Below are 104,327 nucleotides of genomic sequence, written 5' to 3' on the forward strand. Positions count from 1 at the left end.
GATTCTGTGTCTCCCTCTCTCTCTGCCCCTCCCCCGTTCATGCTCTGTCTCTCTCTGTCCCAAAAATAAATAAACGTTGAAAAAAAAAAAAAACTGAGAACAAACTGAGGGTTGATGGGGGGTGGGGGGGGGGTGGGTGATGGGTATCGAGGAGGGCACCTGTTGGGAAGAGCACTGGGTGTTGTATGGAAACCAATTTGACAATAAATTTCATATTTAAAAATAAATAAAAATAAAAACGACTGGTTGGGAAATGCACATCAAAACGACAGCAAGGCGCCACCTCACACACGTTAGGATGGCTACTGACAAAAACACCAGGAAATAACAAGTGTCGGTGAGGATGCGGAGAAATTGGAATCCTTGTGCACTGTTGGCGGGAATGTGAAGCGGTGTAGCTGCTATGGAAACAGGCCGGCGTTTCCTCCAAAAATTAAGGTGGTAAATTTTGCATTATGTGTATTTTTCTGTCTGTTATGTGTCTTTTGCTACATAAAAAAAAAAAAAAAACCTAGGGAAGGAGAAAATATAACAGATATTCAGTAAAAAACTTAATTCTACTCTGTAAAGTATTTCTGTGTGCTGGGCATGGAGATTATAAAATCAATAAGATGTCCAGGTGCCCACGGACCACGAGGATCGAAATAGAAACCAACACACAACACAGTTTCATCTGTGCTTTGATAGAACATGGAGCAGCCGGGGGGGGGGGGAGCCGGGAACATTCAGGGGCAACAGCCAATCCACACTGGGTAAGGTGAAGGGTGGGGGCGAGGTGAGGGAAAGTTCTCTGCCGGCTGGATCTAGGACGGGTGAGAAGTGAGCTTGGCAAAGAGACGCGGTTCGTGCGTAATTTCAGTTACGTGTTTATGACACACACATGCGTTTAACGCTTCTGTGGGCAAGGTTGGTGACCTTTCTCTGTGATTTCGCCCCGTGCTTTCTTTATACTCACAAAGCTCTCTTCCCTCGAGAGGTCTGGTTGTTCTTTCTTCCTGATTTTCTATGGCTCAATTTACTTTTACGTGTAACTCTTGAGTCTGCCTGGAAATTACTTCAGTAATGGGCAGCGGGTGGGGGGATTGGGGACCCCAGTGGGAGGGTGGAGAGACCGAAAGGGGATGTTGGGTGGCTGCAGGGAATACTGTCTTCATTCTGCTGTCCTCTTTCCTGACATGGTGGCTCAGGCTCCCACACCGAGGACCGTCTCTTTTCCCTCTGGTTGTTTGAGGTGATAGGTAGGGTGGGTATGTAGCCGAAGCCCTGGGTGATTGGAGGTGATAACCCAGTAAGACCACGGGTTGGCCTTGAAGTACGAAGGATGTAGGGAAGACGGCTGGAGGACTTCTGATGTAGGGATTGAACGGGATGGGCTGGAAGTGAATGTGGCATCTCTCTCTCTGCCCATCCCTGCTACTCAAGCTATCACTCCATCTCAGCTCCCACTTTTCCCCCCTCCCTATAAATACAGTTGACCCCTGGGACATGTGGGTGGCTCAGTTGCTTCCGGGTCTGACTCTTGGTTTCAGCTCAGGTCACGATCTCATGGTTTGTGAGTCGGAGCCCCAAGTCGGGATCTGCGCTGACAACGTGAAGTCTGCTGGGGATTCTCTCCCTCCCTCTCTCTCTCTGCCCATCCCCCACTTGCACTGTCTCTGTCTCTCTCAAAATAAACTTTAAAAAAATGTTTTAAAAAGTCACTTAAAAAAAATACAGCTGACTCTGGAACGACGCGGGTGTTAGGGATGTCAACCCCCTGCACAGTCAAAAATCTATGTATGATTTTTGACTCCCCCAAACTTAACTACTAATAGCCCACTGTTGACCGGAAGCCTTATGGATAACATAAACAGTCGATTACACATATTTTGTGTGTTATAATCGCACTATATTGTGTTCTTACAATAAAGTAAGCTGGAGAAAAGAAAATGTTATTGGGACGCCAGAGTGGCTCAGTTGGTTAAACGTCTGAGACCTGATTCTGCCTCAGGTTATGATCTCACTGTTCATGGGATCGAGCCCCGCAAGGGGCTCTGCATGGACAGCACAGAGCCTGCTTGGGATTCTCTCTCTCCTCTCTCTGCCCTTCCCTCACTCATTCTCTTTCTCCCTCTCTCTCCCTCTCTTTCAAAATAAAGCAACTTTAAAAAATGAAAAAAAAATATTAAAAAAAGAAAATCATAAAGAAGAGATGTAAATACATAAAGAAGAAAAATTATTAAAAAAAGAAAATCATAAAGAAGAAATGTAAAATACATTTACAATGCTGTACTGTATTTATTGAAAAGGCCCGCAAGTAAGCGGATCGTATAGTTCAAACCCATGTCGTTCAAGAGTCAAGAGTAGTTTTATTTATCTGCTTGTTCCCTTGTTTTGGGCTTTGTTCTGGCTGGACCATAAGTTCCTAGAAGGCACGCATCTTGTCTGCCTTGCTCCCTGTCGTGTTCCCGGTGCCTGGGGCAGGGACTGGCACAGAATAGGTGCTCCTGGAATGTGGGGTGAATGAATAAGAGGAAAGAATGATCTCTCTGTGCTGCCCCCCGAGGGTGTGGGTGTGCAGAAAGCCAGGAGGAGCTGCCATTCTGAGCTGTCTGCTCCAATGCCTCTGGGCAGATTGCTGGATGAGGGACTGAGGATCTGGACCCCCGCCCCAGTCTGGGGCAGACCCCTTGTGGTCTGGTTTTAGGGCCTGCATTCCATGGGGGGGGCAGGGAGGCTGAAGGCCGGAAGGAGCCTCCCACCCCCAGATGCCCTCTGTAGCTGAAGCTGGGACTAGGTCCGAGATGGGGCAGAGGCTGAGCCGCTGTCTGGGTCCAAAGGGACAGGGCTGGGGGAGGCAGGGCTGAATCATGGAGGCGGCTGTTCCTGATGAAGTTTCCTGTCTCAGGGGCTCAGAGACATTCATTACAGCCAGGAGGAGAAGTAATTAAGCCACAGAGCAGCAGGGGTTGCAGGGAGGGAGGCCTGATTTCCTGGGGTGGCTCCTGGTGCAATTAATAAGGGTGGAGGCGGGGAGAGCTCTGCACGGTCTGGGCATATTGGTAATAGAGACATGGCTTCAGGACCACAGTCACCTACATCTGTGCTGACCCCCACAGGCGTGGACACAGAGGCCCGAGGAATGTGCGGGCGTCTGGCTCCAGGAGGACGGCCTGAGACAGAGGAAAGAGCTTGGGCCTGGGGCCAGACTGGCCTGAGCTTCCGCCCTGGTGTCCGTTTACCTGCTGTGGGACCTGGGGCAAGTTGCTTAACCTCTCTGAGCTTCAGTTTCCTTATCAGTAACACGGAGCTGACAACGCAGACCTTATGGGATGGCCATGGGGAGTAAATGTAAAATGCTTAGCAGTGTGCCTAGCTTGCAGCAGACACGCGGAGCTGGGATTCGAAAGCCAGTTTGTGGTGGCTGGGCACGACAGTGCATCCACCTGCGAGCGGGGCACCGGATGGAGGGGCAGGGGCACGCAGGCTCCCTTGACAGTGGCACATGGTTCCGAGTGCTGGGGCAGGCGTAACAGCCGTGGGTCGGGTTCATGGCCACCTCCTCTGTGTTTCTGCTCCATTTTCTGTGCTCCTTACAATGACCTTGCAAGGGTATTATTCTTATTCCCATTTACAGGTGAGAAAACTGAGGCTCAGAGAGGCAAAATCAGTGGGCTATAGACTTGAGATTCCACTTTAGGCCTGTCTGGGGCCACAGTCCTCAAATGACTCTTCCCTTTGGACTGCAAGAAACCCGGGGAGAACCACGGGAGCAATGGGGGCACCTAGCCTCCTCCTCAGACACCCCAAATGCCATCCCTCTGGGACAGACACTTGGGCATATGTCTTCAGGAGAAAAAGACCTGGGCGCTCACCTCCCTTTATGGGCCAAGGGCCCACCGTGTTGCCCAATCCTGGCCAATCTTGAGTCTCTGCTCCTCCCAGGCGGCTTTCCTTGCTGAGACCACAGCCCTTCTGGGCTCTGGTCCTTCCTCCGGTCTCATTCCTGGCTAGAGGCTGCAGGGGGGAGGGGGAGGGGGCCGGGCTTTGGGATTAGGGTAGGAAGGTGTCAGTGGAAGACATTAAGTTATAGTCCTGGGCCGACAAGATGGAGGGACAGGGGACAGGGAGCCGGGGGACAGGACGAATGCAGGCAGGAAAGAAGGGGATGGCAGCAGGTGGGGTTCGGGTGAGACACCCGTGGGCCAGGGTAGAAGTCCCTGTGGGGGGGGAGGGGGGGCGGGGAGGTGACCAGCCTGGGGCAGCTTTCAGGAAGTCTGGGGCCCTGGGAGGAGGAAGTGGGGTCTCTTCCCCCAGAGCAAACTTCAAAAGTACGGTTCCCTGGCCCGGGCTAGGCCTGCCGAGAAAACAAAGAGAACAATGTTTGATGGATTATCCATTTTTTGTGTTCTTATTTCTTTTGTTTTTAATTTTCTCAGTTACAACTTTTCTGATTATAAAAGTAATATCCATTGCAAACTATAAAAATTCCGTAAAAATATAAAGAAAAAATCACCTGTAGTTCCATCCCAAGAGACAACTATCCTTGACATTTTTATGTATAGAATATCTCTGAGGGATTTCCTTCCATGTATAGATATAGATATATATATATATACACCCACATATATGTATATATACATATATGTATATATGCACGTATATGTGTTTGTGTATATATGTATATACACATATGTGTGTATATGTACATACAAGTATATGTGTATGTGTATATGTGTATACACATATACGTGTATATATACACATATATGTATATACACATATACGTGTACACACATATGTGTATGTATACACATATGTATATATGTATATATATGTATGTGTGTGTATATATATATACATATATATATGTATATATATATGAGAAAGAGAGAGAGAGGGACTTGGAGCCTTTCTGTATATATTATTATTTTTTAATTTTTTAAAAAATTGATTTAAATAATCTCTACACACAACATGGGGCTGGAACTCACAACCCCCAAGATCAAGAGTCGGATGCTCTTCTGACTGAGCCAGCCATGCACCCCTATACAATTTTTTAAAGGTTTTATTTTGAGAGACAGAGAGAGAGAGAGAGTGTGTGTGTGAGTGGGGTAGAGGGAGAGAAGGAGACAGGAAGAGAATCCCAAGCAGTCTCCATGTTCAGCTTGGAGCCGGCCAGGGGCTCGATCCCATGACCCTGAGATCATGACCTGAACCAAAAGCAAGAGTCGGATGTTCAACTGCCTGAGCCATCCAGGTGCCGCTACAATTTTTTTTTTTTTGTACTCAGATTTTTTCACCTGTAAGCATATGTCCTAAATATTTCCATGTCGTTCAACAATTTTCAAAACTGTGACTTTTAATGGCTCCATTAACATAGTACATCTTTCATATGTGTCATAGTTTACCCATTGTTGGACATTTGGGAATTTTGTGTTTCCCTTTTTGTGTGTGTTTTGTTAATTACCGCTGTGCTGAGTATCCTTGTACTTAACCTCTGGCTATATCTACTGTTACCTTACAGAAATGGAAACCTGGATAAAAGGTAGACACCCATTACCCTAAGCCAGCGTTCTGAAAATTCTCCTGCAGGTCTCATCTCCAGTGTTTGCAAAGGGGCTGGTCATAGCCTGGGCAGCACTGGGTATTATCATTGAAAAAAAATCTTTGCCCCCAATTTTTTAATAGGAAAAAAAGTATCTCTTTCTTTTAATATGTATTCCTTTGATTAATAGTGAAATAGAATCAATATTTTTCACATTTTTTGGTGACTTGATTATTGTCCTTGCTCACTTTTTTTGAAGTTTATTTATTTATTTTGAGAGAGAGAGAGAGAGAGAGAGAGAGAGAAAGCGTGCAAGCACCTGAGCAGAGGATGGGCAGAGAGAGAGAGAGAGAGAGAATCCTAAGCAGGCTCTGCACTGTCAGCCCAGAGCCCGATGCGGGTCTCCATCCCTCAAACCGTCAGATCATAACCTGAATGGAAACCCAGAGTCAGACACTCAACTGACTGAGCCACCCAGGTGCCCCACCTTTGCTCGCTTTTTAAAACGGGGGTCTCGGTCATTTTGTTATTGATTTGTAGGTACTCTTCATATATTCCAGATCTTAATTAATGCTTCTTTAGTTTTATATGTTGTAAATACATTCTCTTAATTTCAAAGCCGGCCTTTTCACTTCGTTTTTTTATTAGATAGAAAAGTGTTCCATATTAACGTAGTCCCACGTACACAGTTTTTAAAATATTTATTTTATTTGTTTTGTATTTAGGAGGGCTTTTTCCTTTTTCACTATGAAAGTCATATAAGCACTTTCGTACAAGTTTGGAAGAGTAACAAAGTCATGCCCAGAACCACCGCCTCATGCAACCAGACTGGATTTAATTAAGAGCAAAATAGAGATTTAACGATCTGGCCAGGTCACCAGTCTAGACTTAGGCGATCAATTTCAGTGACCTCAGCGCCCCGACTGTGTGCCTGACATCCAGATGCCAGCTGCCTCCCCTGATGTGCCTCGGCGTCTTCCTCGGTAAACTCGGTTAACCGCGGAGGCTGGACTAACTCGCTGGTCTCTTAGGAAGAGGAGGCCAGGGTAGGCTCTGGGTTCAGAGGGTGCCAGTTCAAATCCATATGCTAAGGTTTCGAACCTAAGTAAGTTTCCACCTCTGCAAAATGGGAATAATACAGTACCTACTTCCCTGAATTGTTGGGAAAATGAAATCAGATGCGTGTAATGCTTCTCAGGCAGCCCTGCGGCCCAGTTAAGCCTCGATCAAATTACATACCTCCTCCTACTACTGTAATTCCTGACGAGTCTCCTGCTCCCACCCATTGGGAATCCAGGTCAAGACATGGGTCCCTGGCTGTGTCGTCGCTGCCACAAGGGGAAGGTGGCTCAGGGCAGACAGGGCTGGTAGCCGAGGCCCTGGGAGAGGAGGGACGAGGGCTGATGGGTGGGAGCAGGGCAGCAGCGACGCAGGGCTCTGGGGAGGCTCCAGCCTCCCCGGGTCGGGGCCCTCCTGTGACCCCATCATCTTTCCGGATCCGCGGGCCGATCGGAGGCGGCGGGGTGCCGGGAAGTGGGGGGTGCCCTCTGCTCCCTCCGGTCCTTATCAGCGCTGGCCGGATGAGCGCGGCGGGGCGAGGGGTTCCGGCACGGCGCGCTGATGTTGTTGCGGGAGATAATGTGTTTGCGGGAGATAAGCGCTGCGCGGCAGCTTTCCGGCTCTGTACACAGACGCCACTTAGCTGTGCAAACACCTGCCGCTCGCCTCGGGCTGGCAGCCGGCGCAGGACCCCCGGGGAGGGTGGGGCGTGCGTGCGACCGTCGAGGAGGTCAGCCAGCGGCCGGCAGGGTGTGGGGTGTGGGGTGAGGGGTGGGAAGGGTGTGGAGTGGGTGGACCGGCACGCGGGTGTCCCTCTGCAGCATCTAGGTCCCCGAGGGCTAGAACTGGGTGCGTGTTTGCATGGGAGGGTGGGCAGTGGGTGCAGATGGGCATCTGAAGGACTCTTCCCCTGATGTATGAACACCCCCCACCCCTCGCGGAGTAACAACCCTCACACCCAGCAGTGTCGCCTCCAGACAGGCCCCTGGGATTAATCCACCCCTCGCTATCAGGTCTCACCTTCGTCTCCTTGGGGGCCAGGCACCCAGACCCGTGGGGTCCCAAAAGCCAGTGGCCTCTGGCTGTATGTGTCCTGGCAGGGCTGGGTCTGTGCTACACTGATCAGCCTCCAGAGCTGGGGGCTAAGTTGGGGAGGGGCCTCCCTGGGAGAGCCCCTGCAAGGTGACCACGCCCTCTCTCTGCCTCCTTCATCCCAGGGCTGTAGCTCTGCCCCCTAAACCCTCCTTGGCTCCCTGTTTTCCACTCCCAGCTGCTTTCAGGACCTCAGCACGATGCTGGAAGCCACACTCGGTGCCACTACCATTCTTCTCCTTCTTAGTTCACCCTGTGCCCAAGGTTGTCTGAGGGACAAACCGTCTTATCTAGGTCAAAATGAGCAGCTGCCCCCAGACCAGGGAAGCCTACTGAACAGACTGGTCCTAGGTGTTGAGCCCAGACGCCCAGTGGAGCACAGAATCTAGCTTGGCCCAGCCTCAGGCATACGCCTTACTGACATCTCATTAGCTTGAAAGACTGTCCACGTGTTTCTGCCACATGCCCAAATCTGTTCTGTTCCCTTAGTACTCCTGCTTTGGCCAGAACCTTGGCTAAACCTTCTGTTTTTGCCCGACTCCTGCCTGAGAGCAAACCCACCAAGTACTAGCATAAAGGTTGTGCACTGCACAAGAGCATCGGATCTCGGGCACCATTCACACTGTAGACATAGAGTAGTGTATATGAGCATGTGGTGATCTCCTCATCAAGTCCTTGATCAGGCCCAGCTGGTTAAGATTGGGTGACGTCAGGGAAGGCAAGTCACTTTACCTCTTTGTGTCCCATATCTTTGTCTATGAAATGGAGACTCATTCATGTCTTTGTCCAACACACATTTACTGAGGCTCTTCCCAGCCTGGCACTGGGCTGGACGCCACGATGGAGAGAAAGAAGTCAAGGGCACTGTAGGCGAGGTGCCCACAATCCAGGCGTCAGATGGGCAAACACCTCTGCCCTTTCAATGCAGGGTGTTGAGGGCTATGCTTTTGAGGGGGCGCCCAGCCACAGAGCAGGAGTGGGGGTGACCTCGGGGAGGGTGGGGGGGCTTTAAATATTGATGGGAGCCGTGGTTGCTCTTCCCCAGAAAGATGTCCCTTCATACGAAGTTTGGGCAGGTCTGTGGTGCCTGTTGCCGGGGCAGCTGGCCTAGAACGGGCTTCAGGCCAGGGTCCTCCCGGCTGGGGACAGCAGCCCCTGCGTCTCATAAGGTGCAAGGGGGTGTCAAGGAGAGGCCCCCGGAACCCTAGTTTCTGTGCAGCTGGCCTGGGCCTCGGTCTCCCCGAGAGGCGCCAGGAGGGCAGATGGTGCGTTGTTTTCTGTTTTCCCCTGGCTCTGCTGTCTCCTCCCCGCTCCCCTCATGGATGACACAGACTGAGTCACACTAATGGCTTTCCACGGAGCCCTCAGAACTAATGAAGCTGCTAACAAGTGATTGAGCAAATGAGTCGACAGCACTTTACCACTCCACCGAGGGCCACGGAGCTGGCCACGGGCTGCACAGGGGACGTGGAATGGAGTAGGGGTGAAGCCTGTCACTGGGCTGGGCGAGGGAGGTAAGGGGGAGACAGGGAGATGCCAGAGGTTCTGGGTGAGGGAGGAGAGGACGGTGTGTGGAAAGGGAATTGGCGAGAGCTCTGGAGAGGGAGGGGGAGACGCAGGGGGCAGAGATGTAGAGAGAGGAGTGGAGGGGGTATTGGGTACCAGGGGCTGGGGTGAGGGACCCCCTCTCTGCTGGGCACTGGGGGAGGGGTGCAGAGATAGGAAGCCCAGGCCTTGGCCTTGAGACCACAGTTTGGATGGGGAGGGAGACGGGTGTATCCAATTTTTTTATGTATCAAAAGAAGCCTGTGACACGGGCTTTGTTATTGCCTTTGTGCAGCGAGGTTCAGAGAGGTCGAGCAACTTTCCCAAAGTCACCCAGCTGAGATGCAAGCGAGATTCAAACCCAGACCGGTCTGACCCCAGAATCCGTGCCTTTTCCACCACCCTTGGTGTGCAAGTGTGTGGAGGGGAAGACATGATCAGAAATCACTAAGGACAGATTACTCTGGGTTGATCTGATTTGCCTCATTAATGGAATTACTTGGACGGAGGTGGGGGAGGTGCTATAGACTCCTTGTGTCTGGACTTCAGCAAGGCGCTTGGCCAAAATCTCTCCTGACATCCGTGGACACGAGGGTGATGTATGGGTGAAATGGCCCAATGGCTGAAAGAATTGCTAATTAGATGTGGGGCCGTTTCTAAAGACAGTTGATGGCCCAGCAGAGGCTGTCGGTGGGAGAGAGTGACTTTGAACCATGGGACTCTGTCCTTGGTCCTGTTCTCCCTCACCGTTGTTTTTTTTTGTTTTTTTTTCCTTTTCCCCCTCCCTTGTATTTATGTTTCACTATCCAGACAATATATGTCTGTTGTAGAAAATTACAAACTATGGATAAGCAAAAAGAAAGAAAAAGCATCCTGGATCTCACTAAGAACATTCCCTGAACGGTCTTTTCAACTTGCCGTAACTTTGAAATTTTTTTTGTTTTATTTTTGTTTTTTGTTCTTTAAAAAAAAAATTTTTTTTTAATGTTTATTTATCCCTGAGACAACGCGAGAGACAGAGTGCAAGCAGGGGAGGGGCAGACGGAGGGAGACACAGAATTCGAAGCGGGCTCCAGGCTCCGAGCTGTCAGCCCAGGGCCCGTCACGGGGCCCGAACTCACAAACCGTGAGATCATGACCTGAGCCGAAGTCGGACGCCCAACCCGATTGAGCCACTCAAGCGCCCCACTTTGAAGTTTTTTTGTAATGAAATGTTGAGGATAAAAAAAAAAATTCCTAATAAGGGGCCCCCAGCTGGCTCAGTCGGACGAACATGTGACTTTGGATCTCGGGGTTGTGCGTTCAAGCCCCACATTGGGTGTAGAGCTTTCTGAAAAATAAAATCTTAAAAAAAAAAATCCCTCCACAAAACATAACTCTCTGTTCACATTTAGGGTGTATCCTGCCAATCTCTTTATTGCAAATAATAGCCATAAAGCGTAGCATTTTATCGGGCATTTACAACGAGCTGGCAACGGTGCCGAACATCTTACAGACACCATTTTAAATCATCATAACACTTTATGGCTAGTTTTACGATCTACTTTTCACAGATGACAAAGCCGAGGCTCAGAGATGAGGCAGCTTGGCCACGGAGGTAGGACCGGAAGGAGCACAGTCTGAACCAGGATTTGCCTGGCTCTGGAGCTGAACTCCGAGCTTCTAGAAGACCCCACACTCTCTAAATGCACCTGGACCCTCTCCCCACAGTCTGTGCCTTCCCACTTCACCTCCTCCTGGGAGCTGTTTACACCTGATGATCATAAATCTTCATGCCGCTTCTCTTCTGCTCGCACAAAATCATCTGGGGACACCACCTAGGGGGTGACCTCACGAAGGCACAGATCCCAGTGAAGCGGGATATTCTCCTGGTCTTTAAGTCGCCCCAGCCGGCATTTCTCCTGTGTTCCTTATACGGGCAGGTGCCTCGGCTTCGAAAAGACAGGAAATTTATTTGAATGCTTTTTGAAAGCTTACTATTTACCACGCACTGTGTTGAGCTCTTTAGAGATATTAACTTTAAGAAAGTGGTTAAAAAGTTAACGTATGGTAAAATTGACTTAAAAATTTTTTTTAAACATTTATTTATTTTTGAGAGACAGATAGAGACAGAGCATGAGCGGGGAAGGGGCAGAGAGAGAGGGAGGCACAGAATCCGAAGCAGGCTCCAGGCTCTGAGCTGTCAGCACAGAGCCTGATGCGGGGCTCGAACTCATGAACCAGGAGATCATGACCTGAGCCGAGACTGAGTTGGACGCTTAACCGACTGAGCCACCCAGGCGCCCCTTAAACATTTTTTTTGATGTTTATTTATTTTTGGGGGAGAGAGAGAGAGAAAGTGAGCAGGGGAGGGCAGAGAGAGAGAGAGACAGAGACAGAGACAGAGACAGAGACAGAGAATCCGAAGCAGGCTCCAGGCTCCAAGCTGTCAGCACAGAGCCTGACGCAGGGCTCGACCTCATGAACCATGAAATCATGACCTGACCTGAAGTCGGAGGCTTAACTGATTGATCCACCCAGGAGCCCCTGATCTGTTATCACCATAGTTTTGAGAATGTCCTATAACTGGAATTACACGGTATGTGACCTTTTGAGACAGCCTGTGCACTCAGCCTAATGCCATTGGCATGAATCGAATTTATCCTGCATCTCAACAATTCATTCCTCGTAATTGCTAAGTAGTAAATATCCCAATATACGAATGTAACGTGACTTGTTCATTCAGTCACCCGTTGAAGGACATCCGGATTGTTTCCAGCTTAGGGCAATTATGAATAGAGCTGCTGTAAACATTCGTGTACAGGTTTCTGTGTGGACACGTGTATTCTCTAGGATAAATGCCTTGCAGTGGGATTTCTGGGTCATACAGGGTCTAAAGGTTCTAAAGTTTAACTTTAGGAGAAAATGCCCATGTCTTTAGACATCTGTCTGAAGAGTTTCCTTCAGCAACTCTTTGAGCATAGATATGCCAGCCGCAAATGCTCTTAGCTCTTTTTTTCACTGAAAATTTCTTTTTTTATAAATATTTTATTTTATTTTATAATTAAAATTTTTTTAATGTTTATTTTTGAGAGAGAGAGACAGAGACAGAGTGCAAGCAGGGGGCGGGGCAGAGAGAGAGGGAGACACAGAATCCGAAACGGGCTCCAGGCTCCGAGCTGTCAGCACAGAGCCCGACGTGGGGCTTGAACCCACGGACTGCGAGATCTTGACCTGAGCCGAAGTCGGAAGCTCAACCGACTGAGCCACCCAGGCGCCCCTTAAAGATTTTATTTTTAAGTAACCTCCGCACCCAACGTGGGGCTCGAACTCACAACCCCAAGATCAAGAGTTGCAGACTCCGCTGACGGAGCCAGCCAGGCGCCCCTCGCTGAGGTTTTCCTAACCTCACTTTCATTATGGAAGATATTTTCACTGGATGTGGAATTCTGGGTTGACAGCTTCTCTCGGCACTGGAAGAATGTTATTCCACTTCCTTCTGGTCTCACAGTTTCCGGTGAAACATCCGAGGTCGTTTGCATAGTTGTTTCCTGATGAACAACTTTTTTTCCTTGGCCGCTTCCAAGAGTTTTTTGGCTTTGGCTTTCAGGGGTGTGAGTGTGACCTTAATTTGTCCTGTTTGGGTTTGCCGAGGTTCTTGGATCTGTAAATTTAGGTCTTTTGCCAAATCTGGGAAGTGAAGTTTTCAGCCATTATTTCTTCAAACTTTTTTTTGGTTTTTTTTTGTTTTTTTTTGGTAGCACAGTTTCTCCCTGCCTTCTGGAAGAACCGTAGGTTTACTGCTCAGGGCCCGACCCATGGAGTACAGCTGAGGGGGTGAGCTCAGCTTGTGAACAACTTGGCCAGGTTGCTCGGCCCTGTGTGTGATTTCTTTTGTGCTTCTCACTTCCCGGGACTTCCCTTCTTCGTTCTCCAGGGAGAAAACGGGGGCGGGGGGGGGGGTGCTTGAGTCAACGTCTCTGCTGCACACTTCCTGGGACTGTGCCCGGGTTCAGGCTCACCCCTATCCCCTTGGGACCGTAGCTCTTTGATCAGAGGGAGAAGTCTTCCTCCCTCAGAGGTTAAGGTGTCAGTGGGCTCACTGTCACCACTGCCACTGCCATGGAACTGTCGCGAGGGGTGGGGGGGGAGGGCTGGGGCAGGAGAGAGGCAGAAGAGAAAACCAGGGGCTGCGCTACTCTGAGTGTTAGACCCCCCCCTTTTGCCCCTCGAGGCAGAACCAGAGCGTTTCTGCGGGCGATCTCTCTCGTCACCGCAGTGCACGTTCTGGATTCCCGGCTGTCTCGTGTCCAGGCTTCCTCAATTTGGCTTAACTGACTGAGCCACCCAGGCGTCCCTGGGAAATTCAAGATTAAGACACTGATAGGCGCAGGGTCTGATGAGAACCCCCTCCTGGTTCATGAAGACTGTTCTTGTTATGTTACTCATGTGGCGGAAGGGCTGAGGGACCTCTCTGGTGTCTCCTTCATGAGTCCTCATAACCTAATCCCCCACAAAAGGCCCCACGTCCTAAGAGCATCACCTTGGGGGTTAGGATTTCAACATACGAATATTTGTTTCTCTTTTTTAAAAAATGTCATTTATTTATTTTTAAGTTTCTTTATTTCTGAGAAAGAGAGAGAGAGAGAGATACAGCATGCGAGCAGGGGAGGGGCGGAGAGAGAGGGAGACACCGAATCCGAAGCAGGCTCCAGGCTCCGAGCTGTCAGCACAGAGCCCGCCGCGGTGCTCGAACTCACGGATCTCGTGAGTCTCGGATCATGACCTCGCCCAGGCGCCTGTCCCCATACGAATCTTGAAGAGTCACAGACATTCAGCCTGTTGCAAGTAGGCAGACGATAAACATAATAAATAAGTTATTATATAGTGTGATAGAAAGTATATAGTGTGGTAAGTGCTGTGGAAGACAATCGGGCAGGTGAGGAGGATGGGGGGGCTGCGGGGAGGGTTGGGTGTATATTTATTGGCACAGAAGGAGGTCTGCGACATATTGTTGAACGACAAACGTAAGCCAAAACCCAGCATATCCTGCATGTCGCCCTTTATACCGATGTATAAAATGTATTCTACAAGCATTAAGCGGGGGGGGGGGTGGCACCCCCTCAATCAGCTGTGATTTCAACTGGCTTCTTCGTATTCCAGGGGAATATCACAGAATAAAGTTAAACCCTTTATGAAGAATTCCTCTGTGGCCCCCCCCCCCCCCCCCCAGGTTCCGAGACCTGCTGCTCATTCTTTGATTTGCACGGCTCTGTCTCCAGACTTCCGAAGAGTCATTCAAGCCATTTGTGGTTTCCGGGGCCGCTGCCTGAAGCGATGGGGATCCCTGGAGATTTGGGGGCTAAGGCAGGGGCCAGCTACCGACTTGACCTCTCTGTGCTTCAACTCCATCTTCCCCCCAAATGGGGCTAATTATGTCTGCAGTGGAGACTGAGCTCATGTATGGCAGCACTTGAGAAGTGTTGATTCATTATTTATTTATTTGTTTTCAATGTTTATTTATTTATTGGAGAGACAGAGAGAGAGAGAGCAGGTTGGGGACGGGCAGAGAGAGAGAGAGAGAGAGAGAGAATCCAAAGCAGGCTCCAGGCTCCAAGCTGTCAGCTCAGAGCCCCATGCGGGGCTCGAACCCGTGAACCACGGGATCATGACCTGCGCCGAAGTCAGACGCTTAACCGACTGAGCCCCCCGGGGGCCCCTGAATCATTATTTTTGCTCTCTAGGTGACATGGAGTTCTAGGTGACCGGGAGACAACCAAATGGATACGTCTGGGACAGAGGGTCATATGGGTCAGGCGCTCAGCACGGGAGCAGGTGACAAAGATTTGGGGATTCTTAGCACAGGGGGCTGTGGCATAATAAGAAATATGTATTTGGTCTTCGTCCCGAGCGAAAGGGGTATCTTTTGTTTTAATGAGGTGCCTCTTGGTGAGTGGGCCTCTAGATAGCTTCGGGTGGGGGCTGGTCGACAGAGACACCAAGCCTTGCCCGGAAGCCTGGAACTTCCAGCCCCACCCCCATCCCCAAAGAGGGCAGTGGCTCCTGCACTCAGGACCCTTTCACACCTTCCCCTACGTCCCTCTTTGTCTGGCCGCTCATTTGTATCCTGTAGAACATCCTTTATAATAAACCAGGAAATGTCAATCAAGTGGGTGCCTGAGTTCTTTGAGATGTTCTAGCAAATTGTCAAACCTGAGGAGAGGGCCGTGGGGGTCCCAGATTTATAATCAGAAGTCCAGGAGGCTCGGGGCGCCTGAGTGGCTCAGTCGGTGAAGCGTCCGACTTCGGCTCAGGTCACGATCTCACGGTTCGTGAGTTTGAGCCCCGCGTCGGGCTCTGGGCTGACCGCTCAGACTGGAGCCCGCTTCAGATTCTGTGTCTCCCTCCGCTGCTTGCACTCTGTCGCTTGCATTGTCTCAGAAAGAAATAAACATTACAAAAAAAAAAAAAAAAAAAGCAGTCCAGGAGGCTCAGGACTTTCGGTGGCGTCTGAAGTAGGGGGCAGTTCTGTGAGACTGGACCCGTCAGCTGTGGGAACCCTGCCAACCTGACGTAGTTCGCATCAGAATTGAGTCAACTTGTCCAGCACCCACCTGGTGTCAGGAGAATCAGAGCATTGGCTGTGGAGGTTGGAGAACACCACAGAGGGGGGTTAAAACCGGGGGGTGAGGGGGGAAAGATGATATCCTCATGGTGAGGACCTCATATCCTGGCCTCCTTCCTGGTGAAGAAGGACCACGTGACCAAATTCTGGCCACTGGCGTAGGAGCCGAAGTAACATGTGCAGCTTCCTCGCTTAATTAATTATGAGAGAGAGAGAGAGGGAGAGAGAGAGAGCAGGGGTAGAAAGGCAGAGGGAGAGAGAGAATCCCAAGAAGGCTCCATGCTGTCTGTGCGGAACCCCATGCTAGGCTCGATCCCATGACCCTGGGATCATGACCTGAGCTGAATTCAAGAGTCGGCCCCTCAACGAACTGAGCCACCCAGGTGCCCCCACCATTGTCTTTTTAAAAGGAAAATCCTCGCTCTCTACTTCCTCTTCTCATTCCCATGAGCTGGAGTGTGGATGGGCGGGGGGGGGGATGCGGAGAATGAGCATTCTCCCAGCATACAGATGAATGCAACAATCTTAGGGTAACAAGACAAAAGGTGCCTGGGCTCCTTGTGGGTCAGAGCCAGGACCAGAGCCCTACCTCTGGACCATCCACCAGCTCAGACCCTTTTATGAGAGGGAAATAAACCTCCATGGTATTTAAGCTCCCATTATTTGGTCTCTGTTCAGGCAGCTGCACCAATATTTTAACTTAATATTCCCACTCGTTCACTGATTCAACAGCCATTTCCTGGGTGGCACCACGTGAGACATCCAGAGACACAGATACAAAGTCTCAAACGGCCTGGGTTAGAATTGCTTCTTCCCAGAATCACGTCACTTTCAGGACACGAGTTTCTGTGCCAGCAGCACGGGCCTCCTGTGACTGTAGGTCCCCGAGACGTTCCGGACTCAGGCCGGGGGCTCATCCCCAGGAACAGGAGCATTTATGCGGTGGGGGGGGGGGGGGGTGTGCACAGGCCTTCTGGGCAGGGGCCGGAGCCTAATTCAACATTTCGGCAATTCTCCGTTCAGCCTTTTCAAAGCCCCCAACTTAGTTTTCAAGGAAGTGACTCTTTCAAGTGAGCGCATCACATTTCATTAGTTTGTGTAATATTTAATTGAATTACACGGTAATAGGATTATGTGATTATAGGATTACAGTGACAAGTATACCTGGCTGAAAGAGGCTCGAGATCCAGCTGAGTCTTGGTAAACAAGCAACTCAACCCCGGGGTGGGGGCAACTGAAGTACCCGCTTTTTGAGACCACGGGGTCGGCAAACTGTGGTCCCGCGGGTCTGTTTCGGTTACGTCCTGAGTACAAATGGTCTCACAATGGATGCTTTTACATTTTAGACGGTTGGAAAAAACAATCGAAGAATATTTCATGACGTGAAAATGACGTGAAATTCAATCTTTTTTTTTTTTTTTTTTTTAAATTTTTTTTTTTCAACGTTTATTTATTTTTGGGACAGAGAGAGACAGAGCATGAACGGGGGAGGGGCAGAGAGAGAGGGAGACACAGGATCGGAAACAGGCTCCAGGCTCCGAGCCATCAGCCCAGAGCCTGACGCGGGGCTCGAACTCACGGACCGCGAGATCGTGACCTGGCTGAAGTCGGACGCTTAACCGATTGCGCCACCCAGGCGCCCCGAAATTCAATCTTTAATATCCACACATAAAGTGTCATTGGAGCACAGCCACGCCCGCTCGTTTCTTTTGCATAGTTTTATGGCTGCCTTTGTGCTACAGTAGCCAAGTTGAACCGCTGAACAGAGACTAAAATATTTACTGTTTGATCCTTTACAGAGAGACTTTGCTGATACCTGTTCCAGAGAGAAGCCTGGGTCTTGGGAATCCACCATGCCACAGGCATCTGTCGCTGCGTTTTATAGAAGGGACCCACAACTCTGGGTAAGGGAAGGTCTCCTAGGAACACTCCTGTCGTAAGAAGTGAAAATCCTTTCTTTCTTGCCATTACTACCTCCCCAACCCACCCCGTAGATATAACCAGAATCCAAGGTGTGACAGCTTCACGCCTTGACTCTGGCCAAGAGCCAGAGTGTTTTTAGGCAACAGGACATTTACACTCGTGACAAAACGAACAAGCTTGCATTTCGATAAGCACCATCATGGTAGCCAATGTTTTCCTGGGCTACGGCTAGTCATCGAGGTGACACGGAGAGTTTCACATGGACTAATAAATGAGGAGCCTTAAAAATCAGAGAGCAGACAGGTCCACTGCCTAGCTACTGTTGGCACCCATTGATTTTCTGCTGTCTCCTCCAGGGGACTTTCTTGGCTAGATGAAAGGTTGTCAGCACTGTCCGGACATAATTGCAAGTCATGGGGAATGTACACCTATGGGGAGTGTGTGTGTGTGTGTGTGTGTGTGTGTGTGCATCCGTGACACCATCGAGTCATAGCTGGATTATTGCAGCAGGTTCTTGACTGGCTTCCCTGTTTTCTCTCCTCCTCCCCCCCCCTCCTCCTCCTCCTCCTCCCTCTTCTTTTCTTTCTTCTTCTTCTTTAAAATGTTTTATTTATTTATTTATTTTTTTGAGAGACAGAGTGCGAGCGGGGGAGGGACAGAGAGAGAGGGAGACACAGAATCCGAAGCAGGCTCCAGGCTCTGAGCGGTCAGCACAGAGCCTGACGTGGGCTTGAACTCCCAATCCGTGAGATCATGACCTGAGCCGAAGTTAGATGCTTAACCGACTGAGCTACCCAGGCAATGCGCCCCCGCCCCTTTTCAAAGTTTATTTATTTATTTTGAGAGAGAGAGCAAGCAGAGGAGGGACAGAGAGAGAGAGGGGAAGAGAGAATTCCAAGCAGGTTCTGCACTGTCAGCGCAGAGCCCGATGTGGGGCTCAAATTCACGAACCTCGAGATCATGACCTGAGCCCAAACCAAGACTCAGACGCTTAACCAACTGAGCCACCCAGGAGCCCCAGGGCCTTCCTGCTTCTGACCTTGCCCTCCAGTCTATTCCCAATACAGCAGCCAGGATGCTTCCTTCAAAACCCAAGTCAGGGGGTGCCTGGCTGGCTCAGTGGGTGGAGTGTGTGACTCTTGGTCTCAGGGTTGTGGGTCGGAGCCCCACATTGGGTGCAGAGATCACTCAAAAGGTAAAATAAAATCTTAAAAAAAAAAAAAAAGGCACCTAAGTCGCACCATGTCACTCCTTGGACTGAAGCTCTCATGTCATTCTGAGCAAAAGCCAGAGTCCTCATAGCAGGCAACAAGGTCCTACTAATCCAGGCCCCTCCTGCGTCCCTGATCTCTCCTTCTAACAGCCCCGCTGCTCACTGCACTCCAGCCACATGGGCCTCCTTGCCCTCCTCAAACTGCCAAGAGCACTCCTACCTCAGGGCCTTTGCACTTGCTCTTTCCCCCACCTGCAACATTCTTCCCAAGGTAGAAAGAAGGTAGGCATTCCTTCAAATGCCATCTTACAGGTGAGGCCTTCCCTAACCCCCCAACATAAAGTAAGCCCTGTACACCCCAGGACTCTTTATCCCCCTTACCCTGACTTCTGCCTACCGCACCTCTCATAATCAGACATGCTCCACGCTTTCTTGTTTATTTACTGATTTTGTATTTCCCGCCTCTAGAATGTAAGTAAGTTCCATTAGGGCAAGGGTTTTGCCTTTTGGTTCACTGCTCTGTCCTCTGTGCTCATCATGGGGCCTGCCACTGAGGAGGGGCTTAATAAGGGCTTGTTGAATGAGGATTGACTCTCTCTTACTGCATGGCAACTTGCTGTCCCTAGGACCTTGGGCCTGAGGTCTTGCTGAGGGTGGAAGGCAGTGGTCTAGCACTGCCCAGGACGTGGTATATCACAGAGAGCCTTTGTGTGGGGGAAAGTGGGGGACGGTGGGTGCGTGGTGCGGTGGGGTACAGAATGCTAAGCCTCTGGGGATGCATGGCACGGGTCATCTTATCTTGATGAGTGACCCTTGAGCCCACTGGGTAAGGGGACTGCTCAGCTGGGGTCCAAGTTCCTGGCCTCCCTGATCCCTGGAGTGGCCTTGCTAGGTATTCTGGGAACGGGGATCAAGGCAACCCCAGTGATTCTGCCCCCGCTACCCTTTGAGGACAGGTTGGAGGCAGATGCTGGCCACACGTCTACAATGACCATTATTTTGTAGTTTCTCCTTTTATGAATATCAGTCCCCCCACCTCCCAGACATGTCTAATAGCAACTGAGTCATGGGTCAATGATGGTGGCGGGTGTGTGGGTGGGTGGGGGGGTAACTGAGCCTATTGATCGAGGGCTGAGACATCCTCCCCACTAATGAACAAGTTAATAAACTCTTCAATGAGGAGGTGGTGATTAATGAACCAATCGGCTTGCCCTGTAATTGGGAAGTGGAATCAGAGGGCGGGGCGAGACGGAGGGAGGTTTGTGTGGTGTGGGAGGCTGGCTCCCGGTCCGCCCTGAGGGACCTTCTCGGGACCCTCTCTCTTTCACTCTAAACGTAAAGAGGGAAGCGACTTCTTTAGGGGTGGTACCCTGAATCCGGGCCTTCCCCAGTGCCTTCTGGCTCCTCTGTTTCTCCTCCGCTCCCACCTATTCTCAGACTCCATATTCCTGAAGGCATGAGAAGGTTCCAGGAAGGCCACCATTTCCCTTTGGGCATTTCACAATCCCTATCCTCTCTCTCTGCCTGGGATCAGTACACTTGAAACCCCCTGTCACCACCCCAGCTGGTGCCGCTGTGTCCCCAACCCCCATACTCTCAGATATCCTTGTCCCCTTTAGCCCGTAGGGTCTTGTCCAGGCTCTGACCCCTGGGTTACAGCTGCCGTAACCAGCCCCCCTGGCTGTCCTTTCCATCCCAAGGGTGAGCACCTGCCTCTTTCTTTCCATGGCCATCTGGAAGAGTGTTCTTTTATTTTTGCTGTCCGCTCCCCCAACTGGACCCAGGCTTATCCCTCTGTTTTCCTCCCTGTCCCTGTGTCCTGGGAACTCTCCAGACTGGGGCTCTATGTGGATCATGGAGTGCCTCCTCCCCTGGTTTGGGGCTCCCCAGTGATACTGCTGCTCCCCTCCCCTCGGACTGGGGATCCCCAAGGGTATGGCTATGATTCTCCTCTGAGACTGGGGTTCCTGGAGAACAGGGCCAAGACCTGCCCTTGGGGTGAATGATTTTTCTCCTCCCTCTGAGTATAGGGTCCATGTCCTCTTCCGCCTCCACACTCAGCGTGCTGCCCTGGCCTTTCTTAGGGTGTGCGGGGGCCCATGGGGCCTGACTAGTTGATAAGGAGCCATTTCCGGAGAGTGCAGGTGATTGAACCTGTAAAAAGATGATTGAGGGAGCCTTAGACTCTCCACCTTGAGAGAGCTCTAAAAATAACACCCACGGCCATCTGTCCTAGAGGGCGGAGGGGCTGGCCCACAACCAAGATGGCCCCTCCTGCCCTCAGGGGCCGATGGGACAGAGGGAAGCACTGGGGGCTCTGGCCAGATGGGGGAGGGGAGACCTGGAAAGGGCTTTATGGAGAGACTCCCCAGCAACCCCCTTTTTCCAATGGGGGCAGGTAGGTCCGATGCGGCTGGCCTCTCCGAAAAGGGAGCAGGCCCCCAAATTAGCCTCCCCTCCCCTCCCCCCATGCCCACCTTCTGAGCCCTGTGGTTGATCATTCCAGGTAGTGAGCCTTTCCGTCCCTCGGCCGAGAGGGCCCTGCCCCAGCCCTTTCCTCTTGTTTGCGTCCTGGGTTCCCTCCTCTCTCAGAGCTTCAGTTTCCTCATCTGTAAAAACGGGGATAAACTCAGCTCCTTGTGTCGTCGCGCTGAAATCCTGTTCTGCCCAGTGCACAGTAGGTGCCTGATAAACAGTGGGCCCTTCCTCTTTCTTTCAAAGGCCCTGGGTGAGGATCTCGGCCTCAGACCCCGGTGGAGACGGCAACGGGCTGGGGAGAGTGGCACGTGCATGGGCATCACTCAACCTGAGAAGACAGCAGAGCCTGGGTAACACCTGGATGGGGAAGGGGTGAACTGCTTTGGAGAGGATCTCTGTGCCAGGCCTGCTCGGGCCGGTGGGGGGGGGGGGGGTGTCTGTGTGTGTCAGGCTGGATGTGCAGGTGTCAGACTCAGCTCCTGGGGGAGGACTGGCCTCTGCCTCCTCTCAACTCTTCCCAACTCTTTCACAGAGAAGGGACATGGTGGGGTGTCCAGAGAGGCCTCTCCTCCAGGATCATAAAGGTCAAGAGTCATGGTCATGGCTCCTACCCCACCTCCAGTAGAAAGAGGCTTTCCCCACAGATCCTGCCACTCCTCAGCCCCTCTCCAAGGTGTTGCTGAGCGAGGTTGCCTTTTCCACGGAATGGTCACAGGTCCCACTGGCTGGAGGTCAAGGGTCCGGTCTGTGTCCCTTATTCCCACCCATGGGCAGGCTAGGGAAGATACAATCTCATCCCTGGCCTTAGGGGCTGCCCCAGGAGTCTAGATACAAACGCTTCACCTCCTCAGGAGGCTACACCTGCTGTTGGGGGGCTGTGGGGTGAAGATGGGGCTCAGGCTCTGTCCAGAGTCTGAGTTTGAGCCTGGTGGCTGCCCCCTCATCTCCTACAAGGTGGAGACATCACGCACTGTCTGGGTGGAAGCTCAGCGGTCTGGCAGGGGTGGAGGCAAGGAGGAGGAAGGGCCCTCCCCACGCCTCGAGCTCCCCCCCTCCTCGGACTCCCCCTCCCTTCCCAGGCCGGGGATATAAGCCCCGCAGGGAAAGCGCTGAGCAGAGGAGGAGGCCACAGCCCGACCTGCAGCAGTCCAGCCCTTGGGACTCCTCTCGCCTTCCACCTGCTCATCTCCGCTTCCAGAACTGTCGCCGTGAGTGGCCCGGGACCAGGAATGGCCTGTTGCCGGGGAACCCGGGCTATTTTGTGGGGAAACTGAGGCTGGGATGGTGGAAACTGGGGCTGAGTGGCCAGCATAGCCCTTTATCTCTAGCACGGGCGGGGGTTGGGGAGGCCGGCAGGGCTTATGCCTCCCTGACAGGGAAACTGAGGCACAGACGGGGCAGTGCCGCAGAACACACGGCGAGCCAGCAGCTGAGCCTCGGTCCGTTGGCGGTCCTGCACAGGCCGGGAAACGTGGGCCCCGACGGCAGGCCGCCTCCCGCCGTCGGGTGTCGAGGCGGGGGATGGCCCACGACCCACTGCCCCCTCTCCAGATGGTGACCGTGCGCCGGCCGTGGCCCGCCGTGGCCACAGTGCTGCTGGCCCTGCTCGCCTGCCTGGGGGCGCTGGTCCACGCCTACCCCGCCAAACCCGAGGCTCCCGGCGAAGACGCGTCGCCGGAGGAGCTGAGCCGCTACTACGCGTCGCTGCGCCACTACCTCAACCTGGTCACTCGGCAGCGGTGAGCGCGTGCGCCGGCCTCGGAGCCGGGTCCCTGGGGCTCCCGCCCCCCCCCCGCCCCCCCCCCCGCCCCCGCCCCCCCCGCCTCCGCCTCCGCCTCCCCCTCCGCCCGGGGGCGTGTCCGCGCCTGACCCCGCCCCCTCCGACCCCGCCCCCAGGTACGGGAAACGCGACAGCCCGGAAGCGGTCCTCTCGAAACTGCTCTTCCCCGACGGCGAGGACCGCCAGGTCAAGTCACGGTAAAAGCCCCCCCCACCCCCCCGGCCATCCGTCTTGTCCCCTAGTGCTCGGTCTGGGATGTGCGGCCCCACGGAGCCCCCACCCTGGCCCCACCACCTGGCGTTCTCACGCCTGGATCCGAGGCCGGCTCTGGGCGATTCCTTTCCTTTTCGTCCTACAGGCCAGAAGGCGCGTACGTGTGGTGACGACCCCAAGGCCTCCTGGGAGACACGCCGACTGCACCGACCTCGTTTGCATGTGTGCTCCTGACCCCGGAACCTGGGTTCCTCTCGCTGCCTACTGTGCCTGGGAGGGGGTGGGGATGCTGGATGGGGTCTTCATCCCATTTCTCCGTGCCCCCGGCCCCTGGGCTGGAGGGCTGTGTGTGGTCTTTCCCTGGTCCCCAAATAAAGAGCAAATTTCACTGAAACGGAATGTGTGCGTATTTCCTTTCCCTTCTCCTTCGTGGAGGTGGCATCCGGGGTGGGGGGGGGAGGGGAGGGTGGAAGGATTGGAGAAGACTGGGCGCCCCAGACAAAAGACTTCCCAGGACAGGGCTGGGAGCTCCCCTGGGCTCTGAGCTAAGAGAAGACACTGTGGCCCAAGCAAGGGGCCTCGGTGGCACTCTCCTGTTGGGTTGGAAGTGGGGCAGGTTGAAAGTTCCTGACAAGGGGCAGGGAGGAGCCGGAAGGAGAGCTGGGACAGGATGGGGGGCTGGGGTGGAAGGGAGCCGGCGAGGCAGCCTAGGAGAGCGGCTGGGAGCAGAGACGGGATCCAAGATGGGACTGTGGAGGAAGTCATGGGGCAGGGGGAGGGGTTGAGGTGGGTGTATGTGTGCCAGGGGGAGGGGTCATTTCTCACATCTCCCATTCCCTGGGCAGGAGGGGCAGTGGGAGTGTGGAGGGTGCTCTTCCCTTAGCAGTGCCCTCCCCCACGTTGCTGAATTCCCACTCCATGGCTAAGTCACTAACTGTGCTTTCCTAGTGACAAGGCTATGGGGACACCCTCCAGCGCTGCCCCCCACCCCGCCCTTCTCTAGACTGGACACTGAAGGCTGAAGGCGCTTGGGACATCTGAACTGGAGTCTGACCCAAGTCCCTGACCACTCTGTATGGATGACAGAAGAATCCCAGAGCTTGCCTGCAGGCTGATCTTCCCTGATAGCCTTCCTTCCCAGCCCCTTTCGTCCAGGAAGCCTTCCTGATTGTCCCTGATCTGCACACTTCCCTCTGAGGCAGCCTAGCTCTCATGGCCGCTGCTCTGTTCTGTCCATGTTGCTGTGCCCGGTCTCCCTGCTAAGTCTGAGGAACCCCTGAAGGACAGGCTTATGTCTGCCCGCTCAAACACAGCCTCCTCCATCTGTGGGTTCTCACCTGGGCCTCTGGGGCAGCAGGACACGGACAAGCCCAAGGCAGGGAGCTGGGGGTGGGGGTGTGGCGGAGCATTGGATCGAAGCCCAAACCCCAGACCCAGAGAGGGTCAGAAGGTCGGGAAGGCTGCGTGCGTCACTTCGGAGGTAGGGGTCTCGCAGGACTATTTGCACTTAGGTGGCTATGGGAGGAGAGAAGATCCTAGGGGGCCGGGGCTCTGACTCTCTCCTCTTCTGTGCTGCTGCCTCGAGTGGAGCTGGAAGGGTGAAGTGAAGGCAGGCCCGGGGCCTGGTGCACATCGCAAGCGATGCGGACTCAGATGCTCCAAGCCTTTGTCCAGGCCACTGTCCTGCCTGCAAGGAAAGGTCTGGAAATCAGCTTCAGGGTAGTATTCACCTCCTCCCAGAAGCCTCTCCTGATTTCTCGGGGGTAGAGTTAGCGTCTCTGGTTCCGTCTCCCTACTGCCCTGTCACTAGCCGCTAGCCGCTTCCCGTGTCATTTTGCCCCCCTCTTCTCTCCTCCCATCCCACTCCCTCCGCACCAGGAGAGGAGGGGTGGGAACACAGAATGGCTGCCAGGAGCTTTGGTTCATTCTGTGTTGTCAGAGGAGTGGGACGGTGCGTGCCTGCGTCGGTGTCCACGGTCGCCTGGCTGGCGGCCTGCCTGGGAGAACTTCGGTCAGTTTGAGGCTGAGGGAAGAGACCCCTGCTGTGAATTATGTGCGACCACAGACCGTTTCAGTTTGACCCGTCTGGTTGACCGCCGGTGACAGGGGTGCACCTGTTCCCTTGGAGTATTGAACCGGTGGATTAACCAGACCCCACCCATGTGGCAGCCGGAGGGGCCTTAGATGTGATATGAATGGTGACAATAATAGCTACCTTCTGAACGAAGCACTTAGGTGCTCTAGCACCGAGCTATTTGTCTTACACACACTGTATTGCTGGAATATTGATTTGGCTTTTTAAATAGAGGGAGAATCAGCAGTGGCTTCAACAAGACAGAAATTTCTTTCCTCTTTTTTTAAAAAATTTTTTACTGTTTTATTAATTTTTGAAAGAGAGAGAGAGAGAGAAAGTATGAACAGGGGTGGGGGGTGGGCAGAGAGAGAGGGAGACACAGAATCCGACGCAGGCTCCAGGCTCCGAGCTGTCAGCCCAGAGCCCGACGCGGGGCTCGAACTCACGAACCGTGAGATCATGACCTGAGCTGAAGTTGGCCGCTTAACTGAGCCACCCGGGCGCCCCAGAAGTTTCTTTCTCTTTTATATAAATTTTTTTTTAATTTTTTTTCAACGTTTATTTATTTTTTTGGGGGGGACAGAGAGAGACAGAGCGTGAACGGGGGAGGGGCAGAGAGAGAGGGAGACACAGAATCGGAAACAGGCTCCAGGCTCTGAGCCATCAGCCCAGAGCCTGACGCGGGGCTCGAACTCACGGACCGCGAGATCGTGACCTGGCTGAAGTCGGACGCTCAACCGACTGCGCCACCCAGGCGCCCCATCTCTTTTATATAAAATTTAAGTGGCATCTGGGGAGTCAGCAGCTCCCTTCCCCGAGGATGTCCCAAAGCCCAGGGTCCTATTTTGTGGCATCCCAATGCCCTCCTCTACATGACTGAAGATGGCCCCTCACCCCCTCTGTGTTCCAGTCAGTGGAAAGGGAGGGAAAGGGAAAATGCAGGCATGCTGTCACTATGCTGTGTCACAGTGACCCTCAGACTCAGCAGTCTCAACCACCCTTTCCTTTCACTCATGCTTTTGTGGGCCAGGCTTGGAAAGGGCTCAGCTCGGCACCTGCCACTTGGAATGTTTCACGCAGTGACAGTCAGAGGCTGGCTGGGGCTGCGGTCGGTTGAGGGCACCCCTGTGGCTGATGCCCAAGAAGTCTTCCTCGCGTGGCCACTGCTGGCTGCTGGCTGGGGGCTCGGCTGGGTCTGCTGACCCCGTACCTGCACGATATTGACGGGGTAGTGGGACCTACACAGTAGCCGGCTCCCCCAGGGTGAGTGCTCCAGGAGGATCCAGGAGGATCCAGTGACTGGGGATTCCTGGGGCTGCTGTGACAAAAGACCACAAACCGGGTGGTTTCCCAGCAGTTCTGGAGCTGGGAAGTCTGGAACCAAGGCTTTGGCAGGGCTGTGAGGGAAGGGTCTGTTCCAGGCCTCTCTCCGTGGCTTGTAGACAGTTTCTCTATTTCTTCACCTCGTCTTCCCTCTCTGCACGTCTGTTTCTGTGTCCAAATCGCCCTTTTATTTAAACACAGCAGCTGGGGCGCCTCGGTGGCTTAGTCGGTGGGGCGTCTAACTTTGGCTCAGGTCACGATCTCACAGTTCGTGGGTTCGAGCCCCTTGTCGGGCTCTGTGCTGACAGCTCAGAGCCTGGAGCCTGCTTCGGATTCTCTGTCTCCCTCTCTCCCGGCCCCTCCCCCGCTCACACTCTGTTTCTCTGTCTCTCAAAAATAAATAAATGTTAAAAAAAAAAATTTAGAAGAAAACAACAACACAGCAGTTACAACAGAATAGGGGTCCACCTTGCTCCGGTCTGACCTCACCTTAATTAGTTACATCTGCAATGACCCTATTTCCAAATAAGGTTGCATCCCGAGGTACCAAGAGTTAGGATTTTGACACATGAATTTGGGGGTGGGAACACCATTCAACCCATAAACGACCGTCTTTTATGACCTCGCCTCACAAGCCACATATCACCTTTCCAACTCTGTTGGTCAGAGCGGTCACAGGCCCGCCCACATTCGAGAAGAGGGGACACGGACCCCATTGTAGAACTACGCACGGGATAGGAAGTATTTCTGTGGTCATTTTTGCCACAATCTTCCTTGGGACCCCACGTCCGCTCCTAGAAACAGAGCAGCACGAGACACGTAAACGCGCGTCTCATTGGTTAACACTTAGTCACGTGACCCCACCTCACCGGGAGAGCAACCCAGGAGAGGTCTTTAGCTGGGTGGCCCTGTGCCCAGCTCAAGCTCTTTTATTATTATCTTTATTAAAAAAAAAATTTGTTTTTGTTTAGCGCTTATTTTAGGGGCAGGGGGCGGGGATGCAGAGAATCCGAAGCAGGCTCTACCCCGTCAGGGCAAGGCCCGATGTGGGGCTTGAACTCACCAACTCATGAGATCACCACCTGAGCGGAAGTCAGGCGCTCAACCCACTGAGCCACCCAGGCGCCCCTCAGGCTCTTTTATGGAAGGCAGCTGTCCTGATCACTATACCACCAACGCCCCCAAGGTCTTCTGTGATGGAAAGAGGAGAGAGTGAGTATTGGGGCAACTCGTGTTATCTGTTACAAACACGATCTCCTTTGAACACCGTCTGGAAATCCTCTGGGTCCATCTCTTCATCAAGCAGGTGGGAATCCTGAGAGTCTGAATCTGAGCTGTCACACGGGACTCTCCCCCACGACTCCTTCAACGGCAGGGAGCCCACGGCTGGTGCAGGGGCCTCAGAGACGAAAGATCTGGATTCGCGTCCCGTCTGCCATTAGCAGCCGTGTGACCTCGGCCTCGTCATCTTATTTCCCTGCGCACATTTCTTCACCGGTCATTCGGGGAGACTTACACCTTGAACGATAATAGTGACAGTTCGCTACTTTAAGGGGACTCAGAGAGGTTATGTACTTTGCCAAAGGTCACCCAGCTGGTGGGTGGTGGAGCTCGTGAGGAGTAACTACAGCCCAGGTCAGCTGGGCACAGCCTGGCACAGGCTTATTAACACCCTCTGTTACCCTTCACTCTTCTCCTCCACTTCCAACCCTTCTCCAAACTGCTGTGACAACTCTCCCTTCCAACTACCCCAAGGGACAATCCCCCTCCTTCCCCATCCAGCCCCCGCTTTCGGAAAAATCTAGGCTGACGAGGATAGGATTTATATTTGCAGGTGCTGTGGGCAGGGAGGGGAAAATACTGAATTCCGTGCTGCAGGGCCCTGGGTGCAGTTGGAGTCTCCCCGGGGAGAGAAAAGTGGGGGGCAGAGTCCAAGCTCCAAATGGGTGACCTGAGCCCCTAGTCGGGCCTGAGTTGATTTCGAGGGCGTGGGAAGGGGGCTCAAGGCGTGTGCGTGTGTGTGTGTGTGTGTGTGACAGCTATCTTCAGCCTAAGGGTTTCTCCAGGGAAGAGGGGACCCCCTGGGTTCCTGGCATCTGGGGGCAGCCGCCTTTCCGCACCTTTGCTGCGACCACCCAGTGCGGGAAAGAGGCATTGGCCTAAGAGCTGGGCCAGGCCGCTTTGGAGGCAGCCTTGGAACAGGTGGTCATGGAGGATGCGAGGCTTGTCAAATTCCTGCCCTCGCCGTCCTGTCGCCTATGTGGGGACCCCCCATCCCGCTTGCGACCGCGCCCTCGGCCTCACCCTGGGACCCCACGTGTTCCTGGGGTGTTCCTCGCCTAGTTTCAGCCGAGCCCTCACCCCACCCCCAATGCTGCCCAGTGGCCATCCTCCCCATCCTAGGGGGCATGGGGGTGGGCAGGCGGAGAGGGGGGTTTTCATCTTCCTTCAGTCTGCCTGCCGGGAGGTACTCGGGGCCTCCTCTAAGCAGGGCTCCACAGCAGCCTTTGGGCCTATGAAGACGAGTGAGAAGCGTAGCTCAGTTCTGGAAGTGGCCATACAGCTCAGAAAGCACATCCACAGCCTCTTTCTCTTTGTCCCAACACCCCGGAGAGGACCCAGAAGGGGAATCGGTTGTTCGCAAAGGAGAAAAATGAAAGCTATAGGTTCGGTTGACATGGTGGAATACACGTCATTTCGTAGGCACAAGACACAGCTCTACATGGCTCTGGCACTCAGGTCAATCCCCAGATCTACCCTCTGTCCGAAGGGGCTCCGTCCTGACGGGGGTAATGGCAAACAGGTCCCACCAGGCTGTGATCTGGCAGGAGGCCAGGCCCTCCGAACTAGGGTTGGAGCCTGGCGCCCCCTGGTGGCACAATGCAGCCTCTGCCGCCTCGCCACCCTCGTTTTGCAAAGTGGGCCCCAGGGCCAGGGCTTGCCCAAACAGACGCACCTCCCAATTTGCTTTTGGGATGTAAGCTGTCGTCCGGTGAAGCATTATTGTTCTTCTTGTTACCAGAAATCAGAATTGAGAAAAACAAGGGGCGCCTGGGTGGCTCGGTCAGTTAAGCGTCCAACTCTTGGTTTCAGCTCGGGTCATGATCCCAGGGTGGTTGGTGAATTCGAGCCCCGCTTGGGGCTCCGCGCTGCCAGTGTGGAGCCTACTTGGGATTCTCTCTCTCTGCCCCTCCCCCACTAGCTCGCTAGCGCGCTCTCTCTCCCTCTCGGAATAAATAAAAACTTAAAAATAAACAAAAGAATTGAGAGAAACAAGGCAGAACACTGACATTTACTGAGACTTGCTTTTTTATCCTCACTGTCTTGCGGAAAATCAAAACTCAGGCGGAAAAAGGACTCTTGCCCAGGCTCACACCAAGCCAACGGCAGAGCCAGGATGTGGACGTCCCGGTAACCAGCCAGTTACTGCTCCTGGGCCTGAGCTGGGGAGGGGGCTGGGGTTGAGGGAGGGGCGCTTGGTAGGGCAGACCCAGCGGCTCCTGGGGGGTGCAGGTGAGGCGGCACTGCTGGGATCGTGGGGTGGGGATTCTAAGCCAGAACTTGAGTCTTACGCAGCTGTGTGGTCTCGGGCAGGTGTCTTCACCTCTGTGAGCCTCACACTTCTTGGCCAAAAAGTGGCCAATTATAAGGATACTTTGACAGCCCCGCTTAGGAAAAAGGAGTCCAGATTTTGGAGTCAGGCGTTGTGTTAAACTCTGGATTTGCCAAGGACAAGTTACGTGGCCTGAGGCTAGTTACTTAGTATCTCTGAGTTGGTTTCTGAGTCCGTGCGTGCGAGGAGTTGTCGCAGGGACTCGGTGAGTTGATGGGGCTTGGAGCACGCTGGAAAATTCAAGGCTTTGCAGATGATGCTGGTTTCATCAGTGGCTTGGAAAGGAGCTCTGGGAAATGGGTCTGGCACCCGATCCCCCCACGCCAGTTCCCCCGACCCCAGTCATATCGGTTCTCAGGTTCACCCTATACACCAGCGGGGAGAAAGTTCCGCCCTGCCTGGGTCCCCACTCCTTCTCACACTGTCTAGTTACCTCAGGCAACCGCCCTGTTCCCCCTTTGTTCTCGTCACGACCTGGAAAGGAAGTCCAGACTCGGTCCTGGAGTCTCCTACCCAGAGCCTCAATCTTAGGCCCCCGAGGGATTTCATCTGAGGATCCCAGTTAATCCCCAGGAGGCCTGAGGGGCTGTCCCAAGGCCTAGGACCAGAGCCTTTCAGTCATCCTGAGGTCCTAGAACCCACGTCCTCCTGGAACCAAGCCTGTGATGGTGCCTGGGCGGAGGCCCACGGGAGACTTACCGTGGTTCACTTTTACCTGTTATGCGGCTGGCCTGGCACCCACAACACTGCCCTGGCCCCCTCCCGGCCCTGGCGTTGTGGGTACCAGGGAGACGGTGGGAGGAGGGGTGAGGGCAGGGGAGTGAGAGACGCTGACAGGAGGCGGGGACTCTGGGGGGCTGAGGACTATAAAAGGGTACGGCTGAGGGGCCCGGGCACCCTTCGGCTTGCAGGCGTGCGCGCACTCAGGACTCAGGGTAAGCGGTCTCAGCCGGGGTGGGGGCCAGCCTCTGCAGACTCCTTGGGCCTCGGGCCTGGGATGGGGGAAGGACTTGATACCTTGCAGAGCAGGAGTGGGTGTCGGGGGTTCTGAGGTCCTGCTTGGAGTGGACTCTACACCTGGACGAATCTGCCACCCTGGAAGAGCAGTCTGCTGACCAGAAGGCAGAAAACGTGTGCGGGGAGTGGGTGGTGGCCACGCACACAAATGTGCGTGACCATGACCTCGGGGGGGGGGGGGGGGGCGGGGTCTGAGCGTGCAACCGTGCCTATCGGCTGAGGGTGACACGGGCAACAGCGTCCTCTCCAGGAGCTGTACCTGGATGTCAACCCTGGTGGCGGAGGGGGGCGGCAGACCCACGGGCTGGGGATTTCGGTCCTTGGGTTCCCAAGTTCATTCTGTGTGCTCCCACTCGGTCGGTGAGCTGGAGCACCCCTACATCCCACCCCGCGTCTGCCTCCTCAGAGCCACAAGGTTCTGGATGTCGTGAGTCCTGGCTCCCCTGCCCCACGTCCCCCACCTTCTCTGCCATACTTTCGACTGTGCCGAGGGCCTGGCTGAGCTCCGGCTGCTGGGCAGGTCGTGACCTGGCTGTCCGTGCTCCCCCGGGGCAGGGTCTAGCAGGTGGGGTGGTGGGGGCCGAATAGCCCTTCACTCTGCCCCTTTGTCCCCAGGCTTGGACAAATGAGTGATGGGTCAAGGGGTCGGGCAGGTGGACTCGGCTCTGCCTCTATCCTCCTGCTCCTTGTTCCTCAGATGCCTGTCGCCCGCCGCTGCCTCTCCCTGCTGCTCCTGTCCGCCTGTGTGGCTCTGTTGCTGCAGCCACCGCTGGGTGCCCGGGGGGCCCCGCTGGAGCCGGTGTACCCGGGGGACAATGCCACGCCGGAGCAGATGGCCCAGTATGCGGCCGAGCTCCGCAGATACATCAACATGCTGACCAGGCCCAGGTGTGCGCGAGAGAGAGGGAGAGAAATCCCCGTCCCCGCGGCCCTGGCCCACGAGCCCAGCCATGCTCTTGGGAAAGCAGAGCGTGTCTACTGACCAGGCCTGGAGCCCTGGGCCCTGGGTGGGATGGTGCCCAAGGGTGGGCATGAGGCGGGTGGGCTGGCCCCTGGGCACAGGTCTTCCCGCCCTCTGCCTCTCCACCCCCCCCCCCCCCCAGGTATGGGAAAAGAGACAGAGGAGAAACGCTGGACATCTTGGAGTGGGGCTCTCCCCACGCAGCTGCCCCCAGGTAGGTTTGCTTCCCTGCTGTGTGTGCCCAGATCCCCGGGGGCTGTAATGGGGGTGGGGGGAGGGGAGAACACAGGCCCAGAGTTGGCCTGACATCTCGCGAGGGCGCAAGGACTGTCCACCCCCACTGCATGTCCTGCCCTCTTCTCACAGGGAGCTCAGCCCGATGGACGTGTAACGCCACCGCCTGCTTCCTCTGGCTCCAAGGGCAGTGCCAGCCCAGCTCTCCCCTCTGCGCCCTTGGCAATGGCCAAAGCTTGCTCCCCGCTGCTCCTCCGCAGACTAAATAAAGCAAATCAAAGTCACAGCTTCTCTGTGTGTCTCTGTGGACCCCTGGGGGGGGGGGGCGGGGTGGGGGGAGGAGCAGGCCGAGTGCTCAGGAGAGAAAGGGGGAGGGGAGGGAGGCGAAGAAGGGAAAGGAGGGTATTGCCAATGATCCAGAAGGTCTGTGGGGTCTTCAGAGCCCTTCAGCTCCTCCTCCCCACTTCACAGAGGGGCAGGCCCAGGGGAGGCGGGGACTCCTTCAAGGCCATTCAGCAAGTCAGTGAGGCTTGAATTTTCCCATTTCAACACTTTAGACTTTCCTGGTCAACAGTCTGATGACAGCCCTGCCCCTAAACGTACCTCTCCTCCACCAATTCTTTCCTACACCCAGGCAATAGGTGAAGTACTAATTTATACTAAAGTGTCCTTAACACGGGGGGGGGTGGGGTGGGGGTGGGCAGGGGCAACGGCCCAGCCCCGAGGAATGACTGGTGCTAAGTCATGACTGGTGCTGCATCAGCGGCATTAAGAGCCACCCTTCCCTGGACAGGTCAGAGATGTGTCACTGTGCACATTCAGTAGGAACACGGCTCATCAGGGGGCGCGGGGCCCGGCAGAAGCATGGCCGGTGGAGGGGGACTGTGACAGGGAGGGATCTGGAGATGGGGTCATGTGCAGACTGTTGGGAAAAGGAGCTTACCGTGTGCCAGGCGCATTCAACAACGCTGTGAGGGAGATACTGTTAGCCTCACTCTACGGAGGACGAAACCGAGGCTCAGAGAGGTGCAGCCGCTTATCCAAGGTCCTGCGCAGACAGCAAGCTAGTAATACAGGGCTACGGCATTGGCTATAGAATCAGATGAACTTCGGTCTGATTCCAGGATCTGCCACTTTCTGTCTGTGTGCTTTGGGGCAGGGCTATAACCTCTCTGAGCCTCAGATTCCTCATCTGTAGAGTGGGAAGGATGACAGGTTGTCGTGAGCGTGATGTGAACTAACACATATAAAACACTTAGCGTGGTCCTCGACCCAGGTAAATGCTTAGTAAATGGGAGCCTTTGAGGGGCAGACTGGTTTGCAGCTCCCGGCCAACCAGCTGCATCCACGAAGCATGTAGAAAGATGAGCAGAGAGGAAACGTGTTTCAAACACGCGACGCTGCACTTTCTGGAAGAGGGTGACGGTGAACTCCCCGTGGCTCCTGGATGGGGCTCTGGAGGGCAGGCTTTCCGTGATGAGAAGGAAGCGTCTTGGGAGGACCAGAAACTTAGAACTTGTCCTGAGAAGTAGTGAAATCCTGGTGTAGGAGCTGCTCACGCAGCTGTAGGAGGGGAGGCCGCAGGGGGAGTCGGCCTTCTGGGAGGAGGCTGGGTTAGCCGAGAGTTCCAGCCACCCCCAGGAGTCCAGTCTTCGGCTTCCACACTCTGGTTCCATGAGGCTGAGGACCCGGATTCTGCCCCAAGGAGGCCTGCACTGAGGATAAGTCTCGAGTCTCGGTGGGCCCCAGTGGCCTTCTCCAGCCCTTACCCTTCTTGGACACCTTGAGTAGGTGGGATGGGACAGTGTGTGTGTGTGTGTGTGTGTGTGTGTGTGTGGCAGCTATGAGGCAAAGGCATGGCTGAAGGTGATTCTCAAAACCAAGTGGGTGGATGGGAGGGGGCCGGTTTCAGCAGAACAAAGTCTGAGTTTGGATGATGGAGGCCAAAGCCCCAGAATTTTCTCTGGCAGCTAAGGGGATAGGCTCTGAACAGGGAGAGAGGTAGACACTTCCCCGGGGCAGGAATTAGGATCCTGCTCAGGACACACTTGTGTGTTGAGAATTGACTCAGGAGAGGTGCGTCTGCGGCTGACAGCCCCTGCCCCTGCCCAGGCCTTCTGATGGCCACCAGCCCCCAGAGGAGAGTGGCACCCTGGCACCCAGCTTCTCAGGGACAGGCCCCAGGCTGGGCTCCTGCCTCTTCCTCTGCTCTGCTCATCGCCAGAGGGGCTGAGGCAGACCTGCAAGGAAACGCAGGACACATTCTTTACCCTGAGGGGCAGGCAAAGGCACTGCGGCTTGTTCCTGTGCCAACACGGACATCTGGTCTAGCATCAAAGCTTCTGTGTGTGTGTGGGGGGGGGGGGGGGTCATGGCTGAAGCCCCTCCTTCAAGGTTGCTGGGACGGGCTCCTCTCACCTCTGCTCTCCCTCTAGTTAGAGCCCCCCCTAATGGTGCATGTGTGTAAGGTGAGGGCAGGTGGCTGGGCTGCAGGGAGAAGGCGGGGAAGAACCGCAGGGGAGTCTTTTTCACCCGCAGTAGGCGCTTCAGGGTCCCCTCTCCCCCTTGAAGGACAGGTCCCCTTCAGCCTATGGCCCCCAGAAGTCACCCCCCAGAAGTCACCAAAGCCGTAGAAAGATTTCTCTTTATTGTTCTCACTGGAGGTGGGGGAGGTGGGCAGGTAGGAGTTAAGGCTCCTCGCGGAATATAAAGCGGGTGGGGGGTGGGGGGCGAGGAGACTTGAGCCAGGCATCTAGAGGTCAAGGCCCGGCCTGGAGAAGGAAGTCCCTGCGGCCCCGGTATCCCCACCCCCACCCCAGGGGCTTCCTCTCCCTCCAGCCCAACCTGCCCCCAGTTCTGCAGCTCACCGATCGATCGATCGGTGCCAGCCTGCCGAGGCTCTCCTACCTGGGGCCCTGGGAGGAGGTCAGTGGTTAGGGTTTCCCGGTGTTCTGTTGGGGAGGTTTCCTAGCATTCTCTGGTAGCGGTTTCACGGTGTTTGCTGGTGGACTTTTTGTGGTGTTCGCGGCAGTTTTGGGGTTTTGAACGTTTTTCGATTTCTTGGGGTCCTTAGACTTCACGCTGGGGAACACACGTCTTTGCACAGATCACGGGGAGGCCAGGAGCGGTGGGTGGGGGTGCGGGTGGCGTCCGTTTCCTCCCCCACCCCCACCCCCTCCGTCCTCCCTCCCGCTCTCTCCCCCCCCCCCCCGCCCACCTGCTGTTGAAGAGCTTCTCCAGGTACTTGTTGAAGTGGGCGAAGTTGGAGAGCCAATCGGCCGCCCTGGGCCCGGGGGGCTGCGGCAGCCGCAGCTCCTCGCCCAGGGCGCCCCGGGGCCGCAGCAGCAGCAGCGGCACCAGGCACACCAGGACCAGTGCGCACGCGCAGCGCAGAGCCGGCGTCTGGGGGGGGGGGCAGACAGAGCCGCGGGGGAGGGGCGTGTCACGTGACGCCCACTCAGGGGGGGGGGGGGGCCGTGGCCGGGTGGGCGAGCCCCGCGCCGGCGCTCACGCTCAGCGGCGCGTCTGCCTCTGGGACGCACACAGGCGCGCGAGGCCGTCAGGGACATCCCGGTGCCCGGGTGTCCCGACCGAGAGGGGCGCAGCTGGACCCGCAGTGATGCGTCTGCGCGCGCAAAGCACCGGGGAAACGCGGCTGGCGGGCATGAACCAGGACGCGCGCCCTCGGATGGACCGGGAGGACTGCGTGGAGCCAGCGGTCAGCTCCCCCCCTCCAACCTCTCTCTGTCTCTGTCTCTGTCTCTCTCTCGCCTCCTTGCAGTTCCTCAAAAATGCCAGACAGGCCGTTCTCCAGGGCCTGGAAGACGTCCTCCAGGGGTCCGCAGGGCCAACTTCCTCCCCGCCTCGGGCATCAGCTCAAAATCAACCTCCTAAATGGGTCCTACCCCTGTTTACAATTGCAGCCCATCCCTTCATCTGGTTCTACTTTCCCCCTCCATTTCACCTTTAACCTTTATATTCTGTGCTTTTAAAAATTGTCTTCATCTCTCCCAAGAGGCACGCCCCGCCCCCGGCCAGTGGAAGCACCATCACCCCTGGGCCTTTTGCCTGTTTTGCTCACGGATGTAGCACAAGCACCTAGAACAGTGCCTGACGCTTCGCAGGTGCTCAATAAAACATGTTACGTGAATGCCTAATGTGGCCACATCCTGGAAAGCCCGCCCGGGGATCCCCACGTATGCCCCCAGCTGTGCACGGAGAATTTTGTGCTGGCGACCCACGGGCCCGTCTGGTGACTCACAGACTGTGATGCCCATTCACTTAATACACACCCTCCAGGGCCTCTGGGACCCTCAGCCCTCTCTTGACCAGGCACGCCCCTCATCCTCCCTGCCCAAAGCAGGGGCAGGAGACCCTGGCAGCTGTTCTGGCCATCAGATTGGCAGAAGGGGCTGCCCTGGCCTCACTCCTTCATGCCCTTAGTGCCTGGGGAAGGGCCCTTGGTGCCAGCCTCCGTCCCCAAGCTCCTGGAGAGCACAGCTGACAGGGGTCCCGGACTTGGCCATCAGACATTACCATGGTTCTGGGCAGGCGCAGAGCGGCACAGCGGAAGGGCATCTGTCCAGGATCCCCCCGGGGCTCTTTATATCCATGCCCCCTTCCCCGCTAAGGTCCCCCCACCCCAGCTCGGCTTCCTCCCGCCCCTGTGTCCTAACCTGGGAGTTGGGAACAGGGAGAAAGCGGGGGTGGAAGCACATGGACTGCCAGCTGTCCCGACCCGGGCACAGTTCCTGCCAGGGGCCCAGAGGTGTGGGCGGCGGAGGCGGGAGGCACCGGGGAGGAGGGTCACGTTTTGCTTCGAGTCTAAAGATTCTAGGGAGGGACAGTCTCTGGGGTTGAGAAGGGGCTGAGCTTTGCCCAGGGACTGTTCTTGGGGTTGGGAGGGGGCTGTGCTGAGAGACCAGGTGCGCTTCCCCCCCCCCCCCCCCCCAGCCAGGGCCTCAGCAGCCCTACTCCTGGCTTCAGGGCTGCTGGCAGGGGCATGGGTGAAGTTAAGGTTTCTGCCTTTAGGACTGCAAGCCCTACTGCTCATCCTGGAGATTTTCACGGCCTGTGTAGCCACCTTGGAGACCCTGATGGGAGACCTGCAGAACTTTCTAAAGTGTGGCAGGCCTTGGCTGCCTCAGTGATGAACTCAGGCCTTGAGCTGCCTCCGGTCACAGAGCTTTGGCCGTGCGGCCCGTCAGGGCCCCTCTACCTGCCCAACGGTGCTGCTTTTCTGTGGCGGGGTTGTAAAAAGCGGACTGAAGCTTTTTCATGCCAGTCCCTGTCTCCCTGCTCCCCGCCCCCAGAAGGGACACAGTAGGAGAGATGTAGATATCAGTGTAGATATCAAATGTAGGTATCAGATGTAGATATCAAATCCCAACAAATGGACCATATATATATTTAAGTTAGTTTATTTTGAGAGAGAGAGAGAGAGAGAGAGAGAGAGAGAGAGAGAGAGAGAGAGAATGCCCTTGCTCAAGCGAGGGCAGAGTAGAGAGAGACTCCCAAGTACTGGCTCGAACTCAGGAACCGTGAAATCATGACCTGAGCCAAAATCAAGAGTTGGATGCTTAACTGGCTGGCCACCCGGGTGCCCACAAACAGGCTATCTTTTATTTCATCCAGGCACAAGCCCACTGTTGATGACCCCGTGCCTGAAAGAGCTCAAATGATGTGTCCTGGTGCAGCCTTGGCTTTGAGGACCCAAACTGCCCTTACAAACCCCAGGGCTTTCACTCTCAGTCCCTCACTCTTCTCCACTCACTCACTCATTCCAGGAACTGTCACATTTCTGAGGGATGGTGTTCCTCTACCCTCCTTCCTGGCAGAAGAAGAGAAAATGCTTGATGGGGTGAGCAGGCTGGGGAAGGAGGCAGAAAGCACTGAATATTATTATCACAATCACAAAATATTATCACAGTCCTCATAGCCCTGCCGAGTATCTTATCTATTTATTTACTAATAACTGATAATCACTGCAGTTGCTCAGTTCCGGGTACCGGGAGAAGCACTCTGATGCGGCGTCTCTAATTTCACTGATGCCTGCAGGCATCATCAACTGCTTTTGCGTTTGAGGAAACGGACTCAGAGAACTTATGAGACTACCCAAGGCTAGTGGGGCTGAGACGCAAGCTCAGGACTGTCTCAGATCTGGAGAAGCGGTCCCAGCTTCTTGGAAAGCCACCCTGTCTCTGTCCCTCGGGATTCAGGCCATCTGCAGTTCGGAGTTCCCCTCGATCACTTCTCAGTCCCTTGGCCTGTCAGCTACTCCTGACTCTGAGCGGGGTTTCTCGCCATGCTCTGCGCCCCCTCCCCCCTTTCCATTCTCCCTCCATCTGCTTGGCTCTGTTTCTCCTAGAGGCCTTTTTGAGTAAACTCTTCCCTGTTCCTCCAGGTCTGGTGGTCAAGACACAGGCACTGGTATCAGAAGAACCTGGGTTCCAAGCCTGGCATAATCGCTCGTTGGCTGTGTGTCCCTAGACAAGTCGCTTTGCTTCTCTGATCATGGTGTCCTCAGCTACGGGGGAAACACCAGGGCTAGGTCATGGGGCTATTGGGAGACGAAGCTGAGAGAAAGATTCTCAGGCTTCCGGCCCCGAGTCTTCCTTGAATTTTGTGAGTTGTCCCAGGACCCTTCAGAGAACCCCCCTCTTTTGCTTCATCTGGTCTTAAATCGGATTTTTACTTGCTACTGAGCCAAACCAAAGCAAACTGGAAAAAAAAAAACAAAAAAAAAAACTTTGGCTAACAAGCCTTCCATTATTTCCTGGATTAAACCCAAACTTCTTAGCATGACGTTTGAGGTCGCTCACAATGTGACCGCAGCCCACTTAAAAAAACACACAAAGCCTTCAAACACAATTTTATAGGAGTATAATTTAAACACAATAAAATTCGCCTATTTGAAGTGTACAGGCGGATGAGTTTTGACAAATGTGTAACCACCCCCACAGTCAAGACACAGAACATTTCCATCGCCTGAGCTGGTTCGCTCCTGCCCCTTTCCAGTTCATCTGGCCCCAAATGACTAGTGATTTGATCTCTATAGATTAGTTTTGCCTGTTTCCGACTTCGTATAAATGGCATCAAACAGTCTGTTCTTTTTGTCTGGCTTCTTCCACTCAGCATAACGTTTTTGACATTTTTTTTTGTATTGCCAGGCACATCGGCCATTTTTTTTTTTTTTTTTTATTGCTGAGTAGAATTGTCCCTGGATGAGGATGTATCGACCATCGGTTTATCATTCCCCTGTCCTGGAAGTTGGCTTTTCCACCCACTCTCTTTAGCCACATCACCTGCTCGTGGGCAGGTTCTTCCCTCAACGTACCTGTCCGGCCCTCCGCCTGTTAAGACTCCAGTGGCCTCCCAAACAGCTCTGCACTTTCGTACCCCAGCCCTTGCTTGTCCCTTCTATCTGGAATGAACATCTTCCACTCTTCTGCCCGGCACAGTCCCAGGTGGGACTCCCTTCTGGCCGTTCCTTTTCTGCGAAGCCTCCCCCATCCCCTCCCTGCCCTACCCCGGGGTCCTTGGCTCCTCTGCAGAGAGGATATCCGGATATCGAGAGGCAGATATCCACTAACTAGCCTGGCAGTCCTCACCCGTCCGCACGCCAGGCCCATCATCTGATGATGATCCCTTACCTATTCCCATCCTTGGCTGTACACTGGAATGACCCGGAGGACTTTCCAACTACCACTATACCGTCCTGCCCCCAGAGTCCGCGCCGTGTAATCGATCACCCACCTGATGGCAGGCAGGGCTTTAGGTGCTGGAGTTACAGTAGTCAATGAGATATAGTCACTATCTTCAAAGAACCTCACAGTAGTGGGAGTAGGTACTTCTCGAATGGACTAGTTAATAGTTCAAGAACGATCTACCAAGATACCGCCTCTTGGAAATCCCTGTTGGGGACTTGGGGCCGGAAGCCTGAGGGTTTTGGGGGGCGCCTGGGTGGCTCAGTCGGTTAAGCGTCTGACTTCCGCTCAGGTCACGATCTCACGGTTCGTGAGTTCGAGCCCCGCGTCGGGCTCTGTGCTGACAGCTCAGAGCCTGGAGCCTGCTTCGGATTCTGTGTCTCCCTCTGTCGCTGCCCCTCCCCTGCTCATGCTCTGTCTCTCTCCTTAAAAAATAAATTAAAACATTTTTTAAAAATGAAAAAAAAAGAGAGAGAAGGTTATTAGCCCCTTTATGAGCAGAGTGGGAAGTTGTCAGCTTGGATACATATTTTGATGGAGTGGGAAGGGAATTCAGGAAACGGATTCCAATTCCCAAACCTCCCATTTTGTAGATGAGAAAAGCCAAGGCCAAGCAGCCAGGTTTTCTGCACTCGAGGAGGAAGGGGGTCTCTAAAAGCCAGAAGGTTCTTGCCTTAGGGCTTCACTGCTAGCCACTCTTGAGAACTGCTCAGCTGTTCTCAAGCCCAGGGTCGGATGCCAAGTTAATAAAAGATTTAGGACCCACTCGCAAAAGTATTTTAATCAAGCCTAGACAAATTCAAGATTACTTGAAGCTGTGACGGGTAACAGCGAAGGATTAGCTAGAAAGACTACAAACTGTGTCTAGAAGTTAATTTCTTGTAATGCTGATAATTTTATGCACTGTCTTAAATTAAGTCGCATTTAAATGTTATGTAAGTGCAGCAGTTTCTGTGAGTTATCATATTTTTGTAGACTGGAGAACAATTTATAGAAAACTAAGCAAGTTTCTTTACTAACAAAACCTGCTAAAGCTTAGCTCTGCCACTTGCTTGCTGTGCGATCCTGGGCAGACAAGTCACTGAACTCGTCTAACCTTTCATTTCTTCGTTTACGAAGAAATGAAAGCCAGAAATAGTACCTATGAAGTAAGGCGCAGCATCTACGGTGGAGCCCGAGGCCGCACGACCTGGGGCCAAATCGCCGCTCCATCACCTAGCAGTGGAACGCCTCTGGGCAAATTTCTTAGTCTCTGTGGTCCCCAGTGCCTTCATCTGTAAAACAGGGTCATATAGTCCACCTCTCGACGAGTTGTTATGAGGACCAAAGGCATGTATACGGGCGAAGGGACTGGAACTGTTGCGGGCCGAGGGTTCACAAATGGCCGCTGTGGTGCAGATCGTGGTTGGAGCACGGAGCGGCAGCCCACAAGTGCAGGATAAAGCTTTGAATTATGAGTAAGCTTTCTGAAAATTAAAAGGAGGCAAATCTCATCAGTGGGGGTGAAGTGACTAGGCAAATGCCCCAGACACAGTGGAAAGGAAAGAGCTACCCCACTTCTCCTAATTCCATACTATCTCTCCTCCTCCCCCAGGAAGCATGGAATAGGGGCCATCTGGCCATCTGGCCCAGGAAGTAGGAGGCTGGGGCACATCGGTGCTGTCAGAGTTCAATTCTCACGGCAGGCACTAGAGACAGCTCGGGGCAAAGCAGGCTTCGCGTGTTAGCTGTGACCCCGAAAGTGGTGACCTCAGACAGGAGAGTGCACATCGTGGGCCCAGTGTGGCTAAACCCCCGATGCGGAGGGCAGGAGAAAATGGTGGTGGGGAGGCTTGGAGCTGAGCAGTTGGAGCCAAGCAGGGCTGGGGGCGAAGAGCCTTTGCTGTGTGTGTCAGGGGAGGGGCAGAAAACGGATCGGGGCCTGGGGCCTCCCTGCATTCCCGGGAAGGGGCCATGGCCAGGGCATGCCCTGAGCAACATTGCCATGGTTCACAAAGCACTTTTATGTGGGTCACCCGCTCCAGTCTATACAGAGCCTGTGAGATGGATATTACCCAGCCAAGGCCAAACTGGTCTTGCCTGAAGTCTCCCAGCAACCCGCCCTAATGATCTCCACAGCCCCCGTCCCTTCTGTCTCTGCCCCAGCCCCACTCTGCAAGTGCTCCCTTGGCCCAGGGTGTGGGTGCGTGCATGCACGCCCGCACACGCAGCCCTCTTCCAGGTCACCGATTCAAGCAGGGACACCCCTCTCTCCTTTCTTTCTGTCTCTAAACAACAACTTCAAGTGCCTCACACAGCCCACAGGGCATACGTATATTCCCACTGTCTATAGCTTCCCTCCACTCTCTCCCCCTTTGGCCCCTCATCCCTGCCTGTCCAGGTCTACAGGAGCAGTCCAGGGCGTAATCGGTTTACGAGGGTCTCCAGCAATGGATATTGGGTTTTGGGGCTATTGGGGTGGCTAGCAAGACTCCCTCCCACTCTTAAGGTCTGCATTGCCTTTTGCAAGCTCGTCCCCACTCTGGTGATGGGCTCCTTACTCCTGGCCCCCTGATATGGTGTCCACAGCAAAGCCCTCAGCACCCTGGTGGGGGAAATGGAGGAAGAAGAGGAAAAGAGAAGTGGGTGGCACAGACAGGGCTGGGCAAGGTGCCACCAATGGTTGTGTGGGCAGCGGGAAGAGGACACACAATCCATACCAAATACCTGGGGAGCCAGAAGCCCTGGGACGTCCCATGCCCTGGAGGACCTGAGGTCAGTTATGGGCACACCAGATATCCAGAGGCAGAGATTAAACATCCACTGCCCAGAGGGCACCTTGCTAGAGCCTCTTCGACCCAGACCCAAAGGGGAACATTTTCGGAGCACTTGCTGTGTGCCTTGCATTGTGGCAGCCACTTTACATCTGTCCTCTCCCAAGGTGGAGGCTGTTATGCCCATTGTACACATGAAAAAAATTGAGACCCAGAGAGGTAACTGGCCTGGGACACACACATCACCCACGTATATATACGCAGTGAGAGTTTCAAACTTGTTTGTTTGTTTATCTATTTATCTATTTATTTATTTTATTGAGAGATATAGCCAATAGGAAAGATTTCTAGAACAAGACTGGCAAGTTGCAGCGGTGGGGGGTGAGAAGTTGAAGCGGGTGGGTGTAGACAGACTTGGGATAGCTATTGGCGGCCCCTGCTGGCCATTATCGGGAGTGTAACATCACTCTACACTGCGCGAGAGCTGCCTGAAACTCACAACAGCCGCTCTCTGTGTCCTGATTCCCAAAGCCCTGGGATGAACATCCACCAGAGGAAAGCCTTGATTTTAGGGGAAGCAGAGACACTGCCTGCACCTTTGTGACCTGCGGAGGCTGGAAGGCCGAACTAATTACAAACCACAGAGAAGACTCTATCCCCCTCGCCCTTTCCCCCTTTTCCCAGCACGGTGGGCAGCCACTGACTGGCATGGGATGCGTCGTGAACCTCTCCAACCGGCTTCCCTTCTCAGCTACTCTATCTCCCACCATTAGTACCTCTCATTCCTTGGGGACCGCTTACTGCACCTCTGTTATGACATTCAACTATACCACCAGGCACCCCCCGCCTCCCTGATCTCCACCCCAGTCTGTGAGCTCCAGGAGATCAGGAGTCACTGAACCTGGCATCCAAGCTGGCATCTGACTCGGTATGATGGAAGCTGGCCCCTTGTCTGAAACAGAATAGGAGCATCCTACTCTGCATCAAGAAGTTCTTCTCCCCACACCAGAACCTCACCAGGCTGTTGTGAGAATCAGCTTATCAATTGTAAGGTCCTAAAAAGATGTGAGGGGCTGGCATTCTGTAAGTCCCTTTTAGAAAGATACTTGTTGACTGACTACTGGGGTGTGTATGTGGGGGAAAGGAGCTGGTAAAAATAACAAATTGGGCTCCACCTCCCTCGTGGGCCAGAGTCTGGGATTCCACCTTGTCTTGGGGATCCTGAATGGAATTGAAGGTTTGTTATGGGTTGCTATGGCATAATAGCTGCCTGATTGAAAAGAAGTAATTAATATTTCGGAGGGATTCAAGATCCTTCCACTTCCCAACCAAATGCAATGAGCTGAGTGATTCTCTGCTCAGACGTGGACAGGTGACAGTGGAGGGTAGCCTTCATAATGGGAAGGGGACTTTTTTTCTGAGTTGAATTAGGAGGATCTTCTGGTTTGAGGGCTGAGGAGGGGGTTGACAACCGTGCTCCAGCAAGCTTCTGGTTGGCAACTGAAGCCTGCAATTCCAGTCTTCACCATCTGGGGTCGCTAACTACCTTTCTTCTCCTCCCTCAGTAAGCGTGGAGAGCATGGATGCTCATGGCTTTCAGCAGAGTTTGGCCTGGTGTTATGCCTTTTCCCTATACCTATATAACCAAGAGCCCTCCAGAGCTCATCAGGGGTGAACTGAGTCTCTTGGGGCCCTGGGGCCAGTCTCCTGCTCCCTGGATGGAATCGCAAGTCAAGCCCATTTCTGAGATTTTCAAGCAAGATTCCAGGATGTAGTCCATTTCTCTCTCTCTCTCTCTCTCATTTAAAATGTTTATCTTGAGAGCGAGAGCGTGCACGTGCAAGTCAGGGACCGGCAGAGAGAGAGGGGGAGAGAAAAAAAAAAAAAAAAAAAAGAATCCCAAGCTAGCTGTCAGCGCAGAGCTGACTTGGGGCTTGATCTCACATGAGATCATGACTTGAGCTGAAATCAAGAAGCAGAGACGTAATGGACTGAGCACCCAGGCGCCTCTTTCTTTCTTTCTTTCTTTCTTTCTTTCTTTCTTTCTTTCTTCTTTAAGATTTTTTAAAAAGTAATTTTGACACTCAAAGTGGGACTTAAACTTCCAACTCAGAGATCAAGAGCCGCAAGCACCACCACGGAGACAGCCAGGAGCTTCGTTCCATTTCTGACATTAGGATCCCAGCTAGCAAGAAAGAGGGATCATCTCTGCATATTCCAGAAGGCAATTGGAGGGGGTGGGAGAACACTGAAGTCAGAAAGGTACCGTGGCTGGCCCCAAATGCTCAGCCCTTTGAACCAAGGATGGTCTCCAGGCTGAACTTCCAAGTATTCAAGGCCATACACTATCTTTCGCATGCAGGTCTGGGGTGGAGCCAGAGGCTGGGCTAAGGCAGGCAACTAACTGGGTTTAACACTTTATTTACTTCTTGAGATGGAACTCTGAAGACGGATAGCAAGTTACTTCTTTCCCTATTCCGTAGGAAGGGTATGCACTAGCTCTCCGATCCAGACTTAAAATAAGATCTCAAACTACTCCTGGAAGACATTTCCCCCATTTTTGCAAATTCTTCCAGAGTGGCTGGGATCCAGCTATCCACCATTCGAGTCCTTGGAAGCTGCCCCTGAGCCTGAGACCCTCTGGGGATGGGTCTCTTGCCCCTTGGGGAATCTCCCTAAAGGGAACTCCTGATCCCTTTTCCGAAGCGGGGAGCAGGATAGCGGGGAGAGGCGAGGCCCGCCTGAAACTGGAACGTGGGTCTAAGCGGAGAGAAGGGAGCAATCTTTCACCATCGCCCTTTTAAGGGATCGCTGGGCGCCGAGGGACACGGTGGGTACAGGTCCCAGCCTGTGCTTCCCCGAGTGGAAAGAGAGCAGGGGGTCTTGGGCTGTGCGGTGTCTCCCAAACCACCACCTCCCCGCCTACCCTCCAGCCGCTCGGGAAAGGCTACTTTCTTCGGCCTTTCCCGCGACGTCCGTATCCCCCTCCCTTCCTCTCCCCTCTCCGTCTCCGCCCCCTCGCGCAGAGGAGGCCTCGCCGCTTTAAGAGCCAGGGTAACGATTGACAAGCAATAAACGCGGAGAGCCGGGTTGCGCTGGAGCCGCACCGAGCTACGGGCTCCCCGGGGCGCAGGTAGGCGCACCCCCCACCCCTGGGCCAGCGCTCACCCCAAGGTCCTTGCTTCCTCTTCGTGCAGGTACAGCACTTGGGGCCCTATTCTCTGGGTCCGGTTTTCCCCGGGTCCCTTTCCTCGGGTCCGTCCCCTCCCTCTCCACCTCCCTCCTCCCTTCCTCTCTCGGGGGGCTCCTAGGGAGAAATCAAAGCCCGGTGTCCCGTGATGCTGCCCCCGCGGTTAGGGCTGTAAAGTGACATCGGGCTCAGAGCTGGTGAGCTGAGCGAGGCTCCGGTATCCGCGAGGCCTCTTCGGGGGCCGTGCGGATTCGGGGGACTTTGGAGCCGGGCATTACGTAAGAACCGCGCTGTTAGCGCTTCCGGGGGTTGGGGGCGCGAGACAGAGGTTGCGTGGGTCCCCGTGGCCCCTCAGACCCCCTTGGGAGGTCAACACTTCAACCTACCCTGGGAAGGGGTCCTGGGAAGGGGGGCGCGCTGCTTCTTTCGCCTCCCAGGCTGTAGCGGGGGCGGGTCGGGGTCGAAGGCCAGGGCTACGGCCTGGAGACCTGGGAGGGGATCGGTGCCAGGAGCGAGGAGCCGGGGTCAGAAAGTTAGGTCAACTAAGGGGCGGGGGGAGTGAGGCGGGGGGCATCCAGTCAGTGACCTCATCCCCTAGACTCCCGCGGGCGCGCTTGCAAAGAGCCTTCTTTGATGGCTCGCAACACGCCCCCCTTCCCCCAGGTCCTAGCGCCCGGCGGGTTAGGGCCGAGCCGGTGGGGCTGGGGCTCTCTGATTGTCGGTGCGTGCAGGTCCGCACGTCCCTAGACCCCCATCCTTTAGGCTGTCTACCCCTCCCCACGACCTATCGGTCTTCAAAGCTCCTTTGTCAGACCTTTCTCCTCAACATCTCTTTGTATGTGTATTGACGGAAGGGTCCGCATCACCTACTGACCCTGGGTGGTGTGGATGGTCTGGAGGTAGCGGTGAGAGGACACCTAGGCGCAGGCTTTTAGAAGCCGAGGAGCGCGTTCCCAGAAGCCTGGGCCCCGGACCTTGGCCCAGAGCCAGCCTGGCTTGCCTGGCACTGCTGTTCTCATGTGGGCACAAGCCAGGCCCCGCCCTCTCAGAGGCCTGGGTGGGGGTGGGGAAGAGCTAGCCGATGCTGTGGGAACGGATTACCCAGAGAAAAACCCAGGCAGGCTGGGCAAGACTCCAGGGGACAGGATCCTCCCTGCCTCTTCTCACCTTCCCCTCTCTAAGGAAGGAAGATGTCTGGAGTCCCCTCTGCCAATAACTGTCGGGGAGAACGGCACCAGCCAGGAGAATGACCCAGGTTCCAGGTGGTCAGGCCTTTGGATGGGGGAGGAGGGAAGGAATCCGGACAGCAGGGGTTGGCGTGGGGGCACTGGCTGGCACAGTAGATGCTGGGCATTTCTCCCAGCCTGGGTGCTAACCTCGGGGGGGGGTGCCCTTCTTCTCCCCTAAAACTCCTTTCTTCCATGTCTTTAAGGGGCAGATCCAGGAGGAAGCGAAGTCTTCGAGTCTTTGTAATTTCTGCTACCTGAGCTCAGGTGACCAGCTCTGGCCTGGGGGTGGCAGGCATGGGACCAGGGAGGGTTGTATTAAAATCTGGTATTGGTCCCTCTGGGGAGAGTCCTTTTTTTAGGGGGAGGTGAAGGTGTGGCTCCCTACGCCCAGGGCCCAGCAGGCATTCAGTCCTAAAGTGGGCACTGCCAGCTGCTTCCCTCCTCTCCCCCACCCCTGCTGGGAGCCACTCACTGCCTCTAGTTGTCACGGCAACTGGGAATTAGGGTTTTCACCAGCAGCAAGTGCCCAGGAAGGCGAAGGGAGGAAAAGGTAGTGGGTGGCTCCCTTGCACACACTCGGCCCCCCCACTGGAGACTGGGGAGCCCACTGCTTTCCTTGCCCCAGCTCTGGGCTAAAAAGAGGCAAAGGGAGAAAGAGGAAGTCAGAGAGGGCTTGGGAAGGCATGACTTCATTTCTGTCGGCCAGACAGACGAATGATTGTAGAGCATCTCCACTGGCTACGTCTAGGTTCCAGAAGCAAAATAAAACAGGTGTAGTTCTTGACTTCACGCAGCTTACAGCCTGGGAATGCCCATCTTTCCTGCTTTTGCCTCAAATTCTGGACTCTTACCCTCCCCCCTCAAAAAAAAATAAATGAATAAAGGACAGATGGCAGACAGAAACAGTTAAGATCCCGGGTTTTCATTGTAGCTCTCTATATTAGCTCTGTGACCTTAGGCAAAGCAACGAACCTCTCTGATCCTTCATTTCCTCCTCCTTGGAGGAATGGGCATGTAATACGTGCTCTTCCTGCCTTCCTGTGGGACCATATAGTCTCTGGGTAATGCCCTGATCCTGAGGGGAACCCCCTCTCCCCCCCCCCACCACCACCGCCGTTCCTTCCCCATTGCTGTGCCATTGTTCCTTCTCATTCATTTTCCTCCCCTCCTCCAGGAGAGACACTGCAGAGTCCTTGCAGACCTCACCATGCCAGTTGCCGCCACCAACTCTGAGTCTGGTAAGAAGGGGCTGAGGATGTCAGTTTGTATCAGTGGTTCAGAGAGTGCCAGGCAGGGGCTTGGGGTTGGAGAGCAGCAGTCGGGCACGTCCACGGCTACCTGGCTACCTCTAAGGATAAACTGGCCCCCACTGCTGCTCCATCCTGCCACTCAGCCTTTCCTTCCAGCTGCTTCTATGGCCCTGCTGCGTCTGCCCCAGGGTGGGGCTAGAGACGTGGCACAGCTCACCTCCGTGGAGGGCAGGGACTTGTGCGCTCCGGAGACGATCCACAGTATTGCTGGAGGGCAATGGCACGGGGCCAGGCTGGTTGGGGAGGTGGCCCTTAGGAGCTGGCCGTTGGAGGATGGCTTGGGAGTAGAGGGACTATAGCAGAACAGCCTGGGGCTGAGAAGTCCACAGTGCGGTGCCCACCAGACAGGTGGAGTAAACCAGCATGTGCCAGCGACATGTGCGTCTATGTGTGCTGGGACGTAAGGACCTGTGTGTGGGGAATGCCAGTTCAGGAAGCCTGGACCTGGTTCTGTAGGAGGTTTTAGGGCAAGGGAGTGAGCCGCCCAGATGAGCTCAGAAGCCTCAGGAGCGAATTACTTAACCTCCTGGGGCCTGCGCCTCCTCTTCTATCAAGAGGTTGATGTGAAATTCAAAGGCTGTGATGATATTTCCATCATAGGACTATTCACAGTTGTTACGCTGTGCTGCTGGGTTATTACCTCAATTAGGCTGTGACCTTGAGTCCTGTTTAGGACCTAGGTTTTCCCGTCTGTAACATGAGGCGATTGGACGGGAGAAGTGTTCTTAACTTTTCTTGGTCCTGAATCCCTTTGTGAGAATCTGATGACAGCTGTGGGCCTTCCATCATAGACCAATGCTTCTATGTACAAAATCTGCATTCTACCCCAGGGGTTCATGGACCCCCTTGTGCATTCAGGGGCCCACCAGGTGAAGTTCCCTATGCTCGAGGCTAGGGGCCCTCACACTGTAATCTGCTCTACCTGACCTCCTGTCCATGCAGCCCCTTCCCTTGCCTCTGCAAGACATTCCAGGCCTCCCAGTTTGGTTAGAATGACTCCCCTGTCCCTCTCCTCTGAGAAAGTGAGCCAGGAAAGTGAAGGATGCTGTGAGTAGGCCAGACCCTAAACTGTGACACCCTTGTCCCCAGAAGAAAGGCCTTTTCTCCATGTAGTAGAGGCACTGTACTAACGTCCCCCAGCTTTGACAGCCTTGGAGGGCTCAGTGCCCCTACCTCCTGTCCAGCCTGCTCCCCCTCTGCTCCAGTCTGCCTGGGCCCCACTGTAAGCTGCTTGGGAGTTAATTAAGCCCATCTCTGAGCCCGTGATTAAAGGCCTCTCAATCTGGGGCTGCCCAGTAAACCCATTAATAGTGCCTGGAAGGGGTGTAGAGGGAGGGGAATTTGACTTCTTTGTTGCAGGCCAGTTGATGGGGGCATGGTGGGGGTGCAGTGGGGGGCCAGGCAGGGAGGGGAGTCTAGGGGCATGGGTGCAGTCTGCTTCCTCTGAGGACTCCTGGGGACCCTGATCCCCTGGTGTTCTGCCATAGGCTACTTCTGCCTTCCCACATCCAAAGGAAGGAGGACAGGAGCAGGCTGCTTACCCTCTTGGAGCCTGAGTTTCCTTTTCTGTAAAGAGGTGATGTGAGACCCTGAGACCATGAGCCTCTCGGTCCTTCCTGCAGGCAGCCCTCTCTGCCTGCCCCAGGCTGGATTGGCCCCTGGCCTCAAAAATCTAATGATGGATCTGCCTCTTCTCATTTGTGGCCATTACACTTTCTACAGGCCTGATAGACAGATAGCATTGCCCCTGCCTCTGAGTTCAGGGTCACCCTCCCTCTCCTCACTCCCTTCCCTGAGAGATCCCAGCCTGGGGATTTGCACAGTGAAGCTAACAATGTCCTCCTACCCTTCCCCATGGGTCAACATGGCCATTGTCATTGTGGAGTGGGATTCTCGCAGAGAGACCCAACTCTACTTCTAGTAGAGTGGAGGCCCCCCTTGGGGATGGGTTGGGAGATATGTGGGTTATGGCATGGGCTGGGTATTTAGAGAACTTACCCCTGGAGTCTCCAGACCTGCAGCCCTACCCTCTCTTCCCTCTTTACTTGACTCCCCCTTGTCTTTGAATCGAGGCTGGGATGTGGGCTGTTTTGAGGTGGAGCTGTCTCTTTAAATCTCTCTTGCATCCCTGGGTTAATGTCCTGGTGTGTAATCCCTCCTGCTGCCATGGCAACCAGGGGTGCGTTAGGACCTGGTGCCACTCCTCAGGGAATGGCTGGCTGGCTGGCTGGTGGCAGCAGCAGTGTCTGGAGGTGGCCTCATAGGTACAGGGTATCAGAGGAATGGAGGCACTGGGCTGGGGTGACTGCCAAGTCCTTTGCTCCTGCCCACCTGTGTCCCTGCTGCGAGAATGCACCTTCACTTTTCCCTTCCCAGATGCCTGACTTGCCCACCAGGCATCATCCCTAATCTGAGGGGAGAAGCTAATGCCTGATGGGGGAGGGAGAGGCTGCGGCTGAGGTGTGGGGTCAGAAGGGCTTGAAGCACCCTCCCCTGCCCGCAGTAATAGCACTCCCTTCCCCTCCTTTTCCTCCCTGTTCCCCCCCCCCCTGCCATACACACACCTCTTCTGCACCCCCCTCCACTCCCCCAAGGCTAGCAGGTAGGGGGAGGCATTTGGGGTTTGGGGTATCTGCCCCATGACACTGCCACTGCCACTGCCCCTGGCAGTGAGAGTGCCCCTGGTACTGAGAGTCATTCTTGGGGGCTTCCTTTGATCCTGAGGGGGTCATCGTAAAGGAAACTGGGTCTGGAGAAGGAACATACAGTAGAGCTCTGAGGGCCAGAGGAGGAAGCGGCCTGGGTGGATTGGAGAAGAGACTTCCAGAAAAGGGGGGCGGGAACAAGCTGGGGCCAAATCCCCACCCCGCCTTAGGTTTCCTGCAGCTGGACTGTGAGAGGAGGGGTCTCTGAGCACCGCCTCAGTTGTGAAGGGGCAGCAGGCTGAACCCCCTGCCCCACAAACCTCCTCTCTGCCGCCTCCTCCCCACCCCCGCTGGTGCGAACACGGGTGGGGGTGATCGGGCACCAGGAAGACCAGGACTCCCTTTCCCTCCGCCCCACTCGCACCCTACCACCGCCCGCTCCCCACCCGGCTGCTCCAGTCGGGCTTTGGCCAATCAGCAGGGCGGGCAGGGAGTCTGAGCCTAGCTATTGGCTGATCCTGCAGAGGGCGCTCCCCCGAGTCCCGCCTCCTCCAGCGCTGCCCTCCTTGGGCAGGGAAGGCAGCGACGGCTGCGTGGAGGCTACTCCAGGAGCCCCGGAGCCGGGGGTGGGGGGGTAGCCATGGCGGGCAGTCCGGGCAGCGGGGCCTCCTTGGAGGGTATATCCCTGGGCTCTTCTGAGGAAGCCGATCTCCAGAGGGAAGGTAGGGAAAGGCGGGGCGGGAGGCTGGGGGGAAAGCTGGACCCTTAATCTACTCTCCTCCCTAGGGGTTTGGGCGTCTGGAGAGCGTGTCCTGGGAGCGGGCTCTCAGGAGCCTAAAGGTCTGGGGGCACAGCCTGCCAGGAGAGCTGGCCTGGACAGAGGGCATTAACTCCCCTGCCTCTGTCCTCCTCCAAGGCTGACAGGCTTGTGAGCCTGTACGCGAGGATGGCCGGGGAGGGTGGATCCCAGGATGCCCTCGCAGAGCGGGAAGAGTCCCTACCCTGGCTTCTTTCTGAGGCCACTAAAGGCCTTGCAGGTCTCTCTGATCAATGCCAAGCCCGGGCCTGAGTAGGAGGGGTCTAGAGGGCTGGCTTGGATGCTGTTTCTGGAGAAAGGGGGGGGGGGGGGGAGGGAAAGAGGGGGTCGTTGAGCCATGACTGCTTCTCCAGTTCAGAGCCCCCTCCTCCTCCTCCTCCCCATTCCTGCCTGGAGGAGGGGGCGCTGATAAGAGTGGTGAGAGGAGGCAGGGACTGTATCCACCCCTCCTCCATAGCTTGAGTGCTGCTACGTAGATGCAGGCGTGGGTGGCTGGGTGGCAGAGTAATGATACCCCCTGCCCATCTCTGCCCCCAGCTGGGCACATTCTGCTTCTCGCGTCCTCCCCCTAGAACCTGCCACAGCCCCAGGAGCTCCCACCTCTGTGGGTGGGTGAAGACAGCCCCTACCTCAGATCTCAGCAGCCACTGTGGTGGCCCAGTGTCAGGTGTTCTCAAGTCCTTGTTATGTGCCATGCCAGGCTGCGGTTTGCTGATCCCTGGGCTGATTTGGTCTAACCTCTGCCCTTGGGTGCCCATGTCCCCAGCTCCTGCCAATGCTCGGGGCCTCAGCTTTGGCTCTCTGTGTTCTATGTTAACTTCTCAATGGTAATAGATCACTCTCTGCCAGAACGGAAGGGCCTGTAGACACAGTTGCACCCGCCCGTTTTACAGGAGGGAAAGACCGAGGCCGGTGAGGGATCGTGACTTTTGAAAAATCACACTGAGTTAGTGGTACTGTTTGTACTGGGTACTGTAGAGGCTCTGGCCGCCTGCATGGCTGCCTGCTTGACTCTGGGCCTGCGCTCAGGGACACCCCCAAGTACTGTCTGTCTTATCCTTGAACCCTCTAGGTGCAGGTGGCTGAGTCCCGGGACCAGCCCATCCAGAGCTTGAGTGAGGAATCTGTGGTTCTCTGGTTTAGGACAGAACCTGGAACCTGACAACTGCTTCCGTTTCTCCCCCCACGCACCTCGAGTCCATTTTCTGCTTCCAGGAGCCTCCCACCTGCCCCGGCTGGCATTACCTAGGGCCTAGAGAACAGGCCAAGCAAACTGCCCCCGTCCCCCCACCTCCCTTCCCCAGGCATTCAGGGGCCTGGAGTGTCGGTGCTGGACATTGAGGGAATTGCTGCTGGAGAGGGGCTGTCTTCTGTGGCGCACAGAGCAGGAGGGTGGGATTGCTGTGGTGTGTTTTGGCCTCCTGTGCCAGCTGGTACCTGTGTCTCACTGCCCGTCCCTTCTTCCCAGCCATGCAGCAAGTCCTGGATAACCTGGGATCCCTCCCCAATGCCACGGGGGCCGCGGAGCTGGACCTGATCTTCCTTCGAGGCATTATGGAAAGTCCCATAGTAAGATCCCTGGCCAAGGTATAGTGCTTCAGGGAGGTGGGCATAAGAGCACGGTGTCTGGGGAGGTTGTGGGGTGTTGGCCACAGGGTGCCTGGGAGTGGGGCATGTGGCACTTAGAAGACCCTGGGAGGGGCTCTGCATGATGATGGTGCCCAGCTGATGGATCTGCATGACTGCAGGTGAGGGGGCTGTGTCGTGCCTGGCTGGTGAGAGCGTGGACAGGCCCATGTGGCCAGATGTGACCGCCAGCTTGTGGAGGGTGCGTCTGCCGAGGGGTGGGCACGTCTGTGCATTGGAATCTCCAGAGTTCATCCTGCCTGTCTCTCCCTGCCTTCGAGCATTTTGTGCAGGTGTCTTTTTTAAAGCCACCTGCCACACATCAGGTGGGGGAGAAAGTCACTAAGAGAGAAAGTCATGAAACGCGTTGGTAATGGCCGTGATAGAGGCAGATGCACTAGGTGTTTGGGGAATATAAGGACAGATGCCTAACCTGGCCCGATGTAGCCAGTGAAGGCTTCCTGGAAGAAGGGCCCCTTGAGCTGAGTCTGGAAGAACAAAGAGGAGGGAGAGGGCATCTGGGGACAAGGGAAGAGCTTGAGCAGAAACAGAAGTGAGAAAAAGCCAGAAGTATGCGGGGGACTGTGAGTGTCGGTGTGAGGCTTGAGCTTTGGGTGCAAGACAGAGAGTATAAGCTGCCGAGATGCTGACAGGTTGTGGCAGGCCCCGGGGGCTGTGCTGGGGACTTGGGCCTCGTCCTGTGATGTCCTGTGAGTGACATGGGGCCTTTTGTGGGTTTTAAGCAAGGGCGTTTTGATGGCCCATGGTCATTTTAGGAGCATCCCTCTGGCAGCCATGTGGAGGATGGTTGGAGGGTCAAGGCTGGAGCTGGAAAGACCTGAGTTGGAGATGGCCGTGAACTAGACCTCTAGTAACAGGGCTTGAGGGAGGGAAAGAGGAAAGAATTATTGAGGAAGTGAATTGACAGCGTTTGGTGTTTGGGTGTGGAAGGTGAGGGGTGGAGGTTGCAAGGCACCCAGGATTCTGCATAAGGGAAGTAAGAGGCTGGTGGTGCCCTCAGCTGAGGTGCGGGGGGGGGGGGGGGGGGGGGGGCAGAAGGGCACCCCGTCTCCTGGGGAGGAGGCAGCGGAGTTGCAGAGAATCATGTGTGATTGCTCAGGGTTTTCAGAGAAGCGGGGGGCAGTGGTCTGCTGGAAATTAGGGATCCGGATGGAGCAGGGGGATTTGGAGATGAAGATTTGACTAATCGCTGAAGGGAGGGCAAGGGGTCCCCACTAAAGCCAGGGAGCAGGATTGACAGGGCCCCAGACCACCCGTGGCAGATGCCGGACTTTCGGGGTGGGGGTGGGCTCAGTCCCGGGATGCCAGGAGGAAAGGGGGTGGCTTTGGTCCAGGTCTTGTGGGCTGTGGAGGCTGGGATGCAGGGGGGCAGTGTGAAGGGGACCAGTGAGAGGGAGGGACTCAGAGCATCACTTCTGGGGCCCAGACTGGGAGAGCGGGGAGGGAGGAAAAAGATGGAGGCCTGGGGGCTCTGTGAGGTCATAGAGTGTTTAGAGAGAGTGCATAACTGGAAGAGAAGGCAGAGATTAGAGAGAGGGAGGCGGGAGGTGAAAGATTTCCAAGGAGCACAGCTCTAGGGGGTAACATGACAATTTAGGATGTGGCTGCAGTGGATGGGGAGGTCATTGATGTTAAAGAGGCTCAGAAAGGAAAGGCTTGTGTGGGGGTGGGGTGGGAATCTAGGGTACGACAGGCACTGGGGTGGGAGAAGACCGAGGCAGGCCCAGGGTTTCAAGGAATGGCCATGGAGTGACCAGGAGTGTGGCAATGATGCTGTTGAGACAGCGGTAGAGGGCGGTACAGCCAGGTGGTGGCTTTTCCTCAGGGTAGGGATGGGGACTCTGACACAGGACAGCCGTGGCTGGCTCCAGCATGGGGTGTGGGAGGGACCAGGCCCCACTGGAGGGAGAGAGCTACTCAGGGGACACTGTGCCCCGGGGACAGAGCCTGGTCGTGTGGAACGTTCCGTATGAAGACCTGGGGAGGTTGCTAACCACGGAGGGGGCAAGGGCTGAAATGGTCAGTAGTGGGATGTTCTGGGGAGGAGAAAAGTGAGCAGACTGGGGGGAATTGGAGAAAAGGCCGGTTGCTTTTCATTCAATGGTCAAGGACTGTATTCGTGTATTAAAAGTAAAAACAGGAAGGGGCTTCTGGGTGGCTCAGTCGGTGAAGCGTCCAACTCTTGATCTCGACTCAGGTCATGATCTCATGGTTCGTGAGATTGAGCCCCTTGTCGGGCTCCGTGCTGACAGCGCAGAGCCTGCTTGGGATTCTCTCCGGCTCTCTCTGCCCTTCCCCCGCCCCCCACCCAATTAAATAAATAAACAAATAAATGAGCATTGAAAAAAATAAAAACAAGGCATCACGCATGTTTCCAACAAAGAGCATGTGAGGTCCCGGAGGGCAGGGGTGTCCTTCTGTTTGAATCCCCAGAGCCCAGAACAGCCCTTAGCATACAGTAGGTGGTCACTAAATATTTGCTGAATGAATGAATACAAAGAGTGTAGGAGTTAAACCCAACAGCTGTGTAAGTACCTATCTCCAGGTCGTGAGTGCTGGCCCTGTTTTCTTTAGTGCGTGTTGTTTCTTTGCAAGAAGTAAGACGTTGTCGTAGGGGCCCCTGGGTGGCTCAGTCGGTTAAGTGTCCGACTCTTGATCTCGGCTCAGGTCACGATCTCACAGCTCGTGAGTTCAAGCGCTGCCGTGTGGGCTCTGTGCAGACAGCTGAGAGCCTGGATCCTGCTTCAGATTCTGTCTCCCTCTCTGTTGTGTGGTATTCCAGTTTATGACATAGAGCCTGGTGTATTTATTTATCGGTTCTACTGAGAAAAGGTGTGATGTTGTTGACTTTCTTCTACTAAGGACAGCGCTGCGGTGCGTGTCCTCACGTTCAGCTGCTTCTGCACGTGTGTGAGTCTCTCTAGGGTGGACACTTGGCAGTGGCATTGCTGAATATGCACATTTTGACCCTCAACGCCTGTAACCTGCCAAAGCCAATTTCAGAGTTGGATTTTTTAGACCGTTGTCCCCTCTGGGTCACGTTAGCTGTTGCTTCTACAGTGAGACAGCCAATGAAATAGAGAGCTTTTAGGATAGGAGAATCTTGGGGTTAGAAGGTCCCTCTGAAGCATGATTGCCCTTGCTAGCGTCCTTCTTCGGTGTCTTTGTCTGATCCACGAGACGGCCCTCCAGTGAGGGGATTGCTGGCTGTATGGTTTCCCATCACTCACCCGGTCAGCCATCACTGATACAGCGAATATCCATTGCGTGCTTACCGAGTACCGGGCACAGTGCTAGGGCTATGGGAGTGAGCGGTCAGATAGTTTGTTCTCCGGATGGAGTCCAAGTCTGTCGCCCTGGGGTGTCACGGTACAGCCTACCTGAGAAGTTACCGACGAACCGTATCAGACTGGAAACATAAACTCCCTTCTCCAGACTTGTTCTTGGGCGATAAGCTGGCCAGAATTTCCTCCCAAGAGATTCCCAGGATGGTTCCAGATGCATAAAGCACAACAGAGAATAGGGTGGACCTTTCTTCAACTCTGAGACCCCCCAGTACGAGGCTGACGGGCCAAGAGGACCCTGCGACTTCTCTCCACTGAGCTGTGAGACAGACAAGAAGTGCGTCTCCATAAAGGCCTGTCTGAGCTCAGTAAGAATCCTTCCCATCCCTGTACGTGTGACCCTTTGCAATGGAACTTTGTCACTTGTCTCATCGAGTGGCAGAGTTTCTCCATTCTTCAGTCTGGGCTTGACCCCGTGACCTGCTTTGGACGACAGGACCTATTTCTTATTCCTTCTCACAATTTGAATGGCCTTGCATACAGAGATACATTTCCAACTTACCAGACAAAAGGGCTCGGATCAAAGATCCAGTTGTAAAAACTTGGTTCTCTTGGCAAAGTGGCCCATAAACAAGCTGGAACTTCGGGAGGTAGCTATTAAGCCCCCGCCCCTTCCCCTATGGGGTGGGGCTTGCCTGTCCCCTCTGGGGATGTGGCAGACAGCCTGGGAGGGGCTGGGCTGAGTAGATCTAGGACGGAGGGGCGGGGCCTGAGGGGACAAACCCAGAGAGTAAAGGCTCTGGAGGGAAATCAAATCTGGCCGACAGGTCATAAATCCAGGGGGTTGGCTGCAGACAACAGGTGGCAGCCTTAGCAGGCGGGTGACATAGGGGAGGGCCGACTTGGATCCCTCAGCAGGTGTTCCAACAACAGGCAAGTCGAAGGTGAGGAATCCAAGTCAGCTGACATTCAGAAATTCTGGCAAACTGTTACCAGTGGAGACATCTGCCAGCTGGGGGGGCCTGTGATCTAATCCACATGAGACGAGGTAGACAGAACATGGGGTTTGGAGTCAGAAGAGTCCTTGGTTGGCTGTGTGATTTTAGTATGTCTGACAACCTCTCTGAGCTTTAGTTATTTCTTTGGAAAAGTGGGGATGATGATGTCTCTCTTTCAGAGTTGTAGTAGGGATGGGGAAAGTCATGGATGTAGAAGTGCATTTCAAACCATAAAGAGTTGTTACAATGCAGTCTTGTCCATTGACTAGAGTTCACTGGGAGACTCCACTCCTGTAATAAGGCTGGGGTGAGAGAGTCCTAGAAGAATGAAGGAGTCGGGGGGGGGGGGGGGTGTCACTGAAATAGAGACTCTGACCAAGGGACATGACAAGTGGAAGCTACGGTGGTGGGGAGCTCAGTGTATCAGTCGGTTTCTGCTGTGTAACAAACCATCCCACAACGTAGTGGCTTTAAACAACCATGATTCATTTCTCATGATTTTTGGATGGTTTGGGTGGTTTTTCTGGTCTGGGCTGCTCAGTAGGGTGGTCTAGGATGTTTTCATTCACACATCTGGTGTCTCAGCTGAGAAGGCTGCAGTGTCTAGGATGGTGTGGCCCCTCACCTTCTAGGAGAGAGCCCAGGTTTCTTCACATGGCGGTCTCAGCAGCAAGGGAGGACAAGCCTCGAAGCTTCTTTTTGCATCGTATTTGCTAATGTCCCCCGACCAAAGCAAATCACATCATCGAATCACGATTGAAGAGTCACTTTACCTTCTAGCACACCACCCTCTGGGACTTCTTTCAGTTTTTGAGCTATTTAATTATGAGCATAGGCGTCAAATGAGAATTCCCTGTCTTTTGCCACAATCAGAGATGTCAGAGTGTGAGGGCAGAGGGGGAAAAACTCACAGAGAAATGGCTGTGTGACGTTTCTGCTTTTGCAGTCTGCTTCCGGACCAGCAGCTGACAGATCAGGGTTCAAGTACCAGCTGCACCATTAGCTAACTGTATACTTGGCCCAGGCTTCTGGTCTGTAATAAGCTTGAGCCCCTGCTGTGCCGAAGATGATTGTCAGAGCAGAATTCAACAAATGGTTACCACATAAACTCAAAACTTTCCTGGTAGTGGGGCCTAGTGCCTCTCAACTGCATGCATTCTCAAAACAGGTGCCCAGATGGTGGCACCACAGCCGTGGAGGAGCCCAGGAAACTGACTGGAGTCCCTGATGTACACAGATGAGTTCTGGGCTCCGAAGGAATTCGTTTCACCCACTCAAGTCTCAGATAATGGCCTTGGGACTACTGATCCCACAGGGTCATTATGACATTTATTTTTTTTTAATTTTATTTATTTTTGAGAGAGAGAGAGAGAGAGAGAGAGAGAGAGACAGAGCATGAGTGGGCCAGGGGCAGAGAGAGAGAGGGAGACACAGAATCCGAAGCAGGCTCCAGGCTCCGAGCTGTCAGCACAGAGCCCTGACGCAGGGTTCGAACCCACGAACCGTGAGACCATGACCTGGGCCGAAGTCAGTCGCTTAACTAACTGAGCCACCCAGGTGCACCCATCTGGTATGACATTTAAATGAGATATTTTGTAAATGTGCTGCTTTACCATTGAACGTACGTATACCCCATGGCCCAGCAATTTTGTTTCTGGGAGAAACTCTTACATGTGCACCAGGAGATACAGACTGGAATGTTCATAGCAGTGCTGTTCATGATGCCCAAATCCTGAAATGACCCAGGTGCTTCCCAAGGAGAGGGCATGAATCAAATGTGGCATATTCACACAATGGAATGTAATATGGTTAAAATGAACAACTGTGATATGGGGGGGTAAAAGAATGAATCATAGAGGAATAATGTTAAGTGAAACATAATAAGTGAAACAAAGTAAAATGTTATCTCTTTAAAAAAAATTTTTTTTTCAACGTTTTATTTATTTTTGGGACAGAGAGAGACAGAGCATGAACGGGGGAGGGGCAGAGAGAGAGGGAGACACAGAATTGGAAACAGGCTCCAGGCTCCGAGCCATCAGCCCAGAGCCTGACCCGGGGCTCGAACTCCCGGACCGCGAGATCGTGACCTGGCTGAAGTCGGACGCTTAACCGACTGCGCCACCTAGGCGCCCCAAATGTTATCTCTTAATATGGAAAGTGAGAGTAAATTTTAGCAAGATAATAGTGGGTAAAAAAAATAGTAGGTAAAATAATTTTTCACTTAATAATGTTAAGTGAAAAGAATCAGGCCCCCAGGCATTATATATAGCATAATTCGCCCTTTTTTAAAAAAGGTAAGAATAATTAAAAATGATATCAATTCTAGAAATATGTATAATGCATAGAGACAATGAAACTGTAAATGGAAGCCGGGGCAGGATGATGACAGGGAATCAAGATGGCGGTTTCTGGGAGTGGATGGGTGGCTGGGCCATGTGGTTAGATGTAGGATATTGTCAAGATCCTCATTTATGGTTTGAATGGTGGGTTCTTCGATCCTTGTTATATTACTATAAAAATGTCTAACTCAATGCCGACCAAACTGAAAGGGAGCCATGCACAAACCAAACCAATGACGAGAACATATCACAGAGCAAGGATAGGATGAATCCAATTCTGGGTTGGATTCAACCCAGCCCAAGCTGGGCCGTGAAGGTCCAGCTTGGAGAGCTGTGCTTTTATATCAGTGGGTGAGACGCCTGGGGCAGCCACAGGAGGATGAATGGACCAGCCTGCAGGGAGGTGTCATTAAGGGAGGGATGGGAGGTAGGCAGCTTGGGAGGGTCCCTGGCTTCTGGCTCAGTTAGTGAGGGCTCCTGGGGAAATTTATTCTCCCCTGCTAAGCTGAAGAGACAGACCGGCTAAAGTGGCCATTGTGAGATGGTTCCATGCCCCAGTGCCACTGTTCATTCTTGAAATACAGTTCCTGGGCCCTGAACTCCAGGCATTGTTCTAGTCGCTGGTAACAGGGCCCGGAAATCTTGGCGTGCTGTGCTGAGCCAAATGACAAGAGCACATACATTTTGGTGGAACCTTCAGAGACATGCCTCAGTTAGCGCCTGGGGAACATCAAGGAACATCAAGGCATAACTGTTTTCTTTCTTTTTTTTTTTTTAATGTTTGTTTATTTTTTTTTAGGGGGGGGAGGGAGAGAGAATGCACAGGGAGGTAGGGAAGGCAGAGGGAGGGAGGGAGAGAATCCCAAGCAGCCTTCATGCTCAGTGAGGAGCCCCACGTGGGGGCTTGAACTCATGACCGTGAGATTATGACTTGAGGCTGAAATCCAGAGTCCATAGCTTAACTGACTAGGACACCTGGGTGCCCCAAGGCATAAGTGGTTTCTGAGTGCTATTCCTTTGCCCCTTCAGTTGTCTGCTTCTCCCATGCAGGAACATTCTGCCCCGCCAGGCTGTGGGCGTCTGTCTGAAATGCTTCTCACCTGCCAGAGGCTGGTTTAAGTGACTGTGGGGCTAACGTGCCCACCCCCCCCTGCGGATGCCGTTCCCCTGGCCTGTTTGGGGAAGAGAAGATAGAAAGAGCTAGCCTTTACTGAGCACCTACTGTGTGCCAGGCCCTGTGTGCATCTCCCCGAATCCTCAGGGTATCCCTATGAGGTGTTATTAAAATCTCTTCTCTTGGGCTTGAAAAATATGTCTCCTGAACCTGCATCATTCATTGCTGCACATTGACATGTAACAACCCATGAATAATCTTGCTTTATCCATACCTCCACCTACATCCCTCTCTCCTGAATTATTTTGAAGCAAATCTCAGACATAATTTTATCTGTAGTTCAGCATATATAGCTGAAAGATAAAGATTCTTAAAAATATATTCACACTACCATTGTCACACATAGAAAATTAAACAAAAAATTTCCTATAGATTTTTAATAAATGGCATTGGGATACCTGGATTGTCCTTTGGAAAGATATCAAAGCAGATCCGTACTTACACCATACACCAGAATAAACTCAAAGCAGATCGGAGATGTAAATGTGAAAAATAAACCATACATATCCTAGATGAAAACATGGATCTGTGTGTTGGGAAAGCCCCCCTTTTAAACTATGCCTTAAAAATCAGATGCATGTATTAATAAACTTTGCATTGACAGAAAACCGTAAGCAGAATCAAAAGACAATGGCAAACTGGGGGAAAATATTTGCAAGAGATAGCACAGATAAAGGGCTTATCTTTCCAACACAGAGCACATTTGAAAAATGGGACAAAGAAAAAAAACCAAGACCTGATAGAAAAATTGGCAGAAGACATGAACAGACAATTTGCAGAGAAGGATGAAGAGATGGCCTTTAAACATAGGAGGAGATGCTCAGCTTCACTCCAGAAGCAAAATGCAAATCAAGACCCACTGAGAAATTGTTTCTCATCCACGTGATTGGCAGACACGCAAAGGTCTGATCACATGCTCCGGTGGCAAGGCTTCAGGGAAGTCTCTCATCCAAAGCTGGTGAGAGGACAAAGTGGCCCGAGCCCCATGGAGAGGGGGGTTGTCAATATCTAACAAAACCACAGTGTATCTACTGCTTGATCCAGGAATTGACATGGAAGGCTTCTCTACAGATAGACAACAGCTATGCCAGGTTATTCACTCTAGCTTTGTTTGCAATAGTAAGAGATTAGAAACAACCTAAATGCCCCTGAGAATGGTCGAATGAATTATGGTATTCCAGTTGCGCAGTGACTCAAACGCAGTAATTAAAAAAATACATAATAATAATAAAGGAAGATCTCCACGTAGCAGCATAGAGTGATTTCCAGGGCATACTGTTAAGTAAAAAGCCTAAACAGCAAACCAAGCCAATTAAAAAACAAACAAACAAACAAAAAGGAAGCAAAGAGTGTGTGTGTATAGTGTTCTACCTTGTATGTAAAAAAGAAAGAGAAATATTTACTTACTGTTGGGAAAAGAAAGAAGGGGCTCGAACCTGCGAACCAGGAGATCATGACCTGAGCTGAAGTCGTACGCTTAACCAACTGAGCCACCCAGACGCCCCTAAAATCTCTTTTTGAGAGAGAGAGAGGGTGCAAATAAGGGAGGGGCAGAGAGAGAGGAGGACAGAGGATCCAAAGCAGGCCCTGTGCTGAGAGCAGGGAGGCCGATGCAGGGCTCGAACTCACGAACCCTGACCATGACCTAAGCTGAAGTTGGACACTCAACCAACCGAGTCACCCAGGTGTCCCTCGGGTTACTTTTTATATAGATTTAAATTATCTTTTTGGCAGAGAGAGAGGGAGGGAGGGGCAGAGGGAAAGAGAAAGAAAGAGAGAGAGAGAGAGAGAGAGAGAGAGAGAATCCCGAGCAGGCTCCACACTTAGCATGGAGCCTGATGTGGGGTTCCATCCCAGGACCATGAGATCATGACCTGAACCGAAATCAAGAGTTGGATGCTCAACGGATGAGCCACCCAGGTGCCCCTAGATTTAAAATTTGAACCATGTAAGTGTTGTAAATATTCAAAAAATACAAATGAATTGAAAAGAATGAAAAAAGCAAACTCTGAGATCAAGTGCAGATAAGTGAATCTGTCCACATATTAAATCGTTAGCATAACTATACAGAAAAGGGAATTAATTCTAGTACTTTTGCTCACAGTATTCTGACTGTATACCTTAAGTGAGATACAGTCTAAGGCTGTACTATTTGATACAGTAGCCACTAGCCACATGTGAGTATTTATTTAAATGCTTAAGTTAAAATGAAAACACTTAAATAAACTGCACTGCTGATGTAGAATTAAAAATTCAGTTTTTCAGTCATACTAGTCCCGTTGCTTGATGGCCACATATGGCTGCCATGTTGGACAGCACAGATACAGAGCATCTCCCTAATGCTGTAAGCGCTTTTAGACTATTCTGAGGACAAAAGGGACTGCAGATAAATCTTGACTTTTACTTAAGTTTGTGACAGGTGGCCACAGTAGTTTAGCAATTTTGAAATCCTTTTGAATTTTGAACGATGGAACAGATAAGCAGATATATTCATATTTTGGGGAAATAAGTTCTCACTGAGGGAGAAGGGAGGTACCAATACGGAACGGGAGCAGAGGAGGAGAATTTTGCAGCGTTAGATTTTAATTGGAACTATCACGGTCAACTAAGGGTTACTAAAGAAGTGACATGCCAGAAGCAATGAGCACTGAGTACCCCAGATCTTGGTTTCTAAGTACCATTCCCTGCCAAAAGGAATCCAAGTTCCTTGGAGAAATTGCTGAGCCCAGACGTGGGGTAGGGAAAGTACGAGATGAGCCTGTGGCAGAGGGAAGAAGGTGCTCGAGGACTGATGGGAACCGTGTCCAAAGGACACGGGTGTGTTTGGAGCTCCCAATGAACAAAATGTGGGATAAATTGAGACCACGAAGATAGCGATGGTGGTGGAGTATAACGCAGAATAAAAAAGAATCCATAATGATACAGAGAGGGGAGTTTAGGTGAGAGGGAGGTGGGGTGGGAGGGAAAAAGGACTAGCTCTTTCTTACAGGAGAATGCCAGCTAATAAATGCAGAAGGAATAACGGAGTTAGAAAATCACTATTTTGCAACCCCCAACTTAAGAATTGATTTAGGCAGGGGTCATAAATGAATGCTAAATACATCAATGAAAGATTGTTGGGGAACAGAATAGTCACAGTCTCAAGATGTGGGAAAGACACAAGATTGCTTATGTAGAACTCTGGCCAAAAATGATTAACCTGAGTCTAATCATGGCAAAACAATCAGAGCAATCCAGTTGTGGGGCATTTTACAAACTACTTGCCTGAACTTAAACATGTCCCGAAAGACCAGAAGTTACTGGGATCTGGTCTAAAGGGGAATAAAAAGATGTGGCCTTTCTGTAACCAAACGTAACACATGGTCCTTGATGAGATTGTTGATCAGAAAAAAACAAAAACAACCCCCCAAAACTATAAGGGATACTTTGGGGACACTAACCAGTATTTAAATAGAGACTGTCTATCAGATATTACATCAATGTGTCAACGTTGAACTTCTTCCAAGTGGTGGTGGTATTATAGTTTATGTAGCTGGTCTCCTACTTGTTCTTAGGTGATGTACGCTGAAGTAGTCTGGGGTGAAGTGACTTAGGTCTATTTTTCAAATGGTTCAGAGAGAAAAAAGTCTTCATTTATATCCCTGAAATAAGACTCCTTACTTCCTGACCCAACTAACATAACTCTCCTTGCTGGACTGGTCACTGGTAAAACCTTCCTTCCCCCTTTTCAGAGCACATGGAGCCCAGAGTCCATAAATCAACAAGCAGGTGCAAGGTCCTCTCCTGGCGCCATGTGCATCTGACCCTTGAGCAACGTGGGTTTGAGCTGTGCGAGTTCACTCGTCTGTGGACTTTTCTCAATAAATAAAGCACAGCACTGTAAATGTTTTCTCTTCCTTGTGACTCTCTTAACATTTTCTTTTCCCTAGCTTACTTTATTGTAGAGTACAGTATATAATAATATAACGTAGAAAATATGTGTTAACCAACTCTTTGTTTTTTTGTTTTTGTTTTTTGTTTTTTTTTTGAGAGAGAGAGAGACGTGGGGAACACTCATGTGAGAAGGGAAGGGGCAGAGGGAGAGGGAGAGAGAGAGAGAATCCCAAGAAGGCCCCACATCCAGTGCGGAGCCTGACATAGGGGCTCAATCCCACGACCTTGAGGTCACGATCTGAGCTGAAATCAAGAGCTGGGCACTCAACTGACTGAGCCACTCAGGCACCCCAACCAACTCTTTGCTACCCATAAGGCTTCCAGTCACCAGTAGCCTATCAGTAATTAAGTCTTTGTGGAGTAAAAAGTTATATGTGGATTTTTGACTGTGCTGGGGTTGGTGTGGCAAACCCTCGTGTCGTTCAAGGTCAACTGCACCGGTTTCTCATCCCCTCCCTCACTGGGAGCACTAGGCTGAAGGCCTGGAGACCCAAGTTTGGGTCCCTGTGACCTTGAGCAAGTTACTCCACCTCCCCGGCTTCTTCATCCTGGGCTACAGGATGTCCAAGACCATGATGTTGGGTGGAATAAGTTGTCCTTGAACTCACATGCTTATAGGGTCCCCGGGGGGCTGGAGACAGCGTGATGAGTTTCATGGCCCTCTGTGGCAACAGGATGAAGGTTTATCCTTTGTACTCTCCCTTCCCTAAATTGGGTCCTAATCACCATTTTGGGGGTGAAAGGAGAAGGCAAGGTGTGCCTGCGCAGGTGGGAGTGTGCTCGCTGCTGGGTGAGTGAGGGTCTGAAGCTGATGTCAGAAGCGGTGCCAAGGGCGGGGTCTGAAGTCAGGATTTGCGCTGGGGGGGCGGGGCAGTGATTGGTAGCTCAGGGTTCTTGGGGAGCCTCAGGTGTTACCTGCCCCGCCCTCACCCACCAGGCCCACGAGCGGCTGGAGGAGACCAAGCTGGAGGCCGTGCGGGACAACAACCTGGAGCTGGTGCAGGAGATCCTTCGGGATCTGGCGCAGCTGGCAGAGCAGAGCAGCACAGCCGCGGAGCTGGCCCGCATCCTCCAAGAGCCTCACTTCCAGGTTCCAGCCCGGAGGGGCGGGGGGCGGGGAGTTGGGGCGGTGGCTGGGGCGGCCCCTGGGAGAGGGGCTGGCGGGGAGTTAGAGCCACGGGGCACTGTCCCACGGTCCCTCCTGTTTCCACCACCTCCCCAGTCCCTCCTGGAGACACACGACTCTGTGGCCTCGAAGACCTATGAGACTCCCCCGCCCAGCCCTGGCCTGGACCCCACCTTCAGCAACCAGCCGGTGCCTCCCGACGCGGTCCGCATGGTGGGCATCCGCAAGACCGCTGGAGAGCATCTGGTGAGGCCATGGGGCAGGGCTGGGGGTGGGATCCGGAGGGGGACGGGGTGGAGAGTAAGCAGTGGAGGCCGGATCTGGCCCGGAGAGGGCTGAAGGGGAAGATGGTTCCAGCTTTGCCCCCGGGCCAGGCCCGTGCAGCCCCAGGAGACCGCAGACACCGTGCACCTGAGCTGCACACGTCCGCGTGCCAGGACCCTCCCCACTCTGCCCCCCTTCCCTCCATGAGCGGCCCTGTAAGTGAAGGATTGGGGCAGAAAAATGGAAGAGGGGGACTCTGTGAGTCCGGGGTGGAAGGGGTGAGGGTGGGAATGGAGGGGCCGTTAGGAAACCCACTTGAAGATTCTGCCTTGGAGCAGCTGGGGCCTTGTCACACCCGCCCTCCACCCCCCAGGGAGTGACGTTCCGTGTGGAGGGCGGCGAGTTGGTGATCGCGCGCATTCTGCACGGCGGCATGGTGGCTCAGCAAGGCCTGCTGCACGTGGGCGACATCATCAAGGAGGTGAACGGGCAGCCAGTGGGCAGCGACCCCCGCGCGCTGCAGGAGCTCTTGCGCAGTGCCAGCGGCAGCGTCATCCTCAAGATCCTGCCCAGCTACCAGGAGCCCCATCTGCCCCGCCAGGTGGGTCCCTCCACCTACCTCCCCACCCAGCCCAAGGCCCAAGGGGCAGCCGGGACTCCCAGTCGCCAGGGTCACAGGCCCACATACACGTGCATTGGCCTGAGTCTTGGGCACTCGTACGCATGTGCAAGGGACGTGCGCGCGTTTGTACCCGCGTAGGCAACCTGTATCGATGCAGCCCCGGGCCTATGTGTACCGTGTGCGCGCATGCGCGATGCTGAGTTGCCAGGTGCCCTGCACAGCTGCCTCCTGGTTGGTGGAAGGTGGGGGTCTGGCCGTTCTGTCCACTTTCTCCTACTGGCTCTGTAGCCATCTGCCAGAGCCCCCTGTTCCAAGAGGCGGCTGTGGGTGGATTGAGGGATCCAGAGCCAGGATTGTGTCCCTTACCCAGTGATCTGCCTCCTCCTCAGCGGGTGGCCGCCTCAGGCCCCAGGCCTGACCACAGGCCCCATCAGTCTGAGTCCTTTTGTTCTAGATGCAAAGGGAGGCCGCTACCAGGGGGGCCTGGGGGCACCATGCCCCTACTAGGGGGGCCACGCTTTAGCCTCTTTCACCTTTGTGAGGGCCTGGGGAAGACAGTGGACCCCGTGACGGTCCCCCCACCCTCAGAGGGGGAAGTGGGGTAGGGGGCTGGTCTGAGAAGGGTTCTGACCTCCAGCCTTACCTTCCTCCCTTGACCCTTCTCTGATCCCCCATCCAGGTATTTGTGAAATGCCACTTCGACTACGACCCTGCAAGAGACAGCCTTATCCCCTGCAAGGAAGCCGGCCTGCGCTTCAGTGCTGGGGACTTACTGCAGATTGTAAACCAGGACGATGCTAACTGGTGGCAGGTGAGCCCTCGGTGTCTGTCTCTCCAGGCGTGGTGTGTGGGGGAGGTGAGCGCCCAGGGAGGTGTCTTCTCACTCAGGCAGATCTTTCTCCCTTGTCCGTTTTCAGGCATGCCACGTCGAAGGGGGCAGCGCTGGGCTCATCCCCAGCCAGCTGCTGGAGGAGAAGCGGAAAGCCTTTGTCAAACGGGATCTGGAGCTGACACCCACCTCAGGTATGAGGGTCCCCCCCCCCCCCCCCCCCCCCCCCCCGCCTCATGACCCCTGATCTGGGATGTGACACAAGCCTGCCTGGCCTCACTCGCCCATCTCCCTGTGGCCAGGGACCCTATGTGGCAGCCTTTCAGGAAAGAAAAAGAAGCGAATGATGTATTTGACTACGAAGAATGCAGGTGGGTGTTGGGGGCCCCCTTCCCTGTCCTCCTCTCATATGGCATGCGCCCTCCCGCCCCCGCCAGTGACTTGTTGGTGCTGATGCTGCCAGTCCCATCCCCAGAACCTGCCCCGTGTCTCTCTGCTACCCTCCCCCCACCCACCGCCGCAGCCCTCTTATCCTTGGCCTCCCTGAGGCCCGGCCCCACCCACGCCTCCCGCTTAGCCTGATGAGCGCCATCTCCTGTGTTCAGAGTTTGACCGGCATGAGCTGCTCATTTATGAGGAGGTGGCCCGCATGCCCCCCTTCCGCCGGAAAACCCTGGTGCTCATCGGAGCCCAGGGTGTGGGCCGGCGCAGCCTGAAGAACAAACTCATCATGTGGGATCCAGATCGCTATGGCACCACCGTGCCCTGTGAGTGGGAGCCGGGCCTTGGTGGGCAGGGGACTGGGAGCAGGGGCTGGGGCTGGGTCCACTGAGCAGGCATCTGCATGGACTCCCAAGTCAAGGGGTACTTTTGAGTGAGGCGTGGGGGGAGTGCGCCCTCTGTAGGTGGTAGAGGGAACTGCAGGCTGGAGAGGGGTGGGGAAGCTGTCCTTTGAACCTGGGTGGCCTGGGTGGGCTGCGGGAAGGCCTCGCCTTTCCTCCTCTCAAGTTTCACTTACGAGAAGCCCTGCTGGGAACCCCTGTGAAACAGGGCTGCGTGTGGCCTTGTGGAAGACGGGGCTTCTTGGTGACAGAACCAGCTGGGGTGGTGAGAGCCCCGGGTTCCTGGAGGCGGGAACCTGAGTGCTGACCCCAGATCTCCTTGACCTTGGTGTGTGGCTTTGGGGTGCACATCGCCCCCTCTGGGCCTCAGCCCCCCATCTGTGAGCACTAGGTTGGCGCAGTGAACTCTGAAGGTCCTGTCAATGTGGGAGTCTCCAATGCGTGTGTGGCAGGGGTGAGGGTGAGGGTGCGGGTGTGGGGAGGCGGCAGCGTTTTGAAGGCGGAAGGCGGAAGGAGGCCGCCCCTCCCAGGCTGCACGACCGTGCGCGTCTGAGATGGTACAGCCTGCTTGTGCTCACTCAGCCCCTCCTTCCCCCCAGACACGTCCCGGCGGCCCAAGGACTCCGAACGGGAAGGTCAGGGCTACAGCTTTGTGTCCCGTGGGGAGATGGAGGCGGACATCCGCGCTGGGCGCTACCTGGAACATGGCGAGTACGAGGGCAACCTGTATGGCACGCGCATCGACTCCATCCGGGGCGTGGTCGCCGCCGGCAAAGTGTGCGTGCTGGATGTCAACCCCCAGGTAAAGTCCCAGCCGGTCTGCGATCCCCGCTGGGTACTCTGCTGGCCCACCCCCAGCACTCCCCGTATGCTTCCAGGCACTGGTCTCCCAAGCACCCTCATATATCCCCCAACTACTGCTAGGGACCCAACCCACCCGGAATCTCTTTCTCGCCCTCCCAGGCCCGCTCCTTCTCTAGCCTCTTCCGGTTTCCCAGTCCCCGGCCACCTGCCAGCTGTTCCTCTCCCATTCATCCCCAGGTTCCATTTCCCCACCCTCCCAGGTAGCCCCCAGCTATCCCTCCTCCCCCTTCCAGGATGTCCATGGGGATATACTCCCCCACCCCCTTCTTCTGCTCCCGCAGGCAGTGAAAGTGCTGAGAACAGCTGAGTTTGTCCCTTATGTGGTGTTCATCGAGGCCCCTGACTACGAGACCCTCCGGGCCATGAACCGGGCTGCATTGGAGAGTGGGCTGTCCACCAAGCAGCTTACGGTGAGGACTCTCAGGTGCGGTGGGAGGGGTCTGATGGCTGCCCGGGGAGAAGGTAGGCTGGAGCTGATGAGGAGAAGAAGGTGGCATTGGGGAAGGGAGAGAGGGCACCACCCAAGGTATCAGTGAGGTTGGACTCCTGACTCCCACTTTATCGGTTTGGAAACGGAGATCTGAGCAAGGAAGTAAAGTGCCCAGAGTGTCATAGAGTCAGGGATACAGCTAGCCTGGGGTGCAGGAGCTTTTGAAAGGCCTGCCACTCCGTCCACTGTGGGGGGACAGAGTGCTTAAGGGAGCCCGGAGGGCCGGTGGGTGATCTCTGGGCAGAAGTGGGCCAGCTGGAGGGAAAAGCTGAAGGGAAGGAGGGGGCTGGAGTCTGGAAGGATGGCTGGAGGGATGAGTTAGCATCAGGGGGGAGGCTGGGAGGAGAAGCTTCAAGTCACTGGTTACAGGACACCAGGGCGCCTACCTCCCCCCCCAGGTACCCCTTGGAGCCGCCGTCTCCGGATGTAGGGTTTGCAGAACTCTGAGCTCAGGGGTCCATCTGCTGGCCATGCCTGGTACTGCAGTCCTCAGGCCCCTGGTCAGAGGCTGTCTGGGCTGGGCTCCCCTCTGAAGTCCCCTGGCCACAAACATAGCCAACTGGGGCCACTGGGACAAAGCTGGGCCAGCCCTAGAGCTTCCACCTCTGCTCATTTAAGTCAGCATTCAAAGTGTCCTTCCTACCCTTGCTCAGCCAGCTGGCCAGCTTTGATTAGGTGTGGGGTAGTGGTGGCCTGGGGCACCCGTGGATTGCCTTAGTAGTGGCGTGCTTGGGAGGTGCATCTCAGGCGCCTGGTCACACTGGAGGGAGCACTGACCTTGGGGTCAGACAGACCCTCTGCAGCCACTGGCTGGCTGGGTGACCTCTTTGAACCTCAATTTTCTCTGCTGGAAATGGGGAATCATTAGTCTTGCCTAGCAGAGCTATCGCGAAGATCACGTGGGTTGCAAAGCAGTTAGTGCCATGCTCGGCACTGACTAAAGGTTAGTTCCTTCCTTCCTTCCTTCTTTTCACCCATCTGTCTGTCCCTGGTTGCAGGAGAGCCGCCCGGAGACGTGCGATGGCTCCTGCCTCCCTAGCCAGGGAGTCTGTACCTGATCTGGCTGGGCTCTGGGCAGGGGGATAGATGGGGGAGGCTGTAGATTCCCCGTGATGATGGGGGTGACTGGGGGACACTGATGGCCGCGAGGTCCCCTTGTGCCAGCAGGAGGCAGACCTGAGGAGGACAGTGGAAGAGAGCAGCCGCATCCAGAGAGGCTACGGGCACTACTTCGACCTCAGCCTGGTCAACACCAACCTGGAGAGGACCTTTCGTGAGCTCCAGGCTGCCATGGAGAAGCTGCGGACAGAGCCCCAGTGGGTGCCTGTCAGCTGGGTGTACTGAGCCTGTTCATGTGGACCTCACCCCTCTGGGTTGCGACCCATCCCCTTCCCCAGCCATGACCCCCAGCCATGATCCTTAGCTCTCATCCCTGGTGGTCTGGCTCTCCCTGGGTGATGGCTCCTAGGGGGCCCTAATCTGGCTTCAGCACAGAGGCATGCACTGCCAAGGAGATGGGGTGTTCATGGGGTACCTCTGTGCCCAGGTGCTGCCCACTCCCCATGCCCACTGGCCACCAGATGTCCCTCTCTGAGGGCCAGGCTGTGCCCAGGAGTGTCAGAGTCACCTCCATAGTGCTCAGTCCAGAGAAGAGAAAAGCTGCTTTGGGACCCTGTGGTCAGTAGGTACACTGCCCCCAGGGTATCTCTCTGCAGTTACCTTTTCTCCTTGGGCTAGCCACGCCCACCCAATTCCTGGGCTCCTCCCACCTCTCACACCTGTGGCCTAGGAGTGGGCCTTGGGCTGTTTCCAGACCGGGGAGTGCAGGTCCCAGCAGCCAGGCAGTCCTCGGCGTGGTGGCAGCCTGGTGCCGTCCTGAAGGCTGGAGGAACCCGAGCTTGAACCAGCTCCCACGGCGGGGGGAGCAGGGCTGTCCTAGCTCCTGTGGAATCAGGCGGAGTCCCACAAGCGGACCCCGCCCTGTCCTTCCCTCATCCACAGCTTTTCACTGCCGAAGTCTCTCCACAGACTTCTCCAACGTGCCCCTGACAGGTCAGCTCTGCTCCCCCGCAGGGCAAGGCCAACAGGGGTGAGTGGGCTCAACAGGGGTAGGGGTGGGCTGAAGACCGAGCCAAGTGACAGGGAGCCTGCTCCTACTGATCGTGGCCGACGGTGGGGCATATCTGGGCTCCCTGTTCGTGACCATTGTCCATTGTGGTCTCTCTGGGGGGGTCCAGGTGGCCCACTTGCATCAGATCTGCCTGGGGGGTGGCGCTGGGGATGGGGCGCAGAGGGGACCTTGTGAGCAGGCCATGGGGCCTGGGCTCAGGCGGAGGACATTTGTGCTCTAGCCAGCTTCTTGTCGAGCAACTCCAGGGGGCGCTATCCACACGGTTTCAGCGCAGCTTCTGTTCCTCATGCTGCGGCACCCGGTCTGTGTGTGTGCCATTGGTGTGTGTGTATCAGTGTTGGTTTTTTGGAGAAAAGAAGCAAAGGGTGGTTTTGCTTTGGAGGTCACTTTTTGGGGGTTCCCCATCAGCCCCCATTTCATATGAGACTCTTATCCCAGATTGCAGAGCCTTGGCCCTCCCCAGATGTCTTCCTCCCCCTCTCCTGCTGTTCCCTTATCCTAAAAGACACCCCCCGAGTCCTTGGGGAAGGCAATTGTGTAAAATAGAATCCCTTTTAAGAAAATAATGCCGTCCTAGACTTCCCCAGGCATCTGTCCCTCGTCCTTCTTTGTGATCCTGCCTGGGGTCAGCCTGTCCTTGCCGGGACCACCCCATCACCCCCACCGCCCCCCCCCCCCCCCCCCCGTGACTTCCCTGTTCTGCTGAGTGTCTAATCCGTCTTCGCTGCAGGTTCAGCCCAAGCTGGCCCCTGAACCACTGTGTGCCCATTTCGTAGGGAAGGGGAGGGAGAAGAGACAGAATATTTATTACAAAGTTAGAAATATATTTATTATAGTAGGGATCCCATTTGCATTCGCAGAGGGTATGCAAATGAGATGTAAAGGTCAAGCCTGCTCCCATCTCGTTTGCGTAGCTCTGCCTCCACTATGCAGTCGCCTTTACACTCCCCTTTTCCCTTTGGCCAGTGTTCTTTTCATCCTCAAGTCAGCTCTTCCTTGCATCACCCTTACCCACAGCCCAAGGGGACCAGGAGTGGGAGGCAAACACCCGAAGCAATCAGTGGTAGCCTTTGCCAGTTCCCGCCTCCCCTGGAGGACTTGGGAGTAGAGGCACCCGAGGATCTGCTGGTGCAACCCCCCTGCCCTTGGTTAACCTCCAAAGTGCCCTGATGGAGAGACCATCCTCCGACGGGGGTGGAGGGAGGTTGACATAGGAGGCTGGGCACCTTGCTGGAGCATTGGCACCTGGCCTTTTAGGGCAGATCTCCTGTGTTGATGCTGTTCTGCCACCTCTAGTGATGCCTGGGTGGCTGGGCTGGGTCCCTCCTCTCCTGTCTTCATCCCTCCCTGAACTTCATCCTACCTCCCCTGCCCAACCCCCCTCCACCCCCCCACCCCCCGGCCCAGGGCTGGGTTGGAACAGGTGTGTGCCCACCATGTTACATCTCCCCCGACCCTCTGCCACCTCGCCCCAGACGCTTGTATTTGAGGCACCTCAGGATAATGAGGACTCTGCCCCCCACTGTCCACACTCAGTGCCAGCCTGGTGGCCCTGTCCCCTCTTCTCTCCTCCCTCAGTCAATTCTTGAGCTTTTGCTCTGACTAGTTTTCTTTCTTTTCCTTTGATTAAATGTGAAAACAAAGGCTTCCGGGCTCTGTTTGTCTTTGGTTGGGGCCCAGTGGATGGGTTCTGGACAGGGTGAGAGGGGGGAACCCAGCACAAGTGATTCTGGAATGGGAGTTGGAGTGAATCGTCTTGTGTCCTGTGATGTCTTCTAAGATTTCGCATTCCACCATTCCACATGCCCCGTCCCCAGAAAATGCTTGTTCTAAATGCTCGGAGCCGGGGGTCTGTGAACAATCATGGGGGCCAGGGGACCCAGGGACTCCATGGCTAATCACTTTACCCAGAACTTGCTGTGTGGAGCAGGCCCCTGTACCTCTTAGGTTCGTTCTCTGTAAAAGTATCATGGACTCTCCCAGCGCTAATGCTAGGATTGGTTCTAGGTGCTCAACCATACATGCCATAGAGAGCTAGTTGAAATGTCACCCACATGTCACCATGGGTGTGTGTGTGTGTGTGTGTCAGATCCTTCAGGGTGAAGGCATCAGCCTTCTTTCCCACCTTGCATTCTTCAGGGGAGCCTGGAATGTTCACTGGGGATTCTCGGCAGGGGGCTCTAGCTGTTCCCTTCTCCCTGTAACAACCAAACGTGGAACTGGTTTTCTTCCTTCCATTTCCCCCAAAGCATCCACTCGCAAGCGTGGGGGCTGACTTTACCAGTGATTTGGAGGCAACCATAGGGGCTTACGTCTTCCACCTAAAGGCTCTGATGAGAATTTATTTTTATTTATTTATTTATTTATTTATTTTCAACGTTTATTTATTTTTGGGACAGAGAGAGACAGAGCATGAATGGGGGAGGGGCAGAGAGAGAGGGAGACACAGAATCGGAAACAGGCTCCAGGCTCTGAGCCATCAGCCCAGAGCCCGACGCGGGGCTCGAACTCACGGACCGCGAGATCGTGACCTGGCTGAAGTCGGACGCTTAACCGACTGCGCCACCCAGGCGCCCCATGGCTCTGATGAGAATTTAGAATTGAATGTTAAATACCCCAACTCTGAATGTTCCCTGATCATTCCCAGCACATAGAATATTTTTCTGGCCAACCTTTCCCTTTGGGCTCCCCCGCCTCCCTCCGTGTTGCTGGACCCTCTTCCTCTCATTGTTGAACAACCTTCTTCCCATCTCCAGGGCGTCCTTGGAAAATGGATATTTCATCGCCATACCTAGCAACCCCACGCTTGTATTTTTGTCCTAATCCAGTGGGTCTCAATTCCAGCTGCACATTAGAATCGCCGGAAGTGTGGAAAACAAAACACCAAACACAACACAACACAACACAAAACAAAAAACCAATTGCCTGGACCATACTCCGGGTCAGTTAAATCGGAAGGTCTGCAAAGGCTGACGGCTTTATCATTAATTTCTCGCTCACATTAATGTCTTGCTCACATCACATCTGGTAGGAATTGGGTGTCACTCCTAGCAGTGACTCAGGGATCCAGCCTCTTTCCATTTTTAACCGTCTTTAACAAACAGGCTCCACAGAGGTCACAGAAGAGGAATAAAGTGTAGCGTATTACTCAGGGATTTTATTGGCTAGGTCAGCCTGCCCACATCCACTGGCCAGAATCTCATCATGTTGCCCAGGATTGTTGCAAAGGAGCCTGGGAAATGTAGTTTTCCTTGGTACTCAGGAAGAGGAACTGGGATCTAGCCAGTCTCTGCCAGGCTGGGAGTGGAGTCTGGGAAGCCCTGTGTTTTAATGTTTATTTATTTTTGGGACAGAGAGAGAGACAGAGCATGAATGGGGGAGGGGCAGAGAGAGAGAGGGAGACACAGAATCGGAAGCAGGCTCCAGGCTCTGAGCCATCAGCCCAGAGCCTGACGCGGGGCTCGAACTCACGGACCACGAGATCGTGACCTGAGCTGAAGTCGGATGCTTAACCGACTGAGCCACCCAGGTGCCCCTGCCCTGTTTTAAAAGCTCCCCAAGTGATTCTAATCTGTAGCCAAGATCGCCAACCACCGCTCACCTATTTTCGTCATAACTTTGGGGGTGGAGGCAATCTCCTTTTAGCCCCGAATTGGCCTCAAGCTATTTTCCCAATAAAGATAGTTGAATTTCTTTTTTAAATGTTTATTTATTTTTGAGAGAGAGAGAGAGAGAGAGAGAGGAGGGGCAGAGAGAGAGGGAGACACAGAATCCGAAGCAGGCTCCAGGCTCCGAGCTGTCAGCACAGAGCCGGATGAGGGGCTCGAATTCTCCAACCGTGAGATCGTGACCTGAGCTGAAGTCGGACGCTCAACCAACTGACCCCCTTTAGGCGCCCCAAGATAGTTGAATTTCTAAAAGGAATTCTGCCACCATTTTAAAAATTCTTTTTCCCTCCTGGCACAGTAGCATATGGTTAGTAGGGCAGAATGGATTCTTATCATATTATAGTTGGGAAACTGACCTAGAGAGGTGATGAGCTTTGTCCAATGTCACACAGAAAGCCGTTGGCGGAGCTGAAACAGACCCCTGGATTCCTGGTTCTCAGGCTGGGGGCTTTCCTTCCAGTGCTGCTTCCCAAAGATCGAGGCAGATTGGCAGAGTCAGGGTGGGGTGCTCTTGGTGGAGGAGGAACATGGGATAAGAAAGGGGACCATGAGCATAAGTGTGGGCTACCTTGCCATCCCCAGATTCAACTCTTCAAGAGATCCAGGCATGCCAGGTGGTTGAGGGTGCCCACGGTCTAAAGCTCGCCCAGCCCCGGCCCCCTCTCCCTCAGAACTGGGTGTAGTGGTGACCCCACAGCCCTGGGAGGGACTGAGCAGGATGTGCAAGGGAGCAGGGAGAACTTCTAGCTTATTCCATTCATCTGTGTATCTAATCTAGTCGTTATGATCAAGGTTTTAATTATTTAGAAACTTCTATGTTTTACTTATCTAGTAAGGAAAGTTTTCAACTACTCTCTTGATCAGTGTTATTTTTCTCAGTAATTATTTTTTCTAGAAAGTGAACTCCAGGATCATTTTGTCGGAGTACGCCCTTTTCCCGTGGGGATACTAATTGGAATTGCATGCAACTGGGCCACTCACTGAGAAGGGTTTTCACTCTGCAGTCTTTTCCTGCAAGACCCTGGTCTGTCTCCCTTTCACTCAGGTCTCCTTCCAGCCCAGGCCCCCCACCCCCCCACCTGCCCTCCAAGCAGCACTGGTCCGACTGGCGTGCTCTCCAGTCGGCAGCAGACTGATACCAAGGAGACCCGGTGACTGTCTTGTAAAAACAAAATTCGTTCCTTTGAAAGGACTGCCCTTGACCCTAAGATTCTCTCTCCTCTACCCTACTCTTAGGGGCCAAAAGGGTCTCCTTCTTATAAAACGGCTTTCCTATACTTTGGCACGAATCTTAGTACAATTATAATGAACCCCAAATCATCTTTTGAACAAGTGAATACAACCATCCAAGGTACACTTGCTGAGATTTTCTTCCGTTAAAAATGTACGCGTTGTAGGGACACCTGGGTGGCTCAGTCGGTTAAGCACTGATGATTTCGGCTCAGGTCATGATCTCCCGGTTTGGAAGATGGAGTCCCTCATCAGGCTCCATGCTGAATGTGAAGCCGGATTGGGATTCTCTCTCTCTCTCTCTCTCTCTCTGTGTCTGTCTCTCCCTCTCCGCCCTTCCCCCACTCACATGCACTCGCTCATGAGCGTGCACTTTCTCTCAAAATACATAAATAAACTTAAAAAATGTATGAGTTGGGCAGTGGTCTCTGAACTTCTGCATAGGAAAGGGCTTTATAAGATACAGCGTGACTCCCGATTTTACATGGAGGAGGTGGGTGCGCCCTGTATAAGTTCTGAACAGGAGCTTAATTCTCTTTGTCACCATTAGTCAGCCTGCAGCATGCATTCGTGACGAAGGACCTAGAAGCATCTTGAAGCATGACCTTTCTGGGACAATACAAAAGGATAAAGGTAAATTTGGCCCCAATTAGGCAAATAGTATGAAACTTTAAACACAGACACCCTTAGCTGCAGCTGCACCCGTGGGATGGGCCCCGTCTGCTACAGGGACGTTTCGAAGTACTTAGTAATTTCAATAATGACTGTAATAGTCATGAAATCCACAGGTGGAGAGCCATTTTCAGGACTCTCGGTCCGGTAAATCAGAAAATTATTGTATGCTAAGGCCCAGGGAGAAAAGCTGTCGGAAAACGAGGCTGACCCCAGGGGTCAACCTTCTGGAGGGTTGCCAGGAGACAAAGACGATGATTACAGCAGTCCTCTGAACCCGCTTACCCAAGGACATCTCTTTCGTGGCGGGAGTCCAGTTCACGGGAGCAGCCACACGTCTTTGGGAAAGACCACGCTGGAGCCACGGTGCACCGTGGGGACCAGATGTGGCAGGTGTGAGGCGTGAATGTGCCCCTCTGACCATCATCCCTGCCCAGGAAGGGGGAAGGGCCGTGTCGGCAGCATCTGGAGGTCGCTTCGATTTCTTTCCCTCTTTTTTCATCTCCGCGCACGTTGGCGCGGTGCCGGTCAATTTCACAAATTACCTAAGCGTTTAAAGCCCCCACCCCACCCATATTTTTCGGGGCTTCGTCTTCCTTCCAGAAACACATCTTCCCCTTTCTGCAGCTCCCCAGAAACCTGCCCTCATAACGTGCGGCAGAGGCGCCCAGGCACTGGTCTGCGGACCATCTCATCTGTGACGATACGAGGAAATTAAGAACAAAGCGGAAAGTTTACGATTAAGCCGAACAGATTTAAGTTTAAGAATTCTATTTTATTCCGACGCGGTGATTGTGAATTTTATCTTATGTGCCTACATAAGAAATACTTCCTTTTCTTTCTAACTTGAATCTTATTTTTCCCTGAGTCTCTGCTCATCAGAGTAGAAAGAAATGAAATCTCACTCCTGTTTTGGAGGGCTTCCTCCCTTCCCCAGAGTCCTACAAAGATCAAAAGGACTTACACAGTGCCTGGAAAATGGGAATTGGAATCTAGTTCAGGCAGAGTGGTGAACAAAGCACCAGTGTGCTTTTTTAAAAAAATATATTTTCAAGGGGCGCCTGGGTGGCTTAGTTGGTTGAGTGTCTGACTTCGGCTCAGGTCATGATCTCGCGGTTGGTGGGTTCGCGCCCCGCGTTGGGCTCTGTGCTGACAGCTCAGAGCCTGGAACCTGCTTCAGATTCTGGGTCTCCCTCTCTCTCTGCCCCTCTCCTGCTGGTGCTCTGTGTCTCTCTCTCTCTCAAAAGTAAATAAACATTAACAAAAAAAAAAAAAAAGAAAAATTGAAAGGCAAGAATCTAAGCCAGTGTCACCCATGTAAAATAGCAATTAACAACATGTTTAGGGGCGCCTGAGTGGCTCAGTTAAGTGTCCGACTTTGGCTTAGGTCATGATCTTGCAGTTCATGGGTTTGAGCCCCAAATTGGGCTCTGTGCTGACAGCAGAGAGCCCGCTTCAGTTCCTCTGTCCCCCTCTCTCTGCCCCATCCCTTCTCTCTCTCTCTCTCTCTCTCTCAAAAATAGATAAACATTTAAAACAACAACAACAATGTCTAGTTTGTGCCATTTCACAAAGAAAACTCTAGGCTCACATGCCTTCCTGCTGAATTCTACCAAGTGTATAAAGAACGATTAGTCAGGCTCTGGGCTGATGGTTCGGAGCCTGGAGCCTGTTTCAGATTCTGTGTCTCCCTCTCTCTCTGCCCCTCCCCCGTTCATGCTCTGTCTCTCTCTGTCCCAAAAATAAAAAAATAAAAAAATAAAAAAATAAAAAAACGTTGAAGAAAAAAAAAAGAAGAAGAACGATTAGTAACTTACACAAATTCTGCCAGAGACTTGAAAAGGAGGTAATATTTCCCAGCTTACACTGATACCAAACCCAGACAGAGTGCTTAACAACAAAATAAAACTACCAGCCAACATTCTTCATGGCTAAAGTAACACCAAGGACACAATGCTGGTTTAACATGAGAAAGTCAAAGAACAGAGTCTTTGACTCTGTTTTTTGACTAAAAGAACATATGATCATCTTAATAGCTGCAGAAAAATCATTGACAAAATTAATATTCATTTTTCATTAAAAAAAAGCAAACAAAATTCTCAGTAAACTAGAAACAGAAGGGAACCTTCCCAACCTGATAAAAGATGAAAACCCTATAGACAATATCATACTTTTGGTGAGACCGAGTACCTTCCCCTTAAGATCAGGGACAAGGCTGGGGTGCCTGGGTGGCGCAGTTGGTTAAGCGTCCGACTTCAGCCAGGTCACGATCTCGCGGTCCGTGAGTTCGAGCCCTGCGTCAGGCTCTGGGCTGATGGCTCAGAGCCTGGAGCCTGTTTCCGATTCTGTGTCTCCTTCTCTCTCTGCCCCTCCCCCGTTCATGCTCTGTCTCTCTCTGTCCCAAAAATAAATAAACGTTGAAAAAAAAAATTAAAAAAAAAAAAAAAAGATCAGGGACAAGGCAAGAATGTCTGCTTTCAACATCTCTTTTTATTTGTATGAAAAAAATTTGTTTCGGGGGGCGCCTGGGTGGCTCAGTCAGTTAAGCGTCCGACTTCGGCTCAGGTCATGATCTCGCGGTTCGTGGGTTCGAGCCCTGCATCAAGCTCTGCGCTGACATTGCAGAGCCTGCTTAGGTTTCTCTCTCTCCCCCCACCCCCCTCTCTCTCTCAAAATAAATAAATAAATAAACTTAATAAAAAAGGGATAAACCCATGTGATCCATTCAAGAGGAGTACACCTCCTGCTCTGGCGCTAGGCTCGGGGGCCTCACGCTCAGATCGAGCCCCATGATGCCTCCCCCTGCTGTAGCGCTGGGTGCCTGTCACTTCTGCAAAGTGCTGCATGTGTCTCCTGCTCTGGAGGTGCCTGAAAGCTCATCATGACCCCTTCTACCTTCTCTGCTTCTGTTTTCTCTTAGCCTATGAGCCACCGCCTCCTGGAGGAACTTAGAAAAATCTCTCCTGGGGTGCCTTGGCCGGCTCAGTCACTGGAGCCTGCGACTCTTGATCTCGGGGTTGTGAGTTCGAGCTCCAGGTTGGGTGTCGAGATTATATAAAAATAAAAATCTTTTTAAAAAAAGAATTAAGTGGGACATGACAAGCAGGCTATAAAGTTGTATATCCAAAAGAGTCTGTAAGAGAACAACAGCAAATGATGTGGAGAAAAAAAAAACTGGAAGGAAATCCAACAAAATGCAGCAATGATAGTCTCCGGCAGTAATGAATCTGGGCGACCTGTTTTTTTCTCCTCCCCTTCTGTCTTTCTAACTTATCTATACTGAGCAATCCCTCATTTCATTTTTTAAAGAAAGTGGAAAAAGAAAATATAGCAGTTCTGGTATTCTACCCCCACCCCTGTCCCCTCCCCAGGGATCCAGACTCAGGGTCACGTTCAGGTTCCTCTAAGGTTCCTGTCCAGTCCTCTCCTTCCTGCCTTTCAGAAGCCCACCTGCACCCTGTGGTTTCCTACCTCCACCCGCCCCCCCCCCCCAGCCCCAATCCATAGGCAATTAACCCTTTCCAGACAAGGAAGGAGCCAAGCTTTTCTTCATCCTACTTCCAAAGCCTGGGATACATGTCTGGGTGGGGATCTGGGAAAGGCAACCGTCCCTGCCAGCCCTGAACTCACCTCTCGTGGACATAGCAGCCTCTGTGTGTGTGTGGGGGGGGGGGCAGGTGGGAGTCCCCAGACACCGAATGTAGGCTCTAAGCTAGATGAACCCGAAAATTTAACAGGCCCACTGGTTCTCAAACTCAAGTATTAGAGTCACCAGACATTTGTTAAAAAGGCAGGGTTGTGAGCCCAGCCCATAGTAGGTCCCCGGAATCATATTTTTAAATTAAATTAAATTAAATTAAAAATTTTATTGGGGGGGCAGAGGGAGAGAGAGAGAGAGAGAGAGAGAGAGAATCCCAAGCAGGCTACACACTCAACGCCCCCACCACCCTGGGATCATGACCTGAGCTGAAATCAAGAGTCAGATGCTCAACCGCCTGAGCCACCCAGGCACCCCCAGGGAATCACATGTTTCACCAGCCTCCTGAAGGACTGCGGTGCAGATGGTTTACAGGCACATTTTGAAAATCAGAACCCCGTCTGTCCCCAGCAAGATTTCTTTCTCACTCACTTATGCAAGAGACAGTGGTGCTGAGTCAGGAAGGAAGGTCTGGAGGGGTGGCTGTTGTTGGGCGCCCAGGCCCAGGGGATTTCTTGCAACAGATACAAAGTCAGACCAGATCTCCGGAGCTGGGCCCGGCTCTGGCGAGTTCCATGGGCTGTAAGTTCCCTGGCTGCACGACTAGGCCAGCATGTGAACATACTGGGCAGGTCCCAGGCTCCCGCTGGGACTGTGAGACCCCCACTGCAGGCTCCGGGGCTGACAAAAGCTTCCAGTCGGGCTGGGGCACGAAGGAGGAGAGCCTGGAAAGGGTCAGGGGACAGCCCCAGAGCCTGGCAGGTGAACTCTGAAAGCTGTAGCAGGAAACTTATCCGGGTTAGCGCATAGCCAGCCATTCAGATCCCCCGTAAGCATTTTCGCCGCTACACTGAGATGAACTTCGAGAAGCCGAGCTCCTCCCCAGACATGTGGAGGGGAGGCCCTGGGATCATGTCCCCCTCCTGGTCCTGGAAATAGACTTCTTCTTCCTCTGAAGTCTGTAAAGACAACGGTCAGGCAATGAAAAGCAGAGTCCAGCTGGGGCGGGGGGGTGGCCCAGGTGCCTGCGGGGTCGACCCTAGCCTTTTCCACAGTTCTGGGCCTCTATCTAAGGGGCAGAGACTGACAAGTTCTCCCCAGACCTCTCAGGCTTTGATTCATGCCCCTCACCTCCTCCCAAACATCCACCCCTTGGGAGAGCATCTTCATAGCCTCTGGCAGCCCAGAGCTCTTGCAACTGTGACTACCAACAAGCTATTCAAGAACTTTCTGGATAGGGGGGAAAAGAGGATGTAAGGTCAAGAGTCCTGAGTTCTGAATGAAAAGTCCTGAGTTATGATGGGGTAGGTGGGTGGATGCAGGGGGCAGTGTTCAGGGAGCGGATGCCGAAGAAAGCGTCCCCCCTCCACCCACCAATTTCCCCGCATTGTCAGAGAGGAGCCCGACTGGGCGGCTCCAGACCCCCAGTGCCCTCTGTTCACACCTGGCTGAGGCCCCGGATTTCTGTGCAGGGGTTGACGGAGGGCTCTGGGCTGGCTCGAGGCCCAGGGGGCCCTGCAAGGTTGATCACGGCGTAGTCCAGCGACTGAAACAGAGACTCAGAACAGTCCATTCTTGGCAGGGGTGATGTTCCCCCACCACAGCGAGGGGAGGGAAACAAGGCGGGGGGGCGGTGGAGAACACAGGCGTAGAGTCAGAGTCCTTCCGTCCTGTTTCCTACATCTCAGACTGACCTTGGGCAAGCCTCCTAACCTCTCTGAGGCTCAGTTTCCTCAGCTGTAAAATGGATATAAGAATTTTTCTTCCCTCGGGGTTGTAATGACTCTTCATGGTAGTGCTTTACAGCTCAACACCTGGGAACTCCTGGAACGATTTTGTTTTTATTATTGTTATTTCTATCCTTGAGGCAGAAAGAATGTACAGGCTCAAGGTTCTCCGCAGGCCCTGGTGGGGGAGGGGGCGGGGGGAGCAAATGTGAATACCTCAAAGGCTCACCGATTAACAAACCGCAAAGGAAAAGTTCTTTACAAATCGTTAAGTCTGAGCACCCCCTCCTTGATCAGATAAGGAAACCAAGGCTGAGTGAGTAGGAGTCATCCTGTGACCAGGCCTGGCGGTCCCCACAGGTCCCCAGGTCAGGAATGCCAGCCCCTCCCCCATTTCCCCCAGCCAAGTCTCCCAAGGGCATAGCTGCCCTTAGGTGTCCCAGCCAGTAAGTCCCATGGCCCAGTGGGCACTAAAGACAAAGAAAGAAACCCCCGTTTTCTGAGTGTCTCACTTCACTTGTGCCTCACCACAACCCAATGACACTGAGGCTCAGAGAGGTGATGTAACTTGCCAGATGTCACACAGCTGCTGAGTAGCTGAGCTGGGAATTGTACTCACGACCATGTGACCTCAGACCCCAGTTCTTTTCCTATACCACGCTGCCCGCCTGCCGACCTGGCAGGGCGTGACTCACACTTCTTGTTTCCATGTCCCTTGTCTCCTAACTGCCCCCTTCCCCCTGTTGCTATCACCGCCCTAGCGGCAGGGGATGGAGACAGAGGCGGACATCTGAGCCGTCTCTGGTGACACATCCAGGCTCACAGGACAAGATGAAAATCAGAGCACAATTTCTCAGGCAGGCTAGGACTGGGGACATGAGGGGACAAGGGAACAGGGGAAGGGGAAGGAGAAGTCACAAATCCTGTCACTCATGGCCCTGGTCTCTCCCGGCCCTGCCTACGGTGAGGACCCGGCATAGCTGGGGCTCGATCAGAGGACTCCCGTTGTCATATCCATTCTCCATTAACCCCGTATTTATAGCTTTGTGATTTGGCCCAAACCCAGCCACTGCTGACCGCTGACCACCAGCAGCCACGCCAGTGTCACCTATTCAAGGGTGACTGAATTTGAGGAAAGAGCCTCATGGAGCAGAGACTAAACCACACATGCATGCAGGCAGTGGCCAGGACCACCACCTGACATCCAGGGCGGGTCCCTCGTTGGTCCCTCTGCCCACGCCATGGGCCACAGGCCCGCTCCAGCAAGTGTGGAGACGTTTTCTGTGTGGTTGAACATACAAGCTACATAGGACAGCCTCCTGGTCCAGGCGCTAGAAAAATAGCAGGGAATCAGGGAAGCCTTGGGAAGTGGGAGTCGAGTCCTGATCGGAGCCCAGCACTGCCCTCTGGGGATGAGAACCTCTTGCAATAGCTCTCTGGGCAGCGGAAATGCTGGTCTGACCCCTCATACTTCCCTCTGAGTTTTACACACCCCTGGGGCTCTCTGGCAGAGCCGGCAGAGCGTCCCCTTTCCTCTTTGACCTGAATGTGGGTGAAGAAAACCCCAAGCCCTTTAAATTCCACCTGTAGACTCTGCTAGAAAAACTGCAAAGAAGCCAAAAGGGAAATAAACCAAAGAAAACCAAAAGCTCTCAATTGGTCATGTTCACAGGTTCTTGCCTCGGACCCTCTCGGGAGACCTTGTTTCATCCTTCCCTCGACAAGGGTCCCCCAGCCACCCACCAGCCTCTCGGCCCTGTGCCCTTTCCTGTCTCCTCCCACTTGAGCAGGAAGAGTCCCATGCAGCCCTTCCCCAGTGTGGGCACAGGGGGCTGGTGCAGGCACTCTGGCCTCCCCAGCAGTTCTCCCTCCTGCCCCGCCCCTCTTCTAGAAGGCAAGGTGCACCCCAGGAGGCAGAGCCAGGAGGCGGGGCTCTGGCAGCCCCCCTCCCATCCTTGTCCATGACCTTTCTCTCACTTCTGTCTGCCATCTCTGGCCTTGTCGAGCTTCCTGAGACAACAGCAGCTGCTTCCTAAGCCAAAGCCCAGTACCCCATTCCTGCCCCAGCCCCTCCCCGGGGGGGATCAGGCCTGAGTCTTTTGTCCTTGCTGGCGCCAGGAAAGAAGGCAATGGCGGCCCCCCTTTCCTGCCCCCATGTTTAAGAGAATGGAGAGGAGGCATCTCAGTAAACAGCCCAGGGAGGGGTGGGGGGCTGGGTGAGGCAGGTGTGGCTTCTGTGTCCTGAGCCCGTGGTTCTGCAGCCCTCCCAAAGACTCCTCTGGATCCTGCTCTGACAATGTCTGGTTCTAAGAGGGGGAGGGGAAGAGGGCGCTGGGTCCCCGGGAAAGACCCCTGCCTGGTACCCGCTGGGAAGTCAGGGTGAGGAGGGGCACTCTGTGGCTTGCACCTGGTTTTGGGGCTCACTCACACTCCCCAGAGATGGAATGCAAGCCTTGCCTGGAGGACGGTCATGGGCAACCGGGTAGGGAGACGCAGAGGCAGGGCCGGGAATCCTGATGTCCTACCCCACAGGGATCCGAGCTTGGGCCAGCTGCCTTCCTTACCAAGTGTGAGAGGTGGACCTTCTCGTTCCTCTGTGTCTCTGTGGCCAGTTGAGCTGAAAGAGACCAGCAGGAATACCCTGAAGCCTGCACCGGCGCCCACAGAGGTGGACTGACCCCCCTGTACTTTAGAGCAGGGCCTTCCCTACAGGAAGCAGGCAGACAGGCTGTGCAGAGAAGCTCCTTCCAGCTCGGTGCCTCAGCACGGATCCAGCCTTTTGGGATCAGTCCATGGACATCCCCTTGTGTGGGCCGGAAACTGGCTGAGGAAGTAATTCCATGGGCTAAGGTCATTGCTTTTAAACCTCAGTGTGCATACAGGATCCCGGGACATTTTATAAAAATGCCCACTCCCATTCAGCAGGTTGGAGGTGGGGCCTGAGAGTCTTTTTTTTTATTTAAAAAAAAAAAGTTTTTTTTTAATGTTTTTATTTATTTTGACACAGAGAGAGACAGAGCACGAGCAGGGGAGGGGCAGAGAGAGAGGGAGACGCCGAATCTGAGGCAGGCTCCAAGCTCTGAGAGGTCAGCACAGAGCCCGATGCGTGGCTCAAACTCACAGACTGTGAGATCATGACCTGAGCCGAAGTGAAGTCGGACGCTCAACCGACTGAGCCACTCAGGCGCCTCGGGGCCTGAGAATCTTTTAACAGGCTATCAGGGGATGTCACTGCTGCTCGCTGGGGACCACAATTTGAGAGGCAAGGTGCTAAGAAGTTTTGAGGTCTTGATCAGGAATGCTCCCACTCTGTGTGCTCTCCCTGACTCCTCTGCGGTGACCCGGGGACATGGGCAAAGCCGACATTTCTTCCTGGGGGCCACACAGGAAGAAGTCGGAGGCAGGCCCAGGATCCCCCCCTCCCCCCTCCTATGGCCAGGATCCCCCCCATGGCCGCCTGCAATAGGACAACATTGCTCATTTGCAAAGGGCTCTGGCACCCTTCTTCCTGGCTCCACCGTGTCCTGGCTGTGCAAACTCGGGGCAAGCTGAGCAACCACCCTGCCTTAGTTTCTTCCCCTGTGAAACGGGGGCACTTGTAGTAAGTTTCTAATGCCACAGTATTGAGAGCATTAAAGGGGATAAAAGCAACAGAAGCAACAGAAGCGACCTAAGGCACATAGCAGCTCCTGTGACCGTCATTTCAGCCAACCCTCTTACACTGTGCTGTTCATCAAAGGAGCCACGAGCCGCGACGCCCGCAGTCATGCAGGCATGACTACTCTGAATTATTCCGGGTTTTGAAGACTCCATACAAAAAAAATGTAGAATGTGGAATATGTATCACTAAGCTTTTTATACTGATTCCACGTTGAAAGGGTAACGTTTTGAAAATATCACGTTTGGGGTGCCTGGGTGGCTCAGCCGGTTAAGCGGCCGATTTCGGCTCAGGTCATGATCTCACGGTCCGTGAGTTCGAGCCCCGCGTCGGGCTCTGTGCTGACAGCTCAGAGCCAGGAGCCTGTTTCAGATTCTGTGTCTCCTTCTCTCTGACCCTCCCCCATTCATGCTCTGTCTCTCTCTGTCTCAAAAATAAATAAACGTTAAAAAAAAAAATTAAAAAAAAAAAAGAAAATATCACGTTTATAAAGTATATGATTAAAATTAACAGCTCCGGTTTCTTTTTACTTTTTTTCATGTTAACGATTCGAGAAGTTGAGACTTCATGTGTGGCTTGTATTCTATTTCTGTTGTATTCTCTATCTGTGATCTGAAAAAGCTGTGGCTCAGGGAAGTTAGGTGACTTCCCCAAGGTCACACAGATAAAAAGTAGCAGAGCTGGGATTTGAAGCCACGCCTTGACGGGAGCTGAGCACGTCTCAAGACCCCGAGGCAGGGTCCATCCTGGTCAAGTGCTTAGTCTCTTAGCCCTCCTGCGCCCCGCCCCGCCCCGCCCCGCCCCCACAGCAGTCACACAGGGAGCTAGATCTGCGGAGGCTGGACGTGGGTTTGCTGGGATCGGTAGGGACAGAGTGACTGATGAGTTCAGACAGATGGGAGCAAGCCAAGAGCTCCCATTCTCCCATTCCCACATCTGAATTGCTTTTTCCTAATGTTGACTGACCTGGGGCTCCCTCTGAAGGGAAGGGCGGGGCTCCTGATGCCCATATCTCAGAGGGACACACTGACCCATAAGGTGTCCCTGCAATGGTGGGGGGACTGCAGGTCTCAGTGAGGTCCTTGGCCTCCCATCCTCTCCTCCCTACTTTTGCTCACCTTCCTTCCTCCAGCGGAGAAGATAGCTGCCAAGGGCAGCCAGGCCCGCAGCCAGAAGAAGGGACAGCAGCACCAGGACCGGGGCCAAGATGCGGACCATTGGGATGGAGACCCTGTGGGTGAGGCGGGAGGAGCCCAGCAGCTGTCACCAGATGTCAGTGGCATGCCGTGCACCGTGGCATTCTTAGTCTGCTTCCCAGCCATGTCCTTTGACTTTCCCCAGGAGATCAGAGGGCACCAGGGACCGCAGCGTCTGGTCCCAGTGGAAGGGACCCCCGCCCCCACTACCAACCCCAGGAAACACTTTCAGCTAGGTCTGGACTTGGCAACAGTCAGGCAGGAAGCCTCGGTCAGTCACTGAATGCAATGATATATAACCCCCAAGAACCAATCCTTCAGGCTGGAACTCCATTTGGGTGAGAAAAAAAACCAATTTGGGGGGGGTAAAGTATGCAGTGCAAAGTATGCAGGCAAAACTGGGGTGGCTGCCTCTTAGGCTGGGGCAGGGAGAGAGGTGGGGACTGGGGCCAAGGTAGACCCTTCACTTGGGGGGGCGGGGTCTGTGTGTCCACAGCACCAGGACCTCACTTGCTCAAAGACACCTTATGCTTTGAGGATGGCCTGAAAGGTGACCTTGGTCGCCTGGGGCTCACCTGGACAGGGAGGTCCTGCTGGGGGCCAGACGAGTGTCCTCCGTCGAGGCGGGCTCCGGCTGTGTGGATGGGCGGAGGGTCCCTGCATGAGGAGAGGTTGCTTCGTGAGGAGAGGTGCCTGCATATGGAGAGGTTCCTGCGTACGGGGTGGTTCCTGTGGGCCCGGACGGAGTGGTCCCTGGGAACGGAGAGGCCTCGGCCCCTGTCTTCCCCTGCGTGGCTGTGGTGACTGTTTGGTGGAGACCAGGAGAAGCTACAAGTCCAAAAGCAATGCCTCAGCACCTCCTCTGATCCTCGAATCCCAGCGTTTCCCAGACCTCTGACCCTCGATCCCTGGACGCAGGACCAACTTCTCAGAACAATCCCAGCTAAAGGACACTCCGGGTATCCTAGACGAAGCCATCTGAGCAAGCAGGCCTTATCTCAGGCACACCCCACACCCGTGTGTGGTTTTCAGCCCCTTTTGGTGCCTGTGTGATCACACCCCGCCCCTACGGTCCTGGACAGTTATCACCTCTGCCCTCACCTCATGTCACCATCACAGGCCCACCCTCACCACCTATGCCTCTGCAGGCCTTGACCTCCCTCAGCAGCCACGAGGTCCACAGGGCAGGGTGACAGGGACGGGTCCAGGGGTCAGGCTGTACTGCTTCTCGCCTGAACTAACCCCGCTGAGTCCCTGATTCCTCCACGGGCAGTACAGCTCCCAGGCTCTGGGGGCCCATAAAGGGCAGTGCCTGGCACCAGGACAGGCACTCCCGGGGTGTTTCTTTAGAGAGGAATGGAGGAGAGACAGAAAAACCATTCACTCACTCAATTCTGGGAGCGGAGTTTGCCAAGCTTTTGCCTGGGGCTGGAGGCTCCTTGTAGCAAGAGGCTGGAAGGAGGGAGCGGGGGAGGGAGGGCAGCAGGGACCTAGGGAAAGGGAGAGGCTGGTCTCAGGGGAGGCCAGGATCACTGCTCCGGGCCAGATTTCCTGCCTGGGTTGCAGCCAGTGGCTTTCCCGCCCCCACCTCTGTTCACAGCCTTCGAAGTCTCCCCTCAGCCGCTTGGGAGCCATGGTTGGTAGATGCTAGCTGACGGCTGGCCTCCCACTCAGCTCAGACCCTCGGCTTCCCTTGTCCCCAGCTGCCCACCAGCCTGCCCTTTCCAAGGCACGCTTTGCACCAATACGGGTTTCGTCTCTAAAAATATACAGGATCCCATCACTTCTTGCTTTAGAGCAGTTAATGGCCCCCTCATTGCCTATAAGCGGAAGCTCAAGCTTTGCAACATGCCTTTCAAAGTCTTTGAAACTCAGACCCTGGGGCGCCTGGGTGGCTCAGTCGGTTGATCAGCTGATCGGCTGACTTTGGCTCAGGTCATGACCTCACGGTTTAGGAGTTCAAGCCCCACTTGGGGCTCTCTGTGGTCAGCACAGAGCCCCCTTCAGATCCTCTGTCCCCCTCTCTCTCTGCCCCTCCCCTGCCTGTGCTCTCTCAAAAAAATAAATAAGCATTAAAACTCAGACCTCCGCTCGCTATGTTGGCTTTACGTCTTTGCCATCCGGTGTACCAGCCACACCACTATTTGCCCTCTGTGCCTAATTAAGTGTGTCCTGCCCGCCTCTATGCCTTGCGTGTCCCCTGCCTCTCCTCTCCATCTTGGCCTAAACCACCTTCTTTCTGTCCTCCCCTCCTCCACCACGCCTTCCCCAGAAGGAGCAAGTCCCTTCTTCCTGCGTAGCCACAGTACCCTGCGCCCAATTATGTTGCAACACGTTGTTTCCTGGGACTCCCTGCGAGGCTAGGACCCCTCAAGAACAAAATGCCTAGCTTCTGCCAGCACAGTGGGCAGAAACGTGGTGTGGCCCATCCCCCGGGAGCCGCCGAGCTCCCTGACTCCCCAGTGCCCCTCAGTCACCTCTGTGCTGGAAAGCCATCCCGGACTCACTCACTCCCTTTCCCCACCATCCTCTATTCTAACACAAGGTCAAGCTTTCTCCGACCTTCCGCAAATAGAGAGTATTTATCTCTTCCCTTCCAATATTTATACTTCTTTATCTTGTCGCATTTCATTGCCTCGAGCCTCCAGGCAATGGTGAACAAAAGAAATGAGAGCGGGTTCTTGTCTTGTTCTGACCTTTCTAGAAATTCTAATCTTTTACCGTACTCGGTGGTGCGCTGGAGACAGCTCACACTGACCCGGGAGAGCGGACTGTCCACCTTTTCAGGAATTTTGTGAGCTGGTTGTTAAACTATTGGTGGCTGGAAATTGGCAAGGGCAGGGGCATTTAAACCACAGAAACTGGCAAACATTGCAAATCAGAGCTTCTGCAGCCGGTTGTCATTCACCAGCATGCCACGGCCATCAATCTTCTTTATGTTCTGCATCCCAAATGTTATCAGAGAAAGGTTAACCACGTCTGACACAGGGTAACATAATAATGCATACATCATACACAAATGAATATTTACAAGTGAGGTAAACATTGAAAATAGAGAGCCCAAATACAGATAAAATTGACCACCACTAGGTAAGAATGAGGTCTGAATACCGATGAAAATCAGAAGAAATCAGAGAATCTTGTAAATCATGGAGAACAGGTTCAATGTGGTTTTGGTGCTGCTGTTATTATTTCGTGAGCGAATTTCTATTTCCTTGAATGAAAATAAAGACCCATGGATGTCGGGGATCTGGCAGTGGGGATGGGGCCGGGGGTGGGATGGGGCTCAGCTATGGGGCCAGGATAGGGCAAGAGGAGACACCAAAGCCGGAAAAAATCTGGATTGGAATCCTGGTTCCACCACTCCCTGCCATGAGACCTTGGGCAAATCATTCCATCTCTGCAGTCTCGGCCCCCCCCCCCCCCCCGATGTGTCAAACAAGATGCAAAGACCTGCCTCACCCTCATTGGCTAGTGGACGGGGGCTGCCCACCTCCCTGGGTCCTCTCTGACTTCTTTCTTCTCAGCTCTGCAGAGCCAGGTAGGATTCTGGGCATCCAGAGAAATGCTCAGTCCCCAGCCAGAGCCCCATGACTCCAGCCTCAGTCCCCTAGTGTCCCTGAGCTCAACGAGCTCCTCCGAGGCTGGTTCCCAGGCCCTCCTCACACTTGACTTTGGGACTTCAAGATCTGGGGAAGAGAAGCAAGAAGGAAGAGCTGGGGCCACAAGCCAGGCGAGGCCCGTGTGGCCATGGCTTGGCAGTGCGGTGGAGTGCGTCTGGGATGCACGATGGTGGGTCCTGCCTGCGGAATCCTCAGGAATATCTCTGACTCTGAGGAGGGAGGCTTTTTTATTCTGTGGGACGTTCACCTTGTCCCCCACCTCCCCCCCACCCCAGCCCATGGCAATCTCTCTCCCACATATGAGCAAAAAGGAAAGGCACCGAGCACAGAGTTTGACGGATCTGCGAGATGTGACCTTGTGAAACAGCCGCTGAGGCTCACGCCACCCTGGTGTCACCTCACCGAGTCCCTGAGACCCGCCCTCTCCCCCCCCCCCAGCCCACGCCCCGCCCTGATGAGGTTATGCGAGCACTCCACCCTTTGGTGATGGAGAACCGGGTCTAGCACCGATCAGCTGCGCACCTGTCCCTCTTCCCCTCCATATCACCCATGCCCCATCCGGGGAAGGAGAGACATTTGTTACCTGGAAAGACAAGCAGAGAGACCAGGAAAGATTCATCTCGGCCCAGTTTTGAGACCCCACAGAAGTACTTCCCGGCATCCTGCAGGGTGAGTTTCCTCAGGGTCACTTTGAGTGTGAGCTCCTGGGGGTTGTCTTGGAGGGACACCCTGCCCTCCGTCCTCTCCTGGCCGTCGTCCCCCGAGTAGACGGTGTTGGAGCAGCGGGAGATAAAGAACCCACTCTCCTTGCACCAGTATTTCTTGTGCTTCCTCAGCTCCTCCCTGTAGGTGCACTGCAGGGACACGGTGTCACCTTCAAATCCGCTGATCTCCTTGGGGCCCACCAGGGCTCCACAACCTGCAACCAGAGCAGGGACGGAGGTCGGAATCCCTTGGATGCAAGTACCAGGGTCAAGACCACAAGACGCCTCCTCTCTCACTCCCTCCTGCGGCTGCCCTCTAAGAGCTGGTAGTCCCCTCCCCGCCAAGGGATATTAGGACAGGGCTGTTGCTGGTCCCCTAAACTGGGGGTACTGAAGGATGGTGATGGGGGAAGTTCTAGATTCACACAGCCCAGAGTCTGAATCCCGGCACTGCCATTTAGTAGCTGTGCGACCTTGGGGGAAGTTGCTTGACCTCCCTGCCCATCTGGGTTTTCTCATCTACAGATGATGATGATGACACCGTCCTATTTCATTGAAATTAAGACGCTGTCGCATGGAAGAGACACCATAATTTTATATACCACTAAGAAAAAGCATCGTCGCTCGAACAATTGTCATCGGGGACAAGATGCGTCCTGATACTTGATGTTAAAAAGTTAAAAAAAAAAAAAATAAGACTGGCCGTGAAGTGATGAGACCGGATACTTCTTTATGTCTCACCAGCAGAGGCTCTAGACATATTTGCAGAGTTTACCATGGCAACCACATAGGGGGCATCCAGTCTCCCTCCAGGCTGAGTGTGGAGTAGGAAATGAAAGATGAGAGAGGTAAAACCTCCCTTATGGCCACCTGACCAGGGAAGGTTTGGAACAGATAGGGCAGGGAGAAAACCCGGCTGTAAGAAACAGCACCCCCCCCCCCCCCCCCGTACCACCCCCCTAAACCTCTGCGGGCTGAGGGCTAGTGCGGTGGACTGAACCTGGAAGGATCAGGCGGCTAGGCTGGGTCACAAAAAGGGACGGTGGGATCAAGAGGTCCTCTCTCTGCCAGCTGGGGCCTGAGCCCCGCATCCCTCCACCATACTCCCTCCCCGCCCCCCTCCCCTCACCTGGGAACAAGAGGCAGCCCCACAGCAGGACCAGGACGAGGGGCCACATGGTGGGCGCTGGACGTGCAGGAGCACACGCGGGAACTGGGAGCTCCTCTCGGGGCCACGCGGGGCTTTAACTTCCTCCAGAGGCACGAGATCAGGACACGGAAGGGGGGGAGGGGCCGTGTCGGTCACCCCCTCCGCGCCCAGGGGGAGGCGCCTCTGCGATTGCCTTTTACTGACTCTCAGTGCAGCGCCAGCCCCGCGGGTTACCGTCCCCCTCCCTCCCCAGCCCCCCCCCCCCCCCGGGGCGCTTCACCCAAACCCGTGTCCCTGGGGGGGGAGGGGGGGAAGGGGTCTTAACCATGCCCGCCGCCGTGCACCCCAGAAGGTCTGAGTGTAGCGTTCAGGGAGTCCAAGAATTTGGATGGGAAAAACTTGCACATTGACTTTTACTAACCTTTAAGGGATTTGTCTTTTCCTTCTAGTGTGAGTGTTAGCAGTGCCTGTGACTCTGTCACCAAAAAAAAAAAAAAAAAAAAAGCAGACACTAGATAGAGCACATCAAGTTGTCGCCGACAGCTCCAAATACCGTATGTGTCCCTCAGGACTTGGAAAAGAGTTACTAGGCCTGCCACCAGAGCTGATTTTTGAAAGCGCTGATGGAACACATTTATTACTATATTACACAATTATAAGTACTTTGATAATCACTTCAATATTATTGGCTTTCTTTTAGGCATATGGATGTGATCTTACATGTTTAAAAGACGGTTCTTCTGAGAGGAGGTCCATAAGCTTTACCAGACTAAGTGGTCAACGGTACCGAGGTTAGGGGTCCTGGCGGCAGCGCCCACTGCCCCTCCCTCTGCGTCGCCTCCCGAGGACGCAGTACCGCTTTTGGCCACCGGGCGGCGATGCGGAAGGGGCTGAGGGAAGCAGAAGGACTGGGAGGAGCGGGATACCTGGAGCCACCTGCAGACCGCGCTGTGAGGCGGGGCTCCCCGTCCGCGTTATCTTGGCATTAAAAAAAAGTGAGTTAATGGGGCGCTTGGGTGGCTCAGTCGGTTAAACGTCCGACTTCAGCTCAGGTCATGATCTCACGGTCCGTGAGTTTGAGCTCCGTGTCGGGCTCTGTGCTGACAGCTCGGAGCCTGGAGCCTGCTTCGGATTCTGTGTTTCCCTCTCTCTCTGCCCCTCCCCCGCCCGTGCTCTGTCTCTCTCTGTCTCAAAAAGAAAATAAAAACATTAAAAAACAAAGTGAATTGACAATGTCTCATCACAGAATTGAATCCGCCTTTAAAGGAGCAAAAACAAACACGCCCACTAGAGGGAGCCCTGGCACGTCGTTCTTCAAGATAGCTCCGTCGGGGGCTTCTTGGTCGCAAAACTTCATAGTGGTTGCAAGCAACATTTTATTGGGAAATGTTAAATAAAGTAAAAAAGAATGGGCATGTTTCCTGTAATTCCCCTTCCCTCTGGTTAACATTTGGGATATATGCTGCCACACGTGCAGTTGGAATTTTTCTCACTTGGTGGGTTAATATTTATTTGAAGCATTAACTCAGTGGTTCAAGGAACCGCGACTGTATGTGCGTGTGATTCTGGCAATGTGGGGAGACATGTCTTAATTTCACAATGACCAGGAGGCACGGCTGGCATTGAATGAGCAGGGACCTGGGAACCTGACTCCCATCACATGTACAGACTACAAAATGTAATCAATTTTTGCAGTTTTTTTTTTTTAAATTTTTTTTAACGTTTATTTATTTTTGAGACAGAGAGAGACAGAGCATGAACGGGGGAGGGTCAGACAGAGAGGGAGACACAGAATCTGAAACAGGCTCCAGGCTCTGAGCAGTCAGCACAGAGTCGGATGCGGGGCTCGAACTCACATACCGCGAGATCGTGACCTGAGCCGAAGTCGGACGCTTAACCGACTGAGCCACCCAGGCGCCCCAAATTTTTGCAGTTTTAAAAACACAGGCTGGGGCGCCTGGGTGGCTCAGTCGGTTAAGCGTTGGACTCCTGATTTCAGCTCAGGTCATGATCTCATGGTTCTTGGGTTTAAGCCCCCCCATTGGAGCCTGCTTGGGATCCTCTCTCTCTCTCTCTCTCTCTGCCCCTCCCCTGCTCTCTCTGTCGCTCTCAAAATAACTAAATAAATAAAATAAAAACACAGGTTAAAATAATATTTATTCTAGCCTTTGATCTTTATCTCTCTCTTTCCTGTTTTTGTCCTTATACAGAGTAAATTCTGATCTTCTTACTTTTCTTAAATCCGAACTTACTTATTATAAGCAGAGGCAAGCATCTGACACTTTATTATGTTTTCCAGTGTCATGGGGCGTGAGCACTGACATTTTGAAATATGTGTTATATGGTTACAAGTTGTTTTCCTTCCCCCCTCCCCGTTATGGTACAGATACGGTATTATGATTTTTAAAAATGAAGTGTATGAGAAGGCATACTATTTATGGTTGTCATTTATGGAGAGTAAAGGAGGCATTAACAAAAATTTTATTTTTATGAAAATGGTCTTGGGTCCAATATGCATCGTCCCTGCTCCAGGCATGCGTATTGTGAAGTCCTTCCCTCTGCCCTCCCAGCCCCACCCCTAGCCAGGAGCTAGGCTTGAGGATTCCATTAGAAATAGATCCTCAGGCCCAAAAGTAGTGCGTGAGTTGGGGAGAAGGGCCTAGAGTGAAGATTGGTGTGGGCGCTGTGGCTAGTCCTATCCCATGGGGGATGTGAGGAGCATCAGATAGATGCCCCCGATGGGTTTGGAGATCTGAGAGCAGCCCTTGTGTCCTGCTTCTTACCAGAGTGCTGGGAGGTGCCCAGCCATCACAGGATGGGAGAGCAGTGGGGAAAAGGGGCTCCCGGATCTGTGGCTCTGTGGCAGCCTCGTTGCATCCTTATGACATCCGTGAGCCTGGAGGTGCCACGGCTGGGGTGATGGGGTGGGCGGCAGACCAGGGGAGGAAGGAACAGCCCCCCAGGAAGTGGAGAGCCCAGCGGATGCTGACACAGGTAGGTAATGGTCAAGGCTGCCCCCTACTTTTCTAGTTCCTAATGGTAATTAATGACCTCCAGGACTTAAAACCACCTTAGGGAGAAAGGAGAATGGGGCAGATACTCTCAAGTTTACTCTGAACCAGCTGAGAAAACCTTCATTGAAACCGAAGTTCCAGCTGTGGGGCAGGGTTTAGAAAGGCTTGTGAGCAGGGCAGACAACATCTGGCCAGAAAAGAGCCCAGCTTGACAGTCACCGGGTCTGGTTCCCCTCTGGATTGGACGTGCCTGGAATAAGCCGCTTCCGCTGATCTAAGACGGAGATTTGTTCCTCTTAGATCAGGGTTTCTGGATATCACAACTATTGACATTTTGGACTAGAGAATTCTATGTTATGAGGGGCTGTCCTGTGCATTATAGGATGTTTAGCAGCATATCTGGCCTCTACCCACTAGATGCCAGTAGTGTCCTCCCTGCTCCCCCAAGTCGTGACAATCAAAAATGTCTCTAGACATTGTCAAGTGCCCCCCTGGGAGGAAAAACTACTCTAGGTGGAGAGCCACTGCCTTGGATGATGACTGAATCGATGAAGAAAAAAAAAGCGTGGGGTGCCTGGGTGGCTCAGTGGGTCAATCGTCCGACTTCGGCTTGGGTCACAATCTCATGGTTCATGAGTTGGAGCCCCACGTCGGGCTCTAGGCTGACAGCTCAGAGCCTGGAGCCTGCTTTAGATTCTGTCTCCCTCTCTCTTTGCCCTTCTCTCCCTCTCTCTCTCTCTCAGAAATAATAAATAAAAACGTTAAAAATTAAAAAAAAAGAGGAAATTCTTCAAAAAAAGTGTAAATTGTGTAAGTTGTGTTTGCACAGGTGCACACACAAGCCTTTGCGTAGAGCAGAGTGGGCTTCCTCATCTGAACCCCAGAATCAGACCGACTTTCTACCGTCCTAGGCCGTGCTAGAAAACTGCAGCCCTCCCCCCACCGAGGGCTGGGCCGTCCCTGTCACACCCTAGCCGGGGAGTGGCAGCGCCTAACACACCCTCCGCAGGGTGAGCCAGCTCCCAGGAGAAAGAGAAGAAAAGCAGGCTGCCTGACACACACCTTGTTTCTCCTTCCAAATTCAAATCAAATAAATAAAGGCGTGGAGAGAGACCAAGGGTGTTAACCCCACTGGGGGTCTCTCCTCTTGGAAGGAAAGAAACATCAGGAAGAGGGAAGAAGGGTCCCCCAACTAAGATGGATGAGCCACAGGCTGGAAAAAGTCTGCATCCCTGAGTCACCGCTTGGAAGAAAGCTGCCCCCCCCAACCCCCCCCTCCCCCCCCTAGTTTCCAAGCCTGCAGCGGACTAGGCGTGAGCAAGAGGCAGGCTTTGATGTGTTTAGCCACTGAGCCCTTCAATTTGTTTTTTGCTACAACAAAGAGAGGCTACATAGCCTAAACCACCACAAAGTCTGCTTCCCACACACATCCCATTCTCTAGCCCGCCTGTGGCTCCCCCATCCCCAGCCAGTCGCAAACTGAAGTTTTCAATCCCTTCCACTGAAACACCTCTGAAACACATCTGACTTCCAGGAGTAGCTGTGAAATCCTGGGGGGAGGGCAGCAAAGCACATGAGCTGATGAGGACCATCCTCCCTCAGAAGCTGGATGAAACAGACATAGATTTTAAAATCTCAAAAAACCTTGGAAGTTAAATGCAGTAGTGTGGTCGCTTGGATTGGATCCCAGAACAGAGAAAGGCTATTAGTGGAAGAAAATTAGTGAAATGCTAATAGAGTCTAGAGTTCCGCTAATAGTAATGTACCCATGTTAATTGCTTCGTTGTGACAAATGTACCGGGTTATGTAAGATGTTAACATGATGGGAAGCGGAGTGAGGGATATCCAGGCACTTTCTGGGCTATCTTTGCAACTTTTCTGTAAATCTAAGATTGTTTCACAATACAAGTTTTGTTTGTTTGTTTGTTTTTTGTTTTAGAGCAAGCGGGGAAGAGCTAATAAGAGTGTGAGAGGTTACTATGCCGAGGTCTACAAGTCGAAACCCAGAAAGATGAGCTGAGTGTTCAAGGTGCTTTTGTCCTTGAGAGTATGTACTGATTCAGAAGAAGCAGCTAAGAAGATGAGCTAGGAGTCTGTGGCCCTCTCTCTCAATATGTATCCACCAGATTGCCCACCCTTAGGTATCATACATAGCTATACATGATATCACATTAGGCTAGAACTCCTAAGGGCTGCATTTTGGGAGAAGGGTGAACTGCAAATAAATGAGGCCACCATGGACTTTCACTCAGCTTCCTCTGTCATTTAGGTGTCTGAGGAATCTTCAAGCTTTGGGGCACCTGGATGGCTCAGCCAGTTGGGCATCTGACTTTGGCCTCAGGTTATAATCTTTCAGGTGGTGGGTTTGAGCCCTGAGTAGGTCTCTGAGCTGACAGCTCAGAGCCTGGAGCCTGCTTTGGATCCTGTGTGTGTGTGTGTGTGTGTGTGTGTGTGTGTCTGCCCCTCCCCTGCTCGCTCTCTCTCTCTCTCTCTCTCTCTCAAAAGTAAACATTAAAAAAAATTAATTTAAAAAAAAAAAGGAAATTTCAGGCTTTAAACCTGTATTTAAAATGGTCCTGGTCTGGTTTCAGACCCTACCCTTACCCCCAGGTAAAGATACCTTAAAGATACCAATGAAAAAATCCTTTCTGGAGGAAAATAGCATCAGCCTGAGTCTCAAGTTATTTTAAAAATTGTTTTTGAAAATACCATCTAGGGGGCGCCTGGGTGGCTTGGTCGGTTAAGCGTCTGACTTCGGCTCAGGTCATGACCTCACGGTCCGTGAGTTCGAGCCCCACGTCAGGCTCTGAGCTGACAGCTCAGAGCCTGGAGCCTGTTTCAGATTCTGTGTCTCCCTCTCTCTCTGCTCCTCCCCTGTTCATGCTCTGTCTCTCTGTCTCAAAAATAAATAAACGTTAAAAAAAATTAAAAAAAAAAAAGAAAATACCATCTAATAAACCATCAAAGATAACCAGCTGTATGAGGAGACAAGACTCCATAAGCGAGAACGTGCAGAGACAGCTGAGCATAGAAACAGACCCGTGGAGACTCCAGATGTTGAAAACAGCAGCGGCAGCCTGAACACAACCGTTCTTACTATGTTCGAGGAGGTCCAGGTCAAGCTTGAAATGCTGGGCAGAGAAGTGGAAACTATAAAAAATTACATAGCAGACTCGAAAAAGGATGACATAAAATTCCAGAACTTAAAAAAGTGTGATCATTATGATGAAGAATCGAACGGACGGGGTTCAGATCAGACACAGTTGAGATGATAATAGCGAACCGGGGTGCTAGCACCTGCTGCCCCGGGGCAGGGGACCCTCTTGCCTGGGTCTCAGGGAGGCACAGTATAGACACGCAGTGGTGACAGGTGGCACAACAGAGTAGTGAGGGAAGCGTGGTCTTTTCATTAAGTAGTGTTTGGACACTTAGGTCCCCACATGGGGGAGAAATATTGGCCATACATCTCAGTCAACGCGGATAAATTGGATAGATCATAAAAGAAGATTACGCTGAGTGAAGGAAGCCAGGCATACGAAAGACATACTGTAGGATTCCATTTAGAAAAGTTTAAAAACAGACCAGACACATCGTGCGTACACTTAGATGGTAAAACCAGAAAGCAGGAATAATGACTATAGAAGTCAGGGCAGAGGTGCCTGGATGGCTCAGTCATCTAAGCCTCCGACTTGGGCTCAGGTCATGATCTTGCGGTTCTCGTGGGTTCGAACTCCACATCATGCTCTGTGCTGACAGCTCGGAGCCTGGAGCCTGCTTTGGATTCCGTGTCAGGGTAGTGGTTGAATTTGTAATCTGCAGGGAGGGCGCACCCCCGGGCTTCTGGGGCCCCCAGTTGATTCCCCCCAGCCCAGGCGGTGGCTCCACAGGTGTTCACTTTTCACTGATGTGTGGAATTGTCTTGTTTTGTGCCCTTTCCTGTGTGCGCATTCTATCTCACGAATCTAAACCGGTTTTTTTTTTTTTTTTAGTTTTTGTTTAATGTTTTTATTAATTTTTGAGACAGAGAGAGAGCATGAGCAGGGGAGGGGCAGAGAGAGAGGGAGACACAGAATCCAAAGCAGGCTCCAAGCTGTCAGCACAGAGCCCCACGCGGAGGCTCGAACCCACGGACTGTGAGATCACGACCTGGGCTGAAGTCGGAAGCTTAACCGACTGAGCCACCCCGGCGCCCCTAAACCGTGGTTTTTTTGTTTTGTTTTGTTTTGTTTGTTTTGTTTTGTTTTGTTTTGAGATGGGATAACAATAGCAACAAATGGGAAACGTTACCAGAAAAGAAAAAAAAGTAGTTACGAGTACTTTCCTTTGTTCTCCGTGAGATGTAAATGGACTGAACCTGCCTTTTCTTCAGACCCTTCTGACTCACCCTCCTGATGTGTGTCTGGGAGGGAGCCCATTTCTCCTCTTGGAATTATTGCCCGTTCCCTTCGGTGTCTGGGCCGAGCGCCAAACCGAACGAGGCAGACCTGTAGCCTCAAGGATTCTTTGCGTCACCTCTCTGAGGATCGCTGACAGTCTGTCTTTTTCAGAATTGCTTCCTTTACCCTCCTCTCCCTGTAAGGACGGAGCCCAAGCCATTCATTTCTCTGCCACCAAGCTCCTCTTCCCGTTCCGTGTGCAGCTGACCCGCCCAGAGCATCCCCGACCTGGCCCTTGACTCCAGCCCTGCTGGGCCCCCAGACATCCTGGCCCACTCTGCCCTGAGTCATCTCTGTCCTGGGGTGCAGGCCTCTCACTAGCTCTCCAATCCAGACTCTCATCCACCCAAGCATCCCTCTCTTTCTCTCTCTGCGTATTTTTCCTTCCAACTTGCTGGCCCAAATATCCCTTGGGCTAAAGGACAGGGACATATAAACATTTTAGTAACTAATATGCTAAATCGTCTTCCAGAAGGCGTGCACCAACGCCCCTTCCAGTATAAAGCTGTTTATTTCCATGTATGTCCTTGACCGCATTGGATGTCAACAAACTTAAGCATTTTTGCCTTAGTAGGTGAAAAGGGACATCGCTTTTTATTTCGGTTTAGAATTCTGTGATTATGAGTTGTGCATCTTTTTGTATGTTTATTGACTGTATCTATTTCTTTTGTAGCAAACTACTTTTTTTAGCCAGTTTTCCTTTTTCCATCTTATTTTTTAAATTTTTAAAAAAATTTTATTTATTTTTGAGAGAGATAAAGAGAGACAGAGTGAGAGGGGCAGAGAGAGAGGGAGAGAGAGAGAGAATCCCAAGCAGGCTCCGTACTGTCAGCACGGAGCCCAACGTGGGGCTTGAACTCACAAACTGTGAGATCATGACTGGAGCCAAAACCAGTCAGCTGCTTAACCGACTGAGCTACCCAGGTGCCCCTTTTTTCCATCTTATTGATTTGTGTGAATGCTTATAAATTAAGGAATTTAACTATGGGTCATGTTGTGTACCATATCCTATCATGTTACAAATAATATTTTGTCCATAAATGTGTTTACGTTTCACTTAGTCACACATGTCTATCTTTTCCCTTATAGATTTGGGTTTGGATTTTGGCTTAGAATGGCCTTCCCTCACTCCAAGATTATAAAAATAAATCCACTGGAGAAGTATTTTGGTGTGAGAAGTGAGGTGGGGGGGCGCCTGGGTGGCTCAGTCGGTTAAGCGGCCGACTTCGGCTCAGGTCACGATCTCGAGGTCCGTGAGTTCGAGCCCCGCGTCGGGCTCTGTGCTGACAGCTCAGAGCCTGGAGCCTGTTTCGGATTCTGTGTCTCCCTCTCTCTGACCCTCCCCCGTTCATGCTCTGTCTCTCTCTGTCTCAAAAATAAATAAACGTTAAAAAAAAAAAAAAAAAGAAGTGAGGTGGGGATCCAGCTTTCTTTTTTTTTCTTTTTACATAAAGACAAGCTAGTTGTCCCCACACTATTTTTTTTTTTAGTAATTCCTCTCTCCACACTTATTTATAATGTCATCTTTCTAAAAAGTTAAATTACCATATACATGAGGATTATTTCTGCACTTTCTAGTCTGTTCTATTTGTCTAGCTGTTGGTGGTTTCTTCGGTACCAAACTTAAACATTTTTTTTTATTAAAAATTTTTTTTTCAACATTTAGTTTTGAGAGACAGAGAGAGACAGAGAATGAGCAGGGGAGGGGGAGAGAGAGGGAGACACAGAATCTGAAGCAGGCTCCAGGCTCTGAGCTGTCAGCCCGGAGCCTGACACGGGGCTCGAACTCGCAGACCGAGAGATCATGACCTGAACCCAAGTGTTTTATGTACAAAGTGAGTTTCTTCTAGCTGGCCTACAGTTAAGTCTTGCCTTTTTTTTTTTTTTTTAAAGTTTATTTATTTATTTTGAGACAGAGACAAAGCACGAGTGGGGGGGGGGGGACAGAGAGAGAAGGAGAGAGAGAGCCTCACTGCCAGCTCAGAGCCCAGTGTGGGGCTGTGTCTCAAACCACAAGACCATGGTCAAGAGCCAGATGCTCAAACGACTGAGCCACCCAGGAGCCCCCAAGTCTTGCTTTTTAAATCAGTCTGACAATCCCTTACAATTGGAGGATTTAGTCTATTTACTTTTTATAAAAACAACTTTACTGAGATATAATTTACACACCATAAAACCTCTTCATGTAAACTGTACAACTCAATGGCTTGTAGTCTATTCAGAGACTGAATAGTCGCATTTTTAGTAGACTCACAGAGATTAGTATATTCAACAGAGGTTGTAAAACCATCACCATAATCTAATTTTAGATCATTCTCATCACCTTCAAAAGAAAGCTGGTACCCATTACCTTTCACTCCTCACCTCCACTCCCCCAACCTAGGCAACCACACCTTTTTCTGTCTCTGTAAATTTGCTTATTCTGGATTTTTCCTATTAATGGAATCATACAATAATTGGTCTTTTATGACTGACTTCTTTCACTTGGCATCACGTTTTCAGGTTCTTCCAGGTTGTGGCATATATCAGTACTTCATTTCTTTTTATTATTTGATAGTATTACATGAGGCATCTGGGTGGCTCAGTCGGTTAAGTGTCCGACTTTGGCTCAGTTCATGATCCCGAGGTTCACGAGTTCGAGCCCCGCGTTGGGCTCTGTGCTGACAGCTCAGAGCCTGGAGTCTGCTTCGAATTCTGTGTCTC

General features: G+C 53.4%; 4 protein-coding genes across 19 annotated transcripts; 3 read left to right on the forward strand and 1 right to left on the reverse strand.

Annotated features, from left to right (window-relative positions):
- The first annotated feature begins 842 nt into the window (after positions 1-842).
- On the forward strand, positions 843-23,828 carry PYY (peptide YY). Its single transcript, XM_047845907.1, has 8 exons — positions 843-906; positions 14,947-15,037; positions 17,627-17,731; positions 21,685-21,791; positions 22,521-22,649; positions 22,993-23,180; positions 23,338-23,418; positions 23,580-23,828. Exons 6-8 carry the CDS (start codon positions 22,993-22,995, stop codon positions 23,602-23,604), a joined length of 294 nt encoding a protein of 97 aa, XP_047701863.1. The 5' UTR covers positions 843-906; positions 14,947-15,037; positions 17,627-17,731; positions 21,685-21,791; positions 22,521-22,649; the 3' UTR covers positions 23,605-23,828.
- Positions 23,829-32,158: 8,330 nt separating this feature from the next.
- PPY (pancreatic polypeptide) lies at positions 32,159-32,813 on the forward strand. The gene is made up of 3 exons (XM_047845321.1): positions 32,159-32,349; positions 32,565-32,636; positions 32,789-32,813. Exons 1-3 carry the CDS (start codon positions 32,159-32,161, stop codon positions 32,811-32,813), a joined length of 288 nt encoding a protein of 95 aa, XP_047701277.1.
- A 12,751-nt stretch (positions 32,814-45,564) lies between these two features.
- On the forward strand, positions 45,565-73,541 carry MPP2 (MAGUK p55 scaffold protein 2). 11 transcript variants are annotated; one of them, XM_047846036.1, is made up of 16 exons: positions 45,842-45,945; positions 46,142-46,312; positions 47,488-47,567; positions 47,738-47,798; positions 48,709-48,772; positions 53,775-53,893; positions 66,619-66,771; positions 66,904-67,053; positions 67,445-67,672; positions 68,373-68,504; positions 68,611-68,716; positions 68,825-68,893; positions 69,128-69,289; positions 69,964-70,166; positions 70,510-70,638; positions 71,883-73,541. In XM_047846036.1, exons 5-16 carry the CDS (start codon positions 48,742-48,744, stop codon positions 72,060-72,062), a joined length of 1,662 nt encoding a protein of 553 aa, XP_047701992.1. In that variant the 5' UTR covers positions 45,842-45,945; positions 46,142-46,312; positions 47,488-47,567; positions 47,738-47,798; positions 48,709-48,741; the 3' UTR covers positions 72,063-73,541. The 11 variants fall into 11 exon arrangements, with proteins under 11 accessions (XP_047701998.1, XP_047701992.1, XP_047701995.1 ...); XM_047846039.1 differs by having other exon boundaries at positions 47,488-47,560; XM_047846035.1 differs by lacking the exon at positions 47,488-47,567.
- Positions 73,542-80,811: 7,270 nt separating this feature from the next.
- Positions 80,812-94,296, reverse strand: CD300LG (CD300 molecule like family member g). Of its 6 annotated transcripts, none has more exons than XM_047846013.1 (8): positions 94,154-94,296; positions 92,904-93,239; positions 90,086-90,187; positions 89,273-89,354; positions 88,620-88,732; positions 86,408-86,460; positions 83,561-83,662; positions 80,813-83,075 (listed from the first exon to the last, which is right to left on the reverse strand). In XM_047846013.1, the coding sequence occupies exons 1-8, from the start codon at positions 94,200-94,202 to the stop codon at positions 82,962-82,964; spliced, it is 951 nt and encodes a 316-aa protein (XP_047701969.1). In that variant the 5' UTR covers positions 94,203-94,296; the 3' UTR covers positions 80,813-82,961. The 6 variants fall into 6 exon arrangements, with proteins under 6 accessions (XP_047701968.1, XP_047701969.1, XP_047701967.1 ...); XM_047846011.1 differs by having other exon boundaries at positions 89,273-89,525; XM_047846012.1 differs by lacking the exon at positions 88,620-88,732 and having other exon boundaries at positions 80,812-83,075; positions 89,273-89,525.
- Positions 94,297-104,327: the final 10,031 nt, after the last annotated feature.

Source organism: Prionailurus viverrinus, unplaced genomic scaffold (assembly GCF_022837055.1).
Source record: "Prionailurus viverrinus isolate Anna unplaced genomic scaffold, UM_Priviv_1.0 scaffold_35, whole genome shotgun sequence".
In the NCBI taxonomy this organism is placed as follows: Eukaryota; Metazoa; Chordata; class Mammalia; order Carnivora; family Felidae; genus Prionailurus; species Prionailurus viverrinus.

Bases quoted from the DNA above. Each gene is read 5' to 3' on its own strand.
- PYY (XM_047845907.1), top strand. From the start codon at position 22,993: ATGGTGACCGTGCGCCGGCCGTGGCCCGCCGTGGCCACAGTGCTGCTG. The intron at 23,181-23,337 runs GTGAGCGCGTGC...CCCCGCCCCCAG, and splicing joins AACCTGGTCACTCGGCAGCG to GTACGGGAAACGCGACAGCC. The intron at 23,419-23,579 runs GTAAAAGCCCCC...TTCGTCCTACAG, and splicing joins GACCGCCAGGTCAAGTCACG to GCCAGAAGGCGCGTACGTGT.
- CD300LG (XM_047846011.1), bottom strand. From the start codon at position 94,202: ATGTGGCCCCTCGTCCTGGTCCTGCTGTGGGGCTGCCTCTTGTTCCCA. The intron at 86,461-88,619 runs GTGAGCAAAAGT...GGTCTCTTTCAG, and splicing joins TCTCCGCTGGAGGAAGGAAG to CTCAACTGGCCACAGAGACA. The intron at 83,076-83,560 runs GTGTGAACAGAG...TTGTCTTTACAG, and splicing joins AAATCCGGGGCCTCAGCCAG to ACTTCAGAGGAAGAAGAAGT.
- PPY (XM_047845321.1), top strand. From the start codon at position 32,159: ATGCCTGTCGCCCGCCGCTGCCTCTCCCTGCTGCTCCTGTCCGCCTGT. The intron at 32,350-32,564 runs GTGTGCGCGAGA...CCCCCCCCCCAG, and splicing joins AACATGCTGACCAGGCCCAG to GTATGGGAAAAGAGACAGAG. The intron at 32,637-32,788 runs GTAGGTTTGCTT...CTCTTCTCACAG, and splicing joins CCCCACGCAGCTGCCCCCAG to GGAGCTCAGCCCGATGGACG.
- MPP2 (XM_047846034.1), top strand. From the start codon at position 52,130: ATGGCGGGCAGTCCGGGCAGCGGGGCCTCCTTGGAGGGTATATCCCTG. The intron at 53,894-66,618 runs GTATAGTGCTTC...CTCACCCACCAG, and splicing joins TAGTAAGATCCCTGGCCAAG to GCCCACGAGCGGCTGGAGGA. The intron at 67,054-67,444 runs GTGAGGCCATGG...TCCACCCCCCAG, and splicing joins AGACCGCTGGAGAGCATCTG to GGAGTGACGTTCCGTGTGGA.